General features: G+C 38.2%; 3 protein-coding genes and 1 long non-coding RNA gene across 8 annotated transcripts; 2 read left to right on the forward strand and 2 right to left on the reverse strand.

The window, feature by feature from the left end:
* Positions 1-375: 375 nt before the first annotated feature.
* STOML3 (stomatin like 3) lies at positions 376-24,889 on the reverse strand. The gene is made up of 7 exons (XM_003806914.6): positions 24,728-24,889; positions 11,132-11,235; positions 10,978-11,050; positions 6,959-7,041; positions 4,651-4,854; positions 2,851-2,985; positions 376-1,500 (listed from the first exon to the last, which is right to left on the reverse strand). The coding sequence occupies exons 1-7, from the start codon at positions 24,777-24,779 to the stop codon at positions 1,276-1,278; spliced, it is 876 nt and encodes a 291-aa protein (XP_003806962.4). The 5' UTR covers positions 24,780-24,889; the 3' UTR covers positions 376-1,275.
* Positions 24,890-38,179: 13,290 nt separating this feature from the next.
* On the reverse strand, positions 38,180-66,687 carry PROSER1 (proline and serine rich 1). 2 transcript variants are annotated; one of them, XM_003806910.5, is made up of 13 exons: positions 65,826-66,687; positions 62,760-62,825; positions 60,219-60,287; positions 57,937-58,031; positions 56,880-56,973; positions 54,930-55,040; positions 53,123-53,206; positions 51,703-51,781; positions 50,993-51,079; positions 46,184-46,228; positions 40,722-42,504; positions 40,115-40,265; positions 38,180-39,519 (listed from the first exon to the last, which is right to left on the reverse strand). In XM_003806910.5, exons 1-13 carry the CDS (start codon positions 65,868-65,870, stop codon positions 39,397-39,399), a joined length of 2,832 nt encoding a protein of 943 aa, XP_003806958.2. In that variant the 5' UTR covers positions 65,871-66,687; the 3' UTR covers positions 38,180-39,396. The 2 variants fall into 2 exon arrangements, with proteins under 2 accessions (XP_003806958.2, XP_034792508.1); XM_034936617.3 differs by lacking the exon at positions 62,760-62,825 and having other exon boundaries at positions 65,826-66,367.
* A 257-nt stretch (positions 66,688-66,944) lies between these two features.
* On the forward strand, positions 66,945-78,763 carry NHLRC3 (NHL repeat containing 3). Of its 4 annotated transcripts, none has more exons than XM_003806912.5 (7): positions 66,945-67,355; positions 67,767-67,919; positions 68,195-68,342; positions 70,739-70,939; positions 72,724-72,815; positions 75,695-75,807; positions 76,329-78,763. In XM_003806912.5, exons 1-7 carry the CDS (start codon positions 67,272-67,274, stop codon positions 76,579-76,581), a joined length of 1,044 nt encoding a protein of 347 aa, XP_003806960.1. In that variant the 5' UTR covers positions 66,945-67,271; the 3' UTR covers positions 76,582-78,763. The 4 variants fall into 4 exon arrangements, with proteins under 4 accessions (XP_003806960.1, XP_003806961.1, XP_008957095.1 ...); XM_008958847.4 differs by lacking the exon at positions 66,945-67,355 and adding an exon at positions 67,397-67,522; XM_003806913.5 differs by lacking the exon at positions 70,739-70,939 and having other exon boundaries at positions 67,226-67,355.
* A 30,362-nt stretch (positions 78,764-109,125) lies between these two features.
* Positions 109,126-120,304, forward strand: LOC134728832 (uncharacterized). The gene is made up of 3 exons (XR_010109669.1): positions 109,126-111,142; positions 113,737-113,865; positions 117,394-120,304. It is a non-coding gene; the product is annotated as an uncharacterized LOC134728832 (long non-coding RNA).
* Positions 120,305-144,179: the final 23,875 nt, after the last annotated feature.

Here is a 144,179-nt window from a genome sequence, read left to right on the forward strand (position 1 = left end):
TTAGGTGCCTGGACTTCCAGAACCTAAAAGTTTGGTGTTGACAGCAAAAAGGAACTAGAGTGCTCTCTCTCCTTGGCTCATACTTCCTCAAAATAAAACTTGATGATGTTTAGGAGCAAGGACTTTGGACTGAGACATGGTTTTCTATCTTAATCCAACACTCACTAGCTGGGGAATCTTGGCCACATTATTTAGCCTCATAATATCACTTCCTTATCTGTAAAATAAAGATATTTTGTGGCATCCCTGAAGGGCTAAGCACAGTGTAACACAAAGACGATCCATAAATAATAACTTTTAAAAATTCTAGCCCATTTCTCAAAACTGATTCCAAAAAGAAATTGCACCATGGCAACGAAATAACCTCCCACAAAGTAACTTTTGAAATTCATTTATATTCTATGCCTTCTTTGTTTTGAACAGGTTATTTGGCAGGTGGGGGAGGGGATGTGGATGGAGTTCACAAACATTCTCGATTACCTGTGGCTCCTGGGACTAAGAACAGAGTGAAAACATGAAATCCCCAGGGTGATGCTCCTCAGTGGTTTCAACCAATGCAACCTTTCCAAGCATTCTCCCTTGTAAGCAAATAAATTGACAGGAGCTGGCCACTTTCATGTGCCTTTTCCCACCCTCTGACAGTGGTGCTGCAAGGTGGAGAGTTGGCCATTCCCTCCAGGACACGCAGCAAGAGACCTGGACGGTGAGCTCATCGCAGTTTGCCTTGTGGCACGGGGGACATGTTTGAGCCTGGAAGTTTCCATACTTCTTTTGTTCTTAACATCAAAATCAATCTCTGTTTTCAGCATTGTGGGGTTTGATTGCAACCATTGGAGATTTAGCAAATAACAACTTCGGAATTATAAAGCGAACATATAGTGTAAATATGAGGCCTATGTTACTCTATAAATTATCTGGAGTGCTTTTTAAAACAATCAAAAAGTAATTCTGAAACATTAGTCATAGTCACCCAATGATTTCTTCTCATACTACCAGAAAGTTCCTGCTATAAAGTCGGAGACCACCACTAATTAATTATATAAGAATATTACAAAGTTGATTATGGTCCTAAAAATAAAAGTAATATACAGGTCTCATTTTTGCTCTTTTTTTCTTCTCTGTATAGCCTCTAGAGATTTTTTCTGCCAATGCTCTTCCATCTATGGAGTTACTGTTACATGAACAGTGTTGGAATTCTCACCGTTTCTAACTACTGGCTTCTCCATAAGAATAGACACCACTCTCTATGCAATAACTGACTACCGCAAGAGGACCTCAGGCTTTATTTGGAAGCTTCTTGTGGTTATCATAACTGACGCCACCAATGCCCTCTAGTATATTCATGGGCAGAGGAAACACAATTGTAGAATTCTTCTCGGTGGCTACCGTGCTCAAGGTCTGCAGGTAGCGCAGCTGGAGAGCTATGGGAGACTCAGCCAGCACCATGGAGGCTGACTTCAGGGATTTGGAAGCATTCATTTCTCCTTCAGCTGCAAGGACCTGAAATGACAGAAATAAAATCGTTCAGAAGTAAAAGTTTACACTGTAACTAGTTCTTTCTTTTTCTGGGTCTGTATTGATACCCCTCTCCCCAGCCCCCATGTTGCCACATGTGTTTCATCTACTTCTTTGGCGAGGATAAGTTTCACTTCCTAACATAATTAGAGAAATTCAAGGAGGTTGCAGGAAGCAAGGAGAGATATTGTACAAATCGTAGGTCCCTAGATTTTATCATCAAACAAAAATAAAAGTTCTCTCCTGAATACAAATGAATACTTGGCATCTACCCTAATAATGCCTGGAAGCACTTTGGAGCCTCACTACTTGCTGCATTCATTTCCAGAGAAGTCTGAAATTTAAGGCCTCTAACTGATGTTTTTATCATTTTTACTTATCTTAGATGTTTTTAAGTTCATTCTGTTGCCACTTTGGTGTCATTCTTACAAACCGAGAATTGTTTCTAGTTCTCTTGGCTCTTGATTACAAGTAGCAATAAGTGCCAGCCTTGTAACACTGGCAATCTCTTAAGTATATCACTCTTTATAGCTCTCAGACTGTCCAAGAGTGATTCAGCTGCCTCATCTGTGGCCATCTGCCTGTGTGCAAAAGTGATCTCTCTTCTATCATTGCTGAGTCCCTTCCTGGAAGCTGCTGGAGCTTAGCAGATAAACCAGATATGAGTCAAAGAAACACCTTCATCAGCTAACAAGTAAGTTTCCAAAGAGGATAAACAAAGGCTTGGGATCCCAGTAGGTTTCTGATACTTCAGGAAAGTTATCCACACAGGCATGAAAGTCAGAATCTCAACAGATTTCAAGGACATTCAGAGCCAGGGTGCACTTACATTTTGTAATTCTTACCTGGATTGTATTTAATTGCCCCCTTTTATTCCAGCAACATTTAATATACAAGAACAACAATGCGCAAAAGACAGGCTCCATGTTGGCTACATCTAAGTCACTAGCTTTATGAAAATATAGGTTTCTTAGCCCACTCAAGACTGCTTCAAGCCTGGGTTTGAAGTAAGGCTTGGAAATTGGTATTTTGTTTTGTTTTGTTAAATTCTCCCCAGGGAACACTGATATGCGGCTAGAGTTGGGACCTACTTGGCTAAGTTGCTCAGTACGTTACTGAGCATCCTCTTAACCCAAGACCTGCTACCAAACTTCCTCAAGGTACAGTAAGCTGCTGGTTACCTTTTAATTCAGGGAAAATTCTCAGTAAAACTGTGAAAAGAAACCCCTTTCTCATGCAAATAATTGACAGACCCAATCTTCTGTTCAAGTCCTATCCTTGTTGGCCCGAACACTAGGCAGTTCTCCCTCCATGTGTGAACTGCACAGCCCTTACCTTGGCTCTGGCTTCCCGGGTGGCCTCAGCCTCGGCTGCCATGGATCTCTGCAACTGCACGGGAATCCGAACATCTTTGATTTCCACTCGGGCCACCCGGATCCCCCACAGTTCAGTGGCATCATCAAGTAAAGTCTGTTTCCAAATTAAAAGGAAAGACTAATAAAGACAGGTGATATGATGTATGTTTCTGATATGTTTTATACTTTCAAGATACATTTTTCTTTTTTTTCTTTCTTTTTTTTTTTTTTTTTTTTTTTTGCATTTACAGCATTTGGAGTGAGACAATTTAGGAAGAGAATAAGAGTTAATATTCTTATTGATCATTTTTTGGAATTTAAAGTGAATCTCTTTAAGAATTCAGGAATTAAACCTGGCAGACCTTTTAGTGGGTGTCTATCAGCAGGATCTACCCCAAAACCAATCCCAAGGAGGTATATGAGATCCATTAAGATTTGAGCAAATATCCCAAATTTGCTTGTACCTGGTATCAAGCAGGCAGCAATGAACGGGTTTCTCAGACAGACCTGGATTTTGCATTGGCTCTGCCATTTGCAGTTGCGAATCATAGGGACAGTTTCTTAACTTATCTGGCTCTCAGTTTTCTTACCTATAAAAGGTTTTCTTTCAGGACTGTTATTAGATATGGAGACAATACATATAAGATATCTCTCAGTACCCAGCAATGACTCAATGCATATTATTATTGGGTCCTTTTTGAGATATTATTTATCTCGCTCTGTTTAACTTCTGCTCTATGGCCAGCTTTAAAGAAGCAAGGCATATTTTTCAAGGCAGAAGCAGCCTAAAGTCAAAGATACTCTTGTCTTTCGTAAAAGCTTAAAACCATTGAAGATATCTTGCTGGTCATCCTGGAGAAGATGAGTGTCTTGAGAAATGGTAGGATCAAAAGGATAGCTCCCCTAAAGGGGTGGGGGCAGTGATCCCTCCCTTGCGTTTCTGTGATCCCTGCAGGATATGACACCTGAGATACTGAGACCTCACAAGAAGTCAGTGACCTGGCTGTGGATGGGATACCTTTGAGTTGTTAAATTCGTGGGGCACATATAAACAATATGGAGAATTATCATGCAGAACTCCTACTGCCTTATAAAAGCTTGGGACCTTTCCTCTACCTTAGGGACTAGAGGAGAGGCCAAGAAGAACCAAAGCTGAATTTCTTTATATAATTGACTTACAGAAAGGAAGCTCAGAATCCAAATGTAATTCATCTAAGAAAATACAGAAGTATTCTTGTCCATAAATTTGTGTGTGTGAGAGATGAGATCGATAGCTGTTACATCTTTATTGATATCATAATTATCATTACTATTAATGTTATTAGTGATATTGGTGGCATGGTGTAAGAATTTCTAGAGATGATAGGTCTATGCTGTCTCAATTGAATTTAACTTTCACACTTTATTTAAATATATAGGCTACCTGAGAAATGGCTGCACTTCTGGAGTAATCTAACCTAAAAATAAATCTGATCTCTAACTTCTTCAAAAAAGACTATACTTGTAAGATGTTAATTCATAAGTTTGAATTCCAAAGAAAATGGATAAGGGGCACATTTTCAGCAACTGCCTTCTTGCCCTCAGATATTTAAATATATTTCTTGCAGTAACACGTAAGTGAAATCACAACTGAAGCTCACCTCTAGAGCAGTTGTCTGTGTGTGAGTGTGTGCAAGCATGCATGTGGTGGGGGATGCTTTGAACTGCTGATATTTAATAATCACTGATAATTAAAATTAACAAGTTAAAGATACAGGCTATTAGTTCATGGTGTCTTTACCTGGATGCTATGGGCGATCTCTTCTCGTCCAGCTAAGATCTGGGACAAGGTCTGTGTCCCTAAGACATTTCTCAGAGTGGTTTGAGCCAGCAGAAATGTTGCTTGATGGACATCGTTGACATTAGCCACTGCTGAGACAGCACTATAGATTCTGTAATAGACAACTCCATCTACCTGAGTAGTTACGGAGTCTCTGGTGAGGATCTGTGGAGTAAGAACAGGGCAAAATCACTTATTTATGACTTTCACCACTACGGACAAAGTGACAGCCAGCCCAAGAGCCATCCTCCACAGAAGGAGAGCAGTAACGACAACTCATGCTACAGTCACCTAAAACCTGTCCTGGCTTGGATAGAATATCTTCCCAGCTGATACGCAATTCCTCTAAAGATGTCATCATACCTACCCCTGTGACTTCATCTTTAAGAAGCTTTTACATCCTATAGGCAGAAACCCTTGACTTGACATGCTAAGAACAGGCCCTTCCATTTTAAATGTTAACAGTACAGCCCTTGTGTCATTCTATTATCTTCAGTCTTCTAAGCAGAAGTAGAACACTTGTTTCCCTGATACCTGTACTCTGTTTTCAGTTTTTATCAGACTTGAAGCAGTGATTCTTAGAAAACATAGATGGCACCAGAGACCATGTAAAGAAAAATCGATTTGGCTCTATGGAGAGGCTCAGCATCAATCATTCTGAATAATGTGACAGGATGTTTTGGAGCAAATGAGAGATTTCTGGGTATACTATGGAAGCAGAACCTAGAACTCTCCATTACAGAGCCAAAAAAGTCCCTACTATAGGTCACTAAGCATCCCAACCTCTCCTGACTGCAGCTGAATTCTCTTTTTTTTTTTTTTTTTGAGACGGAGTTTGGCTCCGTCACCCAGGCTGGACTGCAGTGGCGCAATCTCTGCTCACTGCAACCTCCGTCTCCCAGGTGCAAGTGACTCTCCTGCCTCAGTCTCCTGAGTAGCTGGGATTACAGGTGGATGCCACCATGCCCAGCTAATTTTTGTATTTTTAGTAGAGACGAGGTTTCGCCATGTTGGCCAGGCTGGTCTTGAACTCCTGACCTTAAGTAATCCTCCTGCCTCAGCCTCTTAAAGTGCTAGGATTACAGGCGTGAGCCACCATGTCTGACCTGAGGCTGAATTCAAAAGTAAGTATTCTGCAGTTCCTAAGTGACATGAAGACATCATGTTTGAGTCCTGGTTGAGTTTCCTGAACTAGACAGAAGAAAATTAACATATATTTATAAATGTTGATTTTCGTCTTCTTATCACCATTGCCCTCCCATATTGTAGGTCCTGAATTTCTCTTCCTCTAACCTGAACCACTTTGGTTATGAGAGGGTGATATGATAATTAGTAACTCTGTTCCTCTTCCCTATTGCTGAGTTACTATTTTGGTTATTTACTTGTAGTACTTCAAGAATTAAAAGACTTATGTGGGCTGGGTGCAGTGGCTCAGGCGTTTTATCCCTACACTTTGGGAGGCCGAAGCAGGCAGATTACCTGAGGTCAGGAGTTCGAGAGACCAGTCTGGCCAACATGGTGAAACCCTGTCTCCACTAAAAATACAAAAATTAGCTGGGCGTGGTGACAGGCACCTGTAATCCCAGCTACTTGGGAGGCTGAGGCAGGAGAATCGCTTGAACCCGGGAGGTAGAGGTTGCAGTGAGCTGAGATTGCACCACTGCACTCCAGCCTGGGCGACAAGAGTGAAACTCTGTCTCAAAAAAAAAAAAAAAAAAGACTTACGCGAAATACAAACACAAGTGGGCCCTGTACAGCCTCTCCTCTGTCCTTATGCCTGCCCCCTCTATTGCATCCAAACACAGAAATAATTTAAAGTCAGAAGCAAATGTGACTCATGGATATTACGAAAAATTCTGAGAAGGTGATAGAGAGGGTGGTATCAAAACCAGCCACTGCCCTCCATCTGCCCTCTGTCAGATTCAATTCCGCTCCTTCATACAGTGACTGTCTGTCTCTTCCAAGCCTCTGCTCTGTCATTCTCCATCCCAGCTTCCCTGCTAACTAGATCTCTGCTGTCAGGCTTTCTCACACCAGGCCATTCTAAGTCTTCTAGCAATTCAGCCCTTGCTCCTGGCTTCATTCTCATTTGGCAAAACAAATTCTTTGTAGTTTTGGGAGACACGAAGGGCAATTCAAGCAGGTCTCTGGGAGTACTCAGCTCATCTTCCCTCCTATAGTTTAAAAGTGAACTATAAAATTGTAATTGTCCGTACAATAGAGAAAATACAAGTTTAATTTCGAGTGACATATCCTTAATCAGTACTACCTCTTGTGGAGGAATGTTGCAAGTAACTGTTCGGAGGTCGACTTTGACAAACACATCTATGCATGGCAGAACCAGGAGCAAACCTATGAGAGAAAAAATCAGTTTAAAAGGTTGCTCTATTGAAAATAACTACAAGTAGTCTCATAGCAGCATAGTGCATCATTTACATGGGGCGATACATGTTTCTCAGATGATCCTCAATATGCACACATGAAACTCTGAGGAAAATGATTTCATCCTCTAAGTCAGTGACTAAAGAAAAGTAATTGCCTGCGAAGTGAAGTCTGTTGGTAAGAAGCTAAAGATCCCTGACATTTAATTTTTGGTTTTTATTTTTAAAACAATCTACTTCTATCCAAGTGTTTAATTGGACATTAACTAAAAATAATATTCTGACCAATTGTGAAAAGCACCTTTGGGACAAGTGGAAAATTTGAACACAGAATGCATATTAAAAGATGTTAAGGCTGGGCGCGGTGGCTCACGCCTGTAATCCCAGCACTTTGGGAGGCCGAGGCAGGCAGATCACCTGAGGTCAGGAGTTCAAGACCAGCCTGGCCAACATGGTGAAGCCCCGTCTCTACTAAAAAAAAAAAAAAAAAAATTATCTGGGCATGGTCACACATGCCTGTAATCCCAGCTACTCGGGAGGCTGAAGCAGGAGAATTGCTTGAACCCAGGAGGCGAAGGTTGCAGTGAGCCAAGATCGTGCCACTGCACTCCAGCCTGGGCAACAAAAGCAAAACTCTGTCAAAAAAAAAAAAATTAAGGTGTTCTTGTTCATTGTACTGGTTGTGATAATAGCATGTGTCTTAGTCTGTTCAGGCTGCTGTAACAAAATACCATAAACTGGGTGGCTTATAAACAACAGAAGTTTATTTCATATAGTTCTGCAGCCTGGGAAGTCCAAGATCAAGATGCTCATAGATGCAGTGCCTTGTGAGTGCCCATTTCCAGATTTATACATGGTCATGTGGTGTCCTGGGAGGGACATGACAGCTCCCTGAGACTTCCTTTACAAGGCCACTAATTCCACTCGTGAGGATGATTCCCTTATGATCTAATTACCTCCCAGGGTCCTCACCTCCTAATATCATTACATTGCTGATTGGGTTCAACCTATGAATTCTGGGGGGACACAAATACTCAGACCAAAGCAGCATGGTGTTAATAAAGTCCTTATCAACTAGATATACAGACTAAAGTGTTTAGAGGAAAAATGACATGATCTGGTATTTTGTATTTGCTCTAAAATACTGCACCAAAAAAATAAAATATTTTGGAAAGTAGTTTTCTTATAATAAAGATACTTATGTAACAGATTCAAGTAATAGATTTGGCTTTGAATATCAGTAACTGCCAACATTCTCAGTCAGTTTAAATAGTAATGAAGGATTATTCAATTAAAATCTTCCCAGGGTCTCACATTCCTCTAAATCAATGTATTCCAGAGTTAATAGTTTATCCACAGCCATGATCTAATTCATGTACAATAGCATTCTCCTGCTGTAAACACATCTACTTCTTTCTGATTTGTGAGGCATTAAGTTGGAGCTGGGTCAGGGAAGGATGGGCATAAGAAAGCTCATTTAAGGACCCTGGGAACTCTTAACATTACCCTGGTGAATGTTGTTCTTTACTGTGAGAGCTACAAAGATTAGAACCACAAGGCATGTCAGCAAGAAGGGGACAATAATCTATTTCCATTAATCAAAAAGGCTTTGCATTATTGTTTTTGTTTTCACAGCAGAAACCAGTTCCGGGGCTGAACACCATGTAAAGGGGTGGCAGTATCACCACCCCTTTACACGGTGTTCGGTGAAGTGCTTTCTTTCTTTTGGCCTCTAAACCTTACTTCCATTTTTGGTGCCAGGTCACTGTGGTTAAGATCATGGACCTGAGAACTAGACAGAGTTAAGTCCCAACCTACTACCTAGTAGCCTTGTGACCATGGAAAACTCACCTAACACTTCGGTTACCTAATATATATAAGCTGGTAGTGAAGATTAAGCATGATTCAACATGATGATGAAATAAAGTACTAAATACAATGCCAGGTATGTATTAAATGCTCATGAAGTGTCAGCTATTATTCAAGAATAATTTACAATTTATGAAAGTGGAGAGGTTTTCCATTAGCAATTTGGCTTGTTTCCCTCTTGTCCTTATGACGTGCTGAGGTAACTCATTAACCCCAGAGACATGTATGACGAGAGTTGTTATCCTGAGACATTTAATAGTGAAATCTTAGGGGAAAATTCATTTAAAAATGATATATTTTTCTCTAGAGGCCTCCAAGTTCTGTCTGTTCTGCTTCTCTTGGATCCAATTTTATTTTAACTTATAATCTTAGCCCCACCAGGTGGAACACAACCAGGAGGAAGTTAATCCTGGGCTGTTATACCTCAGTTGAATGACTCTTGCTTTGCCAAACTCACGAGAACATCTATAAGTAGTTTTTACCTTCTTTTTCCTAGGTGCTTTATGAAATTAGACAAGTAAGATTATACTTGAAATGGCTGCTGGGCGTGGTGGCTCATGCTTGTAATCCCAGCACTTTGAGAGGTCGAGACGGGCGGATCACCTGAGGTCAGGAGTTCAAGACCAGTCAGGCCAACATGGTGAAACCCCATCTCTACAAAAATTAGCCACTTATGATAGTGGGTGCCTGTAATCCCAGCTACTCAGGAGGCTAAGGTGAGAAAATCACTTGAACCTGGAAGGCAGAGGTTGCAGTGAGCCGAGATCACACCACTGCACTCCAGCCTGGGCGACAGAGCGAGACTCCGTCTCAGAAAAAAAAAAAAAGAAAAAGAAAAAAAAGAAAGAAAGAAAGGCCAAGAAGCCTCCTTCACAAGCTTCTCCTCTTGAAGTTTCCCATAATTTTTTTATATATTAACAGATCCATGGCTTATGGCCAAGGACAAAGCACATAGAGCATCGTGGTGCTTAGGAAAGTTCCTACCCCGAGACCTTCCAGTCGCAGAGAGAACAATTTATTCAAATAAGCCATAATGGGGGCAGTAAGCAAATGTTATCAGAGAAATATAGCTAGTAACAATTGCTTTTCATGTGCCTTCTAAGACAGTGCTTTTGATAGCCCCTCATTTCCAGAGTATTAGAATTAATCCCATGAAATTGCCATATTTGGGAGTCAAAACGAATTCAGCAATTTCCTATGGTTCAACTAGATATATGCTCAGAGAAGTTATGAGTATTAAATCAATATCTTACTTCAGGGAGTTTTAGTACCTTATAGTTTTAGTATCCACCCCAACCCCGGGCAAAAACAAAAAACAAACAAAGAAATAAAACCACCTTCTTTTAAAACATGACTATTTGGAATATTTTCTTTTTCAAGGTGGTAAAGAAAGGATGGAAATAAACACTATACTATACTAGATGTTAGAAGGCCTGAAAACTCATCTTTATTTCTAACTGTAAGAATAATCTTAGATAACTCATCAAACTTATGTTGGCCTCATGTTCTTTGTTTTCAAAACCAAGGGATTTGGCCAAAGGCGCCGTACAATGGCTTCCAGCTCTATCTTTCTATGTGTCTACTTGCCACGAGAGGAAATTACCTTTTGCTTTTCCATTAGCCCTTTTCAAAGAGTGAGCATCAAACACCAGCTCTCAATATACTCTCCTTGAGTAACTTAATAGTCTGCGTTGGCCATTTACTTTCCCTCTTATTCTTCCCACATTCTGCTGGTGGCCCTGGTAATAAGTGACATTCAGCCAATGTAACCAGAGCCACCCTTTGCTCACATTCACTGAATCTCTCAGAGGGAGACTTAGGAGGCCGGGCCAGATTTCCAAACTCTCAAACTGGTGGTCATTCCCACTGACTTGCATTAAAAGGTGGCATTCTTCTGTTGTACCAAAAGGCAAGAGCCCCAGCTTCTAGCAATTTTTCTTTGACTCTCAATAGGCACCACCAGGAAAAATATTGAAGGTGGTAGCAGTAGTATTAGGTGTCCCTGATCTTTCAGGGGCAGCCACAGCGTCATTCATACCTGGCCCCTTAGCTTTGTCAGCTTGGATGCGTCCCAGACGGAATACAACAGCACGTTCATACTCCTTAATGATCTAGGAGATTAAGGGAGAACGTTTAGTCCTAATGGTTTGTCAGTTCATATAGACAGCCCAGTTTATTTCCCAGGGTGTTACCTTCAAGCACATCCATATGGAGATGGGGAAGGTAATGATCACCAACAGGAAAGAGAGGGAAAACAGGATCCAGCCACATACACCAAGCCGTTTATTGTTGACACCTAGGAAATGAGAAGGAAGCAAATATGTGATCAATGTGGTTCTTAAAAAAGTCACCCAGCTGCATGGGTGTGGAACCTATCCAGACAGCTGGCCAAGCCTGATGTGGCTGAATAGAAAACCTAAATCCATTTACACCATGGATGTAGTCACACACACGTACATACATTCAAATGTTTATTCAGGTTTTTAAAAATTAAAATTAACTTATTCCTTCCAAGAAAAATCTCATAACAATAAACAGAAATAATTATTATTACATTTTATAGGGCTGCTATGGTTTATTTTTCTCAAAACACATAAACAATGGTTCTCAAAATGTAATCTCTGGACCGTCCACACCAGAATCATCAGATGTCTGGGTCCTGTGAATTCTCGAGGTAAAATTCAAAGCACCCTTTAAGGCAGGTAGGTAAGTACTATTATCCCCAGAGGGAGACAATGTGGCACATGGAAAAATATCCTGCAAAATCCTGAGGTATGAGTTTTTATGTGAGCTCTGTCACTTACCAATTCTAAAGCATTAGGATAGAAGACCACTCAGTCTCTGGGTTTCCGTTTCTTCATCTGTAGAATGGGGCTAGAAGTTATCCGCCTTAGAGAATTTGATGAGGATTAAATAAGATTACTTTTATATGGCTCCTGGGCCATACATTAACATCTACAGTTTTAAACAGGTATTCTACTTTTATTCCCATTTCCAGATGAATATGTATTCCAGGGACTTGTTGTCAGATGTTGATATTTGCCCTTTCTAACTTTTCATAAAAGTTTTGTTATGTTGGCTTATCACATAAGATCTCTTCTCGCTAATCACACATTATGATAGCAGGTGCATTTTGGCTTAATGAATATTGCTTTGCAATAAGATGAAACTGAGTTAAAATCCTACTTCAACCACCTAAAACTCTGTAGCTTTACTTACATCAATTATATAATTTCTGAAGTCTCCGGATTTTTTTTTTTTTTTTTTTTTTTTTTTTTTTGAGACGGAGTCTTGCTCTGTCGCCCAGGCTGGAGTACAGTGGCATGCTCTTGGCTCGCTGCAAGCTCCACCTCCTGGGTTCACGCCATTCTCCTGCCTCAGCCTCCCGAGTAGCTGGGACTACAGGCTCCTGCCACCACACCTGGCTAATTTTTTGTCTCTTTTAGTAGAGACGGGGTTTCACCATGTTAGGAGATGGTGTCAATCTCCTAACCTTGTCATCTGCCCGCCTCAGCCTCCCAAAGTTCTGGGATTACAGGCGTGAGCCACCGCGCCCGGCCAGGGATTCTTGTTTGTAAAATAAGCAGGTCTGGCTGACCCTTTTAATTTAGAATTCTTTATAGTCACCATTTTATCTCCTTTAATTATTTTTACTTTTATTTTTATTTTTTTGAGACAGAGTCTCATTCTGTCGCCCAGGCTGGAGTGCAGTGGTGCAATCTCGGCTCACTGCAACTTCCATCTCCCAGGTTCAAGTAATTCTCCTGCCTCAGTCTCCTGAGTACCTGGGATTACAGGCGCCTGCCACCACGCCTGGCTAATTTTTGTATTTTTAGTAGAGACGGGGTTTCGCCATGTTGGCCAGGCTGGTGTCGAACTCCTGACCTCAAGTGATTCTCCTGCCTTGGCCTCCCAAAGTGCTGGGATTACAGGCATGAGCCACTGCACCTGGCCCATTTTGCCTCCTTTTAAATCCTTGTTCCTCCTTATTCCCTTCTCCTTGACAGCCACCCCCATTCTCATCCCATGATCTCCTCCAGCTGATTTATATTCTCCATACACAAGCACTAGGACTAGATATCCCCAGCCAGCTCACCCTACAAATGCCATATACTGTCTATCTCAGTTAATGCCTTCACCAACCACCCCTTTGCCCAGGTTAGGCAGGTCATCATTGCCTCTTCCTTATCCAGTTGCAGAAAGTCACTAAACCTAAATGATACTACCTCAAATCCATCCCCAGTTACCCATTTTACTGCTACTAATTTTTTGAGACCTGAGCCAAATTCATGAATATTTAGGAGAATTCTGGGTTTTTGCTCTTAAAAGCGATGTTTTGATGAATGTTTTTAAATGTGTGTTTTTGTGCACTTGTGTAGGATAAATCCCTGGTAGTAGAACTGTTAGGTCATACAATTTTGATAGATGATAAATGCCTTTCAAAAAGTTTGTACCAACCTCCACGCTCACCAACAGCATAGATGTGCTTATTGCCACATGTCCTTTTCTCCTTAAATCATTTCAACCTTCTCAGTCGTTACATTCTGACAGGTGAAAATAACTACATTTTAGATACATATTTTGTATTAAAACCTTTTGAGTACAAATGGCCTTTTATATGCTCCAAATACATATATATTCTGAACAATAAGGGCTTGCCTGAATACTCTGAAATTTACATTTCTAAAATATCACCTCCCAAAGCTTTGGACCCACATGGAGGTGAATCAGACTATCATTACACAAGATGGAAAGACACTTTATGCATTCTCATAGAATCTTTGTCAAATTTTATTAGTGCTTTTTTAGTATTCATGACAGAGCCTATAGATATACATTCTCATTGGAAAAAAAATTCAAGTAACACAACTAAAGTTCCCTGAACCATCCTCTTCTCAGTCCCACTTTTATCTAGAGAAGTTCTGTAGTTACCGGTTTGGTGTGCATTCTCTATAGACCCACTCCTATGTATTTACATACATATATCTACATTTAGAAAACACTGGCTTTGATTTGTAAATTTTATTTTGTGATAATGGCATTACACTGTACCCACATTTCTACTTCAACTTAATATATGGTGTATAGATTTCCATGGCATTACCTACTCATCTACCTCACTCTTCTTTATTGTTGCATACTATGCCATCTTACACCTGTGTCTCAGTTTACTTACCATTCTCCTATTGATCATTAAGGTTATTTGCAATTTTGCCTATACAGACAAGGCTGTAATAACTGTGCTTATATATGTCTCACTGGGCTAATATGCATCTTTATAAAATCTTGGTAAAAGTATTGTGAAGGCAGCACAGTTCCTGTCATGTTTGGTGTGTTTCCTCCCTCCCGGCACTGAAATACTTGGTGTTCAGAAACCTTGGGCTGTTCTGGGGCTATGACTAGCAGCACAGCACACGCAGGCAGCTGGGACTCCAACAGGACACCAGCTGTGCTTAATGCCTGGAGCCAAGCCCTGGACATTTCCGAAGTAGACACAGCCTTAACACCAGCTGCATAAGCAAGTGTTTGTCACAGAGAAAATTGCACTGACCTACAAGCTCGCCTCTGGAGTTCCATCAAGCCCTTGCATCATTACACGTGCACATGAGGCTCAGCTCCATTAGGTAATAGACATGCTGAGAGAGACAAGAGAAGAGAATGTGACTATTCTTCCAAGATTTACACTGGAGTATTAGAATCACCCAGGCCGTGGCTTCTGGGAGAATTGGTGGAGCCTGGGGGTCTCATTAGCTGCCAGTTAAAGTGGGGCTGTGAGTGCTGCTGTGACCTTCCCTGCAGGCTCCCAGCTCAGCCTTGTGAGCATGCACAGCTGGGAACGAGACCACACAGAGCAACTCCTCCTGGCAGCCTTTCTGTCTCCCCACTTGCTCCCACAGTTGAAACTAGGATGCTATACTGAGAACAGTTTTTGAAGATTACAATTCTGACTGAAAGGATATGCTGGGATTGTATTATTAAATACAGAGTTCTTCAGAAATCGCCCTACTTCAAGCTATACAAGGCTCTGAGGGGATGATGGAAGAAAAAGGCGCTGCACAACACCTTTGTTGGTCACTAAGTGATGACCACATTTGATCATCTGTTTGAACCAAATCCACAAATGTGTGTATTCTCTGGACAATTGTCGCATAACCATAAAGCCATGTCATATGCCTACTTCCTAGTAGAAAACTGGATTTTGCTGCCCCAAACAAATTGCCCTTGGTTTCATCATTCATTTAACAAATATTTTATCAGTTCTATGCCAAACGCTGTGCTGGAGAATAAAATGGGAAACATGCCTCTATTACAATGCCTTGGTCTTTCTTTATGCAGCAGGCAGGAGGAATCCCTCGGGCAGTTACCGAAACAGTAGAAACAGATACGATACTAGGTTAATTACTCTGCTGCACTTACTTCTAGGAAGTCTGCAGCTGGTGCAATAGGTGGAGACTTCCCCTGTGTGTGGCTGTGACAACAGCAGCAAAATATTTAATCAATACCTTTCTTTCAATCTGCAAAGAAAAAGGTAGAGCCATCAGCTATGGAAGCTGAGGCCCAGAGCCACTGACAAGAAGAGAGGCACCCATGAACTTCAGCTGGAAGGACTTTAGAGGTAACCAAAGCCAACTCTTCATCTTGCAACCAGAAAACTTCCTGGTTTAGTGTTGCCACCATCATCTTAATCTCTCATTAAGTAAGGTGACACCCACAAATTCCACAAACAGACAGTCGTGCGTGTCTACCTTTACTGACTTAGGGAGTGAGGCAAAGCCAAGGTTCACCGGTAGAGGCACATCCCCAGGGCATTATTCCTGGTGCTTAGATACAGCTGTTTACACCAGAGGAGATTAAATACCCTTTAGGACCAGAGCCCAATACTCAAGGCAATATTGGCTACTTGTGTGAGCCAGGAAGTAGGAGAGAATGTTCTGTATCACTAGCCCGACTTAAATTATATTAGAAACAGAAATGAATTATAGTAAATAAAACAGCCTAGGTGACTTGCTTGTTTATTTCTCAACTTCAGCTTGGTCAAGAGTATTTAAATATTAGATCAATACTACCTACAATATTTTATCACAAATCTGTGTTATCATAAATAGTCTCTTAGTTTCTTAGCAGAAATAACTGTTTAAGTATTATGACATGATTTTAAACAATCAGAATAGGATGATGTACATTACACATCAAAAAAATGAAAGTCAAAACCACCGTAAGATTCCAGTACGCAGCTACCAGAATAGCAAACATTAAAGACTGGCAATACCATGTTTAGCAAGGTTGAGGAGCAACTAGAGCACTCAAATGTGCTGTTGGAAGTTAAGTTGGTACAATCACCTCAAAAACTATTTGGAAGTGTCTACTAAAGCTAAACATGTATCTACTTTATGACTCAGTATTCAACTTCCAACTAATACCTGAGAGCAATGACTACTGATGATAAAGAAAAATATGTTCAACTATGTTCAACAATATTCATTGCCATTTTATTCACAGAAGCCAAGATATGAAGTTTGCCCAAATCCATCAACAGTAGAATGGATAAATGAAGTTGTGGTATATTCATATTCAAAGGAATATTACTCAGCAAGAAAAAAAGACAAAACTACTGCTGTATGTAAAATATGGATGAATCTCAGAGATATAATAGTGGGCACAAAACCTTAAAGCAAATCTCAGCTTGACTAAATTTTAGATGGGCTTCTTCCTGACCCTAGGCCCCTAATCTCCCTTTTCTTAGGGCATTTTCTTTAAAAAAAAATAATAATAATAATAAAACAAAAAACAACAAAAACAAAATTGTCGTTATAAATTCTTTTTTCTTTGTTTTTAAAATATGTTTATATTTTATTGTTTCATTAATGGGATATACTAGCTTATATAAACTCTTTCTCTGCCTCTTTGAGATTTAAATCTTTTGAAAAGCCTCTTGCCAGTTTCACAACCCAGGACTAAATTTCTCAAGGTCTCGGGAACTAACCTTTGGAATATAAACATCAAAGAAAATAGCACCCCTATCTATCAGTTTCTGTTGGAAGTAAAAGCCTAACTTCAGTGGGCACCTTTCTCCGAGTTGTGAAACTACCTTGTTTCACACAATACTTGTTATTTTCTTGTGAAAAGAAAATAAATCTTGGGACCCCAAACTCATTAAGCCAAAGGGAAACATCAAACTGGGAACTGGGTCACAAAAACCTGCCTTCTCTTTTTGGTTCCTAAATAAGATGGTTACAAGATGAAAAGCTACACATCTCCCTCATATTTTTGCCCACAAGGAAATTCCTAGTGAGCTCCAAGATGTTTACCCTAAAGCATTTCTGTTAAAATTCACCATAGCAATGTAAATGGATAGCTTATCTTTACAATTGCATCACCCCTCTGTCCACCTGGCACAAATGCACATCTAATTGTTCCCTGTCCCATTTATCTTTGTCACCTTATATAAAATGCAGATTCCCTGAATTTTCCCCTATCTGTCTGTTACCTTATATAAAAATTCAGATTCACTGAGTCAGACACAGGCATGAGTGACTATTTTCCCCTACCCCTCTGTTACATGAAAATTGTGTACTTCTCAATACCCCACTCTTTCCTCTTTAAATTCAGTGCCCTCAGAATCATCTTCAGAGAAAGGCGTAAACCTGACTCCTGGTCACTCATCCTTAACTTTGACAAATAAGCCTCCTAAAATGACTGAGACCTGTCTCATCATTTTTGTCATGTCATAAAGGTATACAAAATACACTAGATGGCTTATGACCTCCCCCTCAGGGATTCCAGTACTTTTCCAGTAGCTCACTCCAGCCTTTAAAAACCCTGCCACCCCTTGCTTCAGTAGAGTTGAGCTCAGACTGAGTTCTAGCCTCTCTCCTCCATTGCAATGGCTTTGAATAAAGTCTTCCTTGACCATTTAACTTTGTTCAGTACAGTTTTTGCTTTGAAAATGTACACTTTATTTTGTTCCATTTTTTTCTTTTACCAAATCGGATTCTAAATATCAATTGTGGATGTTCTGGTCCATCTAGATAATGGTTTCTATATGTGCAAGAACTAAATTTTCAAGATTATGTAATAAAAGCTCTAGACCCTTGAGGGTTTCTACTGGCTAATCTGGCCACTGACATTATAAGCTCCTTCAGATAACCCTTGGAACCTTGAGAAAAATATAGAAATATCAGGTCTTTAGTGAAGAATTAGTAACTTAGAGCTGGATGATGATCTTATTATCTATGCTAGTCCTATGAATACAAAATTCCATAATCCTAAGAGGTTTCCAAACAGGCAGATTTACATTTCAACTCCAGAAGGATGATTTGTGCTCAGTAGTTGCATGAAGTTTACAACACATTATCTACTGTATGTTCCCTTTTACCATTTGCTTTCTCTCTTTTCTTTTCTTAAAAAATACTTAAGGCATTATTTTGAAAGTGAACATTCAAAAAGGTGTAAAAATAATGCATTGAATACCTTAAACCCACCATTTGGCTTAAGAATATACACCTTGCCAACAAAATCAAAGTCCCTTTGAGCGTCCTTCTTCACGCCCTGGAGGCATCCTCCCCCACAGCAGCTTCCTCATGCTGAATACCATCGCCATCACCCCAACGCAGCAGCAACCACAAGGCTGCCACTCAGAGCCCAGGCTTCATACACGGGCTCTTCCTACATTTGTCATTTGTTTTTCAAGTAGCAGGACTTTTGATGGTCTTTCAGTGTGGGTCTAGGTGATCCAGATGAAGGAGTCAAGCCATGTGCTAACATCACATGAATACCCCCTACAGTAGAGAAAGTAACCTAGGTCCTCACACATCTTATCCCTTTGCACAGCTCTTTGTGTTCCTCAGCCCCCTTCTGCATCCCACATTTTCCTCAGCAGGCCTCAGCTCAAACATCCCCTTCTTTTCCAGGAAGATTTTTCTCTGTCACCCTCACCTTTGGGTGCTCCTCTTTTGAGTTTCTAATACAGTCACATACCACGTAATGATGTTTCAGTCAATGATGGACCACATATACGATGGTGGTCCCATAAGATTATAATAGTGTGTTTTTATTGTACCTTTTCTATGTTTAGATATACAAATACTTACCATAGTGTTACAACTGCTTACAGTATTCAGTACAGTGACATGCTGTACAGGTGTGTAGCCTAGGAGCCAGAGGCTGTACCCTATAGCCCAGTTGTACAGTAGGCTGTACCACTGAAGTTTCTGTAGGTACACTCTATGATGTTCACACAATGGCAAAATCATCTGACAACGTATTTCTCAGAATGTATCCTCATTGTTAAGCAGTACATGATTGTACACCCTCTATCATAACTTTTTTTATAGGACCTTGTAATTTGTAGCTAACTTTTGTGTCTTCCCTGTAAATTTTTAGTGCTCTGAACGCAGGTATTTTATTTTTTGTCTGCACCTCCTGCTTCACAGAGGATGCTGAATGGATGCAGTGCATACTTTTAAGTACTTTGAAGTACAGGATGAGGGTGATGTTCAGCAACATAATAGATTTACTGATCTGTTGGAAAGTCCTTGTATAGAAATCATGGTTCATCAGACAAGATTCTATTGTCTCTCAAAAAAGTCAATTAACCAAAGAACCATATGTCCTTGCATTTTTCTCCATACATTCCTTCTGACTGTACCCTCACTCACATATCATTTCAAGAAGAAAATAGGACAGGGCACGGTGGCTCATGCCTGTAATCCCAGCACTTTGGGAGGCCAAGGCAGGTGGATTACCTGAGGTCAGGAGTCCGAGACCAGCCTGGCCAACATGGTGAAACCCATCTCTACTAACAATACAAAAATTAGCTGGGTGTGGTGGCACACTCCTGTAATCCCAGCTGCTCAAAAGGCTGAGGTGGGTCAATTGCTTGAAACCGGGAGGCAGAGTTTGCAATGAGCCGAGATCGCGCTACTGCATTCCAGCCTGGGAAACAGAGCGAGAGAGAGACTTTGTCTCAAAAAAAAATTTAAAAAAAGAAGAAGAAAATAAAGAAAAAATGTTTTCCTTGCATCATTCTTATCATTCTTCTTTCTCCCCATTCTCCCATGCTTTCAGTTCTCTCTGTTTGAAATAACAGCACTGCCAACAACAACAAATAAAAATACTTCGTCCTTGAGATTTATGTCCAAAGTCCCATTACAATGTTATTTATAACGGTGGTAAATGAAAACCACCCTGAAAATATAACAATGGAGGGATAATTAAGCAAACTATGATACATCTACACAATGTCATATTATGTATATATTTTTAAGTTTATAAAAGCATGAGAAAATAATTATGGTATGATGTTAAAAGAAACAAATAGTAAGATGCAAAATTATAGGGACAGTAGAATCACAAGTATATAGAAGTATATATATAGAATAGAAAAAATTTTGGAAGAATATTAACCAAAATATTAACAGTGGCTCTTTCTTTTTTCTTTTCTTTTCTTTCTTTCTTTTTTTTTTTTTTTTTTTTTTTTGAGAGAGAGAGTCTTGCTCTTTCCCCCAGCGGCTATTTCTAAATAATGGAAGTATAAGTGGTTTTCATTTTTCTAAGTTTTCTTTGACATATTTACCTGTTTTTTTTTTGTTTTTTTTTTTTTTTTTTGGTTTGTTTGTTTTTTGAAATGGAGTCTCACTCTGTTGCCCCTGGACATGATCTCGAGTCACTGCAACCTCTGCCTCCCAGGTTCAAGTGATTCTCCTCCCTCCCAGTAGCAGGGATAACAGAACGGCACCACCACACCCAGCTAATTTTTTTATTTTTGGTAGAAACAAGATTTCACCATGTTGGCCAGGCTGGTCTCGAACTCCTGACCTCAGGTGATCCACCTGCCTCGGCCTCCCAAAGTGCTGAGATTGCAGGCATGAGCCACCATACCTAGCCTATATTTAACATTTTTAAAAGTAAAATTTAAAATAAATAATCATGTCAAGTTTTACAAAAAGGAAGTGCTTTGTGTTATCAAAGCAGGGAAGACCAGATGCTTCCCAGAGGAAAAATTAGAAGTATGTGGAATGAGAACAATCCCCTTTCCTGAGCTTGGGGATGAGTGTTAACCATTCTATCTCCCTTTCTATGTTCACTTCCAATCCTGTGAAGATACAGTCAGCAAATAGAACTTCAGCAAATTTCTGGTTCTCTCTGTAGAGAATGAAGGACTTTGATCATCAAAGATGAAATCTAAAGGAAAACACGAGGGGTAAACATTATCTTTTCATCCCCTGTAATTCATCTTCCCTCCTTCCTTTTTCTCTATGCACACAGCTTGCATTAAGGAACACTTTTAAGGAAAGTGCAGAATTGCTGAAAAGGAATATAGCCCTACTCAAAATGCTCTCTTAGCCTGGCAGCTAAACCAGCTCACAGGAGCTCGTTTGGATGCAAAATCTTAAGCCCAGAACAGACACAGACTAAATACCGGAGCTTCTGGGGGTAGGGGCTAGGAATCTGTATTTTAAGGAGCTCCCCAGGAAGATTCTTTTGCATGTTAATTTTGAGAAGAGCATCTAAGATTTCTGTGATCTAGATTCCAATTCACTTTAACTCTTAGAAAACAAAACAAACCAAAAAAGAATAAAAGGGGGGCAGAAGAGAATGTCAAAGCCATTAAGTAGTGATGTGATAATAAATGTCTAAAAATTGGACCCTTGGGGAAAGGAAGAAAGCCTTAATTTATAGCATTTCCACTGTGTAAATATCACCTACCCCTTCAGGTGATTCTAATCTACCCTTGTGAGGTCATGAGCTTGGAGTTAGAAACACATGCACACAAGTGGCTTTCAAAAGCTGGTCCAGGCCTGGAACAGTGGCTCATGCCTGTAATCCTAGCACTTTGGAAGGCTGAGGCTGGAGGATCGCTTGAGCCCAAAAGTTCGAGACCAGCCTGGGCAATATGACAAAACCCGATTTCTACAAAAAAATACAAAAATTAGCCAGCCATGGTGGCGCATGCCTGTAGTCCCAGCTACTCAGGAGGCTGAGGTTGCAGTGAGCTGAGATTGCACCACTCCACTCTAGCCTGGGCGACAGAGCAAGACCCCATCTCTAAAAATAAAAGAAATAAAGTGTGTCAGCAGCACACTCCCACATAATGTTCCTGCTGGAAAGGATAACAAGGGCTTAGTTATTTATATATTAAATAATTTCCTCACCATTTGTGAAGAGAAATGTCTATAATGCTTGCAGGACTGAATAACATTGCCTTAATATATATATTAAGATTTTTAATATATATTATATATACTAATTATATATTATATATTATATATACTAATTATATATTACATATGCTAATTATATATTATATATAATATATACTAATTAATATAATATATATAATATATAGTATGTCTATTATATAATATATAATATTGTGTATATATTATATATTATATTGTATATATAATATATTATATATACATACATATTATATAATGTATGTATGTATATACATACATATTATATAATGTATGTATGTATATACATACATATTATATTATGTATGTATATACATACATATTATATAATGTATGTATATACATACATATTATATACATATATTATATTTTATTATATATAATATATTATATTTTATATATAATATATTATATATTATATATAATATATTATATTTTATATATTATATATTATATATAATATATTATATTATATATAATATATTATATTTTATATATAATATATTATATTTTATATAATATATTATATTTTACATATAATATATTATATTTTATATATATTATATATTGAAATTTTATATATTTGATATCAAACACATCATTAAAAAGGTGAAAAAATAAGTGACAACTGGAAAAATATATTTGCCACTTATGTGCTGTCAGGTATATCAAGTATTCATAAGTACATATTACATATTATATATTATAGTATATAGTATATATAATTATATATACTATATTACATAATATATATTATATATGCTGTATTATATAATATATATTATTATATATCATATACTATACTATATAATACATAATTATATATACTATATTGTACAATATATTATATATATTACACAATATATTATATATACTATATCACACAATATATTATATATACTATATTACATAATATATATCATACATTATATACTATATTATATAAGATATATGTTATATATGTTATATTGTATTATATATATTTTTTATATATATCTGAGTTGCAAGGGCAAACTTAGTCCACAGATCTCAGAGAATGGTCCACACTGTATCTCTCCTAAAAAACTACAAAAGCACAGGAAATCAGACATTGCAAATATATAAGCCCCATTTTGTTCATTCTGTGATAGTGCCAGTTTTTCATATTCAAATATCGAAACCAAGAAAACTCATGAGTACTTTCAAGAATCTCACTGATGATACAGCTTCAGTCATGCCATCTACCCAGTTGATGTCTTTACCTGTTAAAATGGAAACTAAATGCCTCATGAAGGATAAAGAAGGGGACTCTTGAGATCTCCCGCTTGCATTTCCAGATGATATTTACTGCCTTCAAGCTTTTCATGCCTACTTCAAAAGAAAAGTTTCTTTTCCAATTCAGGTAAATGTCTCTAAATGTATACTTTTTCCTTTTTCTTTCTTTCTTTATTCCTTTTTTTTTTTCTTTGTTAGGCAGGGTCTCACTCTGTCACCCAGGCTGGAGCACAGTGGTGCAATCTCAGCTCACTGAAGCCTAAACCTCCTGGGTTCAAGCAATCCTCCCACCTCAACCTCCCACTTAGCCACAGGCATGTGCCACCACACCTGGCTAAATTTTGTATTTTTTGTAGAGATGAGTTTTTGCCATGTTGCCCAGGCTGGTCTCGAACTCCTGAGCTCAAGTGATCTGCCTGCCTTGGCTTTCCAAAGTGCTGCGATTACAGGGCATGCACCAGTGCATGCAGCCTAGTTTTTTCTTTTATGTATTAGTAACGCCAAACGTGTTCTCTATTTCTAACATGTACTATGGCTTTTTTGGCAACATAAGGTACAGAGCACAGGTTAAGTCATACACACACACACGCACACCATCATCACACACACACACGCACACCATCATCATAATTACTTTCTGAACAACTTTTTAAACTTTCCAATGCTCAGTTTTCTCATTTGTAAAATGAGATTCTAAGAGGATCTACCTCAGAATTATTGTAAAATTTAAAGAGATAATGCAAGCAAAATGCTTTGTGACACATAATAGTCATTAGTATTAATGATAGTAGTTGGTACTTATAAGCTTTTTTTCTCAACTTCTCTCCATTTATCAAACAGGATACAGCTCAAACCAACTTTTCTTTTTAATCTCAGCATCATCAGAAAATGTTTGAAGTTGGAGAAAAGTCAGCCTCTTCAACATATCTTTGTTATTTAATACAAAAAGAAGAAATACAAAGATAAACACCAATTCTATCTAAAATTGAATGAAAAATAAAGCAAGTTATAGACTGCCGTTCAAGAAGCAAATGAAATCAGCATAAGCAATGAATTCAAAATCCTGAGAAGGATTTAATACAGAAAGAAGAAATTCAAAGATAAACACCAACTTTATCTAAAATTGAAGGAAAAATAAAGCAAGTTATAGACTGCCGTTCAAGAAGCAAATGAAATCAGCATAAGCAATGAATTCAAAATCCTGGGCTATAAATGAAATTGAGGCCGATTTCTGCAAATATATCTCATACTTACTCTATACCTGTCTATAATGCTACAAATCCTGCTTTGCCATATATGTAAAAAACAAGCCTAAGACAGGAAAAAGGAACTTACCCACGAAATTCTCTTTATCTTGCTTCTCAGGTGAAGACACCCTAGAATCCATCTCATTCTTGAGAAGCTTTTATACTTGGCAATTTTTCATGGGTTTGGAGCTAAGTGTGAAGAACAGGCAGCAACTCAGATGTGCTTGGGAGAGGGGAGAGGAGAAAGTATGAGAGAGTGAAAGACATTCCTTCTCTTTAGTGAACTCCCTAAGGGGTAGTTACCCTGGTGAGGGAAGCCTGATAACATAAACAAAAAGATTTCTTTTATGAGTTCAGACTGCCTTTGTTCACAGAAAAAACTTGAAAGAATATGACCATCTGGTGGTATTGCTTCCTGTAAAATATTGCTGTGTAATTTTCTATAGCATTTATATTTCATAAAACACTTCTATGCACCTTGTATAATCTTGTGTGATCACTGATTACACAATGACCTGTTCAATACACAGGGCAAGTGTATCCATCCTTATGTTTCAGATGAGAAAATTTAACCCAACTCATTCTAACACTGCAGTGAGTGAGCTTTTGAAACTCAAATCTGATCATGTCTTCATCCTGCTTAAAATAATCAAAAAATTGCCAACTGTCAATATTGTAAAGACCAAACTCCTAAGTGTCCTACAAGACCCTGCTGGCCTGCCCCTTCCTCCGTTTCCAGCCTCACTCATGTGTCTCTCCGTGAAGCAGCTCCATTGCTCTCCTGTCAGTGCCTCCAAAGCTTGATATGTCTTCTTGCCACCGGATCTTTGCACGTGTTATCATATGCATAATTATTTGGCTTGTGTCTGTTTCTTCTTCTAGACCAAGAATTGACAAACTTTAGCTTGCCAGCTAAATTTAATTTACCACTTGTTTTTAAAACATAAAGTGTTACTGGAGCACAGTATGTCCTTTTGTTGCTTTCTTTTTTTTTTTTTTTTTTTTTTTTTTGAGATAGGATTTCACTCTGTTGCCCAGGCTGGAGTGCAGTGGCACAGTCACAGCTCACTGCAACCTCGACCTGCCAGGCTCAAGCAATCTTCCTACCTCAGCCTCTTCAACAGCTGGGAATCCAGGTGCACACCACCATACCTGGCTAATGTTTAATTTTTTTTTTTTTTTAGAGATGGGGCCTCACTATGTTGCCCAGGCTGGTCTCAAACTCTGGCCTCAAATGATCCTTCAGCCTTGGTCTCCCAAACTGCCAGGATTGTAGATATGAGCCACCATGCCCGGCTCTTTCATTTTTGTATTGTCTGTGCTCACTTTTGCACTGCACCCATGGATTTGAGTAGTTGTGACACAGACCATACAAGCTGTAAGGCCTAAAATATTTACTGTTTGTCCCTTCACAAAAAAAGTTTGCTGACCCCTGCCTTGCACTATACATTTCCATGAGGAGAGTGACTTGGTCTAACATTTCCATTGCATCTGCAACAATTAGAACAACGTGGGCACATGGTTGATGTTCAACAATACTTGCTGAATGAATGAATATATAAATCACAGATGAAAACAGCTCTCAAATGGCAAAGCTCTTTCTCAAATCCAGATCCTCAGGATCCTGTACTAGGATTCCTTCTTTCATCAGACCGCATAGAACCACAGACAATTTTGTGGTTATTCCAATACTAAGAACACCAATTTTCCAATTTTCTGATGTTCATTTCTCTCATATCAATATCCCAAATATATCTTGTTTTTCTTTTGTATACCATTATATTTATTGTATGGCATTTATTATATTATATTGTATTATTTTGTGAAAACAGTAGAAAAAAATCTCTAATCTCTCCCTGGCCTTCTTGTCTTTTCTGGTTTTTCTTCTGCCAACCACCTAGTTATTTCCTTCTTAGCAACTTCATCTTAAAACTTTTCTCAGATTCCAGCCTGGGCAACATGGTAAAACCCCATCTCTACTAAAAATACAAAAATTAACCAGGCAGGTGGCATGCACCTATAGTCCTAGCTAGACTGGAGGTTGAAGTGGGAAGATTGATTGAGCTTGGGAAGCAGAGGTTACAGTGAGTCAAGATGGCTCCACTGCACTCCAGCCTGGGTGACACAGCAAGACCCCAACTCAAAAAAGAAAAAAACAAAAGTAAAAAGTTTTCCAGGTTATGGGTTATTTATACCAACTACTTGATAATCTTGATTGCCTTTTCCACAAACTCAAATTGTGGAAATAACTACTATGGCTGTCATCCACAGTTTGTAATTGCAATAATTAATACAGAGTATTAGAAATTTAGGAAAGGAGACCAGAACACAGATTAAAACAGACATGCATAATGTGTGCACAGAGTCAGCAACTGTCTGCTCTAGGATAGTTTCCTCTGCACCTCCCTTAAACATCCTCGCTTACAGCTCCAAGTAGAAATGTTGCTGGAGGCACAGTGGGCAGGAGAGAAGGCTCTGGGCTCATACTGCCCAGATATAAAGAAAACTTTGCTCTGTCATGAACTAGTGTGTGACATTGGGTAAGCTATTTAACCTCTGTGTTTTATTTTTCTCATCTGTAAAATGGGGATGGTAATATAATATTTACCAAACAGAGTTGCCTGTATGAGAATCTTATGAAAATTACATGTAAAATATTCAGAATAATGACTAACATTAATAAATGGTAACTATTATTCCCATGAATGGAAGCTGGGCTGTATTTCTAAGGACTGAGTTAACTTCTCTCTACAATGGCAATATTGGGCTAATTTTCACAATGTCTCCCTTGTCCCCTAATTTCAAGTGAAAGGAAGACTGATAGAGATTGATTTGGTATGTCCATACATTTATCAACTCTCTTCTCTCTCTGATCTAATGCTACCTTAAAAACTCGAGGCCCATTCCTGGTCTGTATTGTCATATAATTTCCATCCCGTTTCTTCTGGCCTCTACTTTATCACCATGTCATCATCACTTTGTAACTAACCTCTCATGGAAAGAGCAACAGAAAAACTTCCTGTTTCCATCATTTCTCCCGACTTAAGCCAAAGACAATCTTTGCCTGGAACTGAAAGCCCCTTTCCCTTTGAGTCAGGTGCTTCTCCAGAGTCATGCAGCAAAGTGTTCTGGAGGTGCTAGTTTAGCTTATTTCTAAATACGTTTTCTCTTAATATTAGCCAAATACCATTTATGCTAGCACTGCCAGTCACTGAGATGGAAGGTTCAAAACAACAGAAACAATAATTATTCCCTGGGAGCCGCTACAAAGAGCCTCAAGAGTGCTTGCTATGGTCCATCCCTTTGGAAGATGACTAAGCAACTGTTTTTCTTTTTCCTAAAGAAAGTTTCAAATGTCTCAGCCTAGAAAGCAAGAAGGGTTTCAGCAAGCAATGAGCACCTACGACAAACTGAATCCTCATAGCAGGGCCTCAGGAAATGAAACATGAGCTCATTTTCAAGTTTCCTACTTCTTTTTCTGTAAAATATAAATTAGTAAGCCCAGTGGATGAATTATTATTATCTGCGGACGTTCTTTCACTTATCATGGGAAAGGAGGATACGGGAATTTCTGGAAGATGCTTCAGATGAAGACTTTTCAGTGTTTCTGCATTTTCATTTTATCAATTTCTGCACTAGTGAAAGTACTGAGATGAGGACAGCTTTTTATTTTATTTATTTATTTATTTATTTATTTATTTATTTATTTATTTATTTATTTTGAGATGGAGTCTCTCTGTCACCCAGCCTGGAGTGCAGTGGTGCAATCTCGGCTCACTGCAACCTCCGCTCCCCCTGCGCCAGGGGTCAAGCGATTCTCTGATGCCTCAGCCTCCCAAGTAGCTGGGATTACAGGCATGTGCCACCATGCCCAGCTAAGTTTTGTGTTTTTAGTAGAGATGGGGTTTTGCCATGTTGCCCAGGCTCGTCTTGAACTCCAGGCCTCAAGCGATCCACCCAACTCAGACTTCCAAAGTGCTGGGATTACAGGCATGAGCCAATGACCCTGGCTGAAGACAGCTATGCTTTTAAAAGGCCTAATTCTATTCCCACTCTTGACATACAGGATATGTGTCCTTAAGTATGTATATATTTTTTTCCCTGAATGTTCACCTTATAGCACAAACCCTCTCTTGAGACAATCCTTTCTAGACTTCCACCTGTTTCCTTTCCTAAGCTTCTGGTTTCAGACATCACCCACCATCCTTTCTTGCTAAGATGTATCCAGGTGTTCCAGGATGGTGGCTGCTCTCTTAAGAAAACATGCCCTTTTCTTTAAATTGAAGTTCTCTGATCTCTTTAACTGTTTTACGAATATACATCATACATTCTAACTTATCCATTCTCATTTATTCAATTCTTGAATTCCCACTTTATTTTTTTCTTTTTTTTTTTGAGATGGAGTCTCGCTCTGTCACCTAGGCTGGAGTGCAGTGGCCCAATCTCGGCCCACTGCAACCTCTGCCTTCCTGGTTCAAGCAATTCCCCTGCCTCAGCCTCCCAAGTAGCTGGGATTACAGACGCACGCCGCCACGCCCGGCTAATTTTTATGTATTTTTAGTAGAGACGGGGTTTCACCATGTTGGCCAGACTGGTCTCTAACTCCTGACCTCAGGCAATCCACCCACCTCGGCCTCCCAAAGTGCTGGGATTACAGGCGTGAGCCACGCCCTGCCGAATTCTCACATTTTTAAATGAGAAATTCGGTCTCCAAATCTGTAAAGATATTTATAGTGATAACTCCCCAAGCTGCAAATCTGGCTTATACCTCTCTTCAGAATAATAAATATTTTTAACTATCAGCTGATGAAACATCTCTATCTGGACGTCCCCCAGTTAAATATTCTATACGTTAGAACGAAATCTATTGAATTAAGGCATTTGTATTATGGAATACTGTTGATATATTTAAAATGTATGTATTTGCTGAATAAAGTAAACAACCATCAATATACCACACAACAGCACCACTAGAATATTACCAATACCATTGAAACTACTTGCATATTCCTCCTGGGTCTCCTCCTCACCTCTCTAAAACCGTAATTTATAATTTTGTTGATTATTCTCTTGCTTTTAAAATAGAACTTTTTAAATTATATATTTACATTTCTAAAACACTTATGATTTAGTTTTGCTTTTGCCTTTTTAAAAAATACCCATGTAGGCTGGGGGCGGTGGCTCATGCCTGTAATCCCACCACTTTGGGAGGCCGAGGCGGGCGGATCATGAGGTCAGGAGATCGAGACCATCCTGGCCAACATGGTGAAACCTCGTCTCTACTAAAAATACAGGAATTAGCTGGGCATGGTGATGTGTGCCTGTAATCCCAGCTACTCAGGAGGCTGAGGCAAGAGAATCACTTGAACCAGGGAGTCAGAGGTTGCAGTGAGCCAAGATTTTGCCACTGCACTCCAGCCTGGCAACAGAGTGAGACTCCATCTCAAAAAAAAAAAAAAAAAACTCATGAGTGCTCTGCAATTTCCTTTGACATTCCATATTATGTTGCAGGAAGCTATTGCTCTTTAATTTTTAGCGCTATTTAAGACATCGAAGTGTAAATGGGCCATAGTTCACTTATTTATTTGGATACTTTTAGGTTTTCATTATTACAAATGATACTATCATGAATGTTTTGTGCATATCTTCTGGTTGTGTATACATGCAAGAGTTTCTCTAAGGCCCTAAAATCCAGATATATACATCTGGAAATGACACTGTTATATTTTATGTTCAACTTTACAAGATTATTGTAAACAACTTTGTAAAAATATTTTCCAAAGTAGTTTATGTCAATTTAATCTTACTAGTCGTGTACAAGTATTCCTTTTGTTCCAAATCATTGACGGCACTTGTTCATACTTGACTATCTGGTCAGTGTGAAATAGTATTTCATTATAATCTGATTTTAGATTTCCCAGAGTTTTAATAAGGCAGAACAAGTTACACATGGTTATTTACAATTTGTGTTTTCTCCTTTGTGAGTTGCACATACATGCCCTTTGCTCCTATTTTGGGCTTCTTGCAAATTTAATAAGTAGTCTTCATGTATACTTGCTATATACACGTCGAGTACTTCTTATCCAAAATGCTTAGGACTTAGAAGTGTTTCAGATTTTGGATTTTAGAATATTTGAGTACACATGAGTTATCTTGGGGGTTGGCACCCAAATCTAAGCATTCAATTCATTTATGTTTCATATACGCCTTATACACATAGCCCGAAGGCAACTTTGTACAAGACTTAATAATTTTATATGGAACGAAGTTTGTGTACATTGAACTCATGTGGACAGTCTGTGGTTTTTTGGCATGATCATCATTCTTGACTGAATTTCTACGCTACCAATAAGCAATCATTTTCTTATGCTTATTCACACATAAGTACTTAACAATAAAAGCTATGACACCCCGTTAACACAGTGAACAAATAATTTGTGTAGCAGCACAGTAGCATCACCAGAATACCTGGCTCAGCTGTTAAACAGCAGCAACAACAAGCAAACGACGGCAGGCTTTCAACCTCTAGCTATGATGCTGGGTTTGTGTTTTGATTAAAAGGCTACAATAGACTGTATTTTATTTTTTTTAGGTGGGAAGAAACATCAGAAGCGTGGGTCCTCCAGGGATGAGGAGTCATCCTGCTGGAAGGCCTTTTAAACGATTTCCTCCAGAGTCATCTGCCTCATTAACAGTTTTTGTCTTAGATGTCTCTCTTGGATTTTATAAACTTACATTATTTCCTGTTCTGTTATAAATGCATGCTGCTCTACTCCTTCACTAAGCCCATCACACATTTTCATCATGTTGTCTAGAGGCACTTTTTTGCAGTATTAACAACATCATCTTCATCATCACTAATATCACGATAACCTTGATTCAAAATCATTTTGGCTATTTCACAATCCATCAATGAATAAACAACTGGAGCCTCATTATTGAAGGTACAAACTTCTTTAATATCAATTTCTTCCAGTTTATTGATAGACTCTGAAATAATTTTTTTTGCATATATAAGGAGGTCAGACTTTTTTTTTCTCATTTGACATGTGGAATCCTTCAAAGTCTCCATCTTGTTCGTCACCTTCATTGAATGTAGTCACAGGCCAGAGGCTGTGCCAGGCATGTACCACTGTGGCCTTAGTTCTGTGTTTCAAGAGAATGCAACAGCATATATGGTATCTGTCATGATAAAACCATGTTGAAAACCTTCCACACGCATAGCCTCCATTCACTGCTGCTAGCATACTGGTCCAGAAAGTGTTTTCATTTTCACTCTTCGTTTATCTAAGAATGCTCTGGTCACATAGCTAATGAGTTAATGAAGTCACATTTTGGGGAAAGTACATGACATAAACATTTTTGACGAGAATTTCATTTGGAGAATGAGCAGAATAGCTATCAAGGAATAAAAAATTCTTGTGGTCATCATCCAGCCTAGCTTCCTTGCAGTGAGCAAGAGCTGCTGATATAAAATGTCTGTGAAGCCAGTCAGAAAAGCAGTCCCTGATTGTCCATGACTTTTTTTTTTTTGTCAGAATAATAGACAGGTAAGAAATTAATTTCTTGGAAACAGCCAGGGATGCAGGCTTTTGCCTATCACAGCAAGTGTACCCTTATGTGTGTCTGCTGCATTAGCATATCCCAGCACAGATATTCTGTCCTTGGCATCCTTAATGCCTGTAGGGGCTGCCTCATCAGCTGTAGTCAGTGTCTTTCCAGGGCAATAAGGACAAAACAGTGATGTTCATCAGCAGCATAGGCTTGTTTTGGCATCAGATTTTGATCGGTGATGACCCTGACAAACTCATTAATGAATTTCTTCACTGACCTGTGACCAGTAGATGCCTTATCACCACAAAGGTTTAAAAATGCAATGCCATGTCTTGTGTTAAATTTCTGCAACCAGCCTGTCACGTATTCATGGTTCCCGTCAATTTTCAGTTTATCATGATCAATCTTTGCTTGTTTCATGATCAGCATACCATTAAGCAACATATGTTTACTGTAACACTGATGAATCAACTCTTCCAATACACAATTGAGATCTTCATTTTTAGCTGTATGTAGTGTTTTTCTATTTTTGATTCACTTCTGTTCATCACCTTTAGCATAGAACTTCAACAGTTTATCCTTCTGTTTCTGCAGATCATATATGGTGGTCATTCCAATGACATACTCTTCTGAAAGATATACCACACTTATGCCACTGTCCACTTCCTCCAACAGCTTGGTTTTCTATCAAACTATAGATAAACATAAGTGCTTCCTTATTTTCTTATTACTTATAAGGGTGTCTACAGGTCTTTTTGACATTTTTATGGTATCTTTACACCACAGAGCAGAGAATAAGTGAGTCATGTCCACAGGACTTGGCTTCCTGTGGGGCATGATGGAGAGCCTGCCTTCAGTGTGTCTGGCCTGCACATGTGCTATTTTTATCACCCTTTGTGGGTATGTTTGAGTGGGGACTCAGGATGCATGGAAAAGATAACATCGTAGCTGAAAAAGGCTGGGAAGGTCTTTTTCCCCTTGCGGATGCTGAATAAACTGCATTGTGTGACTGGATTCTGACTGTGACCTGTCCATGAGACCAGGTGTGAAAGAGTGCACTTATGGTGTCATGTTGGTGCTCAAAGTTTTGGATTTTGGAGTGTTTCAGATTTCAGATTTTCTGATTTTTGGATTAGGAATATTCAACCTGTATATAAATATATGCACACCTACACAATGTGTGGGCATGTATATACACTTTATACATTATATGTACTTATGAATATTTGATACTTGACAGCACATAAGTGGCAAATATATTTTTCCAGTTGTCACTTATTTTTTCACCTTTTTAATGATGTGTTTGATATCAAATATATAAAATTTCAATATATTTAATGCCTGGTGTGCCTTGTTTAAAAATCCTTCCCTTCCTAAGGTCTTGAAGACTGAAATATCAAGCCTTGATAATTAGTGGAGAAAGTCCTTCTGCTTTATTCATTCTCTTCAGAAGAATTTTGGCTATTTTTCATCCTCTGGTCACCCATACATTTTAGAATAAGTTCATAAAACTTATTTAAAACGTTGGGATTTTGATTGGAATGGTGTGAAATTTGGAGACTGAGAGATTTTATATTCTAAGGCTATGATTCATAAATATGATCACTGTGTATTCTCCATTTAAGTAGGTTTTCTTTTTTTTTTTTTTTTTCTTGAGATAGAGTCTTGCTCTGTTGCCCAGGCTGGAGTGCAATGGCACAATCTCGGCTCACTGCAAGCTCCGCCTCCCGGGTTCCCACCATTCTCCTGCCTCAGCCTCCCAAGTAGCTGGGACTACAGGCCCCTGCCACCATGCCCGGCTAATTTTTTTTTGTATTTTTTAGTAGAGACGGGGTTTCACCGTGTTAGCCAAGATGGTCTAGATCTCCTGACCTTGTGATCCGCCCGCCTCAGCCTCCCAAAGTGCTGGCATTACAGGCGTGAGCCACTGCACCTGGCCTAAGTAGGTTTCCTTTAATGATGCTTATGAAGTTTAAAAACAATTTCACCATAAAATTATTACTCATCTTTTGTAGGATTTGTTACTAGGTGACATGTCACTGTTTTCTTCTTTTGAAAAGAGCGTACTAGCCAGGCATGATGGCTCATGCCTGTAATCTCAGCACTTTGGGAGGACAAGGTGGGTGGATTGCCTGAGCCCAGGATTTCAAGACTAGCCTGGGCAACATGGCAAAACCATTTCTCTACAAAAAATACAAAAATAAATAAATAAATAAAATTAGTCAGCCATGGTGGTGTGCACCTGTAGTGCCAGCTACTCAAGAGGCTGAGGTGGGAAGATTACCTGACCCAGGGAGGTCCAGGCTGCAGTGAGCTGTGATCACTTCACTACACTCCAGCCTAGGTGACAGAGGGAGACTCTGCCTCAAAAAAGAAAAACCAAAACTAAAAGAAAAGAGCATGGTATTGATACTGTTGCTCATGTTTGAAAATGCAACTGACCTTTGAATATAATGAATCTGAATCTCACTAAGCTTTATTAATTCAAATAATTTGTCACCTCTGAATATTGTCTGCTTTATATATCTTCCTTTCCAATCCTTACACTTTTTACTTTTTTTGTACCTTACTACACTTGCTACGATGTCTGATACAATGCTGAATTACTTTCCTTGATTGACATCTGCTTTTAAAGGGGTATTTCTAGCATTTCATAGTTAAAAATAAAGTATGCCATAAATACTTTCATAGATTTCTTTTACTTGGAAGTTTTTTTTAACTTAGTTTGCAAAGAGTTTTTTTTTATTTTTTAGCCATTATGGTGGTTGAATTTTATCAAATGTTTAATGTTTTTGATGCATAGACCAAGAATGTTTTTTCTCTACGTGGCAAATTGCACTTTTAGATTTCCTAATGTTGTTTTACCCTTGCACTCCTGAAACAAACACAACTTGATCATGGTCTGTCATCTTTTTAAAAAAAAAAAAATGCTCTACTTGTATTGCTAATAATTTATGGTTTTGTACTATTCTCTTGAGTAAGCTTGACATGTATTTTTTATTTTTCATACTATTCTTGTCTGAGTTTTGGTATCATGGTTAAGCTGGTCTTTAAGAATGACTTGAGGGGTCATATAGTCATATATAGTCAATAGAAAGAGTCAATAGTCATACATAGTCAATAGAAAGAGGAGTGTCTTTCTACTGGAAGAGTTTGTATGTCCTTAAAATGGCCCATCCCTGAAAGTTCAGGACTCAGAAAAGCCTTCCAACACTGCTTCCTTTCCATTTACAAGTGTTGAGATTCTAATATAGGAGGTCCTCATATAACATCCTTTTGTTCCACATTGTTTTATTGTAAGATGAGTGGCTGGGGCCTCTGTCTGCATGGTTTGCATTCTCCCCACATCTGTCTCCACATACTCTGGTTTCTTCCACATCCTAAGGTGCCTGTTAGGTTTTCTCGTGTGTCTAGGTTGTCCCAGTCTGAGTGAGCATTGGTGTGTGAGTGTGCCCTGGGATGGGATGGTGTCCTGTCCAGGATGGGTCCCTGCCTTGCATCCTGAGCTGCAGGGATCAGCTCCAGCCACCAGTGACCCTGAACTGGAATAAGTGCGTTGGAAAATCAATGAATACAAATTGTTAAATAAAGGTTTGTAAAGTCCACGATAATCATACAAATGCATGACAATAAATGATGTGGTGCCTAAGCGCTCAGAGAGCCTGCCATGTTTCTGATTGTTTTTGAACTCCGCGGTGGTAGGAGGTGTTCCTGACAATTTTCTTTGTAAAGGATACGTACGCACATTCCTTGACTTAGCCCACCACCATGACCACCGCTAGTCACTGACGAAAAATTGGGTAATTATCTAGTCTTTATTACTTTCTTAAATGTATGTTTAGGTCACATTTATTTCAATGTTTAATTAGAAGTGTTCTGGGTCTTTATTTAGACATTTGGTGTAGTTTTTGTGGCCAGAAACATTCCACAGGAACTTAATTTTGCTTACGTCAATTAGCCTATGGTAAAATTGGTTTGATTATACTGTTTCTCTTAGTCGCAGTTTCCAAAAACCTATTGATGATCCAAATGAAGACTTACCGTACAGGAAAGCCTAATTAACGTCTTACCGTGTGCTTATTTCTTACACGTGTCTGTGCCTTTCTTCTTGTCTTTTGGATGTTTTTGTTTATTCCAATTACCCTCTCTACAAATTAGGAGTGATAAACACCACTGACTTTTAGCTCTTACCATAAAATTTTGTCAGAGATACTTAAAAACTTACTATCCTAATGCCTCATCTGAATAAAAGGATCTTGGGGATGTTAAAACTAAATATGGCCTGAGAGGGACTCCGTACTTCTGTATTTGAGTCCTTCTGAATGAACTGTAATCTAGCTTGTCAGACAAAATTGAAAACTTAATTTAGGAGTATGCGCCTGTAACAGGAACTGAATCTTGGCCAATCTCAGCGGCCATACTTCAACCACTGCTAAGTGTTCGAATTGTGTTCAAATAAGGCACCAACCTGCAAGCAATCCAGCTGTTTCTTTATCTCACTGGCGATTTCTGTACATCGTTTCCTTTTTTTTGGTTTATAAATCTTCTTCCACCACGTGGCTGCACTTGAGTCTCTGTGAATCTGCTGTGATTCTGGGGGCTGCCCAATTTGCGCATCATTCATTGCTCAATTAAACTCCTTTAAATTTAATTTGGCTGGAGTTTTTATCAGGGACAATTTGGATTACCCTTCCCAACTTACTTGCTAATGTTCAATATTTAGCCTTGTAACTGACCAAATTAGATACTGTTTGCCAATATGTTGTGTCACCTCTAAAAAACAACAAAAATGTGAAGTCCTCATTAAATTTGGAGTTCTTTTCTACAATTCTGACACCAACTATATTTTATAAATATATAAACTAATCTGGCAAATCAAATGGTGAGGCTTAAAGTTCATCAATTATATGAATTAACTAACAGCTTTTGCAAACCTTAAACACACTACTGGCCTTCACATAAAGGGGATAGAGAGGAACACAATCTTCATAATCTTCATTTTTGGGTTTCTCCAATAACCTCTAATCCAACCTCCATGCTGCCACCTAAGTGATTTTTCTAAAGCACTCCAATACGTTTCCAAACTAACCACAGAACAAATCCCCAGGTCTTTGGCATGTTTTAAAGGTCTTTCATGATCAGGTACCTCTCTTGCTTTTCATCCTCAAACTACCATGCTCCATCCACATATATTATATTGCTATGCTATTGTCATACTTTGTGCCTTTATAAATCATATAATTCTTACTCATTCTTTAAGACTTTAATGTCACTGATAAATCTTTCTAGACTCTCTCAGGTAGTAAGATACTCCCCTCACTTCTTGTGTTGTCTTAGCACTTGGTAGTAGAAGTATTCATAGTAGATGCTTGATTCAGATTTACCACTTTTTATGTGACTTACATCTTGGATTCTTTAGTGAATTAGGTTACTTATCCCACATAGTTGGGAAACATATATATAAAACTAGCCTCTACGAATTAGTGCAAGGATTCTAAAAACATTCACTTTTATATATACCTTTGAATGGCCAATTATGTGTGAGGCCAGGGATCTATAAGATGAATAGGATATAGCTCCTCTTTTCAAGGGGCTCATAGGATAGCAGAAATACACCTTGTTGTGGCATCACATTGTATCAAGACTACTCATTCAATAATTATTTTCTGAATGGTCAACATATATAAAAAACACAATATAATCTTAAAAGAAGTTTTATGGGTATAGATTTGAGAAAAACAAATGGCAACTTCCAGCAACTGGTATCAGATTAAACTATAGCTTACATTCTGTGTTTAAAGACATAAATCAGTCTGTTCATATGTTGGTTATAACTTTTACATTAAGATATCATTTAAACGAATGAGCAATCAGTAGTATAAACAGAGTTACAACTAAATTTGGATAAAAATGTTCAATATATTAACTCTAGCACGTATACAAAATTAGAAAGCCTATCCAAGCACTTAGTAAAACACACAGAATATTTGTCATATCCATAAAGTTTATTTTAAAAAACTGTTAAAAACTAACCATACAGGTTTATTAATATACTTAAAAAGTTTGTTCCCTATGTTGAAGTAAAATACATTAGCAACATCTTCCGGACACCATCTTTATAAAAGTAAAACTTCTAGATCCTGAAATGTACTACAGTAGAGTCTATAGTTTACACTTTTAATCACAGATTGGAATTCATTCTCCTTACTCCCCTACCTCCCACATGTGGCAGTTATTACTCCAAAATTAATGACATTCGCTCATGTTATACTACCACAGATCCTTAAATAGAGTACATACTGCATAATTACTAACAGAGCCAGTCTTCTCTATTTGTTGTCACATATTTCATATAAGCATTTGACTTAAAGTACAAATAGAAATACTACATCCCATAATTGTAAACATTCACCAGGAGCTCCTATAGCACAGTAAGTAACAGAGGTGGCCCAAGAGTCAGTCAAGTGTTCTTCACTCACTGGATACTGCTGAGATTAGGAAAACTGTTTTGAAGGCAAATTATCCTAAGTCTTACTTGTATTTCTATAAGGATGCAGTTCTGGATATATACTTTCAGTTGAAAACACCTGAAAGTCATTCTGTAGTCTACATTAAGCACCACTTTCACTTACCTGAAATATTTTGAGTTAAATTCAGCAGTATGTACGGTTGTTAATATCAGAAATTAAGAATAACTGTGGGTCTCAAGTTCCCTTTTGTGGATACATACAGAGTACTGAGTTCCCACTGATGCTAATAGGAACCGCTCATGCATACCAAGGGTAGTAACTCCCCCAGGGCCACATGCAACCCCCAAGTCTGAGGCACAACTATTACTCCTGCCAGTGGATGCTATACAAGCATATTTAAGGCTGTATTCGGCTATAAAGAGTTCAATCTACTCTTTAATATTCCTTCTATGTAGATCACATACACAATTCAAAATTTTATAGGACAGGTGAAAAGTCTCCAAACACTTTTTAAATACCATTCTCCATACAATTTATTGTCAGCATATTTACAAAGGGGAGTGTTCACACTTTAAAATGCAACCACAATTTTCAAATTGTTGTCACAATTTCTCCAGGATTACCCTCATTCTCATTTTCCGACTTTTGGCCAGCTTCACATTTGTCAGATTGTTCATTGCAGTTCTTAGGCAATTCTGATGTTGCTCTGAAGGAGAATAAAAGTTAAAAGTATTCACTGCCACCCACTCTGGGACAGGCTTGGTTGCAAAGAAAATGGTGTTCCTGGCGCTGAAGGATAACTAGGAAACCCATCAGGCTGAGCTGGATAGCTTTCCAGAGCCGAAGCTGAATGGACCTGATGGAAAGAAGAGCGTGTGGTTTAGCAGAGTGCCAAGTTCATTCAAGCCTGCGCTTGCTTCTACCCATGCCACACAGAGATATTCAGAATAGGAAAGAAAGACGAGACAAAACTCTGAGGCACCATAAAGTCTGCTCAGTCACCTAAAATTTTTAAGAAAATGTTCAAATTTCTTCAGGTGAAGGAGATGCATAGAATTGTCATTAAAATATTTAATATTCTCTCAAAAGTCAATAGGTTTTCTACAGATAATGTGCTTTAATGGTCAATCATTAAGCTTGAATTACAGAAGACAAGTTAACATTTAACTGTCATCAATAGATTCTTAAATTTTATCAAGTAAAATCTATAAGCAGGAAGGAAAAACAATTCATACAGATGACTATATCCTACCACCTCTGTTACTCTCCTGAAAGAAGACAAGCAAAATTTGCAAATTTGGAGAGAACTAATCATCATCAAATCTCTATGCATTCTGCTAAGAGCCATTTTTTGCCAATGTTGGGATATCGCAAATGATACTGCAATGTTATCACTACAGAAGTTAGTTATACATGTTACCATGTAATTTATGCCAGCCATTGCTGCTTACCTGCTGTAACAATGCTGACTGTGCAGCCGCATTATGCTGTAATTCTTGCAAGGATGATTGTGAAGGATTCTGAGGAAACCCAGGGATACCCGGGAGGGACAAAAGGCCTGGAAAAACAGAACTGCCTGCAGCTTGAAGTCCAGATGATAAACTAAAACATTGACAAAAAAACAAGTTAACTGCAGACAAGACATAAAAGCTACTGTTTCCATATTTGTAAAATACAATCTTAAAATGTTAAAAACAAAACAAAAACCTTAGAATTTATTCCTCTGTTGGAAGGACCATAAAAATCAGCCATTCCCTGATATGAATCTTTCTACTGTGAAGTATATTATTCGAAATTCAGTAAGTCTGTTTTGCATATAATCCTTTCTGCTGTCTTATAAATAAAACTACCAAATACAAATCCAAACATTGTATCAACAGGCATTAATATTTTATATATTTATCTTAACATGGTTCATAAAACATTTTTGAGTGCTAAAGTTTCCGCCCAGAAAAACATCATTTAGATTTTGACATTCATTTGGATGGCTTGAAATGAAATGTGAACTACAAGTTAGGTGAAGAATAATTTTATCCTATTTCCAAACTATCCACATACCCGGCTTGTGCAACAAGAGCGGAGTTGAAATTGGAACTGAATGCTGAGGCGAATCCTGGAAGGACTGGAGCTGGGGATGGGGCTGTGGCAGCCACAGGTAGTGGTGTGACAGCTGCGACTGTAGAGGGCGCCTGCAGCCCCGGGAATGAGGGAAGAGCAGGGGTAACGCTTGGGGTATTAGAGACAGAAAAGCCTGGGTAGGAGGGATTTGAAGATGACAGAGGTCCTTGAGTAACAGAGAAAAGTGAGGGAACAGCAGTGGACAGGTTGAGGGGGAAAGGTGCTGCTGAGACTGGTGCTGAAGCAGAAAGCCCTGAGAGAACAGCTGCCGTTGAGCTGGGATGAGGGAGAGATGTGGAGGTGGCAGCGGTAGATGAGGTGGCTATTAATGACCCTGGGAGAGATACTGATGGATTAAGAGATGGGTTGCCAGATAAAGGAAAATTGTTGGTCAAAGAAGTAAAAGGAGGAAGAGCAGTGAATACTGGTGCAATGGGAGTGGAGGAACCATGTGGTGGAAGGGAAATAGAGGAAAGAGGATTTGAACCATTTAAAGGAGTACTCAAGCTGGAGAGACCTGACAATGCAGGATTAAGGCAAGTAGATAAACTGATGGGCACGGATGTTGAAGTATATGCACGGCCCAATGTCCCTGACAAACCTAAAGTACCATGAGAGGGATTCCCAGAATGAGATGGACCTTTGAAGGCCGAGGGAGTAGGACTTGTGGGCTCAGTTTTGATCATAACAGGAAGAGTTGTTGCAGCAGGGGTAGATGAAATATGCAGATCTGAGGTACCTGGGTGGGGGCCACGCAAAAGGGAGGCTGAGGAGCCACAGCTAACTGGCGCTGACGTGGAAGCTGATGCAGCAGTGGCTAAAGGAGACTGTACAGGCAATGTCAGGGGAGTGGAAGTTGAGTTAGCCACGGGAGACGGCAGGCCTGGGAACAGGGCCAACCCTGGAGTGGAAGGCCTCTGTGGGGTAGGGATGGCTGACGGGGCATAGCACTTGTTAGGGGCTGAAGCAGAAGAGTCAGAGTTCTGAAGAGTAAGAGAAGATAGTGAAGCCAGCCCACTTGTGACAGCAGAGGATAAAGCAGAGGAGTTGATTAAATTGGTGTCATTGGATGTCAGAAAACCTTTTAACGCAGACAAAAGAGGACTGTTCACACCAAGTGGACCGGCAACGCTGGGAGTAGAGCCACCAGCAATTACAGGAGTCGGGTTGGATAGGCCTTGGGATGTTGGTGGTAAGGGCAAAGGAAGCCCTGCAAAAACTGATGACAATGAAGCAGAATTTGGGTTGCTGGTAGAAGCAGAAGAGCTGGTGGAAAAGGGGAGGCTAGTGAAAGGTGCAGAAGTAGAAGCAAATGCTTCACTGGAACTAAGAGTGGACCGTGGTGTAGGTCCTGGGGTAGGAGTGGCTGCGGTAGGAGTGGCAGAAGGACCTGGCAGTGACACTAGGCCAGAAAAAATGGAAGGAACAGGAGTGGTGGTTGTACTGTGGATGGATGTAACAGGTGCAGTGGGCAATGAAGGGGTTCTGATAACTGTTGGGTTTGGTATTGATGGCTGAGGTGTGTGAACAGCTGAGGAGACCTGCCCTGGGAACACAGGAAGGACAGTATTCAGCAGGTTCATTCCAGAAACGGTGGCAGCTGCTGATGCTGATGGATGATTAATTGCCTTGACTGGGGATGCAGTAGGAACAGGAGTTGCAGCAGGTGTTGAAGGATTAGAACCATGAGGAGAAAAGAGTTGACTTGCTGGGGTGAAAAATGCTATATGGAAGGGGGAAAAAAGGCAAGAATGTATCATCATGCTGAAACGTCAAATTTTGAATTAAAAAGCATAACCATTTTTGTAATATTTAACAAATACCAAATAAAAAATGGCAAGTATAACAGGCTCTTGTAATATCTAAATTGCTGGGTTCCATTTCTCAGATCTTTACTCTGGAGCCAGTCAGATCCAGTTGTCGTCTAGACTCTGCTCAAAATAGTCCTCCAAATCACAGGAAGTTTTGAGAAGCTTGCGAAGTGTCCTTTCATATTTTTCCACTTTTTAAAAATTAAAGCATTTATTTTAATTGTGATTAGTGCTGCTGCACTGACTTTACCTCTAATTCTTTCAATCTACTTATCTAGAGTAAGTCAGTCCCCCTCATAGGAGCTTTCAGAACATGGCTTCCCTTGCAGGGCCATACAAGGCTTTCCAGGATTCATGCCCAGCTCTCCAGTATTGTTTGTTGCCACTCTGTGAGTTGAATTTAATATTCCGGATTGTTCATCTGTACAGTTGCCCCGCCCCATCCCCATACATTTGCTCATACTGACCACTCTACACTACATTAACCCCCAACCTTTACCTGGCAACTCCTTTAGGGGCAAAAGCTGTGCCTAATTCATCTTTATAGTCTTAGTACCTAGCACAGAACACAGCATCTGCATAGTTAATGAGTGTCTGCTGGGCTGGATATATCATAATTACCTCAAACTACAGTTCCCAAACCCACTCAAGGACTATTCCCAACACTATTTCTAGAGTTTGCTATTTTTATTCTGATAAACTCTACAAATAATAAGCATTTTGGGGGATGATGTGGGCTCCCCTCTGAATGTATTCAATGGCTATCCCCACCTGTGATAATCTTGGTGTCAAGGGATATCATGACTTAGGTAGCTAATGTCATAAACACAGGCCGGGCGCGGTGGCTCACGCCTGTAATCCCAGCACTTTGGGAGGCCGAGGCGGGCGGATCACGAGGTCAGGAGATCGAGACCATCCTGGCTAACACGGTGAAACCCCGTCTCTACTAAAAATACAAAAAAAAATTAGCCGGGCGTGGTAGCGGGCGCCTGTAGTCCCAGCTACTCGGGAGGCTGAGGCAGGAGAATGGCGTGAACCCGGGAGGCGGAGCTTGCAGTGAGCCGAGATCGCGCCACTGCACTCCAGCCTGGGCGACAGAGCGAGACTCCGTCTCAAAAAAAAAAAAAAACAAAAAAAAACACAACTATCATCTGATACTGTACTCACATCAAATTCTGTTTCAGTTGTAAACAGAGAATGTTCCTGTTGCAGTGATAACCAACTGAGAAATATTTTCATGGACTAACACATTTTAAAATTTATGTATAATTAAGATTCTTTTGACATAAGCAAGCTGACATGGTCAACGAATACACTATGCTACTCATAGATGGGAAGGGACAATAGGAAGAAAATGGAGGTAAACAACACATACATAATTCATTTGCACTATGTGAAGGCCAAAGGGTGTCACATTGGGCTAAACAAATTTTGTAGTTGTTTTAGAAAAAAAATATGATTGGAAAATTGACAGTCATATTTAAGTACATAAACTGAAACTCAAAAGTCCTTAAGTCTTGACCGTATTAATGTTGTAGGCAGTGATTTGGTTTCAATAAGACTAGCTATCGGCCGGGCGCGGTGGCTCACGCCTGTAATCCCAGCACTTTGGGAGGCCGAGGCGGGCGGATCACGAGGTCAGGAGATCGAGACCATCCTGGCTAACACGGTGAAACCCCGTCTCTACTAAAAATACAAAAAAAAATTAGCCGGGCGTGGTAGCGGGCGCCTGTAGTCCCAGCTACTCGGGAGGCTGAGGCAGGAGAATGGCGTGAACCCGGGAGGCGGAGCTTGCAGTGAGCCGAGATCGCGCCACTGCACTCCAGCCTGGGCGACAGAGCGAGACTCCGTCTCAAAAAAAAAAAAAAAAAAAAAAAAAAAAAAAAAAAAAAAAAAAGACTAGCTATCATTTTAAACTTACAGTACCTATAAAAATGGATTTGTATGTTTTTTGTACTTAATTTCTTTTATAAGAACTAGAAGCATAAGGAATATATACCTAATCTTATGTTTGTAAATAATGTACCAAAAAGGTATTTAAGTCCATAGGTGTTGGGTATCATTTGAGAAATCACTATCTTATTTATTAAACTATATGCTGAAGATCATGTAGCTAATGACAAATCTGAAGGTAAAACCAAACTATCCTAGAGTATTACTTATAGCAGCCTCTGTTGGATCTTTTTATTTAATAAAGCAAAAGCTACGCATTATTAATCATAGCACTTGCAGGTAAAAATGAAACGAACAAAAATAAAAAAAATCCCAACCACATACCATAATAAACAGCACTTTCCAGTCATCTAATTTGGTTATTAACCATAAAACATGATCTGTCAAGCCCTGTGCTAAGTTAGGCCCATCATTTCACTTGTCTTCACAATAACTCTCCGAGATAGAAACTAACACCCTCATTTGACAGATGGGCAATCTGAGGCTTGCTATGACTAAGCAACTGGATAAAAGATCATGCAGCTACTACACGGTGGAGCCAAGACTTGAGCCTGGGTCTTTCAGACTCACGTCTTCAACTGCTATACTAGTTTGTCTTAATTTGTTTCTTAATACAGTTCCAAAAGGAAAAAATAAAATCTTAATCATGCTAACATCGTACAACATAGGAAAACAATATGCTATTCCTGCCAATGGTACTTACAACAACTAACCTGATTACTCCCTTCAAAAACATTTGAACATAAAATAATAAAGTTGAACATAAAAGCTGAAATTTCCTCAATCTCCTTTTCACTGGAGTTAAATTACCTGTTCAAGGTCACAATACTAGGTGGTGCCAGAGGCAGGATAAGAAACTGGATGTCCTGACATTTCACTTAGTGTTCTTTACACCCCACTATGCTACCTCCTTTAGAAACTACCAGCTGAGAAGCACCTGCTAGGCACTGTTCTCAGGGAATGGAATTCTCCCACTGAGACTCCTAACTATGTACTACAATGGTCAGGCTATTGTGCTACTTTGCTAAACAAGAACTGATGTCAGTTTTGTCTCATACAAGAAAGCCTCTCCTTCCTGACCACACAGATCATCACCTAGGGGAAAAATAAAACGTCGCAGCACTGCTGCCATCTGGAGGCACTATGTAGGATACACTTCATTTTCATTTTTCAATTCCATTTTCTGCTTTGGTGCCCCTTGTTCTTTTCTACATTAAGATATGCTTAATAATACTTATTGAAATAATGAACTCTAAAAATAGAATCTGACTAGCATTTGTCAAAAAGGATTTTTATCATCCCATGTGTTTATATCAAAAAACAAATGAGGTTTCCAGTATCACAGAATGTAAAGTGAATGTGAATGCAAAGCTACGCAGTACTTACATTACACTGCAAGTTTTGCAAATTGTATAAAAGTCCTAAGATTAATTTTAAATTCAGTTAACACGTGCATTTCATGTTATGTATATAATATGTAACACTAGTAAACCACTTTTAACAAGTATGAATTATATTCTTTAACCAGAAACTTTTCCTAAAACATAACAATTCCAAATATACTCAAATTATTCTCAGTGAATAACAGAGCAAACCATGACAGATATCTGTTATCTCTGGATCAAATTTGCTACTTACTTTGATTCTGTATAGGTTTTGATGGATGGGAAAGGTCTTCATTCTCTATATAAAAATAAATAAAAGTTCATTTTAAACTTTAATCAAATATTTGCTACCATAATAAACAGATATTTGGATAAAAAGAAAAACACAGGATATAAATATTTATGGACTGTGTTAGGAAAAAAATGTATACATATGGGAAAATAAATAAAAATAGTAGTAACTCTACTATTATTACTACTAATACTTTACTACTCTATCTGAAGAGCAAGAGGATTACCAGAAAATGAGTGAGTGCTCTTTTATCCCCTAGCATCTCCACCTTAGCTTGTCAAGTTTTAAATACACACTGTTAATTTTACATATATACTGTATTCAAGAACACTTTCTGGAAAGATGCTGGCCTGAGGGTGCCATCCAGGAGAAAGTGTACCCTGCAGCTGTAGTGCAGAGAGGACCACTATCATTGGCTGACCTGACAGACAGCTCCTCTGAGTACCAGTGCCTACAGGAGTGGGAAGACTGAGAAGCGAGGTGGCAGCTGGATGAATAAGTGTAGAATTCACTGCCATTCACTGTGGATTGTCCAAGCCAACAGAAAGAAACTGTCCTGCCCATTTGCTGTACTCAGCTTGGGAAAGGCCCTATATTAGGAATTACCATGGAGAACTAGCCTAGTTGAGGCTAACTTGAAGCCTGTGAGACTGACAACGCAAAGCACACTCCTCAAGGGAAACGATCTATCCAAACAGCCCATCAGCCAAGGATACAAAGGGAGAAAACTTTAACCTCTTATGGCTTGACAATAACTGCCCAAGAAACCAATACTGTGACAGGCATACAGTGTAAAGGAAACCTCCACGCCCTGGTATAGTGAGCAAAGAAAAACCACAGCTTGTTTAAGGAATTCACGAGCTTGACTGAGGTGACAAAAAATAACCACCAGAACAATGGAGATTTAATTAAAGAAAAAGGACTTTTAAAACCCGACACACACACACACACACACACACACACACTACTGGGAAATAAGCAGAGAAGACTTTTACATATAAAAATCTGATTCCAAATTAATAAATGGAAAGAATAATAAAGATTAGAAATAAAATGACTAAAAGTTAAACTATGGTTGGAAACAAGAAACAAATATCACTTAGAATGCCAAAAAAATTTTTTTAATGGAAAAGATGTCATAAATGAATGGGTTAATAGGCTTAGAAAGCAAATACAGAAAATGTAAAATAAGAGTAGCAGGAGGAGGGGAAAAAAAGCAGAGGAAAATGCAACAATTAAAAGAATAACATAAACAAAATTTTCCTAAGCTTTAAAGACTTGAGTTTTCACATCAAAAGAACTTACAGAATGCCAGAAAAGATTAATGACAAGATACACACCTAAACATACTGGTAAAATTTCTGAAATCCAAAGATAAAAAAACTTCTTTGTAAGCTTACAGAAAGAGACCAAGTGCCCAATAAAGAAAATTATCTGGAATTAAATTTCCCATCCACAACTCTATACATGTGTCCTTTCTGAAGTAATTTCTTAAAGTCATTTTCTACCAAAAGAAAATTATAACAGGCACATCAAGACAAAGAATAAAACAAACAGAAGAAACAGTTAACAAGTCATGATCAAAGGCAATTTTAAAGAAATTAAATATCAGAAGCAAAAATGTCTAGTATCCCAACAAAACATACAAATTGATTTTAAAAAGGAGAGGTCGGGCACAGTGGCTCACGCCTATAATCCCAGAACTTTGGGAGGCCGAGGTAGGCAGATCGCCTGAGGTGAGGAGTTCGAGACCAGCCTGACCAACGTGGAGAAACCCTGTCTCTACTAAAAATACAAAAAAAAAAAAAAAAAAAAAAATTAGCCAGGCATGGTGGTATGCCTGTAATCCCAGCTATTTGGGAGGCTGAGGCAGGAGAATTGCTTGAACCTGGGAGGCGGAGGTTGTGGTGAGCCGACATTGCGCCACTGCACTTTATCCTGGGCAACGAGCGAAACTCTGTCTCAAAAAAAAAAAAAAAAAAAAAAAAAGGAGAGAATATGGAAGTAAAATGATATATAGAATAGTTTTAAGTTTTTGTATACTGACAACCATTAAGAATAAGAAGGTAATCATTGGCAATATTAGAGAAAATTTCTAAGTTTGGGTGGGGTCAAGGAGAGAACAGTTGTTAAAAAAATAAAATGGCAATTTGACCAATACAATTTAGCAAAAGGTAAGAAAAACAAAACTGGAATAGAAGAATAATGAAAATAAAAATAAAATGGAAGGACTAAGAACAAATGTGTAATTTTTATTATTACTAAAAATTCCTATTAAAAGTCTAACAGGTTTAAAAATAAAAATTCAGCTATATATAATTTACAAACCAAGCCAATCTACCAAATAAAATCATAGGGGAAAAAAAGTTTAAAATAAAGGTACAGGCAAAATATTTTTTATGAAATAAAAACAAAAATAAGTCAGGACAATATTATTACTCAATAAGGCCTAGGAAACAAAGAAATATTTTATAGTAAGACTATAACTCAGCTGATATTATTTTATATCTATCTAGAAAACTCAAGAGACTTAAAAAAAAAAAAGAGAGGGTAATTAGTAATAAGCACCTAGAAATGAAACATTCTACTTATAATTGTAACCAAAAATATCTCTAAATTCTATAGACAGATTTAAGGAACAGAATCTGCATGTAGAAAACTACAGTATCTTCTTGAAAGGAATAAAATAAACCCTGGGGAAGAAAACACTACCAGCTTGACGTGATATAAAGATATATACACATAACTGAATGGTAAGACTTACTATCATAAAAATGTCAGTTCTTCTGAAATTACTATATAGCTCTCTCTCTGTACACACACACACACACACACACACACACCCCTGTTTTAAGTTGCAGAAAATGATCTTAAGGTTCAGATGGAAGATTTCTAACGATAATAAAAATACAAAAATATATAAGGGGGAGCCTGCCTTATGAAACATTAGAACACACTACAAATCTGGTAGTAAAATTAGTATATAATAATAAAATAACTACAGTGGAATTTTAATAAAGAACTCATCAAACTCATGAGTAAAACAAACAACTGATATAAAAATTAATTTTTTGTTAAAAAACACAAACTAAAATGTAAGCTAAATTAGTCTACCAGACTGGCAAAGTTAAAAAAATGAAAATCTTCCATGTTGAAAGGGTGTGAAGAAACTGTAGCCTCATATACTCTTATGGACAGGTTTAAACTGGTATAGGGTTTTTGGAGAATAGTTTGACAACATATGGGAAACCATTTATTGTTCATATCCCATGTTACCAAAAGACCCACTGAAAAAGGTTGGCCTGGCAAGTGTTGGGGTGTTTTAGTCCTTCTCACTGCTTTTTTATGAGCCCTTCCTCTCCATGGTAGGCGTAATTTACTCAAATGGTGGCATTCATTAAGTCAATGATACTTCTCCATAGCACGTCAAAGTTTTACCACTCATGAGAAATAGTTCTTTTTCCCATAACTAGCCTGTGTTTACATATGTGACCCAAGGCCACTTGAATGGAGTCTTTATGTCATTAGCAAAGTGAATGGGGAGACAATCATGCCAACTGGCCGTGGAACTTAGGCTACAGTGGGCTGAATTCCAGCTCCTGCCCTACCTCTGCCAGGCACGGGATACCCAATTCACCCCCTCCCCAAGTAATTACTCTTCTAATCTGCATGTGATAAACTGCCTTTGTGCAGAGTATTCTTTGCTATCCCGCTGTCAACTCCATACATAGTCATCCATCAATTTCAGTTTCTGACAGTTCCTTTGCTGAGTCAGAAAGGTGCCTACCCCAGTGTCCAAAGATTCTTAATAAAAGTTTGGAGGCAGAAAGTCCCCCAGCTCTCTTCAATCTGGCACTTAATAAAGATCCTTGAAAAAAAAATTGATGCTTTGATCTCTCTTGGGTTCTCTGTGCACAAATTCTAGCATTTCCCAAACTTGCTTAAAGAACCACCAGTAGGTCATTAAAAAAAATAAAAATACCAGGCACCCCCTATCACAATACACTGAATAGAATCTCTACAAGTGGGGAACTAAAGGTATTTTTTTAAAAGTGCTCCAGGTGGTTCCGGACTACAGAGAAACCACCTCATTGTTGCTTTGTCATTCCTCATATTTGATTATCAGTCTGTTTTCACCTGTTTCTTCCTTAATTCAATTAAATGGCAGCTTCATTATTGGGTCAACAACCTTTAACAGTATAATTATGCAAGCAGCTCACATTTAATTTAGTGGGGCTGATTTGGATGCCTCTCCTATGAGTTTCCATAGCACCCTAACCCTATCACAGCACTGATCATTTCAACGTATCTCTTTGAATCTAAGATGCCACTTGCTATAAATCACATTCTAATTTCAGAGAAATTAAACTATAAAAAATGTGCAATTGAGAACCAATAATGTAGAATATATTGAAATGGCCTTCTCTTTCCTCATCTGTATTTTTTCACTAGACTAAACTCTTTGCAAACATGACTCTTTGTGGACCTCTGTATCTACAGCACACAACACATGATAGGGTCACCTAACATTCATTAAACATGTCACTGAACAAATGCTATTAAAACGTTAGCCTATATTACAAATAGAGAAAGTGAAGTCCATCAAGACTACGAAAACTGTCCCATATTACCAAGGATTCACTTCCAGATCCTTCAGACTCTTGAGCTTGTGTTCCCTCTGTTAGAATACGTCATGCCAAACAACTGTCCATTCCAAGTGTACATTTGTGTATGAATAAGTTACTTAAACACCCCCAAATAACATTTTACCTGTTCCTACAGGATTAGGAGTATATGGAGGTGGAGGTGGAGCTATGACATTCGCTAATGGTACCAGACCTGCATTGTTATAAGCACCTAAAATAAAAACACAATAGAAAAAAATATACGTTAGTACTGTTCTGTGACTAGGAGTTCAAACTATATTAATGCAGCTATTCAATTTATTATAAAAACTCCTATTTAATAGAGTTGATTTTATATGGAGGTTTATGTCTAGAGTTAAGTGAAAACTGACACCAAATGAAACAACCAGAGATTCCTATTTCCCACTGCATATTCATTGCAGGGATAAGTTCAGTGAATGGCATGGCAGGCAGAACCTGCTATACTTACATTATTTGTCTTTTCTGCCAAACGCATATACTTGACTTTTTAAAGTTAAATGCATGAATGATGCCTCTGAACTACCAACTACCAAAAATAGGAATTCAAGATGATTTACCAAAGTGAAAACCCATAAATAATGAATGACTAAAAATAATCTAATTAATTTATCATAAAGAAAATATCCTAAATAAACTGTCTGCTGCAGTGTTGTAGGCCAGGACACAACTAGCTAACTATGGGCATAATTAAGCTCACAGTAGCATTTCATAAGTGCTACAGATTTGCCAACCACATAGACCAGCACTTACTTTCAATTTAATAAATAAACAGCAAAAAAGAAAAACAAGTAAAAAAATAACGGAACTCCTTACTTGGTGCAATAGTTGCATGTGGTCGGCATGGAGGTATCGGATAAGGAACAGGTTTATGTGGATTATATGTTGAAGGAGGCTAAAAGATGGGGGAAAATACAGCAGTTAGAAGAAAATCAAGTAAGCTGTCTCCTGGCAACTTGTCTTTCAAAATATTTAGTCCTAATATGCTAAAAATGTCCCCGCATATCATACTACTGGACTACATGTGACGACAAATGAGGGAAATTTCTTTGCTTTAATAAATATGGTTGCTATTAAATTCCAAATGCAGATCTTGCCAAAGATGGCCATAGAGGTGGCCAAAGATTTTTAAAATCATCTCCAATAAGGGGTTAGATCTCACTGTAAACAGCAAACTCCTCCCAGGCCCAGCCTAAGTTAAACCAAGAACTCCTGTTTCCTCCTACATAACAAAGACAAGAAACCTTCTAGGTTTTACAATCTCAAATTACGCAAGAACTCCCAATGGCAACATCCTCCTAAACTGATAGGAATTCATCCTCTCATTCCCACCCTCTTTCCTCCTTTTAGAAGAAAAAAGCACTGTTTGCGTTAGCATTTGGCATTCTGACAACTCCAGTAGAACACAGACTGGAATCAGGAATTCAGTATGTTAGTTGTTCTGCCTTTTGAAATCCATAAATCTACCAATACTTATTTTACAGTTGATGGAGCTTACCTAAGTAACAAAAAGCATTCAAAGAACTGGTCTTTAGAAAACTGCAAGTATCTGAAGCTAAGCCAGATGCTGTACTTTTTACCTAGAGAGAGAGCATGTGCATGCCTGTGAGGCAGGGGAAAGGACCCACTGGTGGTAAGGCAGCCAGATTCTTTCCAGCTCCCATAATTGTGGCCCTATCTGAAGTCTTGTGCAAGAACCATGATCTGTTACTATTCTGCCATAAACAACTCCACTGGAGTTCTTGTCATGTGGACAGGCAGGTTTTGCAAGGTGGTTGTATGCAGGCCTCTAGTACTTCAACTCCAAAGATCCTTCAACCCATGGGGTTGTCTTCTCCTGTCCTGTTTACATTGCAATCATTATAATCACTATCTTGTAAATACTTTCAACCTGTGACTTCACTGTGGTTTCACTAACACTAATTCAGCTAAACTACAAACTTAGTTAAAACAAGCTCTCCACACTCCGTATCTCCAACTGAGCAGCTGAATGCGTCTCGAAAAAAAAAACCGAAAGCAATTTGACTGATTCTACTTTAAAATAAAAAGCTTAATCTCAAAGGGGCTCTTACTACTGTTAAATATTTGTTTCCCTCATCCATTCACTCTCTCACTCTCCTACAATTTCTAGAATACTTCAAACTTTGCAACACAAAAATAAAATTAATGCTTTGAGTAAAAAGGAAACTTTATGTAGGAAGGAGTTTGGGCTTCTTTCATCATTTTCTAAACATACTGGTTTGGATGGCCCAAGAATTCGTGCAGCTATTCCTTTGCCTTCGTTAGTACATTCTTCACCATCTTTTTTCAAAGGAGTTCCCTATTAAAAAAAAAAAAAAAAAGGTAATTGAAACTTAAAAAAAAAAAACCCTCAAACCAGTAACAATAACCAACCTCACTGTATTAACACTGAAGAAAAGGACTTGGTAAGAGTGTAAAGACTTGCATTCCCATTTCAGTTCTGCACTGGCTGGCGGCATGACCCTGATAAGGTCCTCAATCCTCCTATGCTATGGAACTCTCATATCACATGCAAAGGTACTCAGAAGTGAACATGAAAAACACAGAGAGGATGACAGGAAAAGATAAGGTATCCACAGGGACTGGTTCTAGGACCTCCCCCATAGATACCAAAATACATGGATGCTCAAGTCTCGTATATAAAACAGCATAGTATTTGCATATAACCTGAACATATCCACACATATACTTTAAATAATCTCTAGATTACTTATAATACCGAATACAATGTGGATGCTGTGTAAATAGTTGTTAAGCTGCATTGTTTTACTGTATTATTGCTTTTTTTCGGAATACAGTATGTTCTGATTTTTCTTCTTCACAAAAAGGAGCAATCAGAAATGAACTTCCAATGCCACAGTATGTATAATACTCAAAGAATAAGAGTACCTATGTTACAGTTGAAAGTAGATAAGAAAAAATGGTGTTCTCTATAAAGATTAAGTGTGATTATTTATAATGTCAAGGGTAAATGAGACCTTATTCAAGACTGTTAAAATTAACAGATCAGAATAAGTTGATAGATTATTGCAGTGTGTCATCGCCCTAACAGTGTGTGTGGCTAAATGGTATATACTAGCGTGGAAGCCAACTCCCAAGATGTCCCCCACTGATCCTCATCTCCTACCTGCCCTTGCACCATTCCCTCCCAGAATGAATGGGGCTGACCTGTGTAACACATGGGACATTGCAGAAAGGATGGCATCTGACTTCCAGGCAGCTTCCACTTGTCTTCTCTTGCTTGGATTACTTGCTCTGGTAGAAGCCAGCTGCCATGTCATGAGGACACTCAAGCAGCATTACAAAAAAGTCTTTGTGGTGGACAACAAAGGACTCCTGCCAACCACCAACACTACCTTGCCAAGCATGTAAACGAGTCACCTTGAGGCCCTATTCTTGGGCTCCAATCAAACTTTCAGATGAATGTAACCTCATGAAAAGACCTGAACCAGAACTATCCAGCTAAGTGTTCCAATATTCCTGACCCATAAAATCCATGTGAGGTAATAAACGTTTATTGCTTTAATCCACTAAGCTGTGGGGTTGTTACGCAGCTACAGAAATATAACATTCTTTGAGAAAGCTGTTTTACAAAGAGGTTTGAGGAACATTAGATGATATAAAAACAAGTTTCTTTTTTATAGTACTTCTCGGAGCCTTTATATGCGATTCCCCAGGAAGGAAACACTGTATGCAAAGTTTCCCAAACACACTTCACTGAATGAAACTGAGATTGTAAGAATACTGAGAATTTGAGAACTGTTCCTTTACTAAATGTAAATCAGTGCTTCTAAAGTACTTTGAAAAATAAAATCATCCTCTCTTCTATTTGTCTTGTTCTATAGATTTTATATAAATACCTTAATACTTTAATGAAGTTTAGACATGAACTTTCAATCAGTGGTGAGCCTGTGAATTAAGTTACCGACATAAAATTCCTTTCCTTTAAATATCATTAACTTATTCTACACTTCATACTTAACCATGAGAAGTTTCATATACAGCTACAGAAGTATGCTTACTGGGAAAATTCCATTTATGCGGCTAGGTCTTCCTTTGGGATATGGATTTCCTGGGATAGTTCCACAAGAAGATATCATAGCATGAGGAGCTTTGCAGCCCCCCTTGAAAGCCTGTAATATAAGAAAGAAGAGGGGTAGGAAAAAAATTCTTAAAAGACAAGTATTCTGAACATTGGGAGCTCAGCTAAAAAAAACATGAATTAAAGAACAGCACTACATGCAATCTGCTCATACATCATTCAGCACTTACAGTGGTGAATGTGACCAAAAGTAATAAAATCACTTTATTTAAATGGAATAATTAAAATGGTAACATAATGTTGCAACAGACTCATACAAAGAATGTCTTCACGGTAGATTTTGTAAATTGTGTAAAAAAAGTGTTTATTATCTAATCTGTCCCATTTCTTCAACTAGCAAGAAATAACAGTTCAAATCTACAAATGCCAAGGTCATGTTACATTTGAGGAAAGGAGGACACAGCGATGAAAGAAACATGGTCCCTGCTCTTTACAACCCAGTGGAGGACATCATAAACAAGTAACATGACATTGGGTGGTCCAAAGAGCTACACACCATTGAAAAACTAACTTAGACAATGTTCAACATACTATTACATATTTATGAGAAATAGTGAGGGAAGGGATTTAGGTCTAAGCTGTTTATTATTGCACCCTCAGCTTCTAAATGATGCCGCACACACACTGAGTTGGTGCTCAATACATATTAATAAATGAAAAAACACTGTATTAGGCAACATATATTCCAATGTATCTATATTATGTTATAGAAATATCCAGCTATACATATGTGTGTGTGTGTATATATATTCACAAGTATGTACAATGTTATATATTTTATTACATATTGGTTTTATAAATCCCTTCACAACACATGTATGTATATTAGCTATATAACCCAGCCCCTCTACTAAATACCCCAACCCTGAAATCATCTGAATTTTTGGCTATAATAAAGAGTACCGGAGTGAATGCCCTTATATATAAATTTGTATATTTCAACATTTCCTTCAAATAAATTCCTAAAAGTAGAAATTTGGGGCCAAAAGGTATAAATATTGTAAAGGCTCTTCAAGTTTACCTTCTAGAAAAGTTGTACTAATTTACATTGACCAGAGGGCCTACTCTACAGAACACTCAGGCCCAGAATATTTCTGAGAAGGAAAGTGACACGATCGGAACACTTCATAAGAAAGAAAAATACAGCAGTAATATGCATGTTGCCTTAAAGGTTTTAGTCAAGAAAACTGGTAAGGAAGTTACTGAAGTAAATAAACATGGCTCAGATCTTAACTCTTCTACAACAATGTATGACTAAGGTGAATTTGCCTACCATCCCTGGGCTTAAAGGAGTTTGTGAGTATTAAATACAACTGAACAGCCAGGCTCATAATTAATTAATTCAGCTTCCAGACATCGCAATCCTACCTTAGAAATAACTACCTTAGATGACAAATCAAGTTTTCTAGGGTTGGACAAGTACTATTTATCCCATTCTTACAGATTTTTAACTAATAAACTGGAATTTTAACTAATAAACTGGCTTTAATATTGACCTCTTATGAATCTGATTTAAAATAAACTGGATAACAAAGCAAATTTGAAAAGTTAAGTTCCTAAGTACACAAAGTTTAAAGCAAAAACTTGAAGCCATGACAAAGGTACCAAGGGACAAAGACATAAACATTTCCATGAGGCTCAAGCTGAGTGGCCAACTGACTTCTCACTCTCAAGCCATCTCTTCCCCCTTGAATGTCCCTATCAACCAGCTCTATTTCCACGCCGCAGACCGCAGGGATGTTCATTTTTAACCCATTGTACAACAGCATTCAAGTTATTCACCAAAGTTAGTAAGAAGAAAGGTGCTTTTTCGTTTTCAATATTCGGAAAAACCAGCGTACCAAGTACATGACAATCTTTAGAAAACTACCTGTTCAAGTATTCTCTTGCACCGTTTCTTCTCAGACATATTTATCCTGAATAAATCTTCAATAGGACGAGAATTCTGTGCATCAATAATGTTCCTACCAAGAAAACACAATTTAGCTTTTTGTTTAAAAATCTGAGCATACATCGAGGTAAGCAACCTTTGTTTACCACACAAACATATCTGAGTAAGCGTTCTCCATGACATAGGGAGAAAAGTGTGACTATTTACTTTTAACAGCTCAATTTAAATAACATGTTTATATATAAATATAACAACTTAGGTTTATCTGATTACTGAAAAGTAAAACAGTAATACTGCAAATAAAAATCATTATTTTGAGATTTTTCAAAATATACTTTCTTCAGTGATAGGAGAGCTATGGCAATAGAACCAACCCATGTGCTAAATGCATAAAAATCATTTTATGCTAAATGCATAAAGTTTTATCTTGTGCTTTAATTTTGTGCTTTTATGGACACCTATGCATACAAAAAGGACTTAAAAATGTATGTGTTACAAATAAATAACTTATACATTCTTCAGTTATGCAAAGGAGTAGGTTCTTTCCATGTCTTTTTGAGCTTACATTCATTACGGTCATCTGTCAAATGCTGTGGTAGGTGCTTTCACAGACTTTCTGATATTTAAAGTTCATTACCCTATTAAGTGAGTATGATTCTTATTTTTACAATTGAGGCAAATAAGGCTCAGAAAAAATAAGCAACTTGCCAAAAAAAAAAAAATTCTTATGTCAGTAAGTGAAAGAATCTCTAATTCTTAAATTCCTGTCTTTTCAGAGTAGGAAGGCAAGGCAAATAACTGAAATACAAAAAATCAAATTAAACAATCCTGTTAAGCCCCTTCATTTTATAAGTTATAGTCATATATGTAATAAGTACACTAGATACTTATTCACATTTAGAAATCAGAATGTACCACTATGCTTTTGACTGTATTTTGTTAGACACATTAACACACACTAATTAGACACTTAAAAAGGCTTCTACATTTTTTCCCAATGAAGTAAAAAAAAAAAAAAAAAAAAAGAAATACTTACGAGGCTAACAGTTCAAGAGCAACTAGTTTGTCTTTACTGAAAGTGAAACAGTTGAGTATATTGACCACTTCTGTTGGCTGGACAGCCACCATTTTCTGTTGATATAAAAAATAATTTTATTTTTAACGTGAAATTTTCATGCCAGAAATTACCTTTTTCTGGAAGTACAGTTAAATGCTCTTAATATAAACATTTTAGATAAAATATATCACATTTTAGGTGAAAACCACTTACTCAAAAGAAAGTTCTAACAATAAATGAATTATGCTCTATCAACGTAACCATTTCAGTTGAAGATCTAATGAAGATCTAAGTTCTCCTACATGCTCCTTTTTTATCCATTTCTCGATGTGTTCAGTTACAGAATTAAAAAAATCAGAAGTATTACTTTCCTCAGAAAGGTTATATAAAAAGGTGATACTCATACACATGGGAGATTAAATTGTTCAAAGGTTAGAAAAACATTACTATACTCCTCAGTTAGAGGGCTAAGTATGCCACAGATCAGTGCTTCCATGATGTTAAACATATTACAAAAAAAGGTTACACTAGCCATATAAGGTAGGGAAAAGCTGGGTTAAACGGGTTTCTCTACTGCAGAACTTTAAGTCTTATTTTAATTTAATGTGCATTGTGATGCACCAAGATTGTGTGGAATGTTACATAATTATTTGACTAGAGTACCTTTATTTCTGAAGAACATTCAGAAGATTTGGCCAATTTGGACATTTATGTTAACAGTGAAGGAAAATTAAAAGCAACATCAACATAAGAAGTAAGACTGGTTAGAATCAATATCCAAGAGCTCCTAAAATTTGGAGGAGTGGTTTTCACATACTTTTATGTACTACCAGAAGAACTAATAAAACTATAAGCCCCTCTGCATGTTTTTAAATTGATACCTAACAATTTTATCAGAAGTTTAAATACTCACAAAAGGTCGATTTTCTTAAATACATTTATATATCTGAAAGAACTTTGAAACTACTAATTTAGCTCATTTATGGAAATATTTATTATGTAACTTAACTGGCGAAATCAGTCTTCAGTGAGAAAATCAAATCAGACTGACATTTTTAGAAAAGGTCAGACTTAATTTAATTCAAATAAGTGTATTGAGTTGTCCCTGTGATACCCTTGCCACCTCTGAATTTTAAGTCTAAGGCAGGGAGACAGGCAAGCAGGCCTCAGAGCTTTGTCATGAGTTTGTTGTCCTGATAAAATAAAGCAAAGCCCTCATCAATATTCCCCCTGCCTCAGCCTCCTGGGTAGTTAGGACTAAAGGAGCATACCACCACACCCAACTAATTTAAATTTTTTATATTTTTCTAGAGACAGGGTCTCACTATGTTGCCCAGGCTGGTCTAGAACTGCTGGCCTCAAGCAATCCTCCTACCTCAGCCTCCCAAAGTGCTGGGATTACAGGCTTGGCCACCACCCCAAGCCCCTTATCAATATTTCTTATAGAGCCTCTCTCTTTGCTTTGCTCTCCCTCTCAAGAGCAAAGCACTGTCCTTTTGGAACCTGGAGAAACATTTTCACCCCCAGAGAACAGGTGCGATAACTCCTTCTTTTGCAAAGCAGTAAAAAAGCAAGTATTAAAGAGGAGGTCAGAAAGCAGCACTAACAGACCCAGACACTTTCTTAGGCTCATCAGTTGAGAAAGTCAAGGATCTGTAAATTGATTCCACTGAAGATATCCAGGCCTGATATTGCTTCAAAAATCTTCCTACACAGCCAGATACTCCTGTGTGATCTAGATGCTCCTGTTGACCTAGGTTCTAGAGCTGTGCTATCCATATAGTAGCCACTAAGCACATGTACCTACTTGAACTAATTACACTTAAATAAAATTAAATATAGTTCCTCAGATGAGGCACATTCAAGTGGCTACCACGATGGACAGTGCTGATATAAAAATTTCCATCATCGCTGAAAATTTATTTGGACAGCACTAACTCTTCTAAGACGAAATAGAAAGATGGTGACGATGGATATTAAAAAACAGAAGTGCAAAAAACCATTAAGAATTCAAATCCTATATCTTGCTTGCTGGTGAAGTTTTCTTCTAACTTGCCAATCAGGACACTGTGGCATACAATTTAAATGCACAGTTTAGAAAATTTTAATTTTTTAACATAGCTATTTTGAATCAAAGTACAATAACACATAGAGTTCGCTTTTCTAATGCAAATAAATTACAACTGAAATAAATTATACACAACTGGGAGAATTAAAAATACTTAAATTCTACGTTCCAAAGGAAAAAATAAGTTACTTACATGCTGTAATGCTTTCATTGCCTTCAACTGGGGCTCGGCCCAGGAAAAATATCTCAGCAAATCAACCACCTGAAAACAAAGAACTAACAGCTCGAATGACAGCATGTTTGCAAACATTTCTATAAGATTTATTTCAGTACTGAAATTATAATTCAACATGTGCAGCCCAGGCCCAGGTGATACAGGTGGCATTAAAGTCTAAAAACTGTGCTAACAGAATAGCGATGTGCGGTTATATACATTTAAATCACTTAAAGTCAAATAAAATGTAAAAATCAGTTCCTTAGTGACACAAGCTACGTTTCAAGTGCTCCAGAGCTATGTGAGGCTGATAACTACAATAATGCACACTGCAGATAGAGAACATTTCTACCACCACAAAAAGTTCTACTAGACAGCACTGGTCTAGAAAGAAAGAAAAATATACAATACAGAAAAAAACAAAGTATCCTAATAGGAAAAGGATGGTTGAAAAGTACTAGATGGAGATCAAATGTCAGCTCAGGATTATAAAGATGGACTGTGAATGGAAAAGGGGAGAACAGCACTCACAAAGGCACAGTGGTATGTTTTAGTGTAGGTCCACTAACTTTAGTCCTAGTAGGTCCTTTAACTTGAATCTGGAAGGCATAAACTCAAATCATAAATCTAGTCCCTTAAAAATGTTAAGAATCAACATGAATTACTCCAGCAGCCCCTAAACGATACATCATTTGAGAGCTCAGAGTGTACAGCTCAGATTAGCTCCCACCACCACCTAAGAACTTCAAACAAATGAGGGAAGCATTATGAGATAGCCAGTAAGAGGGGAGCACAGGGCATAAAGATCAGGACACTGAAGTCTCAGCATCATCACCACCACCCTGTTTCACTGCCTCCAAAGATGCTCCAAAGGGGGAAAAAAGTGATACAAGAAGACAGTTTCTGAAAATATGCTAAGGTTTCAATTATTCTATACAGCAAGGTCAATGGTGCAAACTGGAGTGGTATGTAAAGAGAGTAAAAATAATTTTTACTCCTTATAAAGAGATATATATATAGCAAATAAGTATTACGTATACTTTCCAGTTAATTTGATAAACGTGTATGTCCTTAACTTTGATGGGAATAATGTTCTTAATATCTAATAAATGCTATATTTTACCAACCATAAAATTTTACAAGCCACCATATCTAAGATACAAAGAAAAATCTTTAATAAGCTCATTTAGAAAGTGGCTTAATAAACTTTGTAATGACTTTAGCAAAGTGGAAGCATCATTAAGGGTGGCACATCACATACACCCAAGAAAAAAAATGCTATTAGCTGTAAGAAATTATATATCTTTTTAAAACATTTAATTTTTTTTTTTTTTTTGAGACAGAGTTTTGCTCTGTTAGCCAGGCTGGAGCACAATGGCGCGATCTTGGCTCACTGCAAGCTCTGCCTCCCGGGTTCAAGCGATTCTCCCGCCTCAGCCTCCTGAGCAGCTGGGATTACAGGCACCCGCCACCATGCCCGGCTCATTTTTGTAGAGATGGGGTTTTGCCATGTTGGCCAGTCTGGTCTTGAACTCCTGACCTCAAGTGATCCGCCTGCCTTGGCCTCCCAAAGTGCTGGGACTACAGGTGTGAGCCACCGCACCCAGCCAAAACATTTAAATTTTTAAAAGAGCATAAAGTAACTTTGTAAAGCAATGGGAAAGCTGAAAAACTGACATAAAGACAACAAATGCAAATCATAAAGTAGCTTTTAAGAATTTAGTGGGCAGAACTTCTATAGGCTTAAAAGTCATTCAAGCTTTCAAGTTTTGAAGTTCTTGAGAAACCAATGAAAAGCTGGACCATTTACTAACTCAATTAGAGCATTTACTAACTCAATATATACATTTATTGTCCATCCTTTCCCCAAGCTGTTCTCCAGACATTTCTATTAATATTTATGCCTGACTTCTCTATCAAGAATTTTCCAACTATCCCTCAGAAACATGCCCCCTTGTGTGTGTGACACACATATATTTTAATTAGCAAACTGCCCCTAAGGTGGAATGAAGTTTTCACTAAACTATCATGCTTAAAATGTTAGTATTCTGGCAGTTACAGAAACTACTTATTAAATAACACTGTGTATTTTTCTTACTGTTGAAATTTTTATTTAGTGGTTTCATATAAAAACATATTTCATTATTTGTTCACATTTTCTTTTATATTACATGATGAATTTTGTAACTGTCTTACATGTAACTATAAAAATTTGGGTAAATTTACCATTACGAGTTTCTAAATCTTTGATATTGTGCCCACAACCATAAACACTTTGAATTGCTTTAAGACCCTATATTTAAAATCATTTTAAAACATGAATTGGGGTGAAAGTGGAGAGGTGCTTAGTCCCTGAATTATAAATTCTGTAGAGTTTTCTGCCTAAACTGAGAGCTTCTCGAGTTCTTGAATAAATACAGCAAAAAGGTAAAACCAATTCTGAATTCGGCCAGCAGACAGATATTAACCAGAACATTGGTATAAAAAGAAAGCTTTGTTTAAACAAATAATGAGGAATACCTGTTCACTAGAAAAGTATCCATGCACATATTCAATTGCTTTTAATTTGTATTCTGTCAAAACAGCCTAAAAAAAAAACACACACACACAGAGTAAAAAAGCATTAATATACGTAAGCAGCACAGTAATATACATCTATCAAAACTGCCCAAGCAACTCAACAGTGGCAGGTCTACTTCAGCCCTGTCATTCAGAGGAACTAAGGTCACTGTGGTGAGAGGCCCTTCCTTACACCTTTCCAGGTTCCATACTGTGAGGGACACACTGAGCAAGCAGGAAGATCTGCTGGGCTTCCCTACCAACTTCTACAAAGAAAGGTAATAAAATTGTAATAGATATGATTCAACATTAGTATACATAACATTTAGAATTCCTAAATATGTAATTAAAGAGTTTCAAAACATTCCAAATCCAAATTGTCATTTTTAAGATTAAACATATCAGATGTTACTCATTCATCAATTATTGAATATCTACTATGTGCTAAGTGACAGAGAAGCAAGAATAAGACAAGGTCTAGTTGAGGCTCTCAGTATTTCTACAGGGACATAAGAATGCAAGAAGCCCTGAATTCAATGTCTGTGCCTGCCACTAACTGGCAGTGTAGACTTTGAGAGGCATTTTAATTCCCTTTGAGCGTCCTCATTCATAGAGGGAACACCATTCACCAACCTCAAAGAATTACTATGAAAACTATAATAATGGACATTAGATGTGACATATAACAGGTATTCAGTAAGTGATGGTTCCTTTCCTTTTCGGAATCTATCAGTGGGTGAGAGAGAAGTTGGTGGCTTTGATGCAGCACTATCTAGAGTCCACCAAATCACACATGCTCCCCTTGCAGCTATTTGCTCAGCTTAGAGATGGAAACAGTTATCTTAAGTCAGTAGCCACTAATCATTAAAAATGAACTAATCCCTTTGCTTGTACTACAAAATAATTTTAATATTCATATTTTTCACATATATCATTCTGCTAGGGGAAAGTATTATGACCAGTCAACTGAAATATCCTGGGTGCTCAGTAGTTCAATATTCACTGAAAAGGGAGAAAATGGCATTCTAAATAATGTATTCCTAGGAGTTTTATTATCAATGTAATAATCGGACACAGTCAAATACAAGCTTCTGAACAAAGTCTTGGATTGTACTGATGCCAAGTCACATCTCAATTCTTCCATCAATGCCTGAGAGGCCCAGCTGTAACCCCAGGCAGGACAGCATGGTGCTCTGCAAGCATAGTTTGAATACTGCCCCCAGCCCCCAACTTACCACCTGGGGAGTCTTGAGCTGACTAGTTAACCTCACAGAGAATAGGCCGCCAGCTATAAGTAAGAAGTACAGTGCCTACACCTCATGCGTTGTAAGGAGAATCAAAACAAATAATGACTGGAGAAAGTGCTTAAAAACAGGCTCACAAAGTAAGTGCTCACTAATTAATAGCTATTATTCCCTCCTTTTTGAATAATCAGTTAACCATTGCTTTTTCCCCCTTTCTACTCCCTTTCCCAGTTCTTCTGCTAGTGGCTTCTTATATGCCTCTGTTTTAAATGACAGTAGTGACAATCAGTATTATCTATCATATAAACTCACTGTGATACTCAAGAGGTGACCTGGTTCAAACTGACTTACATTTACAAAGAACAATTTTTAAGAAAATCAGTAGTAATGCTCATATTTAGATATGCCAATATTTTATTCCATTTTAATAGACCATGACAATGTTGATGTATCTAATCACTCGGCAAAGCCAGCAAAACATATATTTTAACTGCTGACCAGAAATACAGACTTAAGTTGCCATCTCATGTGAACAAGACTTTCATATCTGGAAAATTTCCTATTCCCCTCTTTAGAATTTACTGTGACGTTTTTATGACACCAGGAAGAGAATATGCACACTGAGACCCTGTATCTTCCAAAAGTAAAAATCTGCTGGTCTACTTTGACTTATCAATTATTTTCTCATGAAAAGTAATTAAAAATCAGCCCAAGAACAAATTGTGACAAATTTCTAGGCATATAATTAGCAAACCAATATTTTATTTCAAAAATTAATTGGACACTTAGGTTTGCAAAAGCAGAACTTGTTCAAAAAAGAATGTTCAGTATCATCAAATATGAAAACTTAAACACGTCAATTTGAAAAAAGAAAAAAGCTGTATAAAAACAAAGCAAAACAGCAAGACCAGAGACAATTTTAATAATAGCTTTGGAAACTGAAATAAGCACCAGAGCACAAGGCAACAATTTCTTCCGTTTCAGTCAAGGGTCGTAAAGGCATGCAACTGACGAAAGAATAATTGCCCGGAAGGCCGAAGGAAAGCACCGTGTGTTGATGTAACAATGGTACATCAAGTCCTTACATTTTAAAATAAGTAACTTCTCGGTATTTTTGTGCTTGAGATATTGTTAGGCTCAAGACTACCTTCCAGAATTGTTGCTGTCTGGTTCACTCTGGGAAATGGGATCCACACAACAGCCTCAAAAAGCAGCAAAAACTTGGAAAGCAGGAGAAAAAAGTTTTGAAGCTCAAGTTATTGACGGCCAATTCCTAAGAACGTGACTTTAAACTTAATGCCACACTTACCATCAGGACACGAATTTTGCATGGCCAACGCAACAAATATACTCTACCTTATGCTTAGATTTGAAAACCCCATCATAATAACTACCATAAAAGAAACTTTCTGCGTATTACCTCTCGTTTTCAGTCACTCTTGTGTTACTGAAAGATGAGGCAACAAACTCAAAAATATTAAACCACTTACCCAAAAGTACAGAGCTATTACGGATTTGTAAAGCCGGCTTCGGAACCGAGGGCTTTACAAATGTAATTCCCACGACACCGTGCTGAGTCTCAAATGTGGCGTTAACGTAACTTAATTTCTATTTGTACTGGAAACGTATCAAGATATAAACTCCTCCATTACACGTGAGAATTCAAACCAATTTGGCAATCCTAGGACCCTTATTCTGCACAATCTCCATACAGTACCTCAAAGAGAGTCTAAATCACGAGAATTCATCTCATAAAATAATTCATGGAATCGAGTGTAATTACCTTTCTAATTTCATCCAGCACCATTTCAAAGGACTTTTTATCCATCTTGACTACTATCCCGACGTGGTTTTAACAGTTATACTTGCAATTAAAAGACGTTCATCCCTGGTCTGCTCCGCCGATAGTAAAAAATATTTATAGCTGAGAAGGAAAAAGACTCCACGAGCAAGAGAGGATGCGAAGAGGTAGAGAGTATTGCAAACTTCGCAAAAAAATTTCTAAAAACTGAGACTCAGAAAAACTTTTTTTATTAAAAAGAAAAAACACTCCAGTCAGGCTTCCCCAGCTTATTCACACAATGGTTCAGGGCACCTCGGGCAAGAGCCAGGTCCTCTGAGTTTTGCAGAAAAACCCGGGCTCGGCGGCAGGTTTGAGTGCGGTTTCCCTGCAGCTGAGGGCCAGGTGCCGCCAGAGGTAGCTCTTGAAGCCGCTTTCCCAGGTGGAGCGGCCGGCAGAGTAGAAACACCTGCGCTCAGAGTCCACGGGCGGCGGGGAGGGAGGCGCCGGTCTCTCGACCCGCACCTGCGCCTCGGCCGCCGGCCGCGACCCTCACCGCCGCGAACCCGGACGCATGGTCCGGCTCGCGCTCATCCCCAGCCACTCCGCCCGACTCCTGGATACCTCGGCCCCGGCGGCAGGCGGCCCGGCAGGCTCTTTGTTACCAGCTGCTGCAGCTTCCGGGAGCGGGCCGGCGGCTGGGGAGCACCGGGAGCCGGGCGAAGAGGAGCACGGCCTCGCATAGGGGGACTCCGGAAAAACGCAGCCCCAACAGCGCCAAGCGCCCTGCCTGGTTACCCCTACAGCCCCCACCAGCTCATGGGGACCTACAATAAAGCCAGTCGCGCCCAAGTAAACTCAACACTGCGCCGCCAGCTTGGGCCCCTCTTTCCTGAAAGCCAGAGGTGGGGTCCTGGTGTGGGAATATAGGCATCCATAGCGGATGCCTGGATGGTAGGAATAGGATGTGGCAAAAATCCTTCCCGAAGCCTAGCGGTCATTATTTTGAATGACATCCCCACCATACCTCGTGTCTGAGTGTGCAATGTTTTGATTTTGCCGTCTGGATTAAAAAGAATAAATGGCGAGCCATTAAGGCATATCTACGGGCGCCCATACTTTGGTGGCCACTGGAAGTCAGCGGCGCGGACTGCCCTGAGGGCGGGAAAGGGTGGTCACTGGGTCAGCCCGAAGCACCTGACATGAGGGCGGGGACCCCGAAATGCACACGAAGTCCGGAACTGGTCTTGTGTGATTTTCATTCGCCCTGGTCTCTGTTCTTTGAGCTTTCGTACTCAAAGCTCGTGCATCCAGGGAGGGGAAACCGGAGATAGCGTCTTCGGGCCCCGGGCAGACCTTCTGTGCCGCTGCAAACCGTTGCAGCCTGAGGCTGTCAGGTCCTCCCCCAGACACCTGCAGACCCTCCCTCGCCTGGCTTCCCGTCTGGTCATGGCGAGATTCTGGGTCTGCGTAGCCGGTGCTGGCTTCTTTCTTGCATTTTTGGTTTTGCATTCGCGTTTTTGTGGCTCTCCAGTGAGTTGGGTAGTGAGGAAAGGACTGTCGGGTGTGCGGATGGCCCTGTTGGGAGGCGTCGCCACGGTCGTGGCATGGAGGTGGCAGGCCCTGGTTGCCTCAGTAGCTTGTCTCAAAGCCTGCACCTGGGTCCAGACTGCCTTGACCCTTTGAGTTTAAAAATTTGTGTATGTTACATCGCCATTTTCCTCTTTCCCAACTCTTACTACATCCTCAAATAATTTGCAGACTTGTATTGTGGTCGTGTTGGTCTTTAGGCATCTAAGCTCATTTCTTTGGAATTATTTCAGTCCAGCAAACTTCTAGTTGTCAAGGCATGCTTAAAAATAAGCCCTGTTACCCGCCCCCTCGCCCTTTTTCTGTTCTTACCTAGAGGGTAAACTAAATCTGAATTGTCTGATTTTGTTTAAGGTTTTGAGGAACTTTACTTTTGCAGTTTCCTGGAGAACTGAGAAAATTCTTTACCGGCTGGATGTGGGTTGGCCTAAGCACCCAGAATATTTTACCGGAACAACATTTTGTGTTGCAGTTGACTCCCTCAATGGATTGGTTTACATAGGTCAAGTAAGTAAATAGAGATTTAAAAAAATTATGAACACAAACGAAGTAACAGCCTTCCTGTCTTGCTGTAGTAAGTGACCATATGCGTTTATATCATGCTAATTGTGCAATTTATTTTTGAGTTGGTCTCAAGTATTTTGGTTTCGAATGTGAAAGATATGTTAGATTTTGAAAGTGGTTTTTGTAGTAAAATTCTCAGTGATTTTTTTTCTTCGCCAAGATACAGATTACCTTTCCTTTAAACTGATCCTAAGAAGTTATTTTTTGTATACCTTCAGAGAGGGGATAACATCCCAAAGATATTAGTGTTCACAGAGGATGGATATTTCCTACGAGCCTGGAATTATACAGTTGACACACCTCATGGTATATTTGCAGCCAGTACTCTATATGAACAATCCGTCTGGATCACGGATGTAGGAAGTGGTATGTATAGTAATATCTATTAAATTATCTTACTGGAAATCACATCTTTGCACATGTCCTTGTTTGTATTGTTTAAAATCAGAGTTGCTGAATCTAATTGTAATTTCTTTAACGATTCATGAAATCACATGTTTTTAACAAACTTTATATTGTACTTCTGTGGAATTAAGAAATTTGACAAGGGCTGGACGCGGTGGCTCACGCCTGTAATCCCAGCACTTTGGGAGGCCTAGGCGGGCGGATCACGAGGTCAGGAGATCGAGACGATCCTGGCCAACACGGTGAAACCCCCGTCTCCACTAAAAATACAAAAAAAAAAAAAAAAAAATCAGCCAGGCGTGGTGGCGGGCGCCTTTAGTCGCAGCTACTGGGGAGGCTGAGGCAGGAGAATGGCGTGAACCCGGGAGGCGGAGCTTGCAGTGAGCCGAGATCGCGCCACTGCACTCCAGCCTGGGTGACACAGCGACACTCCGTGTCAAAAAAAAAAAAAAAAAAAGAAAGAAATTTGACAAGGAGCCTGTTAATATGATCTTTCCTTGAACTTGTCTAGGGTCTTTTCCTCTTTAAAGCATCAGTTGCTCTTCTCAGATTAAATAACTCTAAACTGAAGCCAAATACAGTGGCAGTCTCTGAAAGCAATGACTGGAATCCTTGACTCTTATTTTCCTTTTCCAGTTTTCTTTCATAAAAGATTGTGAAATCGTAACTGCTTTGTTGCTCAAAGTGCCAAGATTGCAGAAACTGTTGTTAATGTTTTTGAAATTCTACTGACTGAAGCATGTCTGAAATCTTCCTGCCATCAAATATTTTTAGTAGAAAAAGCTGAAAAATGAAGTGAGCACAACTGAATGTGCAGCTATGGAGAAAGTTTTCAGAGAAACAATTCACCTGTGGCTGTAGCTTAAGACAAGGCAATACCTGAGATATCCTGGCATTACCCTAGGAATTCAGGAAGAAATGGGATTATAAAGACATTATTTCTAGTATTCCTTGGCCCAGTTATGTTCTTGAATTGAGGGACATCCTGATTCTACAGTCCTGGCTGATTCAGATACCATTTTTTAGAGATAATGAGTTCTCAGTTTCTGTAAGTAGTGCCATTATCACAGCTGTTCTCAGAACCCATAAGATTTCTGGGCCTCAGCTGGTGGCCCATTTATTTCATGCTGTGTTTTACATAGTATGAATCTGGTTCAACCACAAAAAGTCTATAGATTATCACTGAGTGAATTGTTAATACTATAATGAGAGTCTATTTTCACTTTTTTCCTGAAGATCCACTGTTAAAGACCATTTCTTTGAGTTCATTTTATTCATGTGATTTTTAAAAATAAGACTTCCTTGATTCCCAGAAATAAAAAGAGCACAGACGATCTCTTCATTTTTTCCATTACAGCTAATTTTCTACCCAGAGATCTGAAGACAGTTTTATATTCCTATTTCCCAAAGGAATAAATTTCCTCTAATGAAAAATATGGCTACAAATTAGCCTTTTTTTTTTGAGAAAATTTTTTATTAGTCTTTTTTGCTAGTTTTTAGAAACTTGGAGGCTTATGTGTTTTTTATTGCTATGAACTTTAGCTCAACTGTCTAAAAGTGTAATAGTAAATAAATTATTTAACATAGAATTGTAATGCAAGCTGATTCACTTTCTTTCTGGTATGCTCAATATATCCAGTTTGTCTTTTAAATACCTATCAATTAATTTGGCATATGTACCTTCAAATTGATTTCTGTTCACTGCTTTATGATATTCCCTTATTAGTAGTCTGCTTTATGCTCTTGCTTGTAAGATAATTTTAACTTAAAGAAATTTTAACGTGAGAAAATAAGATACTCATGATTTACAAAGATTATTTTCTTCTTAGCAAAGAAAAGTTGAGGGGTTGAATTTTGAATGTCTCCACAAGGTGAAAATGCAGTTAAAAAAAAAATCTGTACCATAGAGAACGTTTTTGTTGACTTACTGAAATTTAAGGTCTGTATGTGAGTGATTGAAATAACAGTTTCAAATATAAGTTGTTCCCTTTACATTTTCTTCTTGATTTCCTTTCATAAGCAATGCTTATTCAAGGTCATAAGATTAAAAAAGAAAATGGTGCACCAATACTTTGTTAGCATTCTGAGTTTCCTGTATAATGAGTCAATTATGGGGATGTTATTTATTTGAATTTAGAATCCGCTTATTTTGGACTAATGGAGATTTTAATTCGTGATCAAATTTGGCTGTAATTTACGAAGAAGCTATAGTGCTTGTCAATTATATGTAATTTCCTAAGCCTATCACCTATTTGTTATTATTTACTTCTATCAAATTTTTGCTCTTAGCTTACTTGAAAAATCTGAATGTTTGTATAGTGGTTTTATTTGTGAGATGTACATATCTATCTTTATAGGATTCTTTGGTCATACTGTTAAAAAATACAGTTCTTTTGGTGATCTTGTTCAAGTCTTGGGTACTCCAGGCAAAAAAGGCACTAGTTTGAATCCTTTGCAGTTTGATAACCCAGCAGAATTATATGTAGAGGACACAGGAGATATTTACATTGTGGATGGAGATGGAGGATTGAATAACAGATTGATCAAACTGTCCCAAGGTACATTACTTGTTTATGGTATTATAAAAATATTATAAATTGATTTTAATTTGTTCGATACTTGGTATAATGTTTTAAGTGTTGTGTATGAAGCGGTGTGTAAAGAGCTAAGTGTATTACTACGAGAAAACTGAAAAACAGATGGGTATGATTGCCCACAATAAATGATCCTGATAACAGGCCCACTTATTCTTCACCAAAGGCCAGGAGATTCCTCCAAAAGTAACTGGCAACAGTATGAGAATTTCTAGTGGGCTCAGGAGATAAGTGTGTATCCTATTTAATTAAGCATGTAGAAATTAGAAACCTAGAATCCCAGACTCAAGTATCCTACAGGCTGATTAATCAGCAAGCATTTTATTGAGTGCCCTTTCTGTGTCCTCTCTAGTATCAGGAGGTGCAGATCTATTATGTATTGAAACAATGAAATGTAGTCTATGCTATTGATTCTTAAAGCAAAATGGACTTAGGAGGAGAAACTAAATTGCCTGGAGAAATAGAACAAGATATCATGAAGGAAGTAGTTATTGAACTAAACTAGTTTTGGTGGGAGGAGAAGGGAGGATAGATGGAACATTCATGGAGGGTTTATCATGCATGGTCTACAGGCATTTATTAGCAGGAAAGAAGGTGAAGATGCACTTTTTCAGGAGCAGAAAATACAATTTGGGATGTTTCTGAAGTCTTATTTGAGGATTATTAAAGCCATGTTTTTGCCTATAACATTTTTGAGGTTTTCCTAGTAGAAAAGTGATGTTACAACAGCAGGTTTTATAAGACATTCTTTTAGGATCTACTTCAAGTGAGCTCTGTCATTTGGAGGCTGTGTAGTCAATTTATCAATTAGTAACTGAATTTGGTTGATAACAGTTGAAAGGGAAATGTAGAGTAAGGATAAAGCAAGAATCCAAAAAATTCAATGAAAGAAACAACGAAATCTAGGAGACAGATTGAATATAAGTGTATTAGTTTCCTGTGGTTGCCGTAACAAATTGCCACAAACTGCGTGGCTTTAAACAACATAAATTTATTCTCACAGTTTTGGAATCCAGAAGTCAGAAATCTGGTAGACTGTGCTCACTCTAAAGGGCCTGCCTTGCCGCTTCTAGTTTCTGGTGGCTCAAGCATTCCTTGGCTTGTGGCAGCAAAACTCTGATGTCTGTCTCCATATTCACATGGCGGCCCCTTCTTCTCTGTGTGTTTTTGTGCCTCCAGTCTTTCCCTTCTTTCTCTTAATAAGGATTTAGGGCCCACCCTAAATCCAGGATGATCTCATGAGATCCCTAATTTAATTTTATCTGCAAAAACTATTTCCAAATAGCATCACATTCCCAGGTATCAGGAGTTAGGACTTGGACATCTTTTTAAAGGACCACGGTTGAACCCACCGTAGTGCGTAATAAAGCAGATAGACGGTAAAATCATAATGTGAATTTTTAAGGTCTGTGGAATACTAATATCAAGTAACAGATAAGTTGGGAAGGGGAACCAGTTTTAGGGAGAGGATGGCATAAACCCTAAACAATGATTTTGAAGCAGTCATGAAAAATTCAAGTGGAGATAATAATTAAAGAAGTAGATTAATTCCCTAAAGCAGAGAAGGAACTTTAAAAAAAAAACTGTAAGAAATGGGCAAATGGGCATATAGACAGGAAAGCCGAGAAAGCATAGTCAAGTGAACCAGCGGTGTAATTAAATAGTTCTTTGTAACCTGTTTCATAAAATATGCAAATGCATGAGACATTCTATATGTTGCTCTGACTATATATTTTTACCGTTTATAGATTTCATGATCCTTTGGCTGCATGGAGAAAATGGGACAGGGCCTGCTAAGTTCAACATACCTCACAGTGTTACACTTGATTCAGCTGGTCGGGTAAAAATACAGTGTCATTGTGTCTGGGACTTTGTGTCTGAATATGTTTGTGGGTGTATGTGTGTGTGTGTGTGTGTGTGTGTGTGTCTTGGCATGTATATATAGATTGTGGTATACATGTGTGTCTGGGCATGTGGATACATGTGTGTTAGTGAGTATGTCTGGGTAATTACTCTGGGGCTGGGTGTGCACACATACTTTCTTACAAGTGTTTGAGTCCTATAGTGAGGGGGTTCCCCAAACATTTAGAAAGGAGCAAAATGGATTTCCTGTACCATTTAAAAGGATAGAAGGAACAAATAATGGATCTGAACATAAAGTTACCTGAAAGAAAAAGTTGCCCTCTTACTGGGAAAACTCCACTAAAAGTGTTTGAATATCTTTTCACTTCTCAAGAAAAAAATGTGCTGATCTAAAGTGGAGTGGGAGAGGTTAACCTTGGAAGTCTGAAAAAGAGTCACCTAGGCAAACTCTTGTTCTCACTAACTCCACACTGTTTAGGGAACAGAAAGCTTTAGCCAACAAATTTCAATCAGTTTCTCTCTTTTCTACCCTACTCACTACTATCTCTTTTGCATTTACTCAATTTCTAAGCATAGATCTCACTTCTTTGAGGTTACCTTTTCACAACGAAACTGCCACCAAAAAATTTGTATATTAGTTTCTCCTCCTCTTTTCCTATAGCAGCCTGTACTTCGTATCATAGTAACTGTCATGCTATATTATAATCATTTGTCTGTCTCCCCTAATAGATGTCAGGCTGTTGAAAGTGCTTACTGAATCTCTTTTGCTTTATTTCTTTGTGCCTAGTACATAGTAGTCATATTTATTTATTAAATGACTAAATGTCTTGACACACAATGGGTACATTAGGCTACTTGCCTTCATACCATTAGGCATTTAATCCATTTCTACTTCTGATTCAGTGCTCAGCAAACAAACTTCTAATTATGACTTGGCTTCCTAATCATAATTGATTGACAAAAATGAGAATGTTTTGATCATTAAATCTTATGATCTGCCATAAGACGTTAATCAACCATGTGAACTTTGTATATAAATTGCGAACTGGAAACTTTGAATTAAACTTTTGCACATTATCCTCCTGAGCTTGGGTGACTCATTGTGTGCTAAGAAAAAAAATCAAATTTCAGAACATGCGAGACCTCGACCCAGGTAAATTCATCATGGTGAGGAACGCCCTTCTAAAAGGCCTTGGAAATCATCTGATGGGGGTACTCTGGCATTCCTGAGTGATAAAGAGTGTCAATTATACAAAATTGTGTTTTATAACAATAGCAATTCTGTTCTGAGCATTTTACATAATTAACTCATTTAATCATCACCACAACCCTATATGAAAGGTTAGTCAGTTCCAGACTTGTTGTTATGTGTTAAACAGGAGTTCCCATAATCAAAATTCATTGAGTGTTGAGCAGGACAGATGATGCTAACAATCTAAAGTATCATTCCATCCTAGGGTGTAAACTATACTTCTTCCTTGGTCATTTGTCTGGGATACTAGTCTCAAACTCTTTAAGAAAACCTATCCTTACTAAAGGACCATAGATCAGGAAAAGACCTTGAGAAATTGCTTTATTTTGGCATCAACAACCTTTCTTAAATGGTGTAGTGAGTTTTGATTTGTTTCTGATTGGAGATTAATTCAATGGCTACCAAAATTCACACATATTGATGAAGCTGTAGTCAGGGTTACCTGTGAAGAAATTATCTCTCAATCCACAAACCCAAGAAATCCAAAGGACCAAAAGCAGGGAGGTAGAAGTAAAGAGGACTGACCCACCCCCAGTCCATTCTTTCATACCTCTCTACAACCCTGGCCACAAGTCATCAAAAACCATTTCCTGCCGGGTGCGGTGGCTCACGCTTGTAATCCCAGCACTTTGGGAGGCCAAGGTGGGCAGATCACGAGGTCAGGAGATCGAGACCATGGTGAAACCGCATCTCTACTAAAAATACAAAAAAATTAGCCGGGCGTGGTGGTGGGCGCCTGTAGTCTCAGCTACTCGGAGAGGCTGAGGCAGGAGAATGGCGTGTACCCGGGAGGCGGAGCTTGCAGTGAGCCGAGACTGCGCCACTGCACTCCAGCCTGGGTGACAGAGCGAGACTCCATCTCAAAAAATAAAAATAAAAAAATTAAAAAAACCATTTCCCTTTATGCTTTAAGCTGCATGCATGTGGCCATGAAATGTCATTTAGAATGCATCTCACTTCTTGTCTTAGAACAAGTTCCTTAATAACCCATTACAGCCTATAACAAACCTAAATTAAACCTATTACTGTTCTTTATTTGTTGCTAAAATACCTCAGGCTTCTTCTTTAGTTGGTTCAGCACTCTGTACATACCTTGGTAATAGCAGGTAAACCCATGTTTAATGATACTGCAATATGAATGAATACCTCACATCCTGCTATATTGAGCTCTTGAGAAGTAAGGCTGCTTTTCTTTGTCATGTTGCCTGGCCCAGGAGCTGACAAGCCAGTAGTACTCATTGAAAAATGAATGCTTGTTAGAGGAATGAATGAATGTTGTCAGTTTTCATTATCTACTGATCCTCTGCATTATGGTAGAGTACTCCAGCTTTTTAGTTATTCACACATTTAGAACAGTAGACAGAGTATTATAAGCTTTGGGTTAAGACAGCTTTGGGTTGTGCCTCTCCCATTTGTAAGCTCACTTCAGAGACGGCAACCTTTCTGAACTTTAGTTTTTCCTCATCTGAAAATGGGACTTAACTACCTTCTTTGGAATCCTCTTAAGTGAGATAATGTATGGTGAAACTAATGAAAATAAACATTCTTTTCCCTTTTTTCTTCTCATGGATATTTTTCAATTGACATTTTTGTGTGTTTCTCAGGTGTGGGTTGCTGACCGAGGAAATAAAAGAATCCAAGTATTTGATAAAGACACTGGGGAGTGGTTAGGAGCATGGAATAATTGTTTCACAGAAGAGGGACCTTCTTCAGTCAGGTAATTGTTTCATTTTATTGCAAAATGCTTGTTTTAGTTAGTGTATGTGCCTCACTTCCTCTGAATAGCTAGCTGAAAGTTTAAAATATTTATTGTTAATTTTGAATTAGGGGAAAATAGAAATATACAGAGAAATTTGATATCCAAGATTTTCAGATGCCAGGTAAAGTGAAAACAAGAAATAACATATGCTAGACCTCTCCTCTAGCCTTTATTTGGTAAATGTTTAAACAGGACAAAAATCAAACCCAGCCTAACATCAATTCTTCATTAATTTCATTTTGTGGACTATGATATTGATACTTTTAACAAATTTAAGCTAATCTTTGGCTTTGCTTACCATCATGGACATCTTATTCCTTCATAAACAGAATTAGATCAAATTAAAATTCTTCTTAAAAGAATCATTCAGCAAGTAGGTGCCTACTGTTGTTTGGCACAGTAGGGGATTAAAATGTTGAAAAAAAATACCCTTATGTTTTTTCACAGACATTTATTATGTTAAATGTCTTCCTCCTTAGGTTTACTCCTGATGGGAAGTACTTGATTGTGGCCCAGCTGAATCTTAGCAGGCTCTCAGTTGTAGCAGCACCCCCAGTGGGAAGCATTGGGGAGTGTTCTGTGATCAGCACAATCCAACTAGCAGATCAAGTTTTGCCACATCTCCTAGAAGTCGACAGAAAGACTGGAGCAGTCTATGTAGCAGAAATTGGAGCAAAACAAGTACAAAAATATGTCCCTTTGAATAGCTATGTTCCTTCATTTGGTTCATAATGTTTCTTTCCCGGGAATATTTCAAGTGGCAGTTCAGATTCTCAATTCACTAAGTGCTTAAAAATGATGTTCAAGCACAAGAATTTATTTTTCTAGTATAAAAGATCTAGTATCAGAAAGATTTGTTTTTGTATCATTAAGAATCTTATATTTTGTTGCCCTCTTGGGACTTAGTTTTATTCATAAGTGCATAAGGATATTTTAATGAAAGGAAAGTAACTAAAAAATGGGGTTGGGAAGAGGGACTAAGGTCGAAACCTCATTATTTGCCCTGGTAGACTGATTCTCCCTGGGTAAAAAAAATGGGAATAAAAATGAGCTTGCATGATAATTTATTAAATTTCACGTGAAGAACTCCAGACCTCCAGATTGTGCAACTAACATAAAATGAGCTGCTCGAGAGATTGTAAATAAGATGAACTATTGATTAATTTGAGTACCCACAGAGTGCTGTGTCTTGACGACTTAAAAATGAAAAAGCAGGATTGCCTTTTGAGTAGCTTGCAGTCTAGTGGGGAGACAAGCAGGCAAACAGTCACAACACAGCAAAAGCGACCTTGGAGCGTAGTGGGACTTTTGGAGTAGGAGTGCTGCATTTGACTGAGGGAATCATGGATACTTCGCAAGAGAAGTGAATTTGAGCTCAGACTTGAAAACTGAGGAGGAGCTTACCAAGGGACAAGGAGGAGAAAACAATAATTTCCAAGTAAAGAAGGTATAAAAAGTTAGAAATGTACTGTAAACTTTGATAGGCTTTTAGGCCTTTTTTAAAGCCCAACTTGGCTTCTGTCCATTACCTATAAGATATTTAATGTCAGTCAGCCTTTAAATGTAGGAATAAAATGGCTGGCATCTAAGCACTTTAGTAAAAGAGGTTTTTACAAATAACTAAGGATTGTAGAGCTTCCTTCTCTTTTTTTTTCTTTTTCTTTCTTTTGTTTTACATGAACTCAACTTATTCCTAACATTTGTCTACCTCAAAGAAATTTCAAGATTATTTAGATAACATGGATATGTGCCAAATCCTTTGAGCTGTTAAGATGATAATTTCCTGCTTTCCTCCTACATCTTCTCCTCCCACTCCCTCCTTTGGTCTGAATATTGGCTTCCCAATTAAGACCTTTTTTTTTTTTTTCCAGTTTGTTTTAGCTTATTATAGGTTTTGGAGGAACTTTGCCATTTTGTAATCTTTCAAATCATTCTTCCCCCTTCCTCACATCAGCTTCCTGCTTTTCCCAGTGTTTTACTGTAAATTGTGTAGCATATGACAAATCTTGAGCTGACTTTCCTCTTCACCTGTTATGGCTGGAGTATTTTCCAGACCTGAAGGGACTCACACTTGTTTTGATACTTGGATCACATCTCCGTGAGGTTAGTAAGGTAAATCTACCAACAGGAAGCCCTGTACTCTGTATTCCAAGGCCATTGATAAATGTGTTGGTGCCACTGATCGGACTGTATGACCTTAAACAAGTCACCTTAGTTTTCAGTGAAATGGGAACATCATTGTCTCCTCTTTCATGAATGCTGTGAGAATCAGATGTGCAACAGGTACAGACTTGCCCTTTGAAATCTATACCTCTGGATACATTAGAGGCATTTTATTAACAAAGGCCCTTCTAAATGTGCTATTTATTTGACAATAACTATCAGATTTGCCTTAATTTTGTGTTTATAGCATTTATCAAAACGTATCCTCATAGACTTTATGCAGATTAATATGGTCAATTGATTTGGATAAAAGAAAGTAATTTCAGGGTTTGTTTTTAAGCCAGGACAAGAAGTGCAAATGCCTCTTTGAAGCAATTTAGGCTAAACTGATTTTGAAATTTCAAAATGTTTTATTTTACTTTGTTTTATTAAGCCAGGACAAGAAGTGCAAATGCCTCTTTGAAGCAATTCAGGCTAGGTAAACCGATTTTGCCATTTCAAAACGTTTTATTTTACTTTGTTTTATATCAGAGTCTTATAAAACCTGCTGCAAATATTTCTGAATGTCTTTGTAAAAGTGTTTGTTAGTGTACCTGTGATTATAGTACTTCACTTTTTTCCTTTGGATTAATTGGTTAAATGAATGAGAAATGTGTTATGTTTTTTACTAAAAAGTATAAATTAAAATTTTGGAAAGAAAAGGCAATATTATCTGGCTCCCCAATTAAAGTTTGATTTTATTGTCACAAAAGCAGTCTATAACTTTTTATTCCTTTAAAGAATTTCAGCAATTATGAAATCACAAGTTGATGCTGAAAGAATATCCCACTTTTCACACATATAGGGTGTAAGCTGATGTGCATAAATATGACTAGAAGTTGCTTAGAACATTTAAAGAATGTAGCTTGTTTTGAGGTGGTGGGAGGGTACAACTGACAGTAATAACTAGCTAATTGTCTACATTTCTGCATTAAAAGTGGAACATCTTTATACTTCTACTTTTTAGGTCTATTCTTGGAGTGGGGAGGGGAGAAAGTGTTCTAAATTAGAAAACCAAAGGCTATAGATTTAGCTCTATCTTTCCCTACCTGTACCATCAGATTGGGTCTTTCAAGTGGAATATTTATCGATCAGAGAAAACTTGGATGAAATCTGATGGTGAACAAAGATTTACCAAGAATTTTTTTTTTTTTTTTTTTTTGAGACAGAGTCTCGCTTGGTCGCCCAGGCTGGAGCGCAGGAGTCTCGCTCGGTCGACCAGGCTGGAGTGCAGTGGCGCCATCTCGGCTCACTGCAAGCCCCGCCTCCCGGGTTCATGCCATTCTCCTGCCTCAGCCTCCCGAGTAGCTGGGACTACAGGCGCCCGTCACCACACCCGGCTAATTTTTTTTTTTTTTTTTTTGTATTTTTAGCGGAAATGGGGTTTCACCGTGTTAGCCAGGATGGTCTTGATCTCCTGACCTCGTGATACGCCCGCCTCCGCCTCCCAAAGTGCTAGGACTATGTTCTTAGGTCAGTTAACGGATTAAAAGACTGCTTCAAGCAATGTAGTGTTAAGGCTAAGGCAGTAAAGTCCTATTTTGTTTTGCCTTTGCTGGTTTTAAGCACTTTTGCATTTGAAAACAGGACAGATTGGATAGTCAGCATTAAAATGGAAACTCTCAAATTTTTGCTTTTTAGGCTTACCAAAATAAATGAGAGTTTTTAAAAGTCCTAAATTTATTACTTTAATTTGTTGTATTCTCTGCTGTATATTTTCAGCAACAATAAAAAATCAAAATAATCAGCTTTATTGATTCAGTAAAAAGTTTTGAGACAACAAACATATAAAAGCACTCAGTCAAGTGTCCTCTGCTCTAATAGTTCCCTACCTGGTTGGGAAAACAAGCTACTTAAACCTTGTCTTTTAGTAGTTTTAGGAGATACCATTTTTGGCACTTGTGTTATGTTACATTCTTGATACACAAGAGGTCAGTAGCGTTCTGCTTATAAGCATTTCTTGAAATCAAACATGGGCTAAACTTCATACTTTGGTTGTTTTTTTTTTTAATTGAAGCTACAGTGTTCACCATACTTTCATTGTTTTTCTTTTTTCTGCCACTTGCTTACATCTTAAGGAAATTGCTTTATGGGTGAAACATTTTCCAAGCATTGTTGGAAATTTTTTACTGGTTAATTGGACTTGTCCACAATTTTAAAAAAAGTTTAAACCTTTTCAGTAATTCAGACTAACAGCCAGAAGTGAATTAACTTATTTTAAATGAAGGTGAAACTATAATCTGAATGTGTGAGTTTAGTACAATAGAGAATGAATTTGTATTAGTGGGGAATCATTCTTTTTTCTCCCTAGTAGTTGTTTTTTGTTGTCGTTGTTGCTGTTGTATAAAAAAAAAAAACAATTTCACCTTGTGGTTGCTACTTTACAAATAAGAAAAATAAGTTTTTTATAAAGACTCTTAGGTCATTTCTTCATCAGCTACTCTGGAATCCATGAGTTTATAAATTAATCCTCTAAACGCTAAATGACATGTAGATGCTCCTTTGGTGTATAAGAATTGAATAGAATTTGAACAATGAAAAATAACACTACTTAAAACTTATTTTTTCCATTGTAAACAATGAAGTAATACGACTTAATTCTGCTTCTATGTAATTCATAAATAAAAAACTCACTGTAACATTAAAACAAGCATGTCCTACATGAGTTATATTTAAATAAATTAATTTTAATTTAAATTAATTTAATAGATTAATTTGCGTGAGTCACAACAAATTGATATTATAAACTTGCTTCTCAATTTTCAGCCGCTTTATCAAAGGAAGAAAATTTTAGTTGCATGGTGCAGATTCTCAGATTTGTTCCTAATGAGAATTAGTTACTGTAATATGTGTTAGAAATTTTTTTTACAATACGACATTTATATACAAATTGTCACAATCACCAGTTAAATGTTTTTATAACATTTTTCTTCACAGTGTGTATAAAGAAGTATTTAAATATTTTGATGCTTCCTGTATTGAACTGAAATACTAATTTTTACTTAACTAAAGGGATGAAGGAACTAACTATATGTACGTTTGTTTTTAATCAACATTAATTGAGGTAAATGTATTCAGTTTTGTGTGGAGCGTATGGGGGTTACGTTTGTGCAGTCTGTGTGCATATGTGTAAATATAAATGTGCATCTAAAGGGCATTATGCCCAACTAGGTCAGAAGAACTGGATCAAGACAGTTGAAACAACATGGCTAAACGTTAAGTCCTCATGGGAGGAAACCTGGTTTGGCAACAAATTATTTGAAAAAGTTTTGGAAAGTTTGTTGGCCAAAAATATTACAAGCCTTATTAAGAAAAATGTTGCAATCTTAGACAACATTGAAGTGTAGATTTAATGGCAGTTTAATTGACAAGATAGTCTATATATCTAGTAAACAGCTCCGTGCTGTTGTTTTCTTTGGCTACTACATTTTAAGGGGGCATCCTATAAACTGTTTAACCCAAAAGCAGTGTGATGGTTAATATTGAGTGTCAACTTGGTTGGATTGAAGGATGCAAAGTATTGTTCCTGGGTGTGTCTGTGAGAGGGTTGCCGAAGGAGATTAACATTTGAATCAATGGACTGTGAGAGGCAGCCCCACCCTCAATCTGAGTGGGCACCATCTAATCAGCTGCCAGCGTGGCTAGAATAAAAGCAAGCAGAGGAACGTGGAAGGACAAGACTGGCTGAGTCTTCTGGTCTTCATCTTTCTCCCATGCTGGATGCTTCCTGCCCTTGAACATTGGACTGCAAGTTCTTTAGCTTTTGGACGTTTGGACTTACACCAGTGGTTTGCCAGGGACTCTCAGACCTTCTGCCACAGACTGAAGGCTGCACTTTCAGCTTCCCTACTTTTGAGGTTTTGGAACTCAGACTGGCTTTTTTGCTCCGCAGCTTGCAGGTGGCCTGTTATAGGACTTTACCTTGTGGATCATGTGAGTCAGTACTCCTTAAACTCCCTTTCATATATCCATCTATCCTATTCATCCTGTCTCTGTAGACAACCCTGACTAATACAAGCAGGTAACCAAAATAACAGTGTTTGGAAATAATTCTGAAGTCTCAGAGGGTGATCGTGTAGTAGAGTGAATAGAATTCTGCACTTTCCTCCAGAACTAAGACAATGAGTACAAATAATAGAGTGGTCCATTGGATCAGCCCAATAAAAGAACCCTCCTCTAGCAGTGGAATGGGCTGTAGCAGTGGATGTGGTAAAGCTTGGTGTTTCACAGCTTGGAATCCAGAGTTAGGTTGACCTACCTTCTAATCCACGCCCTGCAACTAATTTGTATTGTTTTGAGCTATGCCTCATTTTTTTGCTCATTTGTGAAATGGGAATACTAGTATTTTCCTTATGGAATTATTGTGAATACAAATAAGATCATGCATGTAAAGCATTAAGCCCTGTCTCTGACATGCAATAAGCACTCAACAAACCTTAAGAGATTCACGTGTGGTATTTCAGTCAGACAATGGCAGTCATGCTACCACCTTTGGGCAGGGTTTGGGAGAATGGTGAGACCACATGAACTTCCCTATTATATAATTCTGTGTTTAGTCACAGTATTGAAAACTAAAGGTAAGGCTGTAATATACTAAAGCATCTATCATTTAGAAATGCCGTTTTAAAAACGATGGCTATTTTTAGTTGGCATTAATGCTGTTTATCCAACAAGTAATTTATGATCAAGGTAAAGACTCCCACCTTCTGCAATTTATATTCTAGTTGGAGAGACAGAGGAAATTGAGAGGAAAAATGGGATTTTGGTTAACATTTATGGTATACATTAACACTTAGCTGGTTAAGCAAATACCCATTTTCAGTGTTCTTCTGCCTTTCCTTCCACTACTGTAACGACTGGAAGAGCTGGGTGCTCACTTCCTCAGCCTGCTAGCAACTAGAGGTAGCTCTGTGACGTGGCTCTGACCATAATTGGAAGTCTACTGGTAGACTTCTAGAAAAGCATTTGCTTTTTTGATTTTAAAAAATAGCAGCATCACTCCTTTATCCATTTCTTCCCTGCCTTGAACTTGGAAGTGATGCCTGAAGTTGCAGTAGCCGTCTCAGAACCATGAAGCCACAAAGCAGCAATCTTAAGGCAGAAAGATAGGAGCCTGGGTTTTTAGCATGTTAGGGAACCACTACATTGTCCTTGTATTTCCTTTCTCCAGACTTCTTTTTATGTGAGATAATTAAATGTGACTAAAGCCACTCTTAGTTGAATGTTTTCTTGCAGGTGAAAGCATTCCTAAGAAATGTAATACTGAGTTAAACTGCATTAATTTGAGAAAGAAGGATATTTTTATTGTTTTAAGATTCTGTATCCAGGATTATGTCATTCCAATGTCTTATGTCCTTTAAGATTTTACAGGTTTTTTTAAAAAAAATAGATGCTGTGCCTTTTTCTCGTGACAAATTTAGATTCCTGTGTCAAATTTATTCCATGCATTTATTACCGATACTAGAGTAGGATTTTTCCCCATTTCTATTTAGTTATTGGAGGTATAGAGAAAAGGAATCAATTTGTTTTATATATAATATATATTAACCTTAATTAATTTAATTTAATAATTTAATAAGAGTTAATTTAACAATTAACCTTAATTATTTTAATTAGCTATTATAGACATTTGGATTTTGTGGGTGGAGCACTGAAAAAAACTATACATCTTTCAATATTTGTATTGCTTGTTTGATTTTCAAAATTTTATTACATTAGCTACACTATTTAAAACAATGTTGAATGATAGGGGGATATCCTTATCTTATTTCTGATTGTAATGGAAATGTTTGCACTACACCAATTATTAATAATACGATATTTGCTATTAAGTTTTGGTAATTTTCATATTTCAGTTATTTGTCTCTTAGAGTTTTATTAAGAATACTTAATTTTATTAACTGGCTTTTGACATTGATGTAGACAATATGTTGATGTAATGTATGTTACAGATTATTTTTCTTATGTTATTGGAAAACATTTTAATCATGATGTCTTGCTTGGAACTTTTATTCTTGAAACACAAAGGGCAGTAGAGTTCTATTTATACAATTTACTAATTATGTTTCTTCCATCTCCAAAAGGAAATTGAGTTTCCTTACAATAAAAGAATACATTAAAATAGAAAAAGTAATGTCAAACAAACATTTTATAGGAAAGTACATTTATTGGAAACCTGGATTAGTAATAGTTACAGCAATAAAATATTAAGTTAATTTTGAGTTTTCTTGTAGCTATGGCAAAGAAGGAAATATAAATAATTCTCATTTAATGAAATCTTATCCATTCTTTGGAAAAAAACAAGCTCTTGTTTTTTCTTTTTCTTTTTTTTTTGGCTCAACTTGAAAAGTTTCCATAGTCTTCCACAAATTATAGATATCAGAAGAAACTTTGGTTATCAACAATAGCAATAAAAGTGATTTTTAATGGACTATATTATTAAATAGATTAGTGCAATTATGTATCAAAATCATGCCTTTTATTTTACTTGTTTATATATATTTTCAACTTTTAGATTCTGGGGGGCTACATGTACAGATTTGTTACAAAGGTATATTGCATGATGCTAATGTTTGGAGTATAATTCAACCTGTCATCCAGGATGTAAGGGTAATATCTAATAGGTACTTTTTCAGCCCTCTCCCTCTCCCAACCCCCTCCCTCTTATATTCTTCAGTGTCTGTTGTTCCCATCTTTATGTCTGTGTGTACCCATTGTTTAGCTCCCACTTGTGAGAACATGTGGTATTTGGTTTTCTCTTTCTGTATTCTCTCACTTAGGATACTGGCCTCAAGCTGCATCCATATTGCTGCAAACAGCATGACTTCACTCTTTTTTATGGCTGCATAGTATTCCTTGGTGTATGTGTACCATGTTTTCTTTATCCAGTCCAACATTGAAGGGTATCTAGGTTGATTCCATGTCTTTGCTATTGTGAATAGTGCTGCAGTGAACATGGATGCATGTGCCTTTTTGGTAGAATGATTTATTTTTCTTAGGTTATATACCCAGTAATAGGATTGCTGGGTCAAATGCTAGTTCAGCTCTTAGTTCCATAAGAAGTCTTCCATACAAAAAAAAAAAAATTAGCTAGGCGTGGTGGTGCATTCCTGTAATCCCAGCTACTTGGGAGGCTGAGGCAGGAGAATCACTTGAACTAGGGAGTCGGAGGTTGCAGTGAGCCAAGACCGCGCCGATGCACTCCAGCCTGGCAACAGAGCGAGACTCTGTCTAAAAAAACAAAACAAAACAAAAAAGAAGTCTTCCAACTGCTCTCCACAGTGGATGAACTAATATATTCCCACCAACAGTGTATTAGTGTTCCCTTTTCTCTGCAACCCCACCAGCATTTGTTATTTTTGACGGTTTAACAAAAGCTATTCTGACGTGTGTGAGATTGATTTGCATTTATCTAATGATTAGTGATGATGAGCATTTTTCCATTTGTTTGTTGGCCACTTGTATGTCTTCTTTTGAGAAGTGTCTGTTCATATCCTTTGCCCACTTTTTAACAGGGCTATTTGTTTTTTGCTTATTGATTTAGTTCCTTATAGATTGTGGACATTAGGCTATTTTCAGGTGCATAGTTTGAGTGTTTTCTCCCATTCTGTAGGTTGTCTGTTTACTCTGTTGATAGTTTCTTTTGCTTTGCAAAAGCTCTTTAGTTTAATTAGGTCCTACTTGTCAATTTTTGTTTTTGTTGCAAATGTTTATGAAGACAACTGTAAATTCTTTGTCAAGGCCAGTATTGAGAAGGGTATTTCCTAGGTTTTCCTCAAGAAATGTTATGGTTTGAGGTCTTATATTTAAGTCCTTAATGCATCTTGAGTTAATTTTTACATATGGTGATAGATAGGGGTCTACTTTCATTCTTCTCTATATGGGTAGCCAGTTATACCAGCATCATTTATAGAGGAGAGAGTCCTTTCTTCATTGCTTATTTTGTTGACTTTGTCAAAGATCATATGGTCACAGGTGTGCAGCTTTATTTCTGGGTTTCCTACTCTGTTCCATTGGTCTATGTGTCTACTTTTATAACAGTACCGTGCTGTTTTGGTTATTGTAGCCTTATAATATTGTTTGAAGTCAGGTAATGTGATGCCCCCCTACTTTGTACTTTTTGCTTAGGATTGTGTTGGCTATTCAGGCTGTTTTTTGGTTCCATATGAATTTTAGAATAGTTTTTTCCAATTCTGTGAAAAATGATCTTGGTGCTGTAATAGGAATGGTGTTGAATCTATACATTGCTTTGGGCAATATGGCCATTTTAATGATGTTGATTCTTCCCCTCCTCGAGTATGGAATGTTTTTCCATTTGTTTGTGTCATTACTGATTTATTTCAGTGCACTTGTTGTTGTTCTTCTAGTGGTCTCTCACCTCCTTGGTTAGATGCATTCCTAGGTATTGTATTCTTTTTGAGGCTATTGTAAATAGGATTGTGTTCTTGATTTGGGTCTTAGCTTGAACATTATTGGTGTATAGAAATGCTACTAATTTTTGTACACAGATTTTGTATAATGAAACTTCACTGAAATTGTTTATCAATTCTTAGAGGCTTTGGTGGAGGCTTTGGCATTTTCTCAGTATAGAATCATATCATCAGGGAAGAGAGATAGTTTGGCTTCTTTTATTTCCTATTTCTGTGACTTTTATTTCTTTCTCTTGCCTGATTTCTCTGGCTAGGACTCCCAGTACTGGGTTGAATAGGAGTGGTGAGAGTGGACATTCTTGTCTTATTCCAATTCTTAGGCAAAATGCTTCCAACATTTGCCCATTAAGTATGATGTTGGCCATGAGTTTGTCATAGCTGGCTCTTATTATTTTGAGGTATGTTCTTTCAGTGCCTAGTTTGTTGAAGGCTTTTATTGTGAAGGGATGTTGGATTTTATTGAAGGTTTTTTTTTTTTTTTTTTTTGGTCTATGGAGATGATCACATAGTTTTTGTTTTTAATCCTGTTTATGTGGTGAATCACATTTATTTACTTGTGTGTGTTGAACTATCCTTGCATCCCATAAATAAAGTCTGGTTGATCATGGTGAATTAACTTTTTGATGTGCTGCTGGATTTGGTTTGTTAGTATTTTGTTGAGGACTGTTGCATCTGTGTTCATCAGGGATATTGGCCTGCAGTTTTCTTTTTTCATTGTGTCTCTGCCAGATTTTTGGCATCAAGATGATGCTGGTTTTGTAAAATGAATTAGGGAAGAGTCCTTCCTCCTTGATTTTTTTTGGAATAGTTTCAGTAGGATTGATACCAGCTCATCCTTGTACGTCTGATATTATTCAGCTGTGAATCCATCTGGTCCAGGACTTTTTTTGGTTGGTAGGATTTTTATTACTAATTCAATTTTAGCACTCATTATTGGTCTTCTCAGGGTTTCAGTTTATTCGTTCAATCTTGGGAAGTTGTGTGTTTCCAGAAATTTATCCATTGCTTCCAGATTTTGTTTTCTTTTCCTTTCTTCCTTTCCTTTCTCTATTTTTCTTTCTTTCTCTCTCTCTCTCTTTCTCTCTTTCTTTCTCTCTCTCCTTCTTTCCCTCCCTTCCCCCCTACCCTCCTTCCTTTTCCTTCAGTTATTTATTTATTTATTTTGAAACAGAACCTGACTCTGTCACTCAGACTAGAGTGCAGCAGCGTGATCTCGGGTCACCGCAACCTCCGCCTCCTAGGTTCAAGTGATTCTCCTGCCTTGGCCTCCTCAGTAGCTGGGATTATAGGTGCATGCCACCATGCCAGGCTAATTTTCTAATATTTTGTTAAGATGGGTTCTCACTGTGTTGCACAGGCTGTCTTCTAGATTTTCTAGTTTGAGTACATGGAGATGTTTTAGTAGTTAGTCTCTGAGGATCTTTTGTATTTGTGTGGGATCAGTGGTAATGTCATCTTTGTCTTTTCTGATTCTACTTATTTGTATTGTTACTCTTTTTATTAATCTAGACAGCAGTGTATCAATCTTGTTTATCCTTTCAAAAAACCAACTTTTGGTTTCATTGATCTTTTGTGTGTATTTTTGCATCTCAGCTTCATTCAGTTCTGCTCTGATTTTAGTTTTCTTCTGCTAGCATTGAGGTTCCTGTTTTTCTAGTTCTTCTGGGGGCAATGTTTGATTATTAATTTGATATCTTTGTAACTTCTTGATATAGGTATTTTGTACTGTAAACTTTTCTCTTATCACTGCTTTCATTGCATCCCAGAGATTTTGGTATGTTGTGTCTCTGTTTTCATTAATTTTTGAGAAATTTTTTATTTCTGCCTTAATTTTATTATTTACCCAAAAGTCATTCAGGAGTAAGTTGTTTAATTTCCATGTATTATGTGGTTTTAAGAGGGCTTCTTGGTATTGATTTCTATTTTTATTGCACGGTCATTGGAGAGTATGGTTGGTATGATTTTAATTTTTTAAAATGTACTGAGACTTGCTTTATAACCAAATATGGTTAATCTTAAGAGTGTGTTTCCTGTGCAATTGGGAAGAATGTATATTCTGTGGTTGTTGGGTGTAGTATTTCGTACATGTCTATTAGGTACAATTGGTCATGTGTCAAGTTTAAGTCCAGAATGTATTTGTTAGTTTTTCGCCTTGATAGTGTAACACTGTCAGTGGGGTGAGGTCCTCCAATATTGTTATGTGGCTAAGTCTTTTTTTTTTTTTTTTTTTTTTGAGACGGAGTTTCACTCTTGTTGCCCAGGTGTCACCACGCCAGGCTAATTTTGTATTTTTAGCAGAGACAGGGTTTCCCCTTGTTGGTCAGGCTGGTCTCGAACTCCCTTTCAGGTGATGCGCCTGCCTCTGCCTCCCAAAGTGCTGGAATTACAGGCATGAGCCACCACGCCCAGCCCTGAGTCTTTTTGCCATTCTAGAAGTGCTTGTTTTATCAATATGACTTCTCCAGTGTTGGATGCATATGTATTTAGGATAGTTATGTTTTGCTGAATTGAACTTTTTATCATTATATAATGCCCTTCTTTGTCCTTTTTGACTATGTTGGTTTAAAGCTTGTTTTGTCTTATGTAATAATAGTTACCCTGCTCTTTTTTGCTTTCTGTTTGCATGATAGATTTTTCTCCATTTCTTTATTTTGAGACTATGGGTGTTGTTACACGTGGGATGGGTCTCTTGAAGATAGACGGTTGGGTCTTGACAGTCTGTGCCGTTTAAGTGGGGCATTTAGACTATTTATGTTCAAGGTTAATGTTGATATGTAAGGATTTGATCCTGTCATTTTGTTATTAATTGGTTGTTTTGTAGACTCAATTATGTAATTGCTTTGTAGGATCTGTTGTGTATGTACTTAAGTGTGTTTTTGTGGTGTCAGATATTCTTTCCTTTCCACATTTAGAACTCATCTCCTTAAGTACCTCTTGTAAGGCAGGTCTGGTGGTAATGAATTCCCTTAGTCTTTGCATGTTTGAAAAGGATTTCATTTCTCCTTTGCATGTGAAGCATAATTTGGCAGGATATAAAATTCTTGGTTGGAATTTCTTTTCTTTAAGGATGCTAAATATACATCCCCAGTCTCTCCTGGCTTGTAAAGTTTCTGCTGAGAACTCTGCTGTTAGCCTGATGGGGTTCCCTTTGTAAGTGACTTGGCCTTTTTCTCTAGCCACCTTTATGATTTTTTTTTTCCTGTTGACTTTGGAGAATCTGATGACTGTGTGTCTTTGAGATGGTTGTCTTGTATAATATCTTACAGGTGTTCTCTGGATTTCTGGAATTTGCATGTCTACCTCTCTAGTGAGATTGGGGAAATTTCTGTGGACTATATCCTCAAATATGTTTTCCAAGTTGCTTACTCTCTCTTTTTCTCTCTCAGGAATGCCAATGAGTTGTAGAGGAAGTTTGTTTCTTTCTTTAAAAATTACTATGTCATCTCTCCTGGACCATTTTACTGGCTTCCTTGGGTTGAGTTGAAACTTTCTTCTGAATCTCATTGAGCTTTTTTGCCATTCAGATTCTGAATTCTATGTCTGTCATCTCTCTCAGCCATTTCAATCTGGTAAGGAACCAGACATTGCTGGGGAGCTAGTGCAATCATTTAGAGGTAAGGAGATGCTCTGACTTTTGAATCATCAGAGTTCTTGGGCTGATTCTTTCTCATATGAGAGGGCTGGTGTTGCCTTATCATTTTGAAATGGCTGTTGTTTGGATGGGGCTATTTGTTTTTATATTCTTTATTTCCCTTGAGGGTTTGACTGGAGTATGCTGCCTATAGTCGATTGACTTCATTCCTGGGTGCTTTCATAGGGTCAAGGCTCTGTGCGGGATCTTTCTTTGTGGCTAGATTCCTGCATTGGGTTTCACTGGTGATGTATGGTGAAAGAATTTATGTTTGGTGGTTTAATTAAGGCTGTGATCTAGTACGTGGCTCTTAAGAGTAAGGGCAAATAAAAAACATTTTTAATTAAAAAAATTTGTTAAAAAAGAAAAGCATGATGTAAGCTGATAAAAAAGACTATTTTTTGAAAAGAGTAAGGGCTGGTAGATAGGCTCTTAGTCACACGCCTCTTATATTTTGGTGCATTTGCAGCAGTACTCTGGGGTGAGTTAGACGGGGATTGGCAAGAGATAACCTCACCAAATCCATTCTTGGGTCTTGGAGAGCCCCCTCCAGTCACTGGTGCCATGCTCACATTTTCTTAGTCCCAAAGTGGGGTGCTGGTAGGCTGTGTTCTCCCTTCCCTTAGTGTCACCCAAGCCAAAGTTCAGGTCACCAGGAGACCCACAGGTCCTTGGGGACCCACTGGTACTCTGTGCTTGGCAGAGTCACAGCGGGTTGTGGGATATGTCAACATGTGCCCCTTTGATGCAGTAGGTCAAGGGTGAGGATCCCTGGGCAGGGCAGTGTTGCTGTGGGTATGCAGCTGGTGTGGTGACTGCAGCCTGGGTTTTTTTCCCTAGCAGATGGCTGTGGGGACCATTCCACTCATGCTCCCACAACGGGATCTCCTTATGGTGTCTATCCTAGTAGCTGGCCTGACCAGCTAGTTTTGTCCCACTCCACCTGCACACAGATTGCTGGGCTGTTGGTTGTTCTGGGCCACCGGGCTCCTTCTGGCAGAGGCTGTGGCTGACAAACAGGCTACACCTTTCCCTGGCTGGTCTTGCAGAGGGAAGCACGTTCTGCTCCTGCTCCAGCCCACGAACCCACACCTTATACTTCTCAGTGTTTGGAGAGTAGGGGCTCTTACCCCAATCTAGCTCTGGCCATAGATCTCAGTTGGATATTCCTCAGCTGTGTGTCCGAACTCTGGGGGATTGGGACCGGACCTGTGGCTTTGTCCTCTGACCTCTTAGGGTTGAGCACAGGCTGTGCAGGGGAGCCGAAGTGCTCCCAGGCCACCAGCAAAGCACTCAGGAGGGGCAGTGGAAGCTGTGCTATGTGTATGCTTTTATGGGAGCAGCCAGCCGGAAGACTTGGGAGGGGCCAGCAGAGAAGGGGGCGTGGCAGATTAGAGTCACCCTGGTCCCATGGGAAAGATAGCCCTGCTCTCTCCTGGCCTTGGCAGTCAGCAGAGGTTAGAGCCACAGGGAGATGGTTGATGGTCATGTTTTGCTGCAGCTGCCCCCCGCAAAACCTTCTGGGCTCCGTGCGGGCTCAAACTCTGCCTCTGTCTACTCTCTGGGCAGCTCCCCTTGCCAATCCAAAGATCTGTAAGGGTGGTGGGAGCTCTTGCAGCTAGGACCTTGGAGGTCCACAGCAGGAGAGTGTTGCCTTGCAGTTCTTTCACTCACCCCTTCCTCAAGACCTGTTTAAGGTCTGGAGCTGGTTCCAGTGCTTGGCAACTCCATGTAGGGTTCCCAACTTCCTCCCTCTTCCACCTCAATGTCTGTATCACCCTTCTATCAGCACTCAGTTTTTCCACTCAAGAGATCTGTTTGAAACGTGATGGTTTACCTGATATTTTGGTTTCTCTTGGTGGGAGAGGCACTTCCTAGTTGCATCAAGTCAGACATCTTGTTCCCCTCCCTCCACAAAATATTTTCTATTTTCATTCCATGGATCCTTGTCAGTGAAACAAAACAACATATCTTAAACAAAAATGTAATATAACAGAAAGAAATGTTCACTTTTTTATGTGATGAAAAGTCAAGAATGACGTAAAAAGGTGATGAGGTATTTAAATCAGTAACTCAGTAAGCATTCATATTTGGCACGCACACCACGGACTGGATGCCTAGTTTTCAGCTCTCCAATAGAAGTGATGATGATAATATATCATATATTTCATATCTTATACATATATGTCATATGCTATATCTCTGCTGTTCAATAGGGTAGCCTCTAGCTCATATGGTTTTAGACACTTGAAATGTAGCTTGTGTGTCTGAGGAACTGAATTTTCTACCATATTTCTAATTAATTTAAATTGTCTCATGTGGCTATTGGCTACTATATTGGATAGCTTAGTAGGTGACTAGATTTTCATAATGATGATAAATCATTTGTTTTCACTGAATTCCCCTGTTCATTTGTGTACTTTGCCTTCTGCCAACCCTTTAATGTAATGTATTATCCAATGTGACCTTCATGCTTAGAAATTTGGAGTTCTGGGTGTTTGGATTTTACATTTTTGTGTGTGTGTGGATGTGAGCCCAAGGGGATGGCAGCAGATGGGGAAGATCAGGAATTTCTAAAAAGTCATTTTGGATCCAAACCAAACTGAGTTTCTGAACTACCATGCCAGACTATAAACAACACACATCTTTACCTACTCAGTCCCTATTGAGGTAATTTTAACCAAGAAAAAATTAAGAGAAGGTGGAGTCTTCTACACACTTTGCTTTTACAAGGTGACCTAATTTTGAGTAACACCCAGACTGAGTTAGCTACAAAAATGTAGGTAACTGAACAAATCAGCCTACGAATGAGTTATTCAGTATTTTTTTTTCATTTGAACTTTAGAAAAAAATCTCCTCCCTCTTTTTCAGTAGGTTTTGTTTTGGCATGATTAATATTGGACTCCTTATTCTTGAGTAATTATAAAACATTTAGTTGTTTCTGTAGTCGCTTCTTATATCTGATTGTAAAGCCACGTTATCAGGCTTGAGGAGGAGAAAGTTTATTCCTTTTATTTTTTTTTAACAGATGCCCCATGCCAGGCAGGGAGGTTTTTTGGCTTTATTTTTTAATTTTGGTAAAAACCAAATAATATATAATTTACCATCTTAACCATTTTTAAGTATACAGGTCAGTAGTGTTAACAGTATTCACATTGTTGAATAGCAGATAGCTAGAACTCTTTCATCTTTACAAACTGAAACTCTATATTCATAGAACAACTCCCTATTCCCCCTCCCTGCATTCCCTGTCAGCCACAATTCTACTATTTCCATGATTTTGACTACTCTAGATATTACATATAAGTGTAATCATACAGTATTTGTCCTTTTGTGACTGGCTTATTTCACTTAGCATACAAGGTTCATCCATGTTGTAGAATATAACAGGATTTTCTTATTTTAAAAAGATGAATAATATTCTACTGTATATATATGCCAATTATTTTTTATCCATTCATCTGTCGACGGACATTTGGGCTGCTTTTGCCTCTTGGCTATTGTGAATAATGCTACAGTGAACATGGGTGTGCAAACATTTCTTCAAGATTCTGCCTTCACTTCTTTTGGATTTATACCCCAGAAGTGGGATTGCTGGATCACATGGTGATTCTATGTTTAAGTTTCTGAAGAACCACCATCCTGTTTTCCACAGCAGCTGCTCCATTATTTTATAATCTCACCAGTAGTGCACAAGGGTCCTCTGCATTCTCATCAACATTTATTATTTTCTGGGTTTTGACAGTGGCCACCCTAATGGGTATGACCTGATATCTCACTGTGGTTTTGCTTCACATTTTTCTAATAATTTGTAATGTTGAGTATTTTTCATGTGCTTGTTGGCCATTCGTATGTCTTCTTGGGAGAAATATCTATTCAGGTCCTTTGTCTACTTTGTAATCAGGTTACTTGTTTTTTTGTTATTCAGTTGTGAAAGTTCTTTATATATTCTAGATATTCACCGCTTATCAGATATATGATTTGCCATTAGTTTCTTTAATTCCATAGGTTGCCTATTTTTATTCTGTTAATTGTTTCCTTTGATGTGCACAAGTTTTTATGTTTGATGCCATACCATCTGTCTACTTTTGCTTTCATTGCCTGTGCTTTTGGTGTCATATCCAGAAACTCATTGTCAAACCAATGTCATAAAGCTTTTCTCCTATGTTTTCTTCTGGAGTTTTATGGTTTTAGGCCTTTTTTTGTTTTGTTTTGTTTTGTTTTGTTTTGTTTTGTTTTGTTTTGAGACAGTGTCTGGCTCTGTTGCTGAGGCTGGAGTGTAGTAATATGATCCAGGCTCACTACAACCTCTGCCTCCCAGACATAGGTGATCCTCCCACCTCAGCACCCCTAATCAGTAGCTGGGACTACAGGCACATGCGACCATGCCTGGCTATTTTTTTTTTCTTTTGTATTTTTTTGTAGAGACCAGGTTTTGCCATGTTGCCCAGGCTAGTCTCAAACTCCTGAGCTCAAGTGATCTGCCCACCTTGGCCTCCCAAAGTGTTGGGATTACAGGTGTGAGCCACTGTGCCTGGCCTGGTTTTAGGTCTTAATGTTTATATCTTTAATCTATTTTGAGTTAATTTTTGTATATGGTGTAAGGCAAAGGTCCAGTTTTATTTTTTTGCATGTGGAGATACAGTTTCTCAGCACCATTTGTCAGTGAAGCTATCTTTTTCCCCACTGTGTATTCATGGCAACCTTGTTGAAGATCATTTGGCTATATACATGAAGGTTTATTTCTGTACTCAGTGTTCTTTTCTATTGGTCTATTTGTATGTCTTTATGCTAGTACCACATTGTTTTGTTTTGTTGACTTTTTTATGTTTTTTGAGATGGGAGTCTCGCTGTATCACCCAGGCTGGAGTGCAGTGGTGCGATCTCAGCTCACTGTAATCTCTGTCTCCCGGGTTCAAACAATACTTCTGCCTCAGTCCCCTGAGTAGCTGGGACTACAGGTGAGCACCACCATACCTGGCTAATTTTTGTATTTTAGTAGAAATGGAGTTTCACCGTGTTGGCCAGGCTGGTCTGAAACTCCTGACCTCAAGTGATCCACCCACCTTGGCCTCCCAAAGTGTTGGGATTACAGGTGTGAGCCACTGCGCCTGGCCGTACCGCATTGTTTTGATTGCTGTAGCTTAGTAATGTTTTGAAATTCAGAAGTATAAAATCTTCAACTTTTTTTAAGCTTGTATAGGCAACACAGGGTTTCTTGAGAGTCCATAAGAATGTTAAAATATTTTGTTTCTATTTCTGCAAAAATAAAAAATAAAAAAAAAGTGCCATTGGGCTTTTGATAGGAATTGCATTGAATCTGTAGATTGCTTTGGGTAGTACACACATTTTAACAGTATTAAGTCTTCCAATCAATGAACATGGAATGTATTTCCATGTAGCAATGTTTTGTAGTTTGTATGAGTTTTTTGCCTTCTTTATTGAGTTTATTCCTAAGTATTTTATTCTTTTTGATGCTATTATGAATGAGATTGTTTTCTTAATTTCCATCTCAGATTGTTTGTTGTTAGTGTATAGAAGCACAACTGAATTTTTTGTGTTGATTTTGTATCCTGCAACTTTGCTGAATTTGTTTATTCTGTGTGTGTGTGTGTGTGTCTGTGTGTGTAATCTTTAGGGTTTTCTACAGGTAAGATTATGTCATCTGTGAACAGAGATAATTTTACTTCTTTTAACATGGATGCCTTTTATTTTTTTTTTCTTGCCTAATTGCTCTGGCTAGGACTTCCAGTACCATATTTAATAGCAGGCACTAATATGGTACCTTCCCTCCGGACCTTTGGTGATTTAAGGGAGGACACATATTTCTGTTTCAGTGTCGAGCAGTGCTTGGGTAGAGGTATGGGCTGAGAATATTAGAACAAAGAAAAGGAAATATGAGAATGTGGAGAAAAATGGAAGACTTCACACATAAGGGGACATCTGAGTTCAATATGGAATGATAAGTGGAATTTGGACTTTTGAAGAAGAGCATGAAGCCAAGCAGAAGTCTTTAAGATACCTCTTATTTTATCTAACCCCCTATATTTTTCAGACAAGCAATGTGAGAGGCAAGAGTTAATGAATAAGCTCAGGGTGGATCCCAGATCTATCCCTTCAGCAGTGTTCTGTCAGCTCAGGTGGTGTATCATCCCTACTACCTTGTTGAGTGATACTTTTCCTGATTAAAAGATTATGTGGGCCAGGCATAGTGGTTCACACCTATAATCTCAGCACTTTGGGAAGCCAAGGCAGGCAGATCACCTGAGGTCAGCCTGGTCAACATGATGAAACCCCTTTTCTACTAAAAATACAAAAAATTAGCCAGGTGGGTGGTGCGCGCCAATAAACCCGGCTACTTGGTAGTCTGAGGTAGGAGAATCATTTGAACCTGGGAGGCAGAGGTCGCAGTGAGCTGAGATCACACCACTGCACTCCAGCCTGGGCGATAGACTGAGATTCTGTCTCAAAAAACAAAACAAAACAAAAAAAAACAATTGTACTGATTGCGATCCATGAATGATTAATCATATGTATCACATTTCTTCCTGTCCTAGGCAGTCCTTTTTTACACAGAGTAGATCTAGAACTTAAGTAGATGTTCATTATCTTTTAGAGAGTTGCACTGTACCCAAGCACTTTGTATATTTTGAAACATACCTAAATCTGAATAAAATTATCTTATATGTGTATGAAAGAAGGCTACCTCAAGATGTAGAAAAATGAAAGTTGAGTAAAATGGGTCTTGAATTAAGACAAGCAAAGGATGAAATGACATACTAGCATCAAGTAACTATTTTGGAAGCTCAAATAAAAGGATTAGAAAAATAAGGCACTGGCAGTTAAATGCAATTAAATTCTTTGCATAATAAAGTGCATGCAAAAAAACCCACAAGGAATTATTGTCAAATTATTATTTTTAATGTAATTTTGGTAGTGAATGCTGATTAAGATGTATTGAAATGGTACTCTTACATAATATTGTTAGTATAAATTAATACAATCTTTTAATTAGTTTAGTAATGTATTAAAAGCTATAAACATTTAATAACTTCTGAGCTAATGTACTTCAGCAAAGTGATCTGCTCTGAGAAATATTTCAAATAAAATAATAGTTGTCATTTATTGAATAGGTACTTTCTACTTGGCAGGCACTGCTGTAAGCATTTAACATTTATTAGCTAAATCCTCACCATGGCCTCGAGGTAAGTAAGCATTATTAGATGAAGAAACTGCATCACAGCAAGGAAAACAACTTGCCCCAGCTGGTAAACAGGGGAGTTGGGATTCATACCACCTGCAGTATGTTTGTAAAGCCTGTGCTTCAACCATTAGGCTAGTCTGCTCTCAGAGGGATATGCACATATATGTGCACAAATATGTGACTATATTAAGGAATATCTCAAACTGTGATATTTGTTAATTAAGTAGCAAAAATTTAGAAGTTACGGTGTTACAAGACAGCAATGAATAAAGCATGGTCTGTTTATTCTACATTGACCCTTATGTGTGTGGGCCTTAAAAATGATTATGAAGAGTATTAAACCACTTGGAAAATGATTATGACAACATGAAATGAGAAAGACTTGCATTAATCAATGTAAGACTATAAGATATCCATTATGTTTATATGGTTATAACTAAATAACAATGTACATAGGACTTCCTCTGAACTAGACGCTGTTCTAAGCATTGTGTATTATTTAATTCTCATAGAGAAATCCTCCTGTGAGTAGTTGTCATCATTATTCTCATTTTACACATGAAGGAGTTGGGCTACAGAGAGACTAAGGTCAAGGTCTAACAACAGCAAATGAAGAGCAAGGATTTGAAATCAGGCAATCTAGCTTCAGAGTGTACCTGTGGACCTAAAGTTCTATTCATTGCACCAACAAATTCCAGAAGAGATCAAAATGTTAATAATGGTACTGTTTGTGTGCAGAATCACAGGAGAGAGGTATCATCCTATGTACCCCAAAAGGATTTTGACCTCATTTGCAATCACACTTAATAAAGCAAAAGGGGGAAATTACCCTTCTAGAATGGAACCCTTCCGGGCACATTTGTTTGGGTTATGATATGGTTTGTGTGTCCCCATCCAAATCTCATCTCCAATTTTAATCCCCATGTGTCAAGAGAGAGATGTGGTGGGAGTGATTGGATCTTAGGGGTGGTTTTTCCCATGCTGTTCTTGTGATTGTGAGTGAGTTCTCATGAGACCTGATGGTTTTATAAGGGGCTCTTCCCCCTTCGCTCGCTCACTCGCTCACTCACTGTCTCTCACCTGCCACCATGTAAGATGTGTCTTTGCTTCTCTCTCACCTTATGCCATGATATTAAGGTTCCTGAGGCCTCCCCAGCCATGTGGAACTGTGAGTCAATTAAACCTCTTTCCTTTATAGATTGCCCAGTCTTGCGTATGTCTTTATAACAGTGTAAGAATGGACTAATACTGGCTACTTCCCTCAACCTCTCCTTTTTCCTTTCCCATGCCTTTCTGAAAGCCACTAAATCCTAGCACTCCATTATTTTGAATATAATTATTCAAAATAGAATAGAATTATTTTGAATATACGAGAGTTTCACTGGTAAAAATTACAAAGTTGACTATAAAGTTAGGACACTGGTTTTCCAAATTACATGTCCCTGAAACACATTTTTCACATGGCTTCCAGGGTTTCACATTCTTTGGACTTCTTACCTCACGGAATCTTTCCCAGTGTCTTTGTTTTTGGTTGCTTCTTTCATCCTGACTTTTAAATAGTGGAGTGCCTCAGGACTCAGTGCTTGTTCCTGCCCTCTATCTGTACTCATCCCACCACATCAGTCTGATGAAATAGATTACCATCCAAATGTAAATGACTCCCAAACTAACACTTGTGGTTCAAAGTGCTCTTCAGGGTTATGGACTTGGATAGACAGTTACCTCCTTGATATTTCCACTTGCACATGTAATCATTATTTCAAACATAACATGTGCAAAATAGATATTTGGTCTCTTTTCCTCATCTCAAAATAGTATCACCATTTATTTACCTAGCTGCTCTTCTATCTACCTGGAACACCTTTGCTCCAAATCTTTGTGACTCAGTCCACATACAGGTGGCCCTCCAAATTCATGGGTTCTATATCTGCAAATTGAAAATATTTGGGGGAAAAATAATACAATAAAAATGGATACAAATAAAAAAATACAATATAGCAACTATTTACATAGCATTTGCATTGTATTAGGTATAAGTAATCTAGATAAGATTTAAAGTATACAGGAGGATCTGCATAGGTTATATGCAAATACTATGCCATTTTATGTCAGAGACTTGAGCATCAGAGATGTGCATAGGTTACATGCAAATACTATGCCGTTTTATATCAGAGACTTGACATGATTTTGGTGCCTAAGGGAGTTCCTAAAACCAGTCCCCTGCAGATACTGAGGACGGCTGTATTCTTTCAGGTTCTGCTCAAATACAACCTCTTCAAAGAGGTGCACCTTGAACATTTGCTCTATTGATAAATAAATTTTGACTCCTGTCATTCTCTCTTCTCTTATTCTGCCTTATTTTTGTTATATCTCATAATTTTCTAACACTGCTCATTTATTTTTTTATTTGTGTATCACCCATTTCCCTCAATGGAATATAAACTTTATGAGGGGAAGATGAGTTTGCTTTGTTTGGTACTGCAGTGCCTGGCACATAGTAGGTGGTCAGTAAATACTTGTCAAGTGTGACTAAGTGAATGAATCTCATTACCTTGTATCATAACTTAGTTTCTTTGTTGAGTTTCATGTCTTTTAATAGTTCACTATATCATTTAATCAATTCAATTTAAACTTCTCAGGTCAAATGATCTCTAGTAATTTATCAACTTAGATTCTATTTCAGACTTGTGTGTAGGATCCACCCACCAGCCTGCACTAGTCCTAGCCTGCTTTCTTGAGACCTAGTTCCTTTCTTCCTTTTTCCTTTCTTATTGACTTTCTTCATCATCACTATTTTACTGTCTTCTTTCCCGTTTCTAGATTTGTTTCTTTTTGCAGTATCCTAGGCTTCACTGTGATATCCAGATGCACATGGCGACGTTCAGCATTGCCTTCTTTTTTTGTGTGTTGTGTTTTTCTTTGTGAATGTATGATTTTCATGCTACCTCTCACTTTCTCCTCATCTAAATGTATTCAAGAATCCTTTCTCATATTGAAACACTGAATTTTCAAAGCAACTTCAAATATATTCTGTATCCTACATTACGTTTTACACAGCTATCTCCAACTTTCTTTCCTACTGTTTGTCCTCATAAATCACCTTAGGGATGAAGCTGTTTTCTAACTTCTGAGTTTTGTGTGTTCAACTGACATTCTGTGAAGCTGAAAGGACAGGAAATATTTTACTTGAAGAAAAGAAATAGGTTGTGGTAATCTAAATAATAGCTTTACAAGATATTCACTTCCTAAACCAGGACAGCAGGGAAGTCATCTTGACCATACCATGAAAAGCTATGGAATGCCAGCAGCCACCAATAGCTGGAAGAGGCAAGGAATGGAATCTTCCCTGCAAATCATAAGACAGTATAATAGTGTCTGAAATTTGCTGAAAGAAAAATAAATTGGTCAACCTAGAAATTTATATCCAGCAAACATTTTTTAAGTGAAGGAAAATAAAGACATTTCAAACAAACAAAAGCTGAGAATATTCATTCCTACCAAACCTACGCTATAAGCAATATTAAAGAAAGATCTTTAGGCTGAAAGAAAATAATATCATTTGAAAACTTGTCTCTACAAAAAGAAAAAGGACCAAAAATGGTAAATTTTGTGGCTAAATGGAAAATACATTTTTTCATTAAAAATTTTTTTCAGAGGGATCAAGATGGCTGAGTAGACACAGGTAGTGTGTTCCTTCTCCATGGTGATGAACCAGAATAATAAGTATATATATTTTGAGCAGATTATCTAGGAGAGAACACTTGGACTCACTGGAGTAGAGACAGGAAGTGCTAGAAGTAAGGAGGGGGTTTGAGGCAGCTTCCCCAGCTGGGAACTGACAGCACCAAGAGAGGCTTCTTGACACGGGGAGACAGTAAGAGAGAAATCCCCAGAGCTCTGAAATGAGCTTGCATGATCTTTGCTACAGGAGAAACCCTCAACCCACTAGAGCCTCATGCCTGACATACAGAACTGCCTAAATATTGCAGAGATGTTCCTGCATAAAGAGAATCCGCACAGAATCCCACAGGCATCCGAGCCTGGAGCATCCTCAGCTGGGCAGTATTTTCAGAACGTAGATACTGGGAATCTGCAGACAGAGCTTCAGCTGCTGCATTGCTCCAGTAAGGAAAAGGGGAGAACAGGCATGCCTGTGCAACCCTAGGAGGATACTTGCTACCCTACAAGGGGCTGCTGCTGAGACTGAGACATGAGTGAACTGCACCCCACATAGATTTTTGCCCATGCTTCTTGCCTGGATGGTGCCACAGCTCTGGCCCCAGGTTAAGGTGCTATTTTGAGAGGCTAATGCTGGACTTCACCCCACCCTTGGCCCAAGTTTGTGCTGATGCAGTTGCAGCTGCCACCCAGCCAAAGAGGGACAGAGAGGCCAGGACATCCTATGCATATCTTGGACAGTACCCACTATTCTGCAATGAGCTACTGAGAGACTGAGACCCAACTGGGCTGCATTCCCCACAGCTTCTTGCCCGTGCTTCTTGCCCAGACAGTGCCTCATCCTACCTGGTTGCAGGCCCAAAGTATCATTTTGAGATTGTAATGCTGAGCCCTACCCCACCTTTGGCTTGAATTTTGGCTGATGTGGCTTCAGCTGCCACCCAGCCAAGGAAGGGAAGGGAAGCCAGGTTCTCCTACGCCTGCCTAGGATAATACCCAGCACTCTGTTACAGTCTTTAGTGAGACTGAGACTCAAGTGGACCACACTCCTCACAGATTATTGCCCACGCTGCTTGTCTGAAAGGGTCCCAACCTCGGCAGTTGCAAGCCCACAGCTGGCATCATCATTACAGACATTGCTTGGTGACTTGGCCATGGTGGTTACAGCTGGCATTTTAGTCTCGGAGCAGAGATTGGAGTGCGGGCTCTGGACAGGGGAAGGGACCCAACAGCCAAAATGAGTAATGAGTGTGGACAGTGCCCCAACAGTAGGCACTGGAATTAGGCTCTCTCCCGTCACAGACCTAGAACAGGAGGAGAGTTGCTGAAGCTGAGGTTTCTCCTGGGCAGTAAGACATGCAGCCAGGAACGGTTTTGCGACCTGGAACTGGTCTCCATGTGTCATTACTGGGTGTCCCAGCCTGTTCCCTTGGTCAGCTGGGGGGACAGTGCTCCACTATCTCTGAAGAGCAGGAGAGAGCCAGACCCCATTTCCCTGGAAGTCTAACCCTTGGCACAGACTGCCCGTAAGGGAGGGCAGAATGCAGCCCACCAAAGTCCCCCATGGGTCAAAAGAAACGAATGCAGTGCCAACCACTGAAGGCAACACCACCAAAGTCCAGGAATGGACATAGAGAGGGGGTCATCTCTTGCCTCCCACCCCCCTTCTCAATGTGCTGTTGCAGGCTCAGCAGGGACGTTCCCCATTTGGGCCTGGGGAACATGGACTGAAAAATTCTGCTTTGCAGGCTTCTCCAGTGGCTCATCTCCCTCTGAAGGTGAATACATGCCAGAAGAGGGCACTTTTCACAATTCTCTGTTGGCTCCACCCCTTCCCCTACCTGCTGGCTCTTAAGCACCGTCTATTGGAATGCAGCATAAAATACACTGCCAAATAAACTTACATCATTATAAAAAGCAATATCTGAAAGAGTCATTGCATAAACATATCTGCTACCAAGGAACCTTTACAGGTCCTTGGCACCCTAAAAGCACCCAGAAGTGAAGCCAATTGATTAGACACAATATACATAACAGCCATAACCCCAAGGGAAAGAAGAATTAAAAAATCAAGAAGCCCCATCCAAACAATAGCAAATTAAAAACAAACAAACAAAACAAAACAAAAAAACATCTCTCTCAGATGAGAAGGAAGCAGTGCAAAAACTCTGGCAATACCAAAAGCTACAGTGTTTTGTCACCTCCACAGGATTCCACTAGCTCCTAAGCAATGTATCCTAATCTGAATGAAATGTGTGAGATTATAGATATAGAATTCACAATATGGATGAAAAAGAAATTCAGTGAGATCCAAGAGAAAGTTGAAATTGAACAGAAAGAAGCCAGAAAAATGATCCAAGATTTGAAAGACAAAGTAGCTATATTAAGAAATAACCAAACAGAACTTCTGGAATTGAAAAATTCCCTATAGGAATTTCAAAATACAATTGGAAACCTTAGCAACAGACTAGACCAAGCAGAATAAAGAATTTCAGAGCTTGAAGACCAGTCCTTTGAATCAACCCACTCAAACAAAAATATGAAAAAGAGAATTTAGAAAATCAAGCCTTCAAGAAATATGGGATTATATAAAGCCACCAAGTCTACAACTTATTGGCATTCCTGAGAGAGGAGAAGAGAAAGTAAGCAACTTAGAAAACATATTAGAGAATATAATTCAGGAAAATTTCCCCAATGTTGCTAAAGAGGGTAACATGCAAATTTTTTAAAAAATTCAAAGAATTCCTATGAGATACTATACAAGATGACAATCCCAAGGAACATAGTCATCAGATGATCCCAGGTCAATGCAAAAGAAAAAGCCTTAAAGGCAGCTAGAGAAAAGGATCAGGTCACTTACAAAAGGAACCCCATCAGACCAACAACATACTTCTCAGCAGAAACCTTAAAAGCCAAAGATCGAGGGCCCATTTTTAGCATTCTTAAAGAAAAGAAATGCCAGCAAAGAATTTCATATCCTGCCAATTTAAGCTTCATGAACAAAAGAGAAACGGTCTTTCCCAAATAGACAATTGTTATAGGAATTTGTCACCACCAGACCAGACCTACAACAGATACTTAAGGGAGTTCTAAATGTGGAAATGAAAGAACAATACTTGCTACTACAAAAGCATGCACAAGCACGTAGCCCAAAAAGTGCATGAGGCAACTATGCAATAGAGACTACAAAGAAACTAGCTAATGCTATGACAAGAATAAAACTTCACATATCAATATTAACCTTGAATGTAAATAACCAAAAAATTCCTCTTAAAAGACATAGAGAAGACATCCTCCTGCTGTCTTCAAGAGACCCATCTCATATGTAATGATGCCCATAAGCTCAAAGTGAAGGGATGGAGAAAGAGCTATCATGCAAATACAAATGGAACACCAGAAAGAGCAAGTGTCGCTATTTTGTATCGGATACAATAGACTTTAAACCAAGAATGGTTAAAAAAAAAAAAAAAAGACAAACGGCATTACATAATGATAAAGGGCTCAATTCAAGAAGAAGACTTAACTATCCTAATATATACACACTTAACATTGAAGCGCCCATATTTATAAACCATTTACTTCAAGACTTAGGAAAAGACTATTAACCCCACAATAATAGTGGGGAACTTCAATACCCCACTGACAACATTAGACAGATAATAGAGGCAGAAAACTAACAGAAATTTGTAATTTAAATTTGACACTTGACCAATGGGACATAATAGATATCTACAGAACATTCTCCCAACACATTCTTCTCATCTACACAGGGAACATACTCCAAAATTGACCAAACACATGCTCTGTCATAAAAGAAGTCTCAGCAAATTTTAAAAAATGAAATTATACTATGCATATTCTTGGACCACAGTGGAATAAAAATAAAAATCAATACCAAGAGGAACTTTCAAAACCATGTAAACATGTGGAAACTGAACAACTTGCTCCTGTATGACTTTTAGGTACACAATAAAATAAAGGCAAAAGTCAAAAAATTATTTAAAGCAAATTAAAATAGAGGTACAACATACCAAAACCTCTAAGATGTGGCAAAAGCAGTCTTAACAGGAAAACTTATAGCACTAAATGCATCACTATAGCATCAAGAATATAGAAAGATTCCAAATTAACAACACAACCTTGTACCTAAACAAACCAGAAAAACAACAAATTAAACCCAAAGCTAGAGAAAGTAACAAGATAACTCAGAGCAGAATTAAATGAAATTCAGATCCAAAATCCATACAAAGGGTAAATGAAATAAAAAGTTGGTTCTTTGAAAAGATAAACAAAATTGATAGACTGATAAATAGATTAACAAGGAAAAAGAGAGAAGATCCAAATAAGCACAATCAGAAATGACCAAGATGACATTACAGCCAATTTCACGGAAATAAAAGATCCTCAGAGACTACTAAGAACATCTCTATGCACACAGACTAGAAAATCTAGAGGAAATTGACACATTCTGGAAACACACAACCCCTCAAGATTGAGCCAGGAAGAAATTGAAACCCTAAGCAGACAAATATCAAGTTCGAAAATTGAATCAACAATCATAAAAAAAAACCTACCAACCAAAAAAAGCCCTGGACCAGATGGATTCACAGCTAAATTCTTCCAGATGTACAAAGATGCGCTGGAAAAGTCCTACTGAACCTATTTCAAAAAAATTGAGGAGGAGGGACTCTTCTCTAACTCATTCTATGAAACCAGTGTCATCTTTATGCCAAAAATCTGCAAAGGCACAGGAAAACTACAAGCCAATATCCCCGATGAACATAGACACAAAAATTCTCAACAAAATACCAGCAAACTAAATCCAGCAGCACATCAAAAACTTAATTTACCATGATCAAGTAGGCTTTTTTCACAGAACGCAAGGGTGGTTCAACATAGGCAAATCAGTAAATGTGATTCATCAAGTAGAATTAAAAATAAAAACCATATGATCATTTCCATAGACACAGAAAAAGCTTTTGATAAAATCCAACATCCCTTCACAATAAAAGCTATCAACAAGCTAAGCATTGAAGGAAGATACCTCAATAAGAGTCATCTGTGACAAACTCGTAGCCAACATCATACTGAAGGGGCAAAAGCTAGAAGCATTCCTCCTAAGAACTGATATAAGACAAGAATGTCCACTCTCAGCACTCTTATTCAACATAGTACTGGAGGTCCCAGCCAGCGGAATCAGGCGAGAGAGAAAAATAAAAAGCATCCAAGGGAAAGTCAAATTATCTCTCTTCATTGATGATATGATTCTATACCTAGAAAACCCTAAAGATTCCACCAAATACTCCTCTTCCTGATAAATGACTTCAACAGAACCTCAGGATACAAAATCAATGTACTAAAACTAGTGGAATTTCTACATACAATAACATTCAAGCTGAGAGTCAAATCAAGAATGCAATCCCATTTACAATAGCCACACACACAAAAATAAAATACCTAAGAATACATCTAACCACAGAGTTGAAAGCTTTCTATGAGGAAAACTGTAAACACTGCTGAAAGAAATCATAGATGACACAAACAAATGGGAAAGCATCCCATGCTCATGGGTTGAAAACATCAATATTGTTAAAATGTCCATACTATACAATGGAATCTCCAGATTCAAAGCTATTTCTATCAAATTACCAAGACAATCCTTCACAGAATTAGAAAACTATTCTAAAATTTATATGAAACTGAAAAAGAGCCTGAATAGCCAAAGCAATTTTAAGCAAAAAAAATAAAACCAGAGACATCATATTACCCAACTTCAAACAATACTACAAGGCTACCTTAACCAAAACAGCATGGTACTGGTACAAATATAGACACATAGACCAATGGAACAGAAGGGGACCCCTGAAATAAAGCCACACCTTTATAATCAGCTGATTTTTGAACAAAGTTGACAAAAGTAAACAATGGAGAAAGGACACCCTATTTATTAAATGGTGCTGGGAAAACTGGCTAACCACTTGCAGAAGAATGAAACTGGACTCCTACTTCTCACCATTTACAAAAATTACCTCAAGATGGAATGAAGACTTTAATGTAAGACCTCAAACTATAAAAATCCTAGAAGAAAACCTAAGAAATACTCTTCTGGCTTAGGCAAATAATGTATGACTAAGTCCTTGAAAGCAATTGCAAAACAAAAATTGACAAGTGGGACTTAATTAAGCTAAAGAGCTACTGCACAGCAAAATAAACTATCAATTGAGTAAACAGACAATCTACAGAATAGGAGAAAATATTCGCAAATGATGTACCTGACAAAAGACTAATACCCAGAATCTGTAAGGAAGTTAAACAACTAAACAAGTAAAAACCAAATAACCCCATTAAAAAGTGGGCAAAAGATATGAATAGACACTTCTCAAAAGAAGGCATACAAGTGGCCAAAAAATATATGGAAAAAAAGCTCAGCATCACTAATCATCAGAGAAATGGAAATCAGAACCACAATGGAACACCATCTTAGACCAGTCAGAATGGCTATTATTAAAAAGTCAAAGAAATAACAGATGTTGGCAGCACTGTGGATAAAAGAGAATGCTTATACACTGTTGATGGGAATGAAAATTTGTTCATCTCCTATGGAAAGCACTTTAGATACTTCTCAAAGAACTAGAAATAGAATTACCATTTGACCTAGCAATCTCATTACTGGGTATATGCGCAAAGGAAAAGAAAGTGTTCTACCAAAAAGAAACCTGCATTTGAATGTTTATCACAGCACTGTTTACAATAGCAAAGACCTGGAATCAACTCAGGTGCTCATCAATTGTGGATTAGATAAAGAAAATGTGGTGTATATATATATACCATGGAATACTATGCAGCCATAAAACCTCATGAAGTCATGTCCTTTGCAGCCACATGGATATAGCTGGAGGCCATCACCCTAAGTGAATTAACACAGAAATAGAAAAACAAATGCCACATGTTCTCACTTATGGGTGGGAACCAAACATTGGGTTCACAAAGATGGGAACAATTAACACTGGGGATTCCAAAAGTTGGAGGAAGTGAGGGGGACAAGTGTTGAAGAAGTACCTATCAAGAACTATGTTCACCACTTGGGTGATGGGATGCCCAAACCTCGGTGTCATGCAATTTGTCCAGGTAACAAATCTGTACATATTTCCCCTGAATCTAAAATAAAAAATAAAATGAATAAAAATAAAAAACTTCTTCTAAAGTTTTAAGTATTGTTTAAAGCAATACTTAAACAATGTATTGATGTATTTATATAATATGTAGATGTAAAAAATATAACAAAAATAATCACAAAAGATGATATGGTGAAATGAAAACATGTTTTAAGGATATGAGAAGAGGTATATTATTTGAAAGTAGATCCTGACAACTTACAGAGTAATATTTTAAATTCTAGTGCAGCCATTTGAAAATGAAATAAAATGTATTTGTAATAAATAAGTAGAAGAAGGTAAAATGCTACACAAATTGTCAATTCCAAAAGAAGACTGGAAAAGGGGGAAAAGGAAAAAGAACAGATAGGGCAAATAGAAAACAGCATTATGTTAGACTTAAACCCAGTCGTATTAAATATGACATTAAATGTAAGTGGTTTAAATACCCCAATTAAAAATTAGTGACTGTCAGACTGGATAAAAGTGAAAGAGCAAATTAATTATATTCAGTATACAAAAGATGAACTTTACATATAAAGAAAAGATAGTTCGACATAAAATGATGTAAAGATATATGCTATTACAAAAGTAGTTAGAAGAAAGCTGAAGTAATTGTATTATCAAAGTAGACTACAGAACAAGAAATATTATCAGAGATAAAGAGAGAAAGCTTATAATGATAAAAGGATGAAGTGTTAGGAGGACCTAAGAATCAAAATGTGTATATAACTAATAATGCTTCAGAAATACATTAAAGGGAAAAATGACAAATAAAAGAAAAATCAAATCCATACTCATAGTTGGAAATTTAAACACCCATCTCTCAGCAATCTATAAAACAACTAGACAAAAAGAAAACTTAATAAATATGTAAGTGATCTGAACAATATTATCAAGCTTGACCAAAATGATATCTATAGAACATTGTGTCCAAAAAACTGCAGGATACATATTCTTTTCAAATGCATATGGAATAGTCATTAAGATAGAGCACATGCTGAGGCATAATACAAGTCTCAATAAATTTAAAATATTTGGAAGCATACAGAATATGCTTGTAATTTAATTAGAATTAGATTAGAAGTCAATAACAAAATAACATCTGAAAAATTACCAAATATTTGGAAAGTAAATATTACATTTGTAAATAACTCATGTGTCAGAGAAAAAAAGTCACAAAAGGAATAAGAAAATATCGTGAAGTAAATGAAAATACAGCACTTCAAAATATGTGAATCGCAATTAAAACAGTGCTTAGAAAGATACAGCTATAAATATTTGTGCAAGAAAAGAAGAAAACTTAAAATCAGTGGTCGGCTGCTCTGCCTATGGAGTGGCCATTCCTTTACCTTCTTATTAAGCTTGTTCACTTTGGGAGGCCAAGGCGGGCGGATCATGAGGTCAAGAGATCGAGACCATTCTGGCCAACATGGTGAAACCCTGTCTCTACTAAAAATACAAAACTTAGCTGGGCGTGGTTGCGTGCGCCCATAGTCCCAGCTACTCAAGAGGCTGAGGCAGGAGAATCGCTTGAACCCAGGAGGCAGAGGTTGCAGCGAGCCGAGATCGCACCACTGCACTCCAGCCTGGCAACAAAGCGAGACTCAGTCTCAAAAAAAAAAAAAAAAAAAAAAAAGCTTGTTTTTACTTTACTCTATGGACTCGCCTCAAATTCTTTCTTGCACAAGAACTGAGAACCCTCTCTTGGGATCTGGATCAGGACCCCTTTCTGGTAACATCTTCCTGGCAAACCCCAAAGGGATGATACTGAGGAGACTTCTGACCCAAAGGAAATGGACTGGAGCACCAATTGGCTAACTTTGGGTAAGTAGTGGTGTACCCGGGTGAAAAACGGGATAGAGTTAGAGGCCCAACTTAGGAGAGTTAGAATCTCTCCTAAGATGGAGTGGATTAAAGGCCTCTCTTAATAAAAGGCAAGGATGCATGACTGAAGTTGGATTTGAGGCCTAACTTAGCAGGGTTAGAGTCCCTTCTAAGATTTAGGGGGTGTGAGGCCCCTCCCAGTAAAGTTCCTCCTGGCTAAGAACGGATTTGGTACTATGGGGTGTTAACTGCCATTCTCTTTGGATTAATCTGCCTTGCACTCTTTGCTGATGGCTATGGGTGACATAATTAGGCATGTACAGGATCATGGGACATGGGGAGCTTTTTCCTCCCCAAAAAGGGACACTTAAGAGCTAATGGGACTGCTGAAAAAGATCCCTTCTTGACTGACAAGCAGCCACCTGAACTTTTGATTCAGTGTTGCTGGGATGGGTGGGTTTTTCTCTGGCCTCCCTGAGCTCTTCGCTGTCCCCAGCCTACCACAGGCAATGCTTTTCTCTCTTTCTCTCCTTTCCCTTTCTTTCTTTCTTCTTTCTTTCTTTTTTTTTTTTTTTTTGAGATGCAGCTCGCTGTCACCCAGGCTGGAGTTCAGTGGCGCGATCTTGGCTCACTGCAACCTTTGCCTCCTGGGTTCAAGCAATTCTCCTGCCTCAGCCTCCTGAGTAGCTGGGATTACAGGCATGCACCACCATGCCCAGCTAATTTTTGTGTTTTTAGCAGAGACGGGATTTCACCATGTTGGTCAGGCTGGTCTCGAGCTCCTGACCTTGTAATCTGCACACCTCGGCCTCCCAAAGTGCTGGGATTACAGGCGTGAGCCACCACGCCTGGCCCCTTTCTTATATTTTCTATTACTCAGGGTGACCATCTTGCCCAGAGACCACATGTTGAAACTCCTTGTCGGAGGTTGGATTGATGATGACCCAGCCCAACGAGGGGCAAGTTTGAGCCTTGCCAGTGTGATATTGGGTGCTAAGCAGAGTGGTTAATGTCTATGTTTTGTCACACGTATTTTGCTCTGGCCAGAATGGAAAAAGATAATTTTCCTTTGTGTTGCAGCTTGGCCCCCAGTGCTATGGTGCACTGAGCTGGGTTACTAGGGCCACTTAGGAAAAGGGAACCCAGAAGCCTAGCATGCGGCAAAAGGGTAAGAATTTTTATCAGTCTGACTTCTGGTCTCTCTCTCTATCTGTCTCTCTCTCTCTCTGCAAACAGGTTGAATGAACGGTAAAAATCACTGTTTATCTCGGGTAAAGTTTTGATTAATGAGAAAAGAATTTGTGAGGCTAGTCTTAAACTGTAGCAAATCTGGTGTGCTTTGTGCGTCTTTCTGTATTGTTCTTTCATAAAGAGGGGTACTTTAGGATGGAATGCAGCCCTAGGACACCTGTAAGCCCACTGTTCAAGATGGCCCAGCGAACTGGTCAATTATAAACTTTGATGCAAGTTCCTGAAAAAAAAAAACAAAAAAAAAACTGGATGAAGTTTCCCTTTCGTCTTATTTTATGCCTTTGGGACCTTGACCTTGTAATCATGTGGTCATATTTTCCCTTGGTTTCCACTATCCAGCAGACAGGAGTTTGGGGATTCATGTAATAGCCCTAAAAATAATCTTGAACAGTTAAAAGCCTTTGCAAGCTCAAAATTGGCTGATCTAGGTTCCTTCTGGGAAGGATAATGGATACTGCGCAGTGCTCTGGCTCAGCAGCTAAGGCTTTGTCTTTTCACAATGGTGGTCCAGGTGCAGGGTTCAATTCCTGGCTTAGAGAATGAGTCCTTTCTGGTACCCAGAGAAATTCCTTTCCAGGTTCTCAGGGAAATTTTCCTTTCTTTGAGCACCTGGGAGTTTACCTTTGGTAAAGTTCAAAAGCCAGAAATATTGGTGGTTTGGCGTGGCCGAAGTCAGGTAATAAGACATTTTCAAGGATTTTTTTAAGAGCACTATAGTTAACAGTCAGCTTAATTCAAGCTCTAATAGCCTGGGACTTCTTGGGAAAAACAGGAGGTTCCAGGGACCCGGTTTTGGGCAAAACCTCTGTTTTCCTCTTTGAACCCCAGGAATTGAAAATGGATACATCCCGCTCAAAATCTAAGACTTTGTTCTGTTTTGCATTGCATTATCTGACATTTTTTACTTTTGGTGGTATCAGAAATTACTTCACATTATGAGGGACTTTTGGTGTGTAATAACTAGGTAGGAAATATACTTTTAGGAATGGCTGATGGCAGTTATGGGTGAATACTTAGCTGTTTGCATGTTTGGATTAGAGAAGCATGCTCTTGGCCACCTTGAAGGTATGGAAATACCTTCTTATCTCCCACTGAGAGATAAGACTCCCATGGGAAATGGGCTGATTTCCCCCCCTTTTTTGGAGTTGGGGGCAGGATCTAGTATAAAATGGGACCCTTAATTTTGGAGGATCTACTTTGCCTTCCACCTGTGCCTGCTTATCAGGCTGTTGAAACTGCATGCTTTCCTGGCCCTCTTCCTCCAAGGGCTCCACCCTGAAGCCAGTAATCCAATTAAGAAACTGGCAGATGAAAAATCTTACAACTACTGGATCTTCTGTCTGTCTGTATATTTATATATGTTGTGTGTTTGATATGAAAGGGCTTTGATTAATTGGTTTAAAAAAAGAAGAGCTTAAATCAAATATTTTATCAGAAAAATAAAATCTGTAATGCCTTTTAGTTCACATGATTTAGTAATCTTTGGGAAATAAAAACTGTTTTACATGCAAGGTGTGTAAAGGAAGTGAAATGTGTTTTTGGTAAAAGATAAGAAATCATGGGAATGTGGACTTTTTTCTGCCTAGATTAAAGGGCTAAAGGATTGTTATAAGTTAGATAAGATAAAGCTGAAGGTTTGAACAAGTTGTGGAAGGTTTGTAAAAAGTAATCTCATGAGAGAAATTCTGTGTGTGAACATATTGGCTAAAGGGGTACTCAGTTTTTATGTAAATTGAACATTGGAATAAAAGCACAACAGGTTTTTCTCAGAGCACTGATCTGCTCTTTCCCAAAAATTGTAAAGGGTTATATTAATAAAAGTTTTATGATCCACTTTGCTGGGGAGGTGAGGATGTTTAATTACAAGTTTATAAGAATCTTACCTTATGGTCAAACGGATTAAAATTGAGTAAATTTGTCTATAAGGTTTTATTAAGAATTGGGTTTATCATTAAGAGTACACTAATGTAAAGGTGAAATTTGGCTTATTTGGTGTAAAGTCCATACAGAAAGCATTGTCAAATGTGAAATAGTGTTTGGCTTTCTTAGGGCTATATTTGCATAAACATGTTATTGGTATGTGTTCCAAAATTATGGAAAATTCCTAATAATTCTAATATGACTTAGGGTATGTTATTAATGATTATAATCGTTATGTAAAATTGTTGTATGCCACAGAAGTAACCAAAATTTCCTTTTCAACTGTGGCTTTAACAGTGGCTCTCCTAAGACTTTTGTCATCCACAGATAGTTTTCTTGTTTTGATCCTCTTCAAAAGGTGGCTTATAATCAGATATAGGACTTAGACAGGTGCTCTTGAATGCAAGTTTCTAATAAGCTTTGAGATTGTGACATCAGAATAGAATAAAAACTTTCAGGACTCATTGACAGCTGAAATGTTTGTGAATATCAAGCAGGACAGAAGTTAACTGCATGGACTGAACTAATAGAAGACTGAAGTAACCTTTCTGACTTTGCTTAAAATGTTGCTGATCCTGTTTTGTTTTTCAGAATCAAGAAAAACTTTTTTTTTAAGCTACTTGTAGCTTTTCACAATTGAGTAAGGTATACTCCTGTAAACAAAATTTGGAGCACATTCGTCTCTCTCTACCTGATTTCTCCAGAATTTGAAAACTAGTTGTGAGTATTCTTAACTTATGGCAATTTAGTTCTTTGCATAAGTGCAATAAGAATCTGTTTTATTTTGTAACAGGACACAATTGGAGAAACTAGTGATTTTACCAAGGCTTTGACTGGAATGGTGTGCTTTCCTTTAAGGAATCAAACTTGACTTATAGAGCCAATAAAAGCCCCTTGGAAAAACTAGCCTCATACCTTATTTACACAGTCCCTGTGCAGGGTTTCTGACCTGTGGTAAGTAAAGAATGTCACTTTCTAACAGGCCTAGGGGCCCCAAGTTATCTTAGGACATCAAGGGGAGAGGAATTTACCCAACTCATAGGTATTTGAGGGTACAAACTGTTGGCTGAGCTTGGCCTTAAAAAAGTCTTATCTGAGATTCCTTTTATGGAACAAAGTTTCATCAAAGCCAATTTTAAAAGCCTATGTGAAAAATAATTATTCTTGCTTCACTTTATACGAATAATCAGGCCAAGTATAATAAAGCAAATAAGTCTTACCATGATTTCTGTTTAGTAAAAATGGGAAACTGGCAAGAGAAAAATTATATTTCAGGAACTATGGTACACTTGTTATTAGATTCTAGTCTCAGTTGTCTTTAAGTTTTCTTTTTTTCTGCAATTTAAACTTGTTCCTATGAACCAACCAGTGATCTCTGGCTGCAGCTCAGAAGAAACAAGAGGGATAGGTAATGTAAAAATCTGGATCAGTATTCTAATTCTGGATATGTATTGGAATCAGCCAGCAACCTCATAGCAGCTTGGTTCCAGCAGTTGCCCAGGTCCTGGAGAGCCTTTTTATTTAGTTTACTTATGATAATTTTGCTTATTTTTCTTTAATGTTGTGGAATATTGCTATTGTACTTTTTGTGTAGGAATGCAGGATAAACTTACTGAATGTTTTCTTAAATTGGACACTCATTAATCTTCCAGATATCACATTTTGTCAGAACTCAAGAGTTATTAATGGCCCACAACATACTGACACTTTCTGACTAAGCTTCCTCTCTACCCCAAATACAAGAGACCCTAATAGTTAGGCCGGAATATTATCACCCCTATTCAGTCTGAAGAAGTTACTGGAGATGGCTCTTCATCCATCTACAACCCTTAGGATTAAGGGTTCTTTTATAAAGGGGAGTGGGGGTGGAGGAGTATGTTGGAGATGTTTGAACCAGAGTGACTCCGTTTTTAATAGGGGCTGGGTAAAATGAGGCTGGGCTGAGACCTACTGGGCTGTATTCCCAGGAGGTATTAGGCATTCTAAGTCACAGGATGAGATAGGAGTTTGGCACAAGATACAGGTCACAAAGACCTTGCTGATAAAACAGCATGTGGTAAAGAAGCCAGCCAAAACCCACCAAAACCAAGATGGCAATGAAGGTGACCTCTAGTTGTCCTCACTGCTCATTATATGCTAATTATAATGCATTAACATGCTAAAAGACACTCCCACTAGTGTCATGACAGTTTACAGATGCCATGGCAACATCAGGAAGTTACCATATATGGTCTAAAAAGGGGAGGAACCCTCAATTCTAAAAATTGCCCACCCCTTTCCCAGAAAACTCATTCATCTACCCCTTGTTTAGCATATAATCAAGAAGTAACAATAAGTATCCTTACCCAAGCAGCTCAAGCCATTGCTCTGCCTATGGAGCAGCCATTCTCTCTTCCTTTACCTTCTTAATAAACTTACTTTCACTTGAAACAAAAAATCGATGGCCTATGATCCTACTTTAAGAATAAAAAGGAGAGCAAATTAAATCAAAGATTAGTGAATAAAATAATAAACAAATGGAAATCAATTAACTAGAAAACATACAAAATTAATGAAACCAAAAGCTGGATATTACAAAAGATCAAAGAAATGGATAATTCTGTAGCTATACTGATCAAGAAAAAAAAACAAATTACCAAAACATCAGGAATGGAAATGGTTTCGTATTACCTGAGATTTGACAGATGTATAAACCCATGAAACTACCACCCAAATAAAGATAATTTTTCCATAACATGAAAAAAGTTGATACATACCGCTTATGGTTAATCTCTAACACCTGTCATAATTGAGACACTATAGATCCTATAGGCATTAGATCCTATGTTACAGATCCTATAGAAATTAAAAAGAATAATTTAAAAATATAAAAACTTCTATGCAACAAAACCACTGTGATAAGAAGTTGTCAACTTTTTTTAAAGGGCAGATAGTAAATATTTTAGGCTTTGTAGATTATATGTTTTCTATCACACCTACGCCACTCTGCTGTTATAGCATGAAAGCAGCCATAGACAATGTGTAAATGAATAGATGTGTTCAAACAAAACTTTATGTATAAAAATCACTGATATATCCAACATGAATGAGCATGAAACATATTATGCTAAGCACAAGAAGCCAGAAATAAAAGAGCACATGCCATATGATTTCATTCACATGAAATTCTAGAAAGGCAAAACTAATCTCTCATGATACAGCAGATCAGTGTTTGAATTATCATGGGTGTTAGAGATTAACCATGAGTGAGTGGTATGTGTCAACTTTTTTCATGTTACGGAAAAATTAATTTTATTTTGGTGATTTTTCATGGGTATATACATCTGTTAAAGCTCACTGAACGGTATACTTGAATGAGCATTTTTTATTGAATGTAAATTAAACCTAAAAACTTATTTTTAATCAAATGATTTAAAGAATGGGAACAAAACTAAAACAGAAGTTTGGAGAATGGAGAATGAAAACAACAAAAAAGAGACTTTTCAGTGGAGGAATGGTAGGTGAGAGAACACTTGCAAAATAACTTTGACCTATAATACATCTGCTAAGTGAGAAAAGTAGTTGGGTGTAAGAGAAAGTAAAGAGGATTTGAACAGCTATTAACACAGAGCATAATAGAAAATACAACACGAGTGAAGTGATTGCCAACTGAAATCAGAGAGCAAGAATACTGAATGTGTCAAGAGTTCTTATTTTCCTTGCTTTCTCTCACCATGGTTCGTGGCCCAGAGAACATGAACAGCAGAAGTTACTAAGGATTAGGGATTACAGAAGTGCATATGACTCGCAAGGAGTGTATAGTGTTAGGAAAAGCAATGCAGATATGGCTAAAAATTTTGAACAGAAAACTTACTGGGTAGGGAAGAGGTAGGAATGGTAAGGTTGGTTGGCATGAAGAAGAGGTTGAGCATGCATGAAAGATAGGAAAAGATGATAGGTAAGAATGATCTGAACTAGGAAAAATTTTCTATGATCAGTTGATACATTATGTGACATGGTCTTACCAAGTTAGTAAACTATCACTACTGGCAAGCTAGTAAGCTACTTACCAAACAGTAAGCTATTACTAGCAATGGCAGGTAGTCAAAGCTGAAAATATAAAACACCTCTGTCAGTCACAGGCTTAGAAAAAGTTCCTGTCCTTTCTGTAGGAAATAACTCAATAAACATCAACCTTATCAACTTATAGCTCTGACAATGTTTTATATCCTCCTTAACTGATGGCTGTTAATGACAATTTATTTTCAGGACAACTTTGTGCCCTGTCTTCCAGTTTAACATGGAGCTTTCAGTCTGTAATGCAGAGGATCCTCTAGGGTATAACTCCACAAGGCAGAAGACAAGTTTACTGTGGACAAAAAAATGGGCTAGAATGTCTTCAGCTTCTCAGGCCCTTAATAGGGCTGATGATGGATGACTCTACTGGAGAAAAGGAAGACAAAGAGGTTTCAGATCATCAATAAAGCAGCTGACTCTCAAGAAACGGCTGGAAATCATATTTAAAGTCGATCTTAAATGAATTTGAAAAAAATGCACATAAAGATCGTTACCTGCCTCGTTTGGACATATCAGACCTATGAATATTTATGTAGAAACAAGAGCTTATAATTATCACAAAAAGAAAATGAACACTACTTTTCCCATTTAGAAAAATATGAAAGGCAAATTTTAAATGAAAACTGTCTTGGGACATTTGATATGTCATGAACTATCAAGACCATGACTATTTTTTAATAGCTTTTGAAATCTTTCTCGAAAATGTCTCTCTTCTTTTCTCCATTCTTATTTATTCCTTAGTTTTGACCTTAATATATTTATTATTCTCAGTTGCTTCTGTAAGCCTTAACTTTTATCAAATTTGTAAAATAGCAGAGAATAGAATTTTGATGTCATTCAAATGCCTCACCTAGTACTATGCACATAGTAAACACACAACTAATACAACTGCACTTGGATTCAAAGATCCTTCAATGGTGGAGAATAGAAAAGCTATAGGGCAGGATTTCTAGTCTGCACAGAGCTGAGCACAGAGGAGCAGTGCTGTGTCAAGGGCAAGGCTCTCACAAGTGGCTGGAGCAAACAGAGAGGAAAGACTCTTCCCCTAGAACCTAAGTAGCCAGTTATTCAGGCCCAAAGGACCCCTCTGTTGCTAAATCAGGGATCAAGCCTTAAATAGGTTAATTTTTTCCTTATGTGAACATACAAGGGTAAGCAGACTTACCATTCTCATCAAAAGGAGATGGAAAAGGGACACAGAGGTCTGACATCTGCATAAGCTACCTAGCTACCTGCAATCTAGCTGGTACAACAGCTATCTTTAATTTTTAGTAAGGGAGCTCAAGTAAGTTGCCCTAGATGAAAAAACCAGTAAGGAGAAAGCTTAAATAACTTGCCCAAGATGACACAGCTAGCACAGGGCAGTGCTTGAGTAACTTCCCGAGGTTACACAGGTAGTGAGAGGTGGAATTGCTAGGTTGTTCAGCACCGCACTTTTCTCCTCTCTACCTCAATGGTTCCTGGCTCTGTGTGGGTGTCTCCTAGCGGATAAAATGACCCTCTTCCATTTACATTTGTCTTGTCCTTATATCTTCAAAATGGTTCGTAAGACAAAAAGAGCCTACCCTTGATAGACTGCCTCCCACTGCAGCAAGTCTAGCGCTTAGCAGCCCTAAGACTAGAATGCCAACTTCGCAGAGGGAGGATAGATAGGAAAGGCTCCTGAGACCTGGGGCCTGGGAGAAGGAAGAAGTAGGTTCAAGATTAAGAGGAGGTGAGTGATACGTGTGGCTCAGACATAAAATGTAATGCCCACCAAAAAACTCAGTCATCAATCTAAATAATATTTACTGAAATGATTTTTTAAATCACAGTGTGAGAAACCCGTGAAGAACAAAATATCAAATTTGTAAATAAAGACAGGATCCGGCAGGGCCAGTGTGGTGGTGAGGCAAGTGAGGCTAAGTCATGTAAATGAAGGATCGGACCCTATCTTAATTTTAAACTGCTGAAATTTTATTTATCATGGGCTTTTTTGGCATTTTGATTGTTAAAATAATTCATTATATTATTTATCTTGATTACTGCATTTTGGCATCCCTAAAAATTTTGTGCCTGAGCTGACTGCCTCACTCACTTCATTCTAACGTTGGCTTTAGGGTGAAAGCTGGGGAGCCAATCTGAACCTGACAAATAGTCTGGGCCTCACAAAAGAAAGGAGAAAGGTGGGAGCCTCACTAAGAATTTCATGCCGGGCTCCTCTTGGCACATTATTTTGTTTATTCCTGACGGCCACCCTCCAAGGCAGCTATTAGTATTATCATTTATGTAGGAAACTGAGTGCCAGTATTACAAGGGTAGAAAGTGACTGAGCTGGGTTTCAGCCAAGGCCTATCTGCCTCTAGAGCCTGGCAATTCCCACTACTGGCTGATACGTGCCTAATAGTTTATAACCAAAATTCTTGACATTTTCTCCACCTTTCAAGTCACAAGCTCCACCACATGAGGACAGAAATCACAATGGGAAATTTCGTTTGCTTGTCTGCTCTTGAAGCTGCGTGAAATTTTAAACCATAGCTCTATTTTCCTGATGTCCTTAAATTACTATTCTTCCCAAGTTATTCATATTTTACGTCTAGTATGAGGCTCAGACAGTAAAAGTGTGAACGCAATGCACCCATTTTACATGCAGCATTCATTACTATGCTTGATTGGTGTGCCCTTTGCTGCACCACAGCGTATTTAGAACAAAACAGATCAGTCGGTTGGGGGGATTCAGTAACACTCTACACTTGTATCCAGTCAATTGTTGATGGTAATCCAATCTTGGATGTGGTGAAAAGAGGGTGGGCTTAGGGTCTAAGTGAAATTGACTGCCAGTGTGTGACTCTGAATCATTTATTTATATCTCTGAGGTTTTCGTTCCCTTTTTTATAAAAATTTTATTAAATGTTTTCATTTTTCCATAAAACTAAGACTGAAGGAAAGTCTGCCTTTCTTAAAGTGAGCAAGGTCTACTAATAAAGAAGATACCTTGTAATCTCTACTTTCATGACAGAAATCCAGGCCTAATCGATACTTTTTTCTATTATCACTGTAATTAAGGCATAAGGCTTTCCCTGATATACAAATGATTAAACCTCTCAATAAACAACTTCACATAGGTCTGGCTCTGCTGATTACTTTATCATTGACTTCTGCAATAGCCACTATTGCCATCTACAGCTTGGGCTCCTCTCCATAAATAGAGTACAATTAACAAATGCATTATTGTCATCTTGTTTGTATAAATGTTGTTGTGAACAATAGCCATTTATTATCTAAGATGTCACCTTTTGGCTTTCACAAACTAACATTTCATGAATTCATAGACCATGCACAGTCTTTCAGGCAGAATTAATCAAATATCTCTTTGGGACCCTAATAGATTTTGGGGGCATAATTCTGTTATGTTTGTGTCATCTTTGCATGTTCAATGCCAAGTATAATGCCTGGCATATAATAGGTTCCACAACAGATAATAGTTGATCCTTGACGGAAATCACTCAGATAGTTTATTTCGTTTTGTCCCTGAAAAAATAAACACTGCAAACACTGGTCTTTCCAGAGTCTCACCGGATAAATATCTGTGTCCTTCACCAAATGGCCCATGAATTAGCACATCAAAGTGAAGAGAAAGGATTAGGGACTAGAAGAACTAGTAGATGATACTAATCAAGCTTTAGACTTATTGAATTAATTTAGATCAAAGACTGACTAATCCTTGTCATTTAGCCCATTTTCTAATATTTGAGCATTTAATCTTTTGGGGAGATCTTTGGAGGAATACATTCATTCAATAGATTGAATATTTATGGATCAGATATTGTTTCAGGTTCTAGAGGCTCAAAAATGTCTAAGATATTATCTCTGTCTTTAAGGCTATCACAGGTTAATGGGTAATGTACACAGAGTTAAAATGCAGTGCAAATGCATAGAAACATGTCCAAGGAACAATATGGGCATAAATGAGAAGTTATTGGCTTTTATTTCCTGAGCCTAGGAATGTGTAGCAAAGAAGCTTCAAAGTGGTCTAAAGAATGAGTAGGAATTTTCCAGCCAGTACAAAATAGCATAATAAGCTTAGGGATTTTTTTTTTCTTTTTTTTTTTTGAGATGGAGTCTTGCTCTTATCACCCAGGATAGAATGCCATGGTGCGATCTTGGCTCACTGCAACTTCCACCGCCCGGGTTCAAGTGATTCTCTTGCCTCAGACTCTTAAGTAGCTGGGCTTATAGGCACCTGCCACCACACCCGACTAATTTTTGTATTTTTATTAGAGACGGGGTTTTGCCATGTTGGCCAGGCTGGTCTTGAGCTCCCTAACCTCGTGCTCTGCCCACCTCGGCCTCCCAAAGTTCTGGGATTACAGGCGTGAGCCACTGCGCCCAGTCAGGAGTTTTAATAGCTTCATATGGTTGGAACACAGGATGCTTGGAGAGGGCAGGGGATTACGCAGCACATTGGGTCAGGGATCAGATGATAGGGAGCCCTCTGTACCTGTTGAGTTTTGACTTGGACCTTTTGGTCAGAAGTTCTCAACAGTCCTGAGAAATACAGGATACTACTTGGCTCACATCCCAATTAGTACGAATGGGTCATCCAGAGTGATTAATCCCCTTTGCATATGTGATTTTGGTTTGGCCTTTTGCCCTGAGAATTTCAACCTTGGCTGTATATTAGAATCCTATAGTGGGAACTTTTGAAAAATACATATTCGTTCTTCTCCTCTATGTCACCCCTCTAATCAGCTTACTGAACACAGCCCAGCAGTAATCCCTAAACTCATGTTTAGGGACTTCTGAAGTGGGGAGACATTGACAGGTCTTAAACAGGGTTAAAACATCAAAGTAAATGTACCTTTATGTCATTTTATAAATGACACTCTGGAAAGGTCAGATTGATCACTGTGGGGAGAATGTTTGGGAAGGGAGATAAAGGGCACAAATGACCAATGGCAGGGATTTTTCAAATCACTGAAGTAGTTAGAGCCAGGTATAAAAAGAATATGAGCTAAGTCAGTGGGGGTGTAAAGGAGGAGCTAGAAATGGATAGCATTATAACTATAGAATCCATAAGACAGGTTGCATGAAACTGAATGAGTAAAGCGATGAACACTAAAGAGTTTAGAATGATTCTAGATTCTGGCTGGGATTTCTGGAAAAGGAAAGAGATAAATTCCAGGAGGTTTGGAGAAAGAAAAGCAACAAACTCAACTTGGGACATGATTAGAACTTGAGATGATTGTGGTTTATTCAAGATTTTATGTCTTGCAGGCAGCTGTATATCCCAGCCTGGAACTCAGGAAGAAGGTCTGGGCTGAGGATAGGGATTTGGGACGTATCTGTTGGGAAAAAGCTGAGGGTTGGGAGGGAAACTGAGGCAGGGCTTGCATAATGTCTTCTGGAATGTGTCTAGACTTGCTGGCTCCTTGCTTATGGCCCTCCTAGGCTCCTAGGCTCCTATTCCCATTATCTCAAGTAGCAGAACATGTTCCATATAAATGCTAAACCATCACAGCTGTAAATCATGTGCTTAATGCAACATGTCCTTTTGACCTCCACATTCTCACCACCTGTTTCTTTGTTGGATTACCAATAAATACCGTGGGCTCCCAGAGCTCTGGGCCTTCACAGACTCCACAATAGTGATGGCCTGCCTTTTTCTCTCTCGTTGTCTTTTCCTCAATCCTTTGACTCTGCCAGACTTTGTCACCCCAATGACCTGGTATTGGGTCTGATCACCCCAACAACATCTTTGTTTAGGTAGAAGTCAGAAGTTAAGTCAGTAGGTGAGATTGCTCAGAAAGCAGAGACAGTAACAGAATACTGAGAAGTGTAAGCCTAAAAGCATTAAGTTTTAAGAGGAGGGTTAAAAGAAAGTGTTAGCAAAGAAGACTGAGGGAGCAGCCACAGAGATGGCAGGAAACCCAGGGAAGACAAGCATGATAGAAGTTACCAAAGCCAGAAGAAAAATTTCAAAAAGAAGATGCGGCAAGCATAGAAACATTTCTAAGACAGACCAAAGAATGAAATGAACGTTGAGGAGGTCCTCAGTAATTATGGTAAAGGCAAATTCAATCTAGCAATTAGGAAAATTGAGGTCAATTTTGTGTGTGTTGAGAAATTTATTGTGGTGAAGGAGAGATAAGAAGTATAATAATTTTTCAAGAAGCTTGCCTGAGAAGAGGAGGAGATAAATGGGGTGTCAGCTTGCTAGAAAAGGATGCGTGGTTGAATGCACAGATGTGTCTGCTTTTGAGATTGGAGAGAAATGGCAAAACTTGCTGAGTGGAAGATAGAGTTTAACAATTGGAAAGTTAGTTGACACAAGAAGGGATGAGAGTCTACATAATGAGTGGGGCTTTCTCTAGTTTTCGTTATGCTCTAAGCTGCTCCCACTGAGTTGGGAAAGTAAGAAAGTGCATATGAGAGAGGAAATGGAAATACCTCTCCCATACCTTCCTACCTTAATCATTAGAATAACCCCTTTCCTTTTTTACCACACCAAAACTTTGAAGATAAGTATATTTAGGCACAGGGATTTTTATGGCATAAAAATATCACAAATATTAGTTGTGATTAGTAAAAACCTCTCACTCAAACTGCACAAAATCACATCAACTTGACTTCAAAAACAGGGTAAAAGCAATTGTTCATTTAATTATCTTAAAACTCAACTTTAGGTGTTTTGTTGTTGTTGCTTTGCAAAAATTGGCAATTATCAGCTCCTGAACAAAAGAGCTCCCACGATGCCTGAAAATATTAATTTAGGTACATTGAAAGGGGGAAAGTCTGTCCATGTAATATTCAGTTCATTAGTCAAGTAGAGCTAAAGCGGTTAATATTTGGTGCAATTCTCCATCTTTCTTTTATTTTTCAAGTGAGGAGACTGATCATTATTGAGAAAATGTGCTCACACTGTGTGAATGTTTTTATTTTATGCGTCTTCAGAGCCTGATAAGGGCACTATGCATTTAGGGTTTTATTTTTTTAAAATAGTACCTTTCCTTAGTGTACAGTTATTCAGAAACACCTCTGTTGGTTTCATTTTCGAAGTTGTAATGGCATTCACACAAAGCATGGAAAACATAAATAGCATATAATGATGGAAAGGACTCATCACAGGAAACCAAGATTTAACCTCAGTGGAAATTACATAGGGGAAAAAAGAGCAGTATTTTGTCTCAGACAGACCTAAATTGAGATTACAACTGTGATACCAGCTGTCTCAGGGCAAGTTTCTTAGCCCCTACAAACATTACTTGTTAAATGCTGATAGGCCCTTTCTGTTGGGCAGGAATTTCTGCGGAAGCTATCTTAGGTTAGTTTATAGCTATAGTTCCTGAGCCCTCACCAAAGCCACAGAATGAAAGAAAAAGTTTATCTTTCCCAGGTCTCCAAAACTGCCAAAATTATGTTTTTACCCTAGAGATTAGAACAGAGCCAAACTCGAGAAAAAGTAACCTTTAATGGGCTGTGAGAGTAATCACTGACAGGACAATGAGGAACAGGGGTAGAAATCGGGGAAAGGAAGGCAGCACACCTGATGACACGGGCACACCGGGGCTGGGTGAGAGCTCTGATTTTGTTTAGTTTCTATGATTTGAGTACTTCAGTCTCTGTTTCTACAACCCTGTTGACTGGAAAGGTACACAGATTCTACAAGCACAAGGCCCTGTAGACTTAGGCAAGTTTAAACCTAATAGATGAAATGGCCAGCTTTGCAGAGCAAAATATCAAAGGGAGTGAGCCAAATAAGAGCAACCAGTGGGGAAAAATCTGAAGGCCATAGAGATGAGAATAGGAACTTCCCACTCCATCATCAATGTTCATTCTGGTGTTCTTCTTTAGTATGTGCTACACTCTACCCATGGCCTCTTTTTCATTCCCAATATTACTTATTTGTGATTTCCTTTATTTAAAAAAAATCAATACTGCCAGAGGTTATCCATTTGTCTTTCCAGAAAACTAGTTTTGGCCTTCGTTGATTCTTTCTGTAATCTGTTGCTTTCTATTTTATTAATTTTGGCCCTTTTTCTTTCTTTCTAGTCTTTTTGGGTTTATTCTGTTATTTTTCTAACTTCTTAAGTACGTGCTTAGCTCATTTTTAAAAAATTCTTTTTATTTTGTAATTTTATAAATTTTCTAAGTACCTCTTTAGTTAGGCCATCCAGGTTTTGAGTATCGTATCTTAATTGTAATCGAGCTCCAAATACTTTATTTCCATAAAAATTTGTCTTTGAAGTTTGTTACTAAATTTATAAATTATGATGAATTATATTTATCTTTGCATTACTGTTTTCTAACTTAATTGCATAGTGGACAGAGAAGATAGTATGTTTGATACAGACCATCTAGTATGTTGAAACTTGCCTTGTAACTAAGTGCATGGTCAATTTTGAAATGCCTCATTTATGCATGAAAAGAATGAGTCTTCTCTAATTGTTGTCATTCTCTAATTGTTGTAGATAAAACTACCTAACCGTATTATTTGAATTTTCTATATTCTTAAAAAATTTTGCTACCCATGAGTTAATTAGTGGCAGAAATGTGAGTTCATTGATTTTCTTTGGAATGTTATCAATTTCTGTTTTATATATTTTGAGGCTATGTCATCATGTACATAGAAGTTTAGCATTATTATTTTTATGGTGAGTGAATTGTTTTTCTGGCCACATGGTTAAGTTTTTTATTCTTAATAATGCTTTTTGCTTTAAAGTTTCTGGTTTCTGAAATAAGACTCTCTGCCAGCTTTGTTTTGATAAGTATTCTTTGGTGTATTTTATTCTATCTTTGTATTTTTCAACCTGGGTTCTTGAATGTTAGCTGTTTCTCTCTCTCTCTTTCTGATTTGCCAACGTACTTGTATTAGTCCATTCTCATGCTGCTAATAAAGACATACATGAGACTGGGTTATTTATAAAGGAAAGAGGTTTAATTGACTCGCAGTTTAGCATGGCTGGGGGGAGGCCTCAGGAAACTTAAAATCATGGCAGAAGGGGGGAAGCAAACATGTGCTTCACATGGTGGCAGCAGGGAGAAGTGCCAAGCAAAAGGGGGAAAAGCCCCTTATAAACCATCAGATCTCATGAGAACTCACTGTCATGAACAGCAGCATGGGGGTAACTGCCCCCATGATTCAATTTCCTCCCAGCGGGTCCCTCCCATGACACATGGGATTAAGGAAACTACAATTCAAGAAGAGATTTGGGTTAGGACCCAGCCAAACCATATCAATACTTTATTGTCATTCTATGTTATACCTTATGTATGACTGTTTTGTAGAACATAAAGTCTAGGTATCCTGTCAGAATATCACATCTTACGTATAACTTATTTCAAAGCTTACTGCACCACCAAAAAGCTACGGTTTATTTACATAAACAGTATAAAATTAGGGTAAGAAACTCACATACATTAAAGCATGGACATCAATGCTTCTGCATAGTTAGTATCAAAACACCAAAGGCCATGTAAGGAATCCCCATTTGCCTTCGTCCCAAGATCATATTTCCTTTCATTGTGAGTGTCTCTTGTGTGGTTCTTGGTGAATCAGATCATCTTCTGTGTCTTCTTAGAAGTTAACTTTAAAATCTTCAAAAAGAAATTGAGTTTTTCCCGGTGAACATGATGGGTTTCCTTTGTAATTGAGTATTAACAAAGTGAAGGTACTTACTTGTATTTTGACTTCATTTTACATCTTAAAGCCTGTTTCAGATTTGATGTCCACACATTATGCTCACCTGGCAACTTGTATCTTTGCTTTTAAGAAGTGCAGCAGGTGGCAGGACATTTAGGCTGTGAGCTGCTAGGCCATTGTGTTGTATTGAACAAGTCCATTCATCCTTCTGAGCCTCACTTTTCTCATATCAAAAGTGGGGAGCTGGACCAGATAACCTCCAAAGTTCTGTCCAGCTCCAAACGGTATGTTCTATGATTATTTTTCCATATTTAAAACATTCCAGTCCTTGCATCTGTATCCACCATGTTAAACACCATTGCATGAAATTGTGAAGAGCTTATTTATATTTGTAATCAATCAGAGGTCAAATTGTTCCCAAATTCCATCCCTAACCCTCATTTTTTCACTGCTAAATTGCAAGGAAAGTAGTAGCACTTTCTAGGACAATCAGATAATGTTATTCACCATATCTCAAACTTCTTTATTTTATTTTAGATACAGGGCCTTTCTCTGTTGTCCAGGCTGGAGTGCAGTGCCATGATCATAGCTGACTGCAGCCCCAAACTCCTGGGCTCAAGGGTTCAAGCAATCCTCCCACCTCAGCCTCCCAAGGAGCTGAGACTACAGGCACATGCCACTGCAGCAGGCTAATTTAAAAAAATTTTTTTCATGGACGATGTCTTGCTTTGTTTCCCAGGCTGATCTCAAACTCTTGGCTTCAAAGGACTCTTTCACCTCAGCCTCCCAGAGTGCTGGGATTACAGGCATGATCTACCACACCCACCCTCAAACGTCTCTTTAGAATGTAAGAAAAATTCTTAGGGACATGAAAGAACATAAAACCTGGAGTAACTGATTTACAGTGATTGCATGTATCATTAGTTGGATTTGATTCATTCAAATCAAATGTTCCCGCACTCTCACTTTTCCGGTCTCTTCAGTCTGAGGCTTGTTGAATGCCTTATTACTTTTATGGTTTCATTAAAGTCACAATGCTCAGCCCACAGTTTTTTAAAAGAGGTAGGAGCTACCTCCAGGAAATTTCAAGCCACTTGGGACATTGACGCCACCTGCTTCTCTGACAGCTTTTTTTGGGGGGTTTACATTGCCATTAGCAGTGGCTTGTCACTTACTGGGTGACTTCAGCAGGTGGGAAGGAGTGAATGGGCACAGTGCCCACACATCCTGTTACACAGTTTATAATAGTTAAAGAAGAGTCCCTGCCAACTCATTAGAGTTGAATTTAATTTTCTAGCCATGATTTAATGACCTTTTTTTTTCTTCTTATTTCATTCTTTCTCTTGATCCCCTTTATAGCCACAATGAGGTCACTGGTACCTGTTTTTTAAACAGTTAATTTTTTTGACATAAATTTACTCTTAAAGAATTGCAGAAAGTATAAAGTTCCCATACATCCTTCCATTATATTAATATCTTCCGCAACTGTATACACTGTTGTGTTAACATCTTACCTAGTCACAATGCATTGATCAAAACAAAGAAGTGAATCTTGTTATAACACTATTAGCTTTTTAAAGTTAATAAACTAAGATCACTTAGATTTCACCAGATTTTCAACTAATGTCATTTTTTTCTGTTCTAGGATCCAACCCAAGATCTCACATTAGGTTCAGCTATCATGACTCCTTACTCCTTAGTCTCCTAATTTGGGACAGGTCCTCATTCTTTCCTTGTCTTTCTAACCTTGACACTCACCAAGAGTTCTGCTCAGTTGTTTCATAGAATGTTCCTCAATTTGGGTTTATCATTTTCTCATGATTATGCTGAAGTTACGCACCAATGGGAAGGATACTAGAAAAGTTACGGGCCCTTCTTAATACATCCTATCAGGGGTACATGTCAATGTGCATATATTACTCACAGTGTTAATCATGATACCTTCACTTAGATGTTGTCTGCCAAGTTGCTGCACTCTGACGTTAACTATTTTTCCATTTGTAATTGCTACATATTTGAAGAGAGATACTTTGAGACTATGCAAAATGCCCTATTTGGACTTGAACTTTTACGTCAGGCTACCCAAGGCCTAGTTTTCTTTGGGTATAAAGCTGAGGTTCTTAGGTTACCTAAACTAACAAGCACTCTCCCACTTTACCCAAAATGAATGCCTTCCACAGGGTCAGCTTAGAGTCTTTACCAGGAAGATTTCAGTTTCCTTTCCATTTCAGACCCATATTAATTACTTCTTACTGTCTCACAAACTCAGTTAATACACTAAATAGAATGCTTGTTATTTTTATTCTGCATTTTGTAACGGGGATTAACAACTTGCTGAAAATGATTATTGCTTTACCCACCTGCATACATTGCCACCAACATACTTATTTTCTCAAGGCCATCATTGTGATATTTATGTTTTCTAAACTTTTCTTGATTTGTGAACTTTTTCATGTGAAAAGACAATTGTGTAAAAATTAAATTCTCATACCTTTAGTCAATCATTGTCCCTTTTTTTCTAAGAATAAAGTTACATAAAATTGAGACAATCACAGAAAGTCCTGGGCATATGTTCTCTGCATCTATAGCACATTAATCACGTAGCTCAACTTCTCCCTTTCTGTTCAGGGCACAAGATCTCCTTCAACGCAGCTACATCTATGAACATTGAGTTCTATTGTTTTATTTGATGAAGATGATGATGATGATGATGATGATATTAGGAAATAACTACTATTTCCAAATGACGAATAGAGAACAGATGTACAGGTACACTTAAAACAGTTCTTGTGAACATTTCTCAAAAAATTGTTGTGTCATCCCTTATTGCTATTTTATTACATTGCCCGTGTTTGACTTATACACTGGTATCCTGTCAGCATGCTTTTTTCCATAGAGCTATTTTTTTTGACTGGTACCATCTGTCATTATAACTCATCTTCCATGCTGAATAGCTTTGCATGTGATGATTACTTGTTTCCTTGTCACTTGGACCTCACAGTTCTCCATGAAAGAGTAGGATCTCACCATGGCCATACTCTGATACCTGACTCATCTGAATTGCTTGCTGAGATTAAAGCTTGAAATGGAGAGTCGATCAGGTATTCTGTTTAGGCTGGGGTGGGGGTCGGGTCCATGCATGTGTGTGTGTGTGTGTGTGTGTGTGTGCTCGCACATGTGCTCATTTGGAGAGGGCAGGCTAATTCCCATTGCTCAATAAAGCAAGGAAACAGATGGTGCTGTCAGTTCTAGGCATAGCACAATCACACACCATATGAGCATTCCCAAACAGTGCTGCATATGCAAACCCAAGCTGCCAACAATCCCCCTGATATTTAAATCCCCAGAGCTTCAAGAGAACATATTGCACATTCCTTTGAACAATAAAAATTGCTTGACTTTCTGCCTCCCCTCTAAATTCCTTCCCACTCCCTGCTCCCTGAGGTGTAAGTTAGAGATGAGCTTCAATGTTTAATTTTCTGAAATCAAGTCTTTTTTTTAAGTCATTTGTTCCCTAAAGCCAAGGGATACTAACACATTGTGGTACTGGAAATAAATGAGTGGGACTCTTCACAATAAATGTGAAAATTATTTATTCTGTGAACAAATTTATGAAAAACTCTCTATGGGTAAATTGAAAAAGTCTAGATGGAATAGATAGTGATATACATATACACAGTCCTTACCTTCAAGCCACTAATAAATAGGAAGAGATAAGATACACAATGTGGCCAAAATAAAAGTTGGGACTTCAATAGCATAAACAGAAAAAACATTTTAATAAGTGACATCACTTCTAGTTGAGAGGATAAGGAAAGCTGTATGGACAGTAGTAGCATTTGAGTTTGACTTTGAGAAAGTCTGCTTTAAGTTGAGAGGCAAGGGGGCTGTGGCTTTCTAGTGATTAAGTAAAATGCATGTATGTAGTACTAAAGTAATTCCTATTTCCATCACTAGTCTTTTCACCCATAGAAAATTAAAATGAGAAAAAATATAATATTAACCAGTTTTGAGATGTGGACATTTTCCTCTCATCGAAGAGCTCCTTTGCAACAGTTTTCCCTCTGTTTTGAAAACTTTCGGTCCAACTAGAACTCACACACTTCTGCTTAAGTGTAAACTTGGACTGCCACTTTGAAAAACTAAAGCTAAACATAGGATATACTATGATCCAACTAGTCCACTTCTATATATATTTACCAAAAGCTAGGTTCTAGGATATTTCTAGCAGTCCTTTGTAGTCCCAAACTAGAAGCTACTCAAATGTCCATGACATTCAAATTGATAAATACGTCATCTGAGGTGAGGTGTTGGTGATATATTATTTCTTCCTCTTGGTTCGGTTAAATGAGTGTGTTCAGTCTATGAAAACTAATCTAATTGTACTTCTATGATACGTACACTTTTCTGTAGGCATACTATATTTTAATAAAACTTTAAAAATATTTTCTCAAATTATGATAGCCTAGATTTCTTGAGTATAAAGCATAAAAGAATGAATTTATTTAATCTTGCTTTTGATCTTTGAAACATAGTTCTTTATCTTATCATGATTATGAAAATTTGACTTAGTCTATAAGCCTCTAATGGCTCTTCTGTACAGATCACATGTATTTTTCTTCAACAGGAAAGTTTGAACTAGATCAGGATCAAAGTTCTTTGGGCTCTTCTCCTTAAATATTGTACAATAAAGTTCTGTCTTTATATTGCTTCTCTTTGCATTGTATCTCATCTTTATATGCTTTCTCATTTACCCTATGGCTTCAGTTTCTGCCACTAAAGGGGGTGATACATTTCTAGCACTTTTCCCTCCCTAGCTCCAGAGACCCTGGTGGCATTTCCACTTGGTGTATCACAGGCCTTTAAATGTAACGTTAAAAAAAATGGAGCTTGTTATCACCCCACTGTAACTTCCCTTTCCTGCCTGTAATGCCCATCACAGTGAATGGTCCCATTATCTACCTCGTGATCCAGTCAGAGTCATCTAAGACTCCACTCTCTGCCTTTTTCTTCACTGCCTAGATCTAATTAGTCCACAAATTATGTCAGTTCTACCTCCTACAGCACTCTTAGGCCTTTATTCTCTTTCAGTTGGGAGCCCACTTGAAACAAAACTTGTGAAGCAAATGAATCTCCAGTCACCAAACTCCTGATTCTGAACCAGCCTCTTCCCACATGTCCGTTCCTTCCACCAGTCTTTGTTTGTAAATGATACATCTGTTCTTCTAGTTTCTCCAATACGAATCTTTGAGTCAGCTTAACTCTTTTCTCTCACATACCTTAATGGATAGCTCTAGCTTCAGAATATATCCAGAATCTGGCCATTTCTTATCACCTCTCTCCCATCCCCACCTCCCTGACCCAGGCCAGTCTCACACCTTTTTATGTTCCAGCCACACTGTCTAGTTCTCTGCCAGTACTTCATACCACTGTGTGTTTGCACACTTTCCTATCATTGCTAGGGATGCCTATTCCCCTCTCACCAACCTGGCTAATTTTTCCTCATTTCAGGTGAGCGCATCCCACCATTTTCTTTAGAAAATCTTCCCTGGATCCTTTGGGCTGAGCTAGTACTCTGTTTCTATTTCTTTATATTCTGAGTGCCAAGTGCATTGCCTGGTATGTAGTTGGTGCTCAATAAATTCAGAGACTGCTGATGAACTAAACTACTGAACTGTAATAAAGCCTTGACACATTTCCTCTTACAAACCTTTATTATAATAATCACACCTTATTTCAATTTTTGATTTCTGTGTGTCTATCTTCCTCACTGAGTTATGAGCTACTTAAGGTTAGGAAATGTGTGTCTTAATCATTTTTGCATTTTTGTATGCCCATAGTAGTGTTTAAAAAATAATTGCTAAACGAAGACAAACATAAATAACTGGGAGGGCACTTATAAATATACATTTCTTGTTAACTGCTATGGACTAACTTGTGCACCCCATAATTCATATATTGAAGTCTTAATCCCCAATTTGATAGTATTCTGAGATGGGGCCATTGGAGAGGTAACTGGGATTAGATGAGATCATAAGAGTCAGTTAGCTCATGAATCCCATCTGAATTAGCTATTTCTGGCTATTATTGAGAGCTGTAGTTGAGAGCCTCCCTGAAAATGTACATAATATTTTCTTTACAAATTATTGCTTTGTCCTGACTGTACACTTCAACTGATTGGCAGGTGGCACCAATAAGGCCAAGATCAAACAGCCTGTCATGTTACAAAGTCACAAATCCCATCCTTAGCCACAACTAGTCATCTCAGAAAAATGGGACAGAATAACCCTACCACTGGAAAATCCACCCAAAGTTCATTTCCTCTCGAGCAGGGGTATATAAATGCCATGCTTATAAATTGAAATAAAATATTGTTATAATATACTTTTGATTACTTTCTTGTAACCAGCTATTTTTTTTTTTTTTTTTTGAGACAGAGTCTCGCACTCTCACCCAGGCTGGAGTGCAGTGGCGTGATCTCGGCTCACTGCAAGCTCCGCCTCCCGGGTTCATGCCGTTCTCCTGCCTCAGCCTCCCAAGTAGCTGGGACTACAGGCGCCCGCCACCATGCCCCGCTAATTTTTTGTGTTTTTAGTAGAGATGGGGTTTCACCGTGTTAGCCAGGATGGTCTCGGTCTCCTGACCTTGTGATCCGCCCGCCTTGGCCTCCCAAAGTGTTGGGATTACAGGCGTGAGCCACTGTGCCTGGCCTATTGTAACCAACTATTAACATTGATAACTAATTGTTTCCCTCTTTATTGACTCTTGGCATTATAAATGGCTCTTCATTTATGTTACCCCAGATATTTAATTTTTACAATGATTATGTTTTCAGAATCCAAAACTATTTACTTTGTGTAATTTCAGAAAGAAATAGGGAATTCCTGTTAAGAATATTTATTTCCTCCACTTTCCAATTTCTCTCCTGAGAGAATTTACCTGGGTAAGTTGATCCTGATGGAAAAACAACAGCTGGCATACTTACTTGTATTTAGAGCTTGTGGTTTAATATCTTTAAGTCTAGCATATGTCTGTGGCAGAGCACACTGGGCAGCTGCATTCACATGTTTTCTTGGACTGTTGCCAATGGCGAGATTGCAGACAATTGTAAGTTTGAAATCAGAAAGGCCTGACTCAGGTTGCAGGCTCCTGATTGTCTGATTTTTTAAATTTGGATAGTCAACTTAAAATTTAGAAATGAGGACATTCAGAGGACTAATTTAAAACAGACCAAGTAGAAAGCGATTGTCTAACACTTCCCCATAGAGTTGCTTCCAAGGAATCCCACTCCATTCAGTGTGTCTTGCTTTCTTAGTTTCTGTACTGTTTATTCCTAAATAATCAGAAAGAGGACAGAATGTTAGTGGCTGTGTCCCATGCTGTCAAAACATAGCTGTGGTGTGATTACAGGATGGTGAATGTTCTCCTTAAAAATGAAAATAGAAACGACAACAAACCCAGAAAAGAAAAATTCTAATTTGGATTGTACGACTTCATAATGAAACGTATTGAAACTCACACTAGGGGGTGCAGGCTCACAAAACAGTGCTCTACTCTTAAGCACCCACTTTCTTAGCTTTCTCTGTGTCCCTCCTCTACTGTTTTCCTTGGCAACTACAACTACAGCTTTTAGAAGCTCTTTGTTATTAAGGGAAGGGGGAAGACATTATTCTAGGGGTAGGTGGCAAGGTAGCAAGTTATCCCATTACCAAAGTGATAAAATATTTACCGCATAGAACTGAAAATATCACCAAGTTTTCCCCAGGAGAACTTCCCTCTTTCTCCTCAGCAAGAAAGCAAGCCACAAAGACCATCGTGTTGTCCTAGCAGCTATACATCATAAAGCTGATCCCACAAATGTTGACTGTGGCATCTCTCCCCAGCTCTTTTGCGAAGGTGTCACAACCAGCTCATGCTGAGTTCCGAGGGGAGTGGGTAGATGGGTGGCAGATAGCTGAAAGAACACTCGGGGTGGGGCATAGGCAGGTGAAATATGGTTTTATTCAGCAGCTCTCTTACACTGTCCACCTTTGTTTTGGCTGTCTGCTCAGGCTCTGGGGCTTCTGCCGCTCCCACACTTACAGCTGCACTCCCTGGCACGTGGCTGGTTCCTGGCTCCCCGCTGTCCATCTGCAAGAGCTGTGTGTACAGTTGTCAGCAGGGCAGTTATACCTTTTACAGACAATAGTGGCTTCGAGCCAAGTATGAGCTTATACAAACAGGTTATATAACAAGTGGAGTTGTGTGCCTGCACTATAAACTCCGAGTCACACTGGCCTGGATGTCTGCCTCAGCCTATTCTTGACCAAAGCACGTCCATTTACCTAACAGAAGGAAACAATCCTTGGTGCTGGAAAGTCTGGAGAAACTGCTGGCTAAGTTGTGCTTGACAAGGAGTCACTAGTGCACCAAGCATTCTAGGAAGGGGGAGCCAATAGAATCACAAACTCCTTGGGTTAAATTTGTGGCACAATCCAGGCAGGTAGTGCTTCTCTTGTATATACTGCCACATTCTGCCTCTGATCCTTCAGGCAAACTGTCTCAGCAGCTTTGCTGTCACAGCGTTCTAGGGACCAGCCAAGCAGGGAGGTGAAGCTGGCTGCCTCCAGGGAGGCTTTTCTTTCCTGAGGAAGAGCAGGGAAATCTGCAGCTGAGGTTCATCTCTCAGCTGATCTAGGGCTTTTACATGACTTTTTCCCCCCTTTGCACTGCATCTCATGCTTAAGACATTAGCCTAAAAACCCGTCAATGAAGACTATATATATCCAGTCTTCAAGATCCTCAATTAAGATAACTGTCTCCATTTTAATCTGAAGCTAGCATCTATTAATAGTGATGATTTGTTTTTGAATTTGGGGATATACAGTATGTTTTCCAGTTAAAACCCACTGCTGATCAAAACACTGTTCTATTTACAAAGTAGAAGAATGTGCATACATCCAAAATTCAAACAAAACTCTATCACAAAAGAAAATGACTATTTTCTTAAAGAAACAATCAGCACAGGTCCACAGTACTGGTGGCGATTGTGTTGATCATTAGCAGAGTTTCAAGACAAGCACCCTGATGCTGCATTTCATTTCCATCTCCTCTAGGTCTTGTCTAATTTTCTTCAAAAAGCGGCCTTTCAAATGCACTCAAACTCATATGCCCGAGTAAAATGTAGTAGAAACAGGCTAAGCACCTATACTTAGGCGCTCTGTAATTCTACTCCTCCAGTGTCTTCAATGAGGAGACACTTGATTAGTTATCAGGAGACACAACAAGAACCCCAAGGAAAGTCAGGTTCAAGTTGCCCTGATGTAATTACTGATGCATATAATTAAATCATGTACAAAGATATTAAATATTTCAGCAAAGTCTGTTTTAAGTTGTTTTACCTCATGAAAGACACTAATGCGAAATGATTTTCTCAGGTAAATGAGATTTAGCTGTGTTGGCAGATCGACCAGACACAGCAGCTGCAGGTTTAATTAAACGTTTGCCTAACCATATAAAAAGACAGTGATATATCTTCATAGCATCTGGCAGCTTCACTATCCTCCAGTCATTCTTTAATTAGCATGCTGGTGAATTTAATAGAAAATGGCTTTAACTCAGAAGCAGATGGTTCTTCTGAGTGACAAGGGGAATGAAAATTTCTGTCATGTTTACTTCCAATGTAGCTTTCTAGTTCGAAATATCCTTCAGAGTACAGTTCTGGGGAAATCAGGGGTCCTGTTTAATATCTTCAAAAAGCAACCAATTCTGAATCTCATTCTCTTGAAAAAGTCTGATTCATGAGCTTCAAAACATGTTTTCCTTTTCTCTCTTTGTTCATTTCTCTTATTTTATGATGATATTAGCCTTTCTGTTAAGTTAAAAGAATGGGTTTATGTAAATGTATATAGTATCTCTGAGGTAGATAAAAATATATGCATCGGACACAATCCAGTCTCTGATATAGATTATCAGAATTTTAAAGTTTAGAAAATTTGAACCCCATCTCCCTCTTAATTTAGCGTAACTGCCAGCAACTGGCTTGAGGGAAGAGAGAGAAAAAAATCTTTGCTTTTCATAGTTGTTTTAGAAATGAAAGAAACAGGTAAGAGAAAATTCCAAGGAACAGAAAAAATGAGAACGTCCATAATTGTTGGTGAACGTTGCTTCTCCTGGGCCTATTTGTAGGGCTTTCTTTCATGAGTAAAAGCTCTCTGGCTGGCAACTGCTTATGCCCACCCTCTTGTGCTGTGGCTCTGTTGCACATAGGAAATTATAAACAGTAATTTAGTTCACTTTACATGGTTAAGATGGACTGAGTGAAAAATGGACAATTTATTTATTTGGAATAAGTGTCATTTCTCTGCTTATGCACTTTTTTTCAGATTTTCAAATTCAGCAGACAAACTAGTCCAAACTAATCATGAGCAATGTGCACGTACTAAGAGCTTCTGGCTGTGATGATGGACACTTTATTTAAATTCTCATTTAATTCTCAGAATAACTCTGTAAGGTAGGTGTTGCTAACCCTTATTAAAAATGAAGACATAGGCTAAAGAGGTTATGTGAGTGGGAGAACCCAGTTTTGGATGCGGTTTTCAAATAGCAATATTGTTCTCTCTACTTGGTGCTGCATTGTTTGAAGACCCAGAGGCTATTTATTGCCCATTCACAGAACAAACATGTACCACATCTAACCATGTGCCAGACAGCCGATGGGGATCCAAAGACATGTAGATCCTCACAATTGCCCTTGAGGACCCCTCAGTCAAGGGCGTGGAGATGCGGTGATAATCATAATATAGAATGGGGAGAACTGTATATGACAAAGATGCCTTCAACTACGTTGTGAGCCCAGAGGAGGGAGCAGGCAATTTTGCCACATATCACAAACAAATTGACATTGAATTACAGAAGGTGCAGGGATTCTCCTGAGAGAAGGCTGGATGGGGGCTTATTCCAAGCAGAGAGAACACAATTAATAAAGGCTTAGAGGTCTGAAAGAGCTTGGAATATTTCAAGCACAGACAGATGTTTCCATGAATGGAACTAAGAAGCATGAGCACAGCAGAAATTACCTAGCTCTTTGCAGCAATGTCGGTAAACTCAAATGTCTACTGATGCCAGATGAATAATAACAATGGCAGAAGTGAACCACGTTTAGTGATAGGGTGTGGTGGGGACTTTGGCAAGCAGTTTTTATGCTTCATTTTCTCAAAAGGAGATTTTGATTTTTAAAAAAGTTACATTCTTATTGGTCCAGAAGTCCACCTTTTAGGAATTTATGTTGAAATTACACCTTCCTTATGCAAAACAACATTTGCATTCATTGCATGCATCCATTATAACGTCTTAAAGAAAATATTGGAGAAAAACCAGGACCTTTTCAAAAAGCACTGGCTCAATAAACTTCTTAATTTTCGAAATAAATACAACTTATTCAAACCTAAAGAAAATTGAACATGTCTGCAAGGTGTTTTCATCTCACAAGCTGCCAGTTTGCAACTGTCGGGTGTCGGGGAACTGCTAGCTAGCTACTTGCTGATCACTTCAACCTCTATTTGCATTAAACACATTTTCTGCTGGCAAGTTTGGGAAAACGGAATATCATTTAGGGGTGAGCAGTACACATAGGATATTAAAGTTTAGTTTTCTTGGGAGTTAGCACTTTGGAGGAAGATTTAACTTGAAATGCATTCACTTTGCACCTTTTAAGCAGTTATTTACACTTGCTTGTGTTAAAATGAAAGCTACAGGAAGAAAAAAAGGCACAGACTTGTCTTTATTCAACCAACACAAAGAAAACTTTGGAGAACCTGGGGGATAGGGAGTAAGTAAGAAGACGGAGAGGAAGAAAGTGACGACTATCTTGGTTAATAAAAAATGTCAGGTCAGGAGTCCACGTGCCCTAACAAGGCATCTCTTCTCCCCTAGGTTTTTTACAATTCCATTGTAAAATCTAGAGTCTCATCAGGACACATTTTATCAAAGAAAATTTCCCTGTATACATTATGTTGCTAATCAAATTTTGCTTAATAAAAAGTATGTATAAAAAATAAGGAGTATGTACACCCTGCATTCCATAAAGGAAGGGGTATTCTTATCAGAAATAATAGATTATATTTATCATCGGAACCAAGTCTATCTTTCTAAGGGGGATTTAGAGTGGTCCATAGGAAGAAATGTATTTTTTCATTACCAAAACTTTTCAAAAGCCTTTTCAGTGTAAGAGATATACAAATGATATTGAAACATATGAAATGATGCTCTATTTCACTCATAAGAAATGCAGATTAAATGTATGTTAAGATACCATTTATTACCTATCAGTTTGGCAAAAATTTCAACACTTACTGATATGCTATCAACAGGGCTTTGGGAAAGCAGGCACTCTCATACATGATTGTTGGGAATGCCAAATGGTATAGCCCTTGTATTAGTCAGGGCTCTTCAGAGAAATAGAACCAATAGGGTGTGTGTGTAGAGAGAGAGAAAGAGATTTATTTGAAGGAATTGGCTCACACTATACTGGAGGCTGGCAAGTCCAAAATCTGCAGGGTGGACCAGCAGGCTGAAAACCTAGGAAAAGCTGATGCTGCGGCTCAAGTTCACAGCCTGTCAGGCTGGAGAATTCCCTCTCCACTCCTGCTCAGGGCAGGCTAGTCTTAATGCATTTAAGTGAGCCAGGGATTCATGAGACCATATTATTTTTCAGAAGCGCTTAATCAAGATCTCAAGTACTTTGAGTTCTCCTGTCATTCTACTCCCATCCAAAATGTGGATGACCTTTTTCTCCCCTAAGTTTCAATGATTAAAAAAAGGTCCAATACAGATTCTATATACCTTTTGACTTTTTTTCTTTTTCTGCCTCAAAAGGATACAAGGTGTCAAAAATGTGGAATTATCAGATATAGTTTCATATTTTGGGGTCATGATTTGTTTTTGTATCAAATCTCTTTCCTCTGTCTGATTACAACATATCCAAAGCTTTCTTGGGTCAGTTACCAAAAGAAAACTCGAGAGGAGCTCTAGTATCACTGGTTATTTTAGGGGGTAAGAGAGGAAAGAGATTAGAAGTGGAAAGGCTCTTAGGAGGCTAAATATAGCAAATGATTCCCAGGGCCTGAACTAAGGCAATGGCAGCAGCAAGAAAATAGGCAAAGTAGAATAGATTGTTCTTGGAGATGCCCAGGTCTCTTGCTCAAGCAGCTGGATGGTTGCATTATCCTCCATTATCTCCTTCACAGAAAGTGACCATCTTGGCTTCTGCATAAAGTGCTAATACCAAAAAGAACCACACAACGATAAAATTCACATTCTCAAAAAATAAAAATAAAAAAAGGCAAAGAAAAATGATGCACTGCTTTGAATAACTGGTTCTTTAGATTTCAATTACAGAAGAAAGAAATTATAGAATTTTCTTCCATACTAGGGTGAAACATAAAATTCAGCCTTTGTGGCATGAGGTGGAGGTTGGGTGGAATTTAGGTCCAGCAGGATCAATTTTGACATCCAAGCATTTAGGACTCACTGTTCCAAAGCAGCAGGTGAAAATGAGGTCTCTATAGCATCATGGCACCACTATACAGTCATTTTGATGTGGAAAATTAATGATTTCTAATTTCTTTTCCATGGGAAATCTGATGCTTAGAGAGCAGAGCAGTGTTGATATTATTAATATCGGGGAAAAATTATAAGCTGTATATCATTGCTTGGCTGTCCTGTAAAGAGTAGTGGACACATCCCACCAGGGGAGTGTGTGATAATGTGCAGATTCGCATGAATGCACACATACACCCTTTGGCTTGAAGATTCGAGTTACAGCATAATTCAAGCCAATCAGGACAAAAACTAAAAGATAGGGGCAGGGGATGGAGACAATTCACTACATAATATGTACTCATATGTCCAAGGTCTATTGTTATGGTAGATTTTATTATTTTTCAAATTATTCGCTGCCTCTTCCCAAAGTGAAAGTTTTCCTGGGGACCCTTTCTCTGTTGTGTTGCTTCCTGCAGGAGGATTACACATTCCTGCCCTGTTCAGGTGGAGCTGTGTAACTTATTTAGAATAATAAAATTTGAGTGAAGTCATGTAAGTTATTTCTGAGCAGAAATTTTAAGAGCTAGTGAATAGTTCCCTATCTCTCTTTGTCCTCTGCTTGGAGACCAGTAAATCCAGATAGGGGCTTTCCCATCAAATAGGGCCCCTGTGTGAAAATAAGGAGCAGAGTTTCAGCTGACCCACAACAGCTTATTACATGAGTGAGGAATACGGGGATCTCTTGTTACTGCAGCATAACTTAGCCTAAGCTGACAAAATTGTATTACTTACTCCATCAATTATGCTACATAGTTAACATAGTCTTGCTACAAAATTCCAGTTGGTATTTAAAAAATAAGCATTTATTTCTCACTCTTGTTTGCAGGTTGGCTGAGGTCCAACTTATCTAGATTGGGTTTGGCTGGCCGTGGCTTCAGGCTTAGGCTGAGTTCAGGTACATTCCACGTGCTACTCATTCTGAGACTAGAAGGTTACCCTGGACACATTCTTCTCATGACAAAAGGAAAGAGCACAAAAGGACAACCCCAAGCCTATAGATGTGTTTTAAATGGACTGCTTTCATCCCATTCAGAACATTCAATTGGCCAAAGCAAGCTTCCCGGCTAAATCCAGTATCAGCTAGGCAAGGAAATATACTCTGCCTCTTGTAGGGCAAACTGCAAAGTCTTATGACTAAGGTGGTAGATAAAGGCAGAAGGAAAGAGTAGAGAACAATAATGCAATCCACCACTAGCTGGATAATTATTTATCAGCAGGTTCAATGGGAGTCCCTTGAATTCTGTGTGCTCCTGGCATGAGCCACACCATCACCTCTCTCCCTGTGTGACATTTACAGCTGGAGAGGATCCAAATTCTGTGGGACTGAGCTTTATACACTTTGGGGTGCTCTTTTCAAGTAAAAGATCACAAAATACCAGGCAAATGTATTGCTAGCTTCTCCTGGGGTCCTCAAAAGGGCCCATGCAAATGAGGGTCTTTGAAACTGAAGCTTCTTTAGCTTCTCATTAAATCAGCCCCTGCTCACAGGCTCACCGCCGTGATCTTTCTTGTGAACAGTCGCTAAAATCTCACTTTTATGTTTACTGACTTATGTCAGTCTTCAAGTAGCTGAAGATTTCCAGATCATCCCACAATACCTATAACTATACACATGGTTCAAATGTTACTTTCCCAAGGAGAACTTCTTTAACGAGCCTATTAAAAATTGTTTCTACCCCATAGAATCTCCATCCCTTTCCTGCTTTCCTTTTCTTGATAGAATTTATCTTATATATTACATATTTTATTTATTTGTTTGTTTATGTATTTTCTCCCACTAAAATATAAGCTCCATGAGGGTGGGATACTTCATCAGCTTTGAACATTAATATATTTTTAGTGTTTCAAAAAATGCATGGGACATGGTATGTTCTTAATAAAGATGTATTGAACAAGTATATAAAGGAAAGAGTCATGTATTCTGCTGTTTTTATTCTAATGTATGTTGAGAAAGAAAACAGTTGGAATGGAATTGATATGAAACATATTACCAAAACAGAGCTGGAAAGTACCTTAGAGATCATAGTCAAAATTTCTTACTTTATAAATTGGGAAACCTTGCAAAGTAGCTAATTTCTGGGATTTTGCAGATATGGGCATTTAAATGTATACCTTTTACATCATCTTTTTTACTGTTTTATTTTATTTTTTTAAGTTCTGTGGTACAAATGCAGGATGTGCAGGTTGGTTACATGGGTAAACATATACCATGGTGGTTTGCTGGACCTATCAGCTTAGGTATTAAGCCCAGCATCCATTAGCTCTTTTCTCTAATGCTCTCCCCTCCCCTCCCCTCCCCCAATAGGCCCCAGTGTGTGTTGTTCCCCTCCCTGTGCCCATGTGTTCTTGTTGTTCAACTCCCACTTATAAGTGAGAACATGTGGTGTCTGGTTTTCTGTTCCTGCATTAGTTTGCTGAGGATAATGGCTTCCAGCTTCATCCACGTCCCTGCAAAGGACATGATCTCATTCCTTTTTTGGCTGCATAATAGTCCATGGCATATATGTACCACATTTTCTTTATCCAGTCTATAATTGATGGGCATTTGGGTTGATTCTATGTCTTTGCTATTGTGAATAGTGCTGCAATGAACATACTCATGCATGTATCTTTATAATAGAATGATTTATGTTCCTTTGGGTATATACCCAGTAATGGGATTGCTGGGTCAAATGGTATTTCTGGTTCTAAATTTTTGAGGAATCACCACACTGTCTTCCACAATGGTTGAACTAATTTACATTCCCACCAACAGTGTAAAAGCCTTCCTATTTCTCCATGATCTCACCAGCATCTGTTGTTTCTTGACTTTTTAAAAATCACCATTCTGATTGGCTTGAGATGGTATCTCATTTTCGTTTTGATTTGCATTTCTCTAATTGTCAGTGATGTTGAGCTTTTTATCATTTGTTTCTTGGCCACATGAATGTCTTCTTTTGAGAAGTATCTGTTCATATATTTTGCCCACTTTTTAATGGGATTGTTTTCATCCAGTAAATTTGTTTAAGTTCCTTGTAGACTCTGGATATTAGACTTTTGTCAGATGGATAGATTATAAACATATTCTCCCATTCTGTAGGTTGTCTATTCACTGTGATGATAGCTTTTTTTGCTGTGCAGAAGCTCTTTAGTTTAACTAGATCCCATTTGTCAATTTTTGCTTTTGTTGCAATTGCTTCTGGTGATTTCATCATAAAATCTTTGCCCATGCCCATGTCCTGAATGGTATTGCCTAGATTTTCTCCTAGAGTTTTTATAGTTTTGGGTTTTACATTTAAGTCTTTAATCCATCTTGAGTTAATTTTTGTATAAAGTGTAAGGAAGGAATCCAGTTTCAATTTTCTGTATATGGCTAGCCAGTTTTCCCAACACCATTTAATGAATAGGGGATCCTTTCCCCATTGCTTGTTTTTGTCAAGTTTGTCAAAGATCAGATAGTTGTAGGCATGTGGCCTTATTTCTGGGTGCTCTATTTTGTTCCATGGGTCTATGTATCTGTTTTTGTACCAGTACCATGCTGTTTTGGTTACTATAGCCTTGTAATATAGTTTGACATTGGGTGGTGTGATGCCTCCAGGTTTGTTCTTTTTGCTGAGGTTTGTCCTGGCTATACGAGCTCTTTTTTGGTTCCATATGAATTTTAGTTTTTTTTTTTAATTCTGTGAAGAATGTCAATGATAGTTTAATGGGAATAGCATTGAATTTATGAATTGCTTTGGGCAATATGGCCATTTTCATAATATTGATTCTTCCTATCCATGAGCATGGAATGTTT

The sequence above is a fragment of the Pan paniscus genome, chromosome 14, assembly GCF_029289425.2.
Source record: "Pan paniscus chromosome 14, NHGRI_mPanPan1-v2.0_pri, whole genome shotgun sequence".
In the NCBI taxonomy this organism is placed as follows: Eukaryota; Metazoa; Chordata; class Mammalia; order Primates; family Hominidae; genus Pan; species Pan paniscus.

Bases quoted from the DNA above. Each gene is read 5' to 3' on its own strand.
- STOML3 (XM_003806914.6), bottom strand. From the start codon at position 24,779: ATGGATTCTAGGGTGTCTTCACCTGAGAAGCAAGATAAAGAGAATTTC. The intron at 11,051-11,131 runs GTAACACCCTGG...TTAATCTCCTAG, and splicing joins CCATATGGATGTGCTTGAAG to ATCATTAAGGAGTATGAACG. The intron at 7,042-10,977 runs GTATGAATGACG...TTTCTCTCATAG, and splicing joins TGACAAAGCTAAGGGGCCAG to GTTTGCTCCTGGTTCTGCCA.
- PROSER1 (XM_003806910.5), bottom strand. From the start codon at position 65,870: ATGGATAAAAAGTCCTTTGAAATGGTGCTGGATGAAATTAGAAAG. The intron at 56,974-57,936 runs GTAAGTATTTCT...TTTTCTTGGTAG, and splicing joins GCTCTTGAACTGTTAGCCTC to GAACATTATTGATGCACAGA. The intron at 51,080-51,702 runs GTAAGGAGTTCC...TTTTTATTTTAG, and splicing joins ACATGCAACTATTGCACCAA to GTGCTTATAACAATGCAGGT.
- NHLRC3 (XM_008958847.4), top strand. From the start codon at position 67,430: ATGGAGGTGGCAGGCCCTGGTTGCCTCAGTAGCTTGTCTCAAAGCCTG. The intron at 70,940-72,723 runs GTACATTACTTG...TACCGTTTATAG, and splicing joins ATTGATCAAACTGTCCCAAG to ATTTCATGATCCTTTGGCTG. The intron at 75,808-76,328 runs GTAATTGTTTCA...CTTCCTCCTTAG, and splicing joins GAGGGACCTTCTTCAGTCAG to GTTTACTCCTGATGGGAAGT.